Source organism: Cavia porcellus, unplaced genomic scaffold (genome assembly GCF_034190915.1).
Source record: "Cavia porcellus strain 051 isolate PalLab524CR breed Dunkin Hartley unplaced genomic scaffold, mCavPor4.1 scaffold_1, whole genome shotgun sequence".
NCBI lineage: Eukaryota > Metazoa > Chordata > Mammalia > Rodentia > Caviidae > Cavia > Cavia porcellus.
This window is the reverse complement of record NW_026947484.1, coordinates 72436196-72580374: the sequence shown is the minus strand read 5'-3', so window position 1 is coordinate 72580374 and position 144179 is coordinate 72436196. Positions and strand designations below refer to the sequence as shown.

The 144179-nt window shown below is 39.8% G+C and overlaps 1 protein-coding gene across 1 annotated transcript; it reads left to right on the top strand.

Moving 5' to 3' along the window:
• The first annotated feature begins 57824 nt into the window (after nucleotides 1–57824).
• Nucleotides 57825–126942, top strand: Gda (guanine deaminase). Its single transcript, XM_005004744.4, has 14 exons — nucleotides 57825–58210; nucleotides 83996–84084; nucleotides 85952–86123; nucleotides 96044–96131; nucleotides 98246–98351; nucleotides 103322–103349; nucleotides 105247–105354; nucleotides 107555–107662; nucleotides 109311–109408; nucleotides 111204–111271; nucleotides 117474–117620; nucleotides 120636–120766; nucleotides 122496–122523; nucleotides 123301–126942. The coding sequence occupies exons 1-14, from the start codon at nucleotides 58088–58090 to the stop codon at nucleotides 123369–123371; spliced, it is 1365 nt and encodes a 454-aa protein (XP_005004801.1). The 5' UTR covers nucleotides 57825–58087; the 3' UTR covers nucleotides 123372–126942.
• Nucleotides 126943–144179: the final 17237 nt, after the last annotated feature.

Genomic DNA, 144179 nt, shown 5'->3' with positions numbered 1-144179 from the left:
CACAATAGTTGTCCATACCATCAGACATAGCAAAATCAAACAAAACAATAAAACCAATCAAAACATAATCACTGAATAAAATAAAACAATAAATCAGAACAAAAAAACCCAGTGAGAACAATACTGCACATTGTTGTCTTCAAAATAGTTGCTCAGGTTAACAGATGCAGGAATATAACATAACAGTAAGATGGAACAAAACATTGGATTTCAAAACCAAGACAGGAGGAAATCCCCCACAGCTGCTACAGTGCATACTGCCATCCTCCAAGTAGGGGCCCAGACCACCAGGTCCAGGCCTGCAGAGTCAAGCAAACAATACAAGCATTGAGCTGTTCCTTTCACCTCAGTTACTATCATCTCACTCTGAGTTCTCAGAACTCAGGGCTCTATTGGTTTTTCAGCCCACACGCTAGCTGGCTCACAGGAAGATGTAGTTACTCTTCTGGCAGGGGCTCTTTCCAATCAGCAGGTGGTGCTTAATTCACGGGAAGGTATAGTTTCTCAACTAATTGTATTTTAAATGCTTTATGTCTTCCCTTGCCAGATTGCCTGGCTAAGAGCTAATTTAATTCATCCCAAAAGAATTCTCTAATGTCAGTGGACCTCAGATATGAGCAGAGTCTTCTCTCCCTTGGCTTACAGAATATCCTTCATAAGCAAACTGATTTACCCCCACCTTTTCCAAGTGATCAGCATTGCATACCAATAGCAATATTTGCTTGATCACATTTTAAAATTTAAAATGCAAATTCAAATTTCTCCTTCTAGAGAAAGCATCTTTATGATCTCATTTATTGTGGGGCAAATGCCTCTGGTAAGTCAATCTGATGATCATCCATGTGCAGGAGAAGGAACTAGACCCTTACCCTTCAACCTGTACAAAATCAACTCCAAATAAATCAAAAACTTAAATGTAAGACTGGACATTATGAAACTACCAGGAAAAAATACAGGGGGAATGCTTTAGGGCATTGGTATGAGAACAGATGTTTCTGCTATGACTCCAAAAGCACAAGCAAATAAAGTAAATATTGACAGTTGGGACTGATTCAAACTCAAAAGCAGTGAAAACTATTCATCTGAAAAGGGATTAATTTCCATAATACGTAAGGAATTCAAACAAATTATCAGCAAAAAGTATGAAGGATAAAGATATTTCTGAAAAAATATGGCCAAGAAATACATGAAAAAAAGTTCAGTTTCACTAATCATCAAGGATATGCAAATCAAAACCCTAATAAGGTATCTTTTCATCACAGAATGACTTGCAGAGGAGATAAAAAGTAAGAGATGCAGGTAAGAAGTTAAAGAAGAGTGAGAATATAAATTAGCCCAGCTCTCATTAAAAAACAGTTATGGAAGTTCCTGAAAGACCTGGAAATGGAGATGTCACCAATGGCTGAGCATTCTTTTGCTCAGTTTGGACAGAAAGCAGAAATAGGCAAGATCCAGCTCCCACTGTGTTAACGTCTCTGAGCTTTGCATGCTATTGGTTCTCAGCTTGCAGTGTTAGTGGTCCTCTTGAGGCTGTCATGGCCGTCAGAGCCAGCAGCTACTGGCAGCTCTGGAGCTTCACTCCCCACTGGAGGTGGTGGCTGCTGCAGCTCTTTGCCCTCCGTCACTCTCCTAGCTTTCTGTGTGCTGAGTGCCCTCTACAATACCAGCCCCCACTGACGGCCTCTTTCAGCACTTCCTACCTTTAGTGTTACCAGCTCTTGGAAGGACCAGTTCAGGATGCTCTACTGGAGAGAACTAAGCAAGATAAAATCCATCCAGAGGGGCTTTATTTGAGTCTTATTGCTGCAACGTAAAGGGGAGCTGTCCTGGACTGAAATGATAAGTACACAGGAAAGTTTGTGTACACAGATAGTAAGACTGGCTCATTCCTGCAGAACGTCCCACTGGCTAACCACAGCATTTCTTCCTAGTTGTGGGTAGGGGCAGAGCTCCACTTAAACTGGATTCGGGGTAACTTTAGCATCTGCTGAAGAACAGAGTCTTCCAGAAAGCCTGGACTCAGGACTAAAGCTTGCCACAGCCAAGACAAACATCTCCTGGAATAGCCATGGGCATGTGATGTGGCTCTGACTGCCAAAGAGAGAAGAAAGAAGGGAACTAAAATGTCTCTTGTAGGGCACTGGGTCCTTCTCTCAGTATTACCCAGAAACCCCACTGCTTGACATTATTCACAGCAGTCAAGGTGCGACTCAACCCAGATTCAATTAGTAGGTGAATGGAGAAAAAAAATTATATGTAAGATGGAACATTATCCAGTAATAAAAAGAATAAAATTCTATCATTTACAGCAACATGAGTGGATCTGGAGGACATGACATTAGGTAAAATAAGCCAGGCACAGAAAGACAAATGCTGTATGCTCTAACTAATTGTGGAAGCTAAAAAGTTGTTCTCAAGGTAATGAAGAATAGAATAACAGTTACCAGAGCCTGGGGGTGGAGGATGAGTGTAGGACTTGGGGCTATGGAGAGAGGGTAGTTTATAGGTGGACAGGAAGAATAACTTCTAAGCAACTACATGACAGTAGGATAACTATGGCAGACAATCGAACTTTTCAAAATAGAAGAATTTGAAGGCACCCAGCACAAAGAAAGGATGACAGATATTCCATGGGCCCTGATCTGATCATGACACATTATATACCCCTACTGAAATGTCAGATTACACCCCATAAATATGTACAGTTACTGTGCCAATTAAAAATAAAAGTGACTCTTAAAATTTACAGAACTCAAAATAATTAAAAAGCTATGTGAAGAGACAAGCCACAGACTAGGAGAAAAAGTTTGCTAAAAATATATCTGACGGGGGCTGGGGATTTAGCTCAGCGGCATAAGCACCTGCCTTGCAAGCAGGGGGTCGTGAGTTTGATCCCTGGTACCGATTAAAAAAATATATATATATATATACATATATATATATATATATATATTATATCTGATAAAGGACTATTATTAAAAACATACAAAGAACTTTTAAGACCCAACAATAGGAAAACAATTTAATTACAAAATGGACCAAAGATCTTAACAGTCACCAAAGAGATATTGAAAAGCACATAAGCACTATTATAGATTAAAAACTGGTGGTCAACTTAATGCCAGCAGAATTAAATCACCATGGTGCTGAGCATAGATGCTCCACCTGAGGAAAGTTGCCAGCATAAAATAGAGAGATGGAGAAGGAGAAGGGAGGCGCTGAGGTATTGTGGGTTTCACTTAGTGTTGCTGTTTGAGCTGTTGGTTCTCCTGGAGGAGCTCTGGTCCTTACATTGAGCATCACTTCCTGGTTCCTGAGGGGGAGATGTGTGCCATTTAATCTCCAGGATGAACTCATTATGCTGGCTTCCTAGCATGTACTCGACTGTGCTTATCATCAGAGGAGCCTAGGGCCTCTGTGTTGCTCAGGATGGCTGTGGTACTTTTCAGGACAGCCCTGGTCTTTGTTTTGAGTGTGACTTCTCAGCTCCAGTGTAGAACTCTCAACCTACCAGCACAGCTTCTTCAACCTGCTAGCATAGACTTTCCAGCTTCTACCACTGTACCTGTGGGCCTTCCCAGTGGAGATCCATAAAACAGACTGGCATGAATCCTCGTGGGCTCTAGACCTCCAACTGGACTTGTGAGAGGCATTGTTATGGGCTCTAGGTTTTCATCTGGACTCATGCAGGACATTGATCTGGGATGCAGGCCCTTGGTTGAATATTCTGGGTCTTTAGTGTTGTGGACAGATTTCCTGCACTTTCTTGTGTTTAATTGTGGGTGACCATTATAAAATAATAGTATAAATTCTTTGTCTTGATTCTAATTGTTCTCCTCACAACCCCTGACTACAACAAGCACAGAAAAAAGATGCTCTGAAATATAAATCATCAGGGAAATGACTGGCCAAGAAAAACAACAGTGTGATATCACAGCACACTTACTAGAATTGACAAGACCCAGAACACTGATGACACCAAATGTAGGTAAGCACATGGAGCAAAAGGAACTCTCATTCGTTCCTGATGGAAATGCAAAATAGCATGGCCACTTTGGAAGACTGTTTGATGATGTTTCCTTACAAAATGAATCATATTTTTACTGAGTTTAAGGCCAGCTGGACCTATAAAACAGGGCCTGATAGCAAAAAGTGGGACCACAGAATGGGAAAAGCAGCAGACCATCACTGAAGATTTAGTTGGTGTAGTGGCTTCTAGGCATCAAAAATATTGAAAGACCAAACACTGTGGAAAACATCTTGGTTTTCTTTCTCCTCGATACTCTTGGCTACTAAACTGGTGTTCTTGTAGAAGACATCTGCTTGTAGGTGATGACTGAGAAATGGGATAAGAATATAGCATAAATCTTCTGCCCCCGATTCCTTCCTTTGCCAGCCATTACATGTGGGTGCTAATTTGGTAGCTGTCCCAGATTTCATAAAAGCAGAGATGACTTTCAGTTAAAAATGGCAACTTGAGGATGCATTTAACTATCCTTTACTCCACCCACGTTTTCAGTTGAAGTAACCTATAGAGATTATAAACAGGGAACCTGCTACACGTTGGTAATGGACATTTGGAATCTCTGCTAAAGATGAGACAGTGGAGATAAGGCCTGTCTCTCCAGGTTTTGGTGCAGTCTGGAAATGAAATGAAACAAAACCTCAGCAAATAGGACTCTAACATTCAGTGCAGTAGCAATGGCTGGAGGTAGTGATAGCTGATGGCGTGTGTGTGACTCAGCCCTTTGCCCTGGGGAACATGTTGTGTACTGCACACTGTCCATTAATTCACATGTCTGTTTTTGTGCTAGTACCATGCTGTTTTTTGTTTTGTAAAATCACTGTAATATAACTCCTACTTTGTTCTTTATTACCCAAGATTGCTTTGCTATTCTTAGCCTCTTCTGATTCCATATGAATTTTAGAATTGGTTTCTCTGGTTCTGTGAGAGGTGCTATTAATATTTGAATTGGGATTGCATTAAATCTGTATATCAGTTTTGGAAGTATGGGTGTTTTGACAATATTTGTTCTGCCTACCCAGGAATAGCATATACCTTTCCATTTGTGTGTGTGTGTGTGTGTGTGTGTGTGTGTGTGTGTGTGTATGAGACACAGTTTCACATGTATTAAAGGTAGTGAAAAACAGAAGGATAAAGAGAAAATGAGCTCTGCAGTGTGAGTTTTGGGCTAGTAAAAAGGAAAGGAAAATGGAGCCAATATTTCAAAACAAAAGAACCCCAGAACAATGTTCATAGATTTGATATAATTATCAAGGACAACTGACGCAAGTAAACATCACTTTAAATGAAAACTCCAAAGATATTTTCTTAATTTGGTAAAGACTTTTTTCTTTTCTTTTTTCTCTGACAAGACATTCTTCTTGAGCTGAATTCTCAACACTGAACAAACCCATCGTCAGGAACATAGGTAAATGAAATCTAGATATAGTTCTGTTGACATTTGGAATACATCCATAAAAAGAGTAGGGAAATGTAATCAAATGAAGAGTACAAAAGGGAACATATTTTATGGCTGTTAAGCTGACACATTGGAATACTTTCTGTCCACTTTATCTCGTATTTCTTTATAGCCTCTCATTCTTATGAGACATAACTTCAGGAAAACAACAACAAAAGGCTGCTTTTTGTTTATTTAGTAAGTAAATTTTGCTAAATTTTTTGCTTCCCATTTAGGATATCAAGAATTAATTCCTTTGAAGAAAGTGAAAAAGTCCCTTCCATGGAGCAGATCAGATATTAATATCATCATTAAAGTTCAACCAAGGTTCTTAAATCTTTTTTTTTTCTTTTTGATTTTTCTGAGACATGTTCTATCCTAACCCCACACTTGGTTCCTATGTGATTTTATTAGAAGGACAGGTGACTGGCTCAGAGGACTTCCCTTTGCCAATCTGACCTTTTAGAATGGAGCATCAAAGCATGATTTATCTTGATCACAGAGTTAGCTGGCACCCTCTTTAATCTTGCACTTGAAATGAGTGCTTCACTTAGCTCTGTCTCTTCCCTTTTCTGCTCATTGTCCAGTTTATGATAAATAAAATATTGTTAGTTTTATTTGTTTGTAAACTTTATGAAAATAAAGTGTAAACTTTGAGTAACTTAAATGTATTATTCCAGATTTGGGTGAAATATTCCTCTATGTTTATGTGACCCACTGTAGTTCGTTTGTCTTCATGGGTTTACCATACCCTCGTGTGACTCCTTCCTTGTTTTCTGTTCACGTTCCTACAAACAGTTGCTGGTTGTTGTCACTTAATTTGTCACTAGAGAATGTTCTGTGAACATTGTGCCCTTGTTTCCAGTCTACAGTTAAGAAATCTGTTGTCCGCTTGAGAGAAGAATTACAGTGTCATAGGTATATACAAGTTGATGCTCGTGAAATAATACCATCTGTCTGGGTTACTTTTCTCTCATTGTTGAGACAAAATACCTGATACCCAAAATGAAGGAAGGAAAGATTCATTTAAACAGATTTTGGAGGTTTCATTCCATTTGCAACTGGCTCCAAGGCAGGGTGGTATCACCAAGGGGCAGCCATTCATAGTGGCCACAGCAACAAAAGCAAAAAGGGCAAAAAAGAAAAAAAGAAAAACATTCCCCTACATTTTATGTCAACTACCCACTCCTGAATAGGTTCAGCACTCAACACTGCCAATCTCAGCACTAGACAGCGAACCAATCACAAATGATAGATTCAGCTGCCTCCATGACTGCATGAGGGGGCCATCCAAACATAAACCATAACACCATCTGTCATCAACATGCTTTGCACTGGATATACTATACCACTATGCAGAGTTTCTGTTGATTCTTGAGCACAATAAAGTACAACTTTTATTTTCTAGTAAATTTTACTGTTATTAGTACATGTTTGCAAGACATAATCTGTACAGTACTCATGGGAAATTGGTGTATGTGCCCCACACATCTCAATTCTTTTTTTATCCTTTCCCCCTCTTTCCATCTTTTCTCCATTTCTTGGTCCTCATTTTGTAAACAATCTAGCTCCCCTACTCATTATTGTCCTTTATTTTGTTCTTTATTTTTATTTTGAGTTTCTCATATGAGAGAAATCATGTGATAATCAAGCTTCTGGGTCTGAATTATTTCACGTAACTATCGTTTCCAGGTGAATCCATTTTTCTATTATGAATGTAGCTTATGCTTCTTTATAGCACAGTAGCACTCCATCAAGTATAAATATCACATTTTTAATCCATTCATCAGTTGATGGACATACAGACCACTTCCACAATTTAGCTGTTATGAGTTGTGCTATTGTAAACATGGGTATGCATGCTTTACTGTGGTATGATGTTTCTAACTCTTTTGGAAAGACACCAGAAGATAAATAGCTGGGTCCTGTGATTTCCATTTTTAGTTTTTTGAGGCATCTCAATACTTATAGTAGTTTTATTAGTTTATAGTCCTTTTTCACCTAGCTCCTGTAGTATTTGTTGGTGATTTCTTGATGGAAACAATTCTTTTCACAGTAAGATGGAATTTCAATGTTGTTTTGATTTGCACTTTTCTGATGGCCATAGATGCTGAGCATGTTTTCATGTATTCAGTAACCATTGGTACTTCTTTTGAGAAGAATTGTCTGTTCATTTTGGATATCCATTTTTGGACTGGGTCTTTTATTTTAGGTGGACCAATATTTTGACTTCTTTGTATAGTCTACAGATTAGTTCTTTGTCCTTCCCACTCTAACCTTAATTCCTAGAGGTCATTATCTTTATAGGTGAGTGTTTTCTTAGCTTGGGTTCCCCAAAAGTAAAGCCTGCAACAAAAACTTAGAGGTCTTAGATGAAGGCAAGCTACATGGAACACCCTGGGCAGAGAGAGAAGCAGGAAAGGAGGTGCTAACATATGGACATATTATCAGAATTCCATAGTTTGATGCCACCAGGACCTGTGAGAGGTATACAATTTGGTAGTTCTTCAAAAAAGTTAAACTTAGAATTACCTTAAGTTTAGAATTACCAGAAGTTTCTTTTGTATACCCCAATGAGTTGACATCAAGACTCAAACACTTGTACATCAATATTCATAGTGGTTTTATTCACAATAATCAAACAGCAGAAACAGCATAAATGTCCACTAAGAGATAAATGTATAAACAAAAGATTATATGTATATAAATATATATAATATTAAAATATAATAATATTGTTCAGTATTGAATAAAACATTGATATGTGCTACAACATAAATGAACCTTGAAGCACTGTGTTAAGTGAAATTATTGTGTGGGAAGTTTTTTGTTACTATAATAAAACACTTGAGACAATCATCTTTAAAAGAGAAAAGGTTTATTTTCATTCATTTTCAGTCTATGGTCAGGTAGACTATTGTTTTGGGGGTGGTTTTTTGTTTGTTTGTTTGTTGTTGTTTTGAGTCAGGGTGTCTTGAACTCAATACATAGCCCAGGCTGGCCTTAAATTCACAGTGATCCTCCTGCCTCAGCCTCCTGAGTGCTAGGATTTAAGAATGCTCCACCATGTTTGCCACAGGTGGCCTACTGTTTTTGAGCCTGTGGTGAGTCAGTGCATCATGGTGGTAGTGTGTGGGGAGGAAGCTGTTTGTATCTTAGCACCCATGGAGCAAAGAGAGACAGGAGGAGATGGGTATTATAGTCCCTTTCCATGGCAACTCCTAGTAACTTTTCTCTCAGTCCCACACTCCAAAGGCTCAACCATCTCCCAATAATGCCAAGCTGGAGACTAAATACCTGCAGAACATTCTAGATCCAAACAATATCATTCCACCATAAGCCAGAAAAAAAATGACAAATTTTAAATATCTCTACTCACATGTGAGATACTAAAGCTGTTCCAGTTCATAGGAACAGAAAGTAGAACAGAAGTTTTCAGGGACTCAAGGCAGGCAAGAATGGGGAGTTACTGACTTGTACCAATATTAATTTGGAGATGATGTTGGAGATGAAAAAACTCTGAAAATGGTTAATGGTGATGATTGCACAACACTGTGAATGTATTTAATGGCATAGAAGTTTACATTAAAATGATTACAGCATGTGATGGTTGATGGCGTCACTCTGAGTAAGAGAAGTTCACCTAGATTGGCTCAGTAATTCCACAACCTAGGCAGCTTTTCACCTGGGTGATACAAAGGGGAAATAAAGGACAGATCTGCTTTCAGCCTTCATCCTGGACTCATTTGCCTCCTGATACCGACCCACACAGGACACTGCAGTGAGCTCCAGACCTTCGCCTGGACCCTTTGGTCTCCAATGTGCAGACAGACCCTCTGCATGCTTCCTCATCTAACCCTGAAGGTCAGTCTTGTAAATTCTTATGCATTTGTATATCTCATGTTGTGTCTGTCTCTCTAGTAAATACTGACACACAATGGTAAACTCAGGTTCTGCTATTTTACCCATAATAAAAAAGTATACAAGGGCTGAGGATATAGCACAGTGGTGCAGGTGCCAGCCTGGCAAGCACGAGGCTGTGAGTTTGATCCCTGGCACCAATAATAAGAATATATATATACACAGATGATTCCCATATTTGTCTAGTCAAAGACTGCAGTGGAAGGGTTAGGGCACTTTTCCATTAGCTCTTTTTGCTACTGATTGTTTCTCCCAAGGGCATTCACTGACTCATCCTAGCTGGCTCTTGTTTCTTGCTCTTAAGAAGCCCCCTCAAGACAGAATATGAAAAGACCACAAGTATGGGGTTTTGGGTGGGACATCATTACCATGAGTCAGAGCTTGTGGGGAGCCATCTACTGCAGCTGTGGCTGAAATCAGAAGTGGTTTGAGGGAATGTGATACAGGGTCCATCGGGTTTCTGGTGTGGATCCTTTTAGACTCTTCTCTCATACATCCACAGGTACACAAATACAGCTTTATATTTACTCATTTCTATTAACCAATAATTTTACTTTTGCAAGTATGAAATTAGGCTATTTATACTGTTTGACAGCTTGCTTTTCTGGTAGATACATTTCTAATTTAGCATGTATAGGAGTGCCTCAAACCATTTAGCCACTGGAGAGTTGTCTATTGCATGGAAGTTCAAGGGTTGTTTTTAACCTTTTATAGCTGTGCTGATTTCCTACCTTTAAATACAGTAAGTTGTTTTTCAAGAACTTCTAAGATGGCTCTCTCTTGCTGTCATCTTCTTTGATGTATTTTCTTTGAAATTTGTATCATGGTGGATATAATCTTTGCTTCAAGTCATACCTTTTCAGATATAATTTTAAATAGATGAATAAATATGATAATAGAGTCCAAGTCAAATCGTGATATAAGAGAGAACAGGGTTTATTTTTATTGCCTTTTAAAATGTTTTTTCAAGCTGTCTGCTCCTGAATTTTCTGTAAGCAAGAAAAAAGTCTCAAAAATGTTTGACTTGATATTTGAAGAAGATAGCGACTAATTATAGTTTGTGGGAATGTACAACAAAATAACACACTTGTGGATAACACCATTCCATATTCTTTGCTGCCACTGAGTGAAAATAGCTATTTTTAGTGAAGAATTATGTGAGCAGGACACAAATGGTGGAATTTTAACAATTAAATGAAAAGGCACTTCTTCTCCCTTATGTCAGTACATTTTAATGCCTTTCCAAAGCCTTTTTATTTCATTGAACTCATTTTATTGATTTTATTGAATCAATATTTGTATTGAGCTTTTGTTAGCCTGTTTAGTTTGGAACAAAGATTATAAAGTATAACATTTATATTAATTGAAATGCAAAAGGCCTGGAGGTAAAAACATAAGCTCAGTCAACATGGGTGCCCTGGTCAGACCACGCTGGGAGACATAAGCAGCAGAAGTTTACGTCCCACATCTATGGGAGCTGGAAACCCATGACCAAGGTACTGGAAGATGCAGTCCCTGGTAAGACCTTCCTCTTGGCTTGCAGACAACCACTTTCTCACCAGATCCTCACATAGTACGAAAAGGATGGGGACTCCACACTCATGAACTCACCTAAACCTAATTACCCAGCAAAAGCCTACCTCCCTCCTAATCCCATTATATCAGGAGGTAGCTTTTCAACATATGAATTGCAGTAGGAAGATTCAGTCCGCAACAGTAAGATATGTTAACACCGCTTGTTACCAATATGACGCTGGTTGTGTCACCAGTCTTATTTTTCTCATATGCACAGTGGGAGTGCTAATCTCACATGGCTCCTGTGAAAATGAAACAGGATACCATTTTTGAAGTGTTAAGAAGTGTCTTTTATTTAGTCGCTATTCTTTGGGCTCTTCTAGGAATCAAAACGTGTCAGCCATTCTGCAACCCTTCCCTATGATGGTGGCTTGTGTTGGAAAGGGGTGTTCTCAGTAATACTCGATGGAACACAGAACCACTATCTGCCAGCAAGCCTGCCTATGTGGTAAGATTAATTCCTTCACACTTGCTAGAGTCTGAGGACTGTCAAGGATGCATCATGTTTGCTGACCAACAGGAAGTCAGTGTCCAGGACTATGTCTCATTGTTTAACCCTCTAACCTCTACTGGGGTTCTAGAATCCCTAACTGAGGGACCCTCTTTATGTAAGACTGAGGGCAATGTCTGTCTGTGCTTCAGATGTACTTTTGCAAATGAAATTTATCTGCAGAGAAGCTCAGAGTGTTGTCAGGCTTTCAAAGGAATCTTTGACCCAGTAAACTTTGAGCCTCTGACCATAGAGACATTCTTAGTGTTTTCCCTTACTGTACTCCTCAACTAAATTTCCTTTGCCCCATGCTTTCTAACAATTTTTTCCCCCTATGGAAAAATTCTGTTGGATTATTCATAATTGAAAGTTGGGCATATTAATACAGAGATGGGGGAGGGAAAAAGAGTTGATAACCAAGGAAGAGAAGAGAGGTCTGCACATTAGAAAATAAGGATGGAAAGAGAGGCTGCAATGATTTTCCTTCATTTTAACAATGGAATGTAACCTGAAGGTCTCCAGGCCTCACCAGCCAGTGGGTATAAATGAGGTCACCGAAACTTTAATGTGCACTGGATTTAGCTCAGCCACAGCCCTCTCTGACATGTCAGCATTGCAGTTCATGTTCAGATCATCAGCAGTTCCATGGGTGTGTCATTTGAGCTCAAGGACTAGTCCACACAAGGTCTTAATTTTTCTACATCACTGAAGTCCACTGGTACCAGCCATTGCATAGCAGTTCCTTAGTCCAGGATCTTCAGTGGAATGCTCTTCCTAGCATTCCTGCTCTACCACTGCTCTGGGATTCCTGCCAGGTCTGTGTCATGCAGAGATTAGGAATATGCTCTTCCTCTCCAGGTAGTGATTGGGCATCTGAGTTCATAGTACTATTGGGTATGCAGTGTGTTTAATAAGTTCCTAATCACAAAGCAACTGTCATTTACAACTTGTGCTTCTCTCCGGGGGACTTCTGAGAGGGTAGACAACAGACAATTGCCCTTTTCTGCATCTCTCTTTTCTTTGATTCATGTTACTATGCAAAAACAATTTTGTCTTTTGCGTGTGTGTTGGGTGGGGGAAGGTTATAAGTGCTGCATGCAGAGTAATGGGTTTAAATGAATCTTTGAGGTTGAGCTTTTGCAAAGTTTATCACATCAGTTTAAACTCAGCTTATATGTTTCATGAACATTCTAATACTAGTAATAATAAAAAACATTTTATATAAATTAGAATGCTTTGAGCTGGAAGTCATAAAATACTGACATTGGTATCTTAAATAATAATGACACTAATATCCTATTGTTTAAATATGAAATGTTCCTAGGTGATTCCTGTATTAAAGCATAGCAATGCTCAGAGGTATAACCTAGAGAGGTGGTTGGATCACGAGGGTGATAATCTCATCAGTGGATTAATCCATTTATGAGCTCATAGGTGAATGGGTTGTTACGATGCAGGGCCCATTTGGAGGAAGTAGGTTGCTGAAGGAGTGGCTTTAAAAGGTGTCTTATGGCTCGCTTTCTGATTCCTAGTCTCCATGAGAATGAACTTATTCTACTGAATGCTTTCTGTCACTTGGAGATATTTGGCCTCATCACAGCCCACAGCACTGGAGTCAAGTGGTTATGGACTGAAGCCTCTGAAAATTGTTGTGTTAAAAAAGGGTGTTAGAAAAGAGTATTCCATGGAACCTAGTATCTGGGCCAGCAATCCTGCCTATGTGGGGGGATGAATTTACTGTACTTGTTAGATGCTGAGGAAGATAAGGTTAGGTTAACCAAATGTAACCCAAAAGCCAAAATAAATCTTTTCTCCTTTGTTTATTTCAGATATTTTGTCACAGAGACAGAAAGCTGACGACATAACACATATCTCCTTCTGCTGCACAATATCATGATTCTGAGTTAATGTGCAAATGTACAACTGTTTTATTCACTGATGTATCCCCAAAGCAAAAATATTTGGTGTATTAAAAGTTTTCCTGCTTCTGGGACATATTACCCACACCAGCAACTTTAAGGAAGAGAGTTTTAACTTGGTTCATGGTTTCTGAGGGTTCAGTTCGTGATGGACTGGCTCCAAGGGAGACCGTCATGACAAAAGGGAGTGGTAAAGCAGTTCATTAGGTTCAAGGAGCAGTGCAGGGGAACAGCACCAGAGAGGAAGGAGCAGGGAACCAAGTATAGTGCCAAGGTCTTGACTCCATGATCTACCCGGACACAGCCAGAGTATAATTTACTAATCCTTTAGGTGGACCGCAAGCCTGTCAAGGTGACACAATTAAGCTAAACCAGCACACTTGGCAATAGTCAATGTCGAAGAAATATTTCTTGAACAAACAAGGAATTCTCATGACTTTACCCTTACAAGCGTGAGATGGTTATAGTTGTTCTATCTCATACGGCTATGATCAAAGCAAAAATAAATGGTGTTGGAGGATCATAGACTTCATCCATATGTGCCTTTCTTAGGTGGAGAAGAAAATCTTTCTGAGAACTCAGCAGACTTCTCTTTTTCATTGGATAAACATAAATGACAAGTCCACCCTGGCCAATCAATATGAGATTGCCATTACTGTTTAAACCTGTCTTGAGTCATACAATGAGACTGAGTACTTTGTTAGCTAAACAAAAACTGTAGGAGCAACTGAAGCATCACACAGAGGAAAAAAATGTTTTTAAATACTAGCTCTTCAATTTACATGACTTCTAAATTCAGGATATTTATGAGGAAAGTCAGCCAGAATTAATAAAAATTCTGAATTATAGTCCTATGTACAAGAAAGAACACTTACTACAGCCTATGAGACTGAGGCAGGAGAACCACAAGTTTGAGCTCAGCCTGGAAAAATTTATGACAGTGAGATTCTCAACAGAATTTTAGAAAAAGCCTATTGATGTAATTTAGTGTAAAAGTCTGGTTTCAATCCAAAGTACCACCCAAAAATTAAATTTGTATCATGCAGGTAGAACTGAGTCAGCCTAAAGTATTTCCAAGTTGAGAATCATTAAAATCTGCCTATATATATATATGAGCTATGTAATATTGGCTGTAAGGATCACCATTGGTACTCTAAAAACAATTTGTTTTTAAAGTTATGAATGATTCTTAGTTGTTACCTTGAACTGGGTATGTATTTAACAAAATCAGGAACTTGTACCAATATAGACCCAAACGCACCAGGCTCCCCATATAGAAGATGAGGGAAAGTGCAAATGAACAGAATTTCAGAAGAGGAGACTAGTAGCGTACAGTATGTTTCCTGTTCCAGTGCTTTGCCAGCAGCATAATGGTAAGAGGCAGAAATCATTATTCTAACTTTTTCAGTGAGCAACAGGGAATAAGAAGTATGAACCTTAATCTTAATTGTCAACTTGACTGAATTACGAGATTCTTGGAGAGGTGATTGGGAGGAGGGATTAATCCCCTGAAGTTCAGAGCTGAGTATGGTGTTAGTACTATTCCTTGTGCTTTTTTTCTGGCTGCTATGTTTTACCACACCCCTTCTGCCTTGACCTTTCGGCTTTGGGGCCAACTGACCACCAAAACCTCTGAGACCATGTGCTCTCTTTAAATGGTGTGTGTCAGCCATTTTGTTCCTGTGAGGAAATGCTGACTAAGAAAGAAGGGGAAATAGTTGACCTGAACCCATACAGCTGGTCAGCTAGAGAACTGAGATTCCAGTTATGTTTGGCTTGGTTGTAGAGACGCCACTCCAAGTTCTCCATTTGTGTTTCTTTAATTTTAGTGCTTTGAGGGATTCTAGAATTAATCTAGGCTGGTGGGTTTTAAACTCAAGCCCTTTGCAGAAAAACAACTCATGGAATGTCAGTTTTGACATAAATTATTTTAATATTAAAGGCTTAAATAGTATAAAATGTTGCATTTTGCCACTATACTTTTTATATAAGCACAAAGTCAAAATACATTATTAATAAAATACTAAGAGCATTATAAAACCAATAAAATGTAAATTAGTATCATTAACTTGACAGAAACTACTAGTGTGCTAAAATTAACTTGCCCAGATTAATTTAAAGACAGTGAACGTGTCTACTAGTTATTCCTGTGGAAAATCAGTGCACAAAGTGCTCACATAAACATCATGTTTAAACATTAAACTCTTCAAGGCAGTGAGGAATGCTCAGAATCCCCTTTGAAGGAAGTGTCATTTATAACACTTTAAATCACTTCATTTACTTGAAGATAAGGTAAGCATTTTGGCTTTTAAATTTTACATTAAGGAGTATCTAATTAAGTTATCAGCAGATGAAACTGAAAGTGTCTTATTGTATGTTAACTACCATCCAAAATTATTCTTTGTCTGTCACAAACAGGTTTGATAATACTCCAGAAAGCAGGTTCTTTTGGGTTTACCAAGTCCAAAACTATCGCTGTGCTCCACAATGGTTGAATTTTGTTGTCTACTTTTTCTCTTTTCACAGTTTTGTGTACTATTTTCTGTGGTTAGCTGCTAGGTCCTGAATTTTCAAAGGCTCAGCTCAGCAAAGCTTACAACTTACCCCTGTGGCAGTCTGGTAGGAGACTTTCCTGTTGCCTTTAAGTACCTGATCTCCTTCCATTTTGTGGCTTTACCTTCCATTTTTTTCTCAAAGGCTTTTCTATCAGCAGGTGGGGAAAGATATTGAGGCTGTGTCCTGTGCGTAGAACTGCGGGGCACAGTGAGTGTTAAATGAATGGATCTAGAAATGGCATGTTCTTACTGTGTCTCGCAGAGTTTGAGGTAGAAATTTAATCCCCAGTGCAGTAGTGTCAAGAAATAGTCTTGAGAAAGCTAATAAAGAAGTGATTAAATACTGAGGGCAGCTCTCATGAATAGATTGGTGTTAACTTGGAAGTGGGTTCTATCTCTGTCTGTCTGTCTCTATCTCTCTTTCTCTCGTTCTTCCTTCTGCCAGAGAATGTCACAACAACAGCAACATGCTCACCAGACCCAGGCCCTTAAACCTTAGACTTTTTGGCCACAGGAACAGTAAGCAGCAAATCTTTAGCTTTATAAATTACCCAATGTCAATTATTCTGTTCCAGCAGCACAAAAAAAAAAAAAAAAAAAAAAAAAAACCTAAAACAGAGGTCATAATTTCTGCCCTCACTGTATATAAAACTAGAAATATATTCATACTATTATTTCATTTATGAGCTAGTGACTTGTTTTACTGAATAGATTCCTAACTAGAATCTGGAAGAAATTTGAACTTCACAGCAGCAACAATAAACAGGGAAAAAAGACAATATTGAAATCTTTTAATTTTTTTTAATATTAAAGAGAACAAAACAGAACAAAGTAAATCAGAACAGAATAATGCAAGCAACACAGGACTTCACAACAAGACAACAGGATATCAGCAGTGGCTACCATAATGTCTCTTATTTTCTTCAAAATAGTTGAGCATAACTTCACACACAATAATATCAAACATAACAAAATAGTATAAAAACCAATAATAATAATGAAAACTTTACAGGACTTTAAAACCAGATAGCAGGAAATGAACAATGGTTACTATAATACCTAGTTTTCTTCAAGACAGTTGTCCATACTATCACACATAATAAAATCAAATAAAACAACAAAATACAACCAATCAAAACAAAAGAATAAAAGCATGATAGGACTCAAAGAAAGACGATAGGAAATCAGTGATGGCTACTGTAATGTCTCATTTTCTTCAAAATAGGTGTTCATATCAAACAACATAAAAAATCAAAAAATCAAGCAAAACAACAGAATAAAACCAATTAAATGAATGAAAGCATTATAAGACTTCAAAACAAGATGATAGGAAACCAACCATGGTTACTATAATACATCCCATTATGTTCAAAATAGCTGCCCATACATCAGACAAAGTAAAATCTAACAAAAGACAGAACAAAGCCAAACCTAACACAATTGTGAAAACAATATAAGAGTTCAAGATAAGACAATAAGAAATTAACAGTAGTTACTACCTTCCCTTCCCAGGTGTTTCCTCTCATCATTTTTATAATATCTATTGTGCTTTTTGGATCCCATTAACTCTTTCCTATTCACCTTAGCATAAAACTTTTCAACTGTTCATATGTTTTGCCCATGAACATGGTCTCTAGTTGCATCCATTTACCTACAAGATTGCATCTATTTACCTGAAGATTATTCCACTTTATAGCTGGGTAGCTTTCCACTGCATGAAATTACTATATCTTTCTTGTCCATTCTGCAGTTGATGGGCAAGTTACCCCTGCTTTTTTTCTGGTCTCCTTGTCATATAGAACAATTGTTTTCTTTCCTTGGATTTTTAGTCTGTGAACTTCCTTTCCAGTTAAATATGTTTCTTGTATACAGTATATTGATGGATCTTGTTTCTTGATCCACTTTCCTTGTGTTTCTTTTTATTGCCAAACTGATGCAATAGCAGACCTATATTATGGTTATTACCAACATACATTGGTTTGTCTCTGCCCTGCTATCCTCCTGCTGTTGGTCCTCCACTTTTCCCCTTCATTCAGTTGCCTGGCTTATTTGGTAATCCTCCTCTGCTGCTGTTCCTGGAACCGTGATCATCATTTATCTCTCTAGAATATCCTTTAGCACTCTCTGTAGGGTTGGTTTGGTGGTCATGAATTCCTTCATTTGTTCTTTATCATGGAAGTATCTTGTTTCTCTATCAAAATAGTTTTGCAGGGTGCATCAATCTGGGTTCAAAGTTGTTTTTTTCTGGGTTTGAAACACTTCAAACTCTTCTTCACTTGATGTTTTGTATTGACAATCTGCCATGATTTTGATGGATTTTCCTTTATAGGTGACCTGTTTCTTTTCTCTGATAGCTTTTAATGTTTTGTTGTTGTGATGAATTTTTGGGATCTTGATGATTTAGATGTCTGGGTGTAGATTTACTTTGGTTATGGCTAGTAAGAGTCCTATATGCCTTATCTGCATGGCAGATCTATTTCCCATGTTTAGGAAGTTTTCTTCTATTACTTCTGTGAATATCCTTTTAATTTCATTTGTGTTGACCCCTGCTTCTTTACTGATACCTATCACTCTTAAATTATGCTTCTTTGCATTGTCTTGCAGCTGTTGAATTGTTATTTCCTGATTCTTTGTTATTTTTAAGAGATCTTTCATGATTGCTAGCTGCAATCTTGTCTTCATGGTCGGAAAGCCTATCTTCAGTCTCTTTCAAGTGGTTTTACCAGCTTTCAATTGACTTTTTAAAATTTCATGGACCTCTCTTTGAATCTGTTTCATGCATTATAATTCCTTCCTATATTGTTCATTCAAGGTTTTCATCATTTTCCTATCCTCCTCTTTTTATCTATGGCTTCTTTAGACATGCTGAGCAATTCATTGTTTGTGATTTCTTCTTTTACCTGAGACATTATTTATGATTTGATTGCTTTTGCAACCTCACAAAGTTGTTTCTTTAGTTACTATCCTCTCAGAGATTTCAGGTGTGTGATTTCCATTTTCTTCCATGACTGTAACTCCCAGACTTTTTCTGTGTGGGCTAGAGGTCTGAGATTGCCTTTTGCTCCTTTGTCTTGGCATTCTCCTGAGTTCTTCCCAACAAGCTGGTTGTGTGGTCCCAGGCACTTCCCACATTGGCTGCTCCTAAGCAGTGCAGCGGGATGGGACATGCACCTAGGTTCCTCTGACCCCAGGTTTACAGGGAGGTAGCAGGGGATGAAGCGGACTTCTCCATACCTGTGCAGCTACACTGGGGCTTCCCCATTCACCAGGGGTGCATGGAGGTGGGGCTGCTTCACTCATCCTGTGTGTTTACACCAGGACTCCCATGATGATGGCGGGCACATAGGGATGTGTTTATCTGATTCTCCTGGTGAGTGATGGCTGCTTGAAGAAAGCAAGGGCCGCCAATGGTGGTCTGTAGTACACAGGTTTACTTGGCTGCATGTCCCTCTCCTGCTGGCTGCCCTCAGGAAGCAGCCTCCTTGTAGCTGTAGGCAGTGGGTGGGGGTAGATCTCAGAATACTGAAGGATTTTTTGTTTGTTTGTTTGGTACCAGGGATTGAACTCATGACCTTGCACTTGCCAGGCATGAAGTTTTTAAAAAAGATTTAAATAATTAATTCATCAAGTCTTCTCTGAAAATGTCTATTTTTTTAATGCTAAGATGACCTTTAAAAAATTATGATTTGATATATACAGAACAATCCCTCCAGCTAGCCTTTCCCCAAGTAAAAACTGAACTCAGAGGTGAACAATGTTTCTAAGCATAAGTTCAAGCCCAGGGGTACTGGTCAACCACCTTCACCAGAGGACACTTTGTCAAGGTGGCACTCGTGGCTCCACTCACAGATGTCATCAGCAGACACTCCAGTGATTGGCAGCCCGAGACCAGATGGCATATTGTGGTATTTATCTTTGGTGAAAGTGAACAGACCTTCCAATGGTCCTTCAGTGGAATTCTCCCTTAACACAGCTACAGTGGCAAAAACAGTAGGGCATCCTCGGTTGAGGAGAGAGTCACTTTTCTTGAGGGGTAGATAACACAAGATCTTCAAACACAAACATACAGGAAATGATTGTCAATTAGCAATCACTTAGATTGGCTACTCTGAGCTAAATATAAGAGCATTTGTGCTGCTCAAAATACTGGCTGAATGAATAAATGGAAATAAAATATGTGTGCAGGAGAAAGATATTAAAATGTAAATTTAGGCATTGAGAGAAGGGAAAGTGTTTCCTGACTCTTCTTTAAAACTACTAAATACCTTAAAAATTCACATTTATATGTTCTGTATATTCTTCCTTACAGTGCAGTAAACAAGCTGTATGCAGTTACACTATAAATACAAATTTTTATCACACTATTGGTTACTCCAACTATTTCTCTAATGAGCTGCAGAAGTTCCATAGTGAATAAAAATGAACTGTTAGGACAGTAATTGTAAACGTTTTATAGCTTTCAGTGATAAACCTGCTGTGGCACATGTACCTGAAGTTTGCCACCACTGCCTTAGGAATACACAGAAAACCCATTAAATTGCATAGATTTTTAAGCAGTATTTTTCCCAAAAACATCAGATCAGGATAAATATGTAGGAAAAAAAAGTCCAGCTTCACTAGCAACAGTTACCATGAGAAACATTATCATGCATCAAATTAACATTTTTTGCAAGCTTACTATTAAATTTGGCGAGCTCACAAAAGAATAGGTGCTCTTTTGTGCTGGTGGTGGGAGCATCCTTCCTTTCTGGTTGTCATTTTCACAATGATGCAGAATTATTTATTTTTTTCTCTTCCCACACGATAGGAACATTTAGTGCATTTGTTCCATCTGAATATTCCTGGTACATAAACCATTAAAAATTCAGTAAATATATTGTTAATTTTTATGAATTTATTGAATGACCATTTAATAAACAAATGTGTTAAAAGCTAAGCATTGCCTTTAATCCACCATTAAGTTTTTAAGAATACACATGAAAGATATAAGGATTAAATGCCAAGAATTATCTATGACGATGTATATCCTGTTGTAAGTTATAGAAGCAACAAGAAAGACATGTTGGTAGGAAAGGGCAATATTTGGCAATAAACAACTGCTTTCCAAATGTTAGCACATTCACAAATTAACAAGTACTGAAAAGATAGTGAAGAAAATTACTAATAACATGAGAAGTTCATAATATGTATTGTCAAATCAAAAATGTTTCAAAAGAGCATTATCCATTTCGTTAAAAACATAGGAAGTAGGAGATTAGGGCTGTAGAAAACCAGATAAATAACTGGGTGGAATGAGTCAAAGGTCAGAAAAACCCAGGGGACAGGATCCAAGGTGATACCATAGCATCTCAACCCTGCACACAGAACCAGTCAAACATCCGTGTTTTCAGTCCCTAACTTGAACCTGACACTGTTCACAGGACCAGTGAGAAAAAGGTGTTTTCTGTCTGCCAGGAAGCCAAGCAAATCTTTCCATAGAACAGTTTAAATCTGTGCAACACAGCCAGCCCCCAGTCCCTGCCGGCGCATGGGCTGGCAAACAAGAAGTACCAATGCCCCCATTCCCAAGGGACTGGCTTATCCAGAGAAACACAGGCTGTGATGATAGCTATGGAGGTGAAATGCAATTGGATGCCTGTGGTGCTTTGGTGTTTCACTAACACTGCAGGGCTAAGGACAGTGGTCTGATCATGGGTTCAGAGGATAGCAGTGCACAGTGTGGCATCTGGGGGATCTCCTTCTGAGGGTTGTAGCTATTATTCATTTCCTATGGTCTGGTTTTGAAGTCCTATATTGTTCCATTGTTTTTGTTGGGTTGGGTTTTATTCTCTTTGGTTTTGTTTCTGTCAGGTCCAATGGCAGGAACAGCTATTTCAAAGATAGCAAGATATATTATGGTAGCCATTTTGAATCTACTATTAGCTTGTTTTGAAGTTCTTTATTGCATTCATTGTCTTGTTTCTATTGTTTCTCTTCTATTCTATTCTGTTTGATTTTTACTATGTCCAAAGGTATCTGCAGTTATTTGAAGACACCAAAAGGCATTATGGTAATTATTGTTGATTTTATAATGATTTAAAGTCCTGTAGCTCTTACACTAGTTTGTTTTGATTGGCTTTATTCTATTTTACTCTCTTTAAAATTAAAAAAACCTGTATAACACCAGGTAGTCTTTGCTATGATAATAATCCTGATGGCTTATTTGCATGAATGAGAAGCTAAACAAGAATTTTATTTTATTTTTTAAATTTTTATTTAAAGAAAGACTAAACAAAACAGAAAGTGGTTAGAAAAAATACATACACTCAGAGAAAAAATAAACAGTAAGAAATCACTAGTTAATGTTTACATACGGTCCTTTTACAAATAGTTGTTCAAGATACAAAAGTGGAACATGTAAAGTGGGAATTCAAACAGTTTTGTTCAACTATCCAACAAATACTTAGTAATGTGGTTGTCAATCCTATACATTTAAACATACATGCAGTTATCCATATCTTCATTTATGTTAGGATTGAACAAACTAAAGCAGGGTAAAGTCATTCTGAACAAAGAATAACAGTATTGCTGGATTTTACATCATGATACTCCAGTATCAGCACTGGGTACTGCAATGTTTTTTGTTTTGTTTTTAATTTTATTTAAAGACTAAACAAAACAGGAAATGGGTAGAAATAATATATACTTTCAAAGAAAAAACTAAACAGTAAGAAATCACTAGTTGATGACTACAGGTTGTGCCCTTACAAATACTTATTCAAGATGCTAAAATGGAGCATAGAAAGTGGGGATTCGAACAGTGTGATTGCAACCAGTTCTGTTCAACTATCCAACAAAAACTTAGAAACATGGTTATCAATCCTATACACTTAAACATACATGCAGTTATCCATATCTTCAATTATGTTGAGATTGAACAAACCCAATCAGTCTAATATCACTCTGAACAAAGAATAATACTATTACTGGGTGTCACATTATGACCCTCCAGGATCAGCACTCAGTACTTTAGTGTCTCTTTTTCTTCAAAGTATCTGTTCATTTTATCATGTATAAGATCAATTCCGATAAACTGTTTATAGATTCTACGCGTGAATGAGTCTTAACATGTATTTCTACCCTTTCTATATTAGAGGGAGAAACAAAACAAAGCAAGACAAAACAAACATATTTCTATAAACACATGAAATGAAAAAGACATATAAGACCGTTGTAGGGGCTGGGGATTTAGCTCAGTGGCATAAGCACCTGCCTGGCAAGTGCAAGGTCATGAGTTCGATCCCTGGTACCAAAAAAAAAAAAAAAAAAAAAGACCGTTGTACAAGGAGTTCTACCATAGTTCCTGTGTTGTCTCTTATTCAGTAGAATTGGCTATATCATCAGACATAGTATAATTGAGTATATCAGTACATAACAGTATTAACAAAAACACAACTTTGTAGATAGTATAAAACTTCAAAAGCAGGCAGTTATCAAACCAGAATGTGTATCATAGTGAGTCTTGTCATCTTCAGTGTAGTTGCCTATACTCTCAGACTTGATACTATCAATCATATCAGTTTTGAGTAAAATCTGTTGATACCAAACAGCAATCAAACAAACCAGATTTAACTAAGATCAGTCATGATAAAACAGTATAAGTCATACAGGGCTCCAGATTAAGTCAATAAGAAATTAAAGATGATTACTGTGCTATATCCTGATATTTTTGGGATAGCTGTCTGTGCCCTCAAATCTAATGCAAGTAGAAAAACTGGGACAGAATAAAATCAATCAAAAAAAAAAGAATAAAATCTATCTAAACAGAGTGGTGCGAGTAGTGTGGGTTTAAATCCTGATACACTATTAATAATATCTTCTGCCATGTTTTTTAAGACTCTCCCTCCCTTTCACTTCCCTAGGGTACACTGTACATTTTTAGGTCTGACCAAGACTCTTAATTTTAAATTGGGGAGGGGGGTGCAACTTGCTATTTACCTAAGTGGTTCCGAACCTTCTCTCTCCTGGACTTGATCTCTAATTGTATTCCTTTACCTATTAAAGCCTGTCTTTCCAACCTATCCACAAATACTAGTCTAGTTGCCCCTATTACTCTCTGGTTCTCTGTTACATACAGCATTGTTTTTTCATATTTGATTTTCAGTCCATGTACTCTTTTTCATGTTAACTATATTTCTTATAAATAGCATCTCAGTGGACCCTGCTTCCTGATCTACTATGTGTGGTTCTTTTTTTTAAATTTAGTGTATCAAAGCCATCTATATTAGAGAATATAACCAACCTTCTCTGTCTCATTTCTGTTATGCAATTTTTTTCCAATAAATTGTCTGCTTAACTTCTTCATTCTGTTTTCTGCTCCATTCATTGAGGCCTCTCTGCCACTGTTCCTGGAATCCTAGTGCTTTTCTCTCTCTCTAGAATGCCCTGCAGTATTCTCTGTAGAGTTGAATTGGTGGTTGCAAATTTCCCCAGTTCCTCTTTGTCTTGGAAGCATCTTGTTTCTCCATTAATTTCTAGAGGCAGTTTAGCAGGGTATATCAATCTGGGATGGAGGTTATTTTCTTTCAGGGCTTGGAATATTTTGCTCCAGGCTCATCAAGTAAGATGGTTTGTGTCGAGAAGTCTGTTGTGATTCTGATGGACCTTCCTTTATAGATGATCTGTTTCTTGTCTCTAACAGCTTTTAATATTCTGTTCTTATATTGAATTTCTGGGATCTTGATTATTATATGCCTGGGTGTAGCTCTGTTTTGGTAGTAGGTGGCTGGAGTTCTGTATGCCTCATACATCAGAATATCATTTCCTATGTTTGGGAAGTTTTCCTTCATTATTTCTATGAATAGCGTTTGTAGTTCCTTTGTTTGTACCCCTGCTTCTTCATTCACATTCTTTATTCTCAAGTTGTAGATCTTCTTGTTGTCTTCTAGCCTTTGTATTGTTACTGCTTGTTTCCTTGTTATTTTTAAAACATTTTTCCTTTCATAATCCCACATTACAAAACTGTCCTCCAGTTTGGATAATCTATCCTTAGTTTCTTCCAAGCAGATTTGCCATCTTTCCATAGAGTTTTTAATTTCCTGGTAATCTCTTTGACTCTGCTTCATGTATTCTATATTTTGTTTATATTCTTCATCCAATGGTTCTCTCCTTTGTTTGAGTTCCGCCCTTCTTCCATCTGTGTCTGCTTTAGGAGTGCTAAGCATCTGTTTTATTAATCATATCTTGCTTTAGTTGGCTAAATATTTCACTTTTGAACTTATCTATGAGGTCCCAAAGATATCTCCTTATGTCCACTTTTGCCGTGTCTGATATTGCTTGTTTGCTGTTCTGATTCTCCTTTGTATTTACCTGTCCTGGGTCAATGTTCTCAGGGTTGGGCCCTGGAGACTTTTTGTTGTTGCTTCCTCTTCCCATCTTTTTTGTTTCTTCCAGTAGGCCCCAGTTTCTTTGTTTGTTGGTTACAATTCTTCTGAAGCAGGCTGGCTAGGTGACCCTTCCCACTGCAGTGTGCTAATGAGTTGCATACAGGGGCAGCTTATGCTGGCCTCTCCACTCTGGATCAGTCAAACTGCTGAGGCCTGCACTGTATGACTATGTGCTGCCTCCCCTCCAGGTCGGTCAAACTTCTAAGGCTTAACTGGGTTAGTGTGGTTAGTGTACACTGCTGCCATAGGGAATTGATTTCACATAACCTATTGGGTCTCAGCCAGGTCATGTAATCCAGGCGTAGCTTACTCCACCAATCCTGTTTGGGAAGGGAACAACTGACTGAAGTCACTTGTGCCCCTTCTACTTGCTAGTCCTGCCTGGTCCCAGAATGTCATCCACTAGAGCCCCTTTTCTGTGGAATGGCTGCACTCCTGTCACTCACCACAGGTCGATGCAGCCTCCCCACCAGCTTAGCTCTTGGTTCGGCTGGCCGACCCCCAATCTCAGTGTGTCTGCACCTCCAGTGAGTCAAAGTGGTGGGACCTCGGATGGCTCAGCAAGTTACCTGCTGTGGCAGGAACACTGAACCTTTAGCTGCTCCAATAACAGCACTGGGACTGTATGTTTGATTGGTTCTTCTCACCTTAGTTTCTTCTTGGGACGAGAGAATTCATCTCCCTCTGTTTGGGGCTCCCCATGCTGTATTATGTTGGATTCTAAGTTGAGTATTTCAGGGAGCCTCTGTAGCCAGCTGTTATCTATCCACCATCTTTGCTCCTCCAACCCAAAACAGGAATTTTAAATACAAAAGATCCCTTTGTCTTATCTTTGGGCCACAGGAAGTCTTTTCCCACTGACCTGTCTTGCCCTGTAGAGTGTATCTCCTTTCTGCCTGCAATGAATGTATACTTTTGTAACCTTTTCTGTGTGTCTTGTCCATTTTTTGTTCAGGATATTAAGAACCTGGAAAGAATTTCTAGAGGACCCACTATCCAGTAACACACGGATATTTGTAAAGAATTAGAAAAAGTGCAGAAAGAATACATAACAAAATATAAACATTCATAAATTCATAGTAATGAAAAGATAAGTGATTTTAATGTTTTCTATATAGCACTTAACATGCATTGTTTTATAATAAGAAAGAAAATAAATATTCTTTAGTGAAAGTGAGTGATTTTAGAAATTATTCATCTGATCATTTTTAATGTAATGTCATTGTTTTATTTTGGTAAACAGTGATGGCTTGATACAGATGTATACTATGTCAACCAAACTAAGCATTAAGAACCAATTAGTCATATTTTTGTGACAGATTGTGGGATGTTTGCTCACTACGTTTTCTACAGAAAAGATATAAGTTTTGAGATAATATATTAAAGATTATCAAAAAGAATCACAAGATTCCATAAATTATGAAACTTCATCTTTTAGATCTGATCTTCAACAGTTCATCTTATTGGATCTGAAATTAAGCTATAACCTTATATATTCTAAAAGCAAGAACAGCAACTTCGTGTTTTAAAAGCTGATCTCTTGCTCTTGTTCCTTGCCAGTGCTCTTTAAAGACCAGTATAAACACCCTTATCAATAACATGCATGAGCCCATCAATAATTGTGAACAATAGCAATGGTTTTCTCAAAGATACACAGTCCTTTTTTCTTTTTTAACTCTAAACAAAATGGCATTCATCACCTGACTGACTGATAGGGTTTTAGGAACGGTGTAGAAGCAGGGGTAGGGACATGTTTTCTTCGGTCAATGTATTTTAATAAAGATGAGAAATAAATGCTCCAGTAAGCACAGAATGCGGCATTTCTAACGCGATTCATTTGATGTGCACCATTTTAGTCCTCTGATATGTTTTATAAGGTGTAGCACACTTATTAGAAACTTCTAGGGGGCTCTCTATGATCTTCATGAAAGATATTTAGTTTCTTTTACTCTCACCAAGCCTTTGCTTCCACCACCTACCTGTCACACAAAACCCCAACACTTGCATAACTCAGAAAATAGAAGGCACCAGTGGGAAGTGACTCTGCTCATTGAAACTACAAACTTAACCTACATCCACACCCAAGTGATTTTTCTGTCCTTCCTGTGATTAATCTCTCTGAGTCTCAGCTTGCCTTACCTCTGGGGGGCCTGTACTTCACCCACTAGCCTCCTCTCCTTTATTTTTGCTTGTTGTTCCCACTAGTGGGCATTTCAGTACTTCCCCCAAAGAATTAATAATGGCAACCCCCGTTACTAAGCACTAGTTTATCCAGGCACAGTGCTAAGGCCTCTTAAGTATAATATTGACTTATTTTTCTCAACCTGTCTTGATGTTGTTTTCTATGTTCTGCACAAGAGTGTTAATCAAGTTCAGAGAGGTTAAACACCATGTGAGATGACACCGCCTAGGTGTGGTAAAACCAGGATCCAAGCCAAACTCTTGTTATAAGATTGTATCTTTTGTTTTTATTAATACAGGCTTGTGATACATAATAATTACATTCATCATAGGAAGTTAGTGCATGTATGCAATGCATTTTAATTCTTGTTACTTCCCCTTCTCATGCCTTAACCGTGTTTAGCTTGTTTATCTCTTCAAAACTACTTCTCTTGAACCTAGTCATTATCTCTCTGTGCCTCATCATAGGTAAACTTCCTGAAAGACTTGCTTCCACTTGCTGTTTCAATCCATGGCAGCTTGGTGTTTCTACCATGGCATGAATTAGAACCATTCTGAGCAATATCATCCATTTCTTCTAGGTCCAAAATCAAACAAATCCTAGAGTTCTCCTTCTAACTAGACGTCACTTGCCAAGCCTGGCCTTAAAATATTCCCTCTATGGACTTCACAAAATGCTTTGCTAGTTTTCCTCCAATTTACTCTGTGGGATTATAAATTACTTCTTTTTCTCTGTCTACTCTTTCTCTGTGGTCTATTAGGGATATTGCAAATCAGTGATTTTTATGAAATAAAAACTAAAAAGATGCCATTAAATACATTTTATTTGCTAATTCCTTGATTTGCTTTTCTTTTTTACTTATGTCTTTGTCTTTTATTTTTGTTGCTTTTGAAAAAACTGTGTATGTGTCTATAAAAAATAGACACACAAATGACACCTGATAGAAACAAAAGAGATTGTAGAATAATCCCTTTTATCCACAAAGGAGATATTCTAAGATGCTCAGTGACTAAATGAAACTATGGACAGTGCTGACCAATAATTTTTCTTATACATATATACCTATGAAAAGCTTATTTATAAACTAAGCACAAGAGGTTAGTAAAAGCTACTAAATGAATAGAACAATTATAACAACATACTATAATAAAATTTATTTGAACACAGTCTCTCCCTGTGTGAAACACTTTATAGCTTCTTCTAGGCATATCTGAATTGTGAGCACACTCATTCTCGTGATCTGGGACCCTTGTGAAGTAAGTAAAGTACTTAACAGGAACAGTGTAAGTTGATAACTGAGAAAGCTGCTAAGGGACTAAGGGGCAGGCAGTGTATAGAGTGCAGGTCCTCAGAATAAAGGGGTGATTTTTAATCTTAATCTTGGGTGGGATTGGGCTGGATGGTGTAAAATTGATACACAATTTAAAACTTACCAGTTATTTATTTCTGGAACTTTTCATTTAATACTTTCAGGCTAAGGTTGCCTGGGTGTTGGGCGCAGGTGCTCATCATACCATACCCTACCCGGGACTAAGGACCACGCCAGCTTCTGCAATGTGCTACATCCCTCTCCAAATTAGCCACCCCGTGCGCACCTCGCGCTCACTCCGTATTCGCCCCGTGCGTTCTCTGTGGCAACCCCTGATTGACCACAGCTGGGTATATTAGCCAGAGCCCGCGTCCCATTCCGGCCCTGCCTCCTCGTGGCAGCCCTCGTGGCAGCCTGATTGGCCACAGTCAGATATATAAGTCAGAACCTGCAACAATAAAGCGGCAGTTACCTGTTACCCACAAGAGCGTCCTCTGTCTCATTGGGGGGCTGCGCCGGTCACCTGGGGATAACTGACGCTATAGAAAGGCCAGTTGCAGATAGTGGGGGTGGCAAAGAAGCAGCCATGTGATAGAAAGAAGCAGCATTTCCTCTTACCATCATAATAGTCTTTTCTTCCCACCTTGATGTCCACGAAGATGTCCAGACTGGGGAGCAGGATGCTGGGGAGCAAACTCAGGGCTTCCCATAAGCTAAGCAGAAGCTCAATGGCTGAGCTACACCCCAGTTCATGACTTCAGGAATACCCTGGATTTCTACCATTACCCTTTTTGGCAGTGACCACCTTTACAGCACTTCTATCCTTCTGTCCCAAAGGTGATCTTTTTCTCACTCTCTGCTCAGCAGATGGGAGAAGAGTGAGGGCACAGCTCTACATAGCCAGATGTCCACGGCCTGTTTGAACCTCTCTGTATGTTTTTATTCCAAAACATATCTTCCTTAACATTGTATTCTTACTTTCAGAGTCTTTTCAGATCTTACCAAAATGCTATTTAGAATCTTTTTCTCTTCTATTCCCTAATTATCTCTCCTCCTGTCAGTTATTTTTCTTATCTTTCCATGATGAAGAATACTTCCCACTGTGAGAGCTGTTTTCTTAATTTTGCTTTTCGATGTGCTATTGTGAAGTATACATTCTGCAGTGCCTAAATAAGTATACCGAAAAAAACCACTCATTAAGATTGCACCAGGCAATTGTCTTGTGTGTAAAGTAACTCCGATTAAGTAGAGGAGGACCAAAGATAGTCAGAAAGCAGTAAGGATAAATTTTAAAAATCTAAGGTCATGTTAACATGGGACAGTTGTGCAGTAATTATGCAGAGCAGAAAACAAAGACCAACATTCACTGCGATGTGACCTCAAAGCCAACTACTAACAACAAGAAAAACAAATAGAAAAGAGCTTTTTAAGATACAGTGTACTAAGGCCCTTTGCCTTTCTTCTGTCAATCATAGCCCTTTCTTTGTAGCTACAAAAGCTAATAACAGCTATGACGAGGGGAGCAGTGTGACACAGCACAATAGTTTTATGTGCTACTACATTTTGTTGCATATAAGATACTGTGAATTAGAAATGCACCATTACTTTGTGCCACTCACAAAGAAAAATGCTAATTAAGCTATAATATGCTATTGATCATAACTAAGCCACAGACTTCAGTAATGTTAAATATTAATGTACATGTTTAGAAGTAGTAAAATTTTTGGTATCTGCTTTTGTCCTGATGGTGGAGAGAATCTTCATAATATACAGGCAAAAAGACTTTGATTTTGAAAAGTGTTAAGGCATTGTGGAATAAGCCACCTGAATATTGGCACCAGACAAACTAACAACCTCCCTGTTATTCTAATTACAAGATGCATGACCTCTGCTAAATTAACTCTTCGATAAAATGAGGAGAGTGATGCCCAACACACAGGGTTGCTGAGAGCATTCCAGGTTATAAATACATTGAAAGTTTAGGACTTAATAGGTATTCAATACATTTTGCTTCCTTCATTCCTTCTAATACTACTTCTATGTAAATTATCTATGTAAATTGTCTATGTAAATCATCTCTGCAAAACAAGGTAAGTAGTGGAGACTCTGACACTGACACTGGAAGGTTGCTATGAGTCAATTATAATAATATATATGTATACACATGCACATACACACATGCAGATATACCCATATAGAGGTGTGTTTCATTGTTTTGAGGTTGGGTCTCACTTCAGAGTGACCTTGAATTTGCTGTAATCCTCCTGCCTCACCTCCCAAGTGCTCACCACACCTAGAAAAATCAGTTTTTTATATAAATGAGGTGCTAATTTACCACTGCAGGTTATTACTGAGGAAATTGTCACTCTATCAAGTGAAAAAATGATATCTATTTTACTTTAATATTCTGGTATCCTAGTTATTATAGATCAAAAACTAGAGCAAGAAAGGGCAAAAAGAGAGAGAATCATGATTGGATGAAAAGGAAAAGAAAACATGAAATGTTGCAAAAGTTTACCCAAATTATTATTTACTAATGATATCATTCAAGGTTATTAGGATAAATTATCCATGAAGATGAACTCTCATTCAGGCAGGTTAGCGCTCAGTAAATGTGAGTAAGAGTGGTGTTTGTCAAATCTGGAGATCACTGGGATCACCGCAGAAGATTTTTTTAAAAATATGTTTGCAATTTCTTCATGGACATACAGAATCAAAATCTCTGGTGATGGGAGCCAAGAATCTTTATTTTGTTTTGTTTTTAAATAAAACTCTCAGTTGATTCTGATGATCAATCTTATTTGGAAATCACAGATGAGTAGGGTTTCACCGTCCAAGATAATAAAATAGTCTTTATTTTCTTCAGAAAAAAGTGAATAGTATCTTTTAATGCTGCCTGCCATTTTATGTTTCAATTTTGGATGACTTGGGAAAGCAGAATCAAGCATCATTAATAGCATTGATCTAGATAAAGACTTCACTTACCCATTGCAGTGAGGTATGGCCATGTGACTCAGTTCTGGCCAATCAGATGAGAGCAGAAATGGGGTATGCAAATTGTGACCTTCCCTTTCAATGAGCAGTTTCTAACGACTTTATAATTTTTTTTATTTTTTTGAAGGTAGTAAAATAGAACAAGACAGAACAAACCCATTAAAATAGTACAGTGAAACTGGTACAGGGCTTCACAGCAGGTTACCAGGATGACAGTAATAGGTCCATAGTATATATCTAGTTATCTTCACAATAGTTGTTCTTTCCATCAGGTATAGGAAAGTCAAATGAAATACAGAACATTATAGAACTTATCAAAGCAGACTATTGAATAGAGCAATACAATTAATTAGAACAAAGCAAAACAATAACAATATTTGCCTTCAAAGAAGGAAATCCCCCTATTTGCAACACTGCATATGGTCAACTTCCCAAGAGATGTTCAGACCTCTGGCTCCCATTTGCTAATGCCAGGAGGGAGTGAGATACTTGATTCTCAGCCTACGTACCTGTAGGCTCATGGGAGGCAAGTGGGTTGCTTGGTTTCCTGGCACCCTAAGTTCCAACATGGCATGGATCTTGGGAGACACTGGCTGGTTCTCTCCCTGGGGCCACCACAGCCTGCCCAAGCCACGGTTGCTTACCAGGAAGGTGAGTGAGTTGCTTGGTTTCCTGGCACCCTAAGTTTTCTAATGACTCTTGTTCTGTGGGCCATGTTATGGCTTAGAGTTAGATGTCCCCACAAAGGTTCATACAGTCATGGGATGGGTTCTCAGAAGTGGCTAGAGCTATAGTGTGTGAAGCTGGGGTTAAGTGTTTGGTGCTGGGATTATGAATGCCCCACCCTGCGTGTGGGTAGCACTGTAGCTTGGATGAAATACAAAAGTAGGCTTGGTAAAAATTTAGAATTATAATGGAGACCAATTATATGACATTTTAATCAGCATGTTAAAGGAGTAAATCTGTGATTTAACAATGATAGTATTTATCTAACATTGGCTGAATTACGAACATTAGGGTACCCTGAGGTGAAGAGGAGAGTGATATTCCAGGGCTTGGCTTCAGAGCACTTCAGTGTCTCTAACTTATAAGATTAAATAGCTTCATCTCCATGTTTTGTAGGAAGCATTGTTGCAAAGTCTTACCTCTGTCATCATCCTACCAAAGTTTGCATCTGCAGTAGGTACTTACAGGAGAAAAAAGGCCATATAGAAGGAATATGGCTTTTCTTACAAATTGCAAAAGTGAAGAGCAGATTCAAGAACGTTTTCAAATAAACACAGGGCTTTTTGAAGCATCACTTCCTGGCTGGAAAAAAAATACTATTTCTTTTATTGGGCTCTCAGTATCTCATTTGTTCTTCCGTCTGTTCATCAGTAAACATTTTTTGAGCGTTTGCTAAAGCCAGACCCTGCTGGTCCATCTAATAAACATTAACAGCCCACACACTTGCCAGATGTTGAGTCATGGTTATGATCTGTAATGAGAAGTACATGGCATCTGAATCTGACCCCCTTTACTTTCCCACTTAGGACAAGGCAGAGATTAGGATTAATAACTACCTTAAAAGTATGTTGAATAATTAGAGGATTTTGTCCACTATTTCAAATTTGTCTTTTAATTGCTTAATCTTTTCTGAGAGTATTGATTGCCATTAAATGCAATGGGTTTGTCTGTTACTGAGCAAAAAACCAGTAGCCATGACCAAGAGATAAAAGACTAAAGACTTACTTGCAGCAAGTAAGGTGCACAGTGGAGATTGTACTCAGAGCCGTTTCTTCTCCAAATAAAGAAAGCAAGGGCTTTGTCTTGGGGAAACTTACCCAGACTTGAACCACAAAGGCTTATGGCATGGAGAGGTCAGTTGGTAGTAGTGCTTCATGTGTCCAAAAATGGGAAGCTGGGATGCTGCCTGAGGGGAAATATAGTATCATAGTGAGCAGAATTTACTCTAGGCCACATGAAAGGACTGAGTCAGAGTGACTCGGAGATTTTGGCTGGCTCCTTGTAAGTCTCTCTGGAGGGCCGTGATTGAAACAAACAACTTAGAAGGAATCATACAGTAAAGGGCAGCCTTCCCCACCCTGGGTAGAATAGGCAATTAACCCCTAAAAGTACCTGTTTAGCCGCTAAAATGATCCCCTCTTTTAGTAAACTACTAACCTATGTTAGGTCTGCCGAGGAAAGGAAACAGTCATTCCTGGAGAACTTCCCAGAATACCAAGTTTTCTGTGACTCTCATGGTTCTAACTAACCATCTTGTTAACATGGGTGATGGGGTACCAGGATGGATTTCCATGTTTTTGTATACAAAGAACAAATGACATGTAATGGTAAGAGAAAAGCAACAAGATTTAAAGGCAAAAGTATGTTTAGAGTGAGCTAACAGGCCTGTACCGATGAAAAGGAAAGTGTCACAAGCGCCAGATATTTTGTACTTGAGAATCTGAATTGTTGCAGCTGGCCGCGGGTGCTTCCCATGGGGTCTTTTAGAGCATGATTAACAAGGATGCTGAGTCATATCAGCTGTATCTATTGCACACATCCTGTTATTTTGGCTTATGAGATACAGTCCACATGTATGCACCTTTAATGAGCTCCAAGTGAAGAAAACTCATTGTAGGTCATGCCAGCAGCTCTGGCATGCAGGCATCCTGTTTGGGATTTTAGAATTTTCCAGGCCTTTTGTTATTTTTATTTCTGCCTCCAAGTACTGGGCTTTGGGACAAACTCAGAGAGGTTGGGACTAGCTGGATTATTGCCCAGTTTCAGGTGAGTGCAGGGGAGGGGTCCCTTGACCCCAGCTGTGCTATCTGTGTTAAGCTGCACAGTTCAGAATCATTGGGGAATCTGTGGCACCCTATATTTTTATTTTTAATGTCAGACGTTGGCTGGTCTTGTTTATACTGTATGACTCTTGCTGTGTGTAATGGGATGCTTAACTTAAAGTGGGGAAGACAGGTTGAAATCAGCTTTTTAATTAGTTGGTGGGGAAAATAAGCATTTTCCAAAATGAAAAAATGAACAACAAAACAATAAAAATTTAAAGAAAACCATTCCAAGAAGAATCAACAGAATATCTCTAGACAGTCACTCTACCTTAAAGCTACATTGTCATTGTGAAGATCAAAAGAAATTCGTGAGATGGGTTGCTGTAAATTCTGCTATTCTGTGCAAAATTTAGGTGCCATTACTGTCTGTTGATAATCTAGGAAGTTATTTGCTCCAGAAGAAGTTAAATGAGTTACATGTGTGGTGATACACACCTGTAATCCCAGCACTTTGGGAAGCCGAGGTCAGAGAATCACAAGTTTGACCCCAGTCAGGGCAACTTAGAGGCTTAGCAAGTCGTTGACTCAAAATAAAAAATAACAGTGAAACCTGGGAATGTAGGTCAGTGCAAAAGGCCTGAGATTTAGTCCCCAAAACCAAAAATAAATAAATAGAAAAAAGAAAAAAATGTTGCACATATTGCCCTTCCGGTTTTTATATAACTATGTATGTTTCACTTTTGGCCTATTTGATCTTTTGCTTATTCATGCAAGAGTGAAAACCACTCATTAGCAAGGACTTTGAGTCCTTTCTCAATCTTGCCAACTACACAGTAATTTTTTTGGTGGTTCCTGGAAGCCAAAATATTTCAGTTTCCTGTTTACTGGACTTTGTTGTTAGTTATCCATATCCCTAGAGATAAAGTAGCAAAGTGGGAAATTATTTTATATCAGAGTGACATGAATGCAAGTGGAAAAGAAATAAGCAGATTAAATTAGAGTTGCATGACTGCTTCTGAACCTAATACCAGCATCTATTACTCCTGACATGTTTACAAAGCTATCTCCATATCTTAATGAGTGGAAAGTAGCAAATGTGGTTTTTCACCATTCTGTGTTTTCTTCTGCATTTCTCCACTTTCCAAACCAAGTGATTCAAACACTGGAGGGGCAGAACTGGTGGAGGTGGGGTTAAGTGTGTGTGGGTATATCCATTAGCTTTATAACAATAATGGAAGAGAGATATTATTCACTTTTCAATGCTGACATATAAACACAATGTACACATAATTAGCATGGGTTAATTATTTGCATTCATATTTGACAACTCTTTGAGAGAGTTCTTTACCAGCTTTAAACCCTAATAGGAGTCCTGTGAGCCAGGCTAGAAGCCAGCATCTTTATATAGACAAGGTGTAAGCCTGATTCAGTTTTTTGCCTAGCACCTAGCTTATTTTTAGAATGCAATACAAAGATACTAAAAATAAAACTCTCAAAAGCAATACAATCACACCTATTTAATACATTTCTCAGACTGAGTGGGGTCTCACTAGAGATTTTTTTGAGTGACCAAAGTGTGTCTTTGCCTGGGAATGAGAGAATAAGATCATTCCAGTTTTTGCTTTAGAAAACTGTTCTAGCTTTCAAAATAATAAATAAGCCATGAGGAAACCAGAAAATAATTTGCACAGCTGGATCCTGTACTAACTGTGGTTCACTCCCCCTGGCATACTGAATTTGTTCTTTCCACTGGGCCTCTAGACCTGGGGCATCCTCTGACTGTGGACCCCAGTCCCCAGGGAGAATTGCCAACCTCTCTGGTTTCAGATCAAGCTGGAACTCATTAAGGATTGAGTCAACACTGGAAGAAGTCAAGGAGTCAATGAAGAAAATTACCGGTTGAGACCCATGCAGGGTTCATGCTAGCTATTGCAGTATCTGCTCCACATCCCCATATGGTGGCCTTCAGTTTACAGGAAGCTACATACACCTACTGTGATGGTTACCTTTAGCTGCCAGCTGGATTGGCTTGGGAGTTGCTATGGGGATTAGTGAAGCACATTTCTGGATATATCTGGGTTTGTCTGGGCAGGTACCATTCCTCTAGCTGCTTCCACGAACTAAGCAACTTTGCTTTGCCGGGCCCTTGTGCTGTGATGATGTTCCTTGGTACAGCGAACCATGCATTGAGTCCTCTGAGACAATAAACCGAGTAAACCTTGTGGGTGTCAGGTAGTTTATCCCAGCAATGGGAAAGCTGACCCATATACATACTCATTGCTAAGGCCCCAGAATGTTCCAGAAAGTTTATAAATCCTCACTTAGCTCACGAAGGATTACATGGAAAATCTGAAGTACTGATGGGTTTGGCTGACAGTGAAAAATATAACTGCCCATAAGACTCTCGCTTAGTGAAGTCAGTACAATAAACTAAATCTGCGGGTATCTTTTTGAGCGTGAAAGCAGCGCAGGGGAGGTAGCACAATGGGTGATACACTCAGGTTAGATCACACTGAGAGGAGGCCTCTCATCTTGTCACCACATGGGATCAGACAGCTTCTTGAGTCAGAGAACTTACTCCTTGGAGATTCCTTGTCCTGGAGATGACTTGTTTTTGCCAGACGCTGTTGAATAAGCACTGGAAATCTTTCTTCTATCCCTACCCCTCCTCACTCCAGCACACCACACTGAGCAGGTCCTAAGAGAAAGATGCTTAAGTAAAAAGCACCCTAGTCAAATTTTGCATTCACTTTAGCAAGAGATCATCTTCCTGAAATAAAACACCGAATTGTTTTCCTTTATTCATTGTGAAGGAATAGAGGAGATAGGTTAAGCAGGAAAAACATAGAAGAAAAGGTAGGTGCAGAGGCTCTGTGTTTCACATAAACATCTTTTAATATCATTTAATAGCTTATATAATTAGATAAAAGCTGTTGTACAAAAAAATACTACCAGGAAGTTTGAATCTAACTGACGCTCATAACTCAGTGCACTTAAATGAATCATTTCTAGTGAGATCTAGTGCTTGATTTACAGCAAATGACAGTTCAGAACTTCCCATGAGAAGCAGCCGAAACCCAGAGTTTCAACATCCTGTTGGCTAGAGGCAGGGGCAAAATCCATGCTTTTAAAACTCTCAGTCCTAAGCATTTTGTACCATTAAGTACGTATCCCTTGTTCCTTATCATCTAGTGGATATGCATCAAATAAGGAGAGGGAGTTTTGGCTTGGGGAAGAAGGACAGGGGGAAGGAAGTGCTTGTTGAGAATGAGACATCATTAGTAAGAATGAGCCTCAGAGGGACAAACGTTACTGTATAATAGCAGCACAGGCTGGGAACAGTCTTATCTGTTCAGCATATTTCTAAAATTGCCACCACACATTGTGCTCTGACTCCTTCTCGTGGCATTCTTCAGTGTCCCTTTATTAATCCATAAATTTATTATTATTGATCGAGCATCTGTTACCAGAATTTGGGGGCCAGCCTGGCTGAGTGATGATCTGCACTGTGTTGGCATATCAGTGCTCGTATCCTCTCTGAGAAGATCTGCATTGAGGTCCACAGGATGAAACTCAGAGTCAGTAGGATTTGTTTTTAGCAAGCGTTTTTACTGAGGTATGAGCACGGTATGTTCTAAACAAGGCTAACTTTTATTAACAATAAGAATGTGCTTGGGAGAGTTCCAAGTAGGCAGAGCCAGAGGTGGCAACTGCCAGCAATGAAAGTACACCCTCAAGAAGGTGGCAAAAACCTTGAAACTACGGAGAGGGCTGGGCTTGCTTGCTTGCTTTTTTTTTCTAGCACTTGGAGTGTGGTTGCAGTGGCTACTAATGGAGTTTCCTTCCCATTAATGGGTGAGCTTCCACCCTTATGTCAGGGTAGGAGTTTTTGAAAGTGTATGCTTTTAGGTGGAATAAAAACATCTGTTACAACTACTATACAGATGCGTGCAAATGGGATTTAATTGGGTTAGACAAGATTATCATAATTTAGTATGGGGCTTTTGTCCCCCTCCATGTGACCATGTGAGAGAGTGAAGGCTATAGGTATGACATGATGAGAGGCTGGATGTGCTCTTCTCAGGAATCTCGGGCACCACAAACTCAGGAAACTTAGACCACTGACTGCTGATTTTCCTTCCCTGGGCTCAACTGCCAGTCTCCTATTTCCAGCTCATGTGTAGCTAACTACCTACTCTATCACTTCTACGTGCTGCTTGTGAGAGACAGAAGACAAGTGAGTGGCCATGTTGGTTTTGGAGTATCTGGTGGTATATACAGTCCAGTCCTCAATGCTTGTTGCAGTTCAGAATCACCCAGAAGCTATTTTAAACTGTACGATTGCTCAAGTTGCACTTCTGTATACAGGGCTGCGGTTAAAAGCCACTGGTACAGCGAGACAGACACATGAGCAGATGCTTGGGAGTGGTATTACTTGACAGAGGAGACAAAAATGTGAGGAGAACAAGGCAGCCCTTGGTCCAGTTTGAAGCTGAGAAATAGTCCAGGAAGGCTGTAGAGTGACATTAATTCTTGCGTGAGCTGTGAAGGGTAAGTATAGAGTTGAATTAGGCAAAGGATACAAGAGAAATGTTCCAGGCAGACAAAAGTGCCTGGATGTTTAAACACCTCACCTCCCATTCCCATCCATGGTCAGAACCCTAACACTGGACCCCCATCCACTGCACTTCAGGCCTCATGAGCCCTGTGCTGTATGTACCTTTGCCAGCGTTCTTGCTATTTCTAACCTTGTGACTTGGGTTTGCTAATGGTTTCAGTTTCGCTGAAATGCCCCTTTACTATGCTAACAAAACTGTATTCATGCTCAAAGTCCCAGCCTTAGCTGAGCACCTCAGGGCAAGGTTCAGAAAACTTCGGCCTGTGTGCCAAGTGTGGCTCATCACATTCTCTAAATAAGATTTTATTGGAACACAGCCACACTGACTCATTTAAGTATTGCCTATTGTTTTCACAGCTGGGTTGAGTGGTTGTTTCTGGATAAGTAGTCCCTAAAACTGTGTGTGCTTGCAGGACCAGCTGCTTAACCCTTTTGTGCTTCAAGTGGCTTACCAGTAATGTGACGATAATTGTGAAAGTTGCAGCATATTTTTATAATGTATTTGGTGGATGCTGGAACGTGTCACCCTGACACTTCCTTAGAATAAGGGTCTGTTTCTCCTGTAATCAGAAAATAGTGTTTCCTGGCTGCACACTCTCAAGCAATGTGGTTGTAACAAGCTCTGCCCTTTCAGAGGTACTCAGAGGAAGAAAGAGAAATGGTTGTTGAGCAACAAAACAGAACAGAATAAAACCAATCAAAACAGAACACTGAATAAAACAAAACAATAAAATGGAACAAGACAAAACAGTGAGAACAATACTGGATTTCAAGAAGAAGACAGAAAGAAATCCCCCTGAGTTGCTATAATGCATATTGTTATCCTCCAAATAGATGCTCAGACTACCAGGTTTAGGCCTGCAAAATCAATCAAACAATACAAGCATTCAGTTGTTTTTTGTACCTCAGTTAACAACTCAGCTTGGGCTCCTCCAAATCAGGTGGCTGCTTTCCAGGGGGTGGAAGTGTTGGGGTAAGAGGGTAGTTCTTGGCTTCCAGCCTGCTTGCCGCCTGGCTCATAGGAAGGGCAAATTGGCTTTTGGTTTCTCTTCCTGGGCCCCGCGTGGTTACCACTGGCTCACAGGAAGGGTAAGCAGTATTTTGATTTCTTGTTTCCCAAATGGGCATTAAAACCAAGAAATATTCACTCGTGAGTACATGCCCATGTTTATTCAACAGACATTTTTACTCTGTCAAATAATAAAACATGAAAAAAGCATAAAGGATTTTAGTCCGATCTCACAATTTAACATCACAATTCATGTTAGTGAAAAATATTATGAATGTAAGGAGTGTGGGAAATTTTTACTTGTGGTTCACATTTGAAAATCCCTACTAGTGAAAAACCCTCTGAGTGTAAATGTGATGGAAAGGCCTTCAGTTATAACTCATACCTTTCTTAGCGTGAAAGAATTCATTCTGGGAAGAAGCCCCACGAATGTAAAGAATGTGAAAAAGCCAACCTGAACCACATAACAAGACTGAGTCTCAATACAAAATAAAATAAAACAAAGCAAAACACAACCCAGCCACCACCCACCACCACCCAGCACCACCAACAAAAAAAAGGTTGCAGGATGGGATGAGAACATTTTTTCTATTTTGTTGCAAAACAGAACAAAACACAGGGCTCACATTCTTTGACTGGAATGGGGAAAACAGTAACAATAAGATAGCCATCAACTGAGTATTAATTTAATATCTCCTCTTAATTAAATGGGTCAAAGCAAGAAAACTATTACATGTATTCAAATGTATATGTGAATGAAACTGAGAACAACAAAAAATCATCTAAGTGACAGTTAAATATAGACTCCAAGAAACTAAAGCAAGCAGACATGAATAATAAGAGGAGAAAGGCATTAATAGTAATAAAAAGCAGAAATAAATAAAAGAAAAAATTACCTAGAGCAGGAAATTTAATTGTTTGATGGAAAATAGAAAAAGAGAGACAAGCTGTAGTGATTTTGGTGGTGAAAGAGGTTGAAAAGTTGAAATAACTGTGTGTTTAACCCTTAAGCTGTTAACCTTTTTGATGAAAATGCTGTGGGATCAGTGATGTAGGTTGCATAACGTTGTCACTATACCGAAAGCCACTAAACACTTTAAAATGGTGACAAAATACTGTTTAGCTGTCAGCTTTCTGCTGTTGTGGAAGAAAACTTCACCTGAACTCAAGGTTCTTTCCTGTCTAATGACCCAATACTCAAGGGTAAATGGAGGCCTGAATTTCCAACCTCCAGCTGGAGCTTCTCTGACCTCAGCTCCTGGGCTCTGCATAGGTCAGGCACCCTGCCTTTCCCTGTGCTCTGCTGCCTTCTTTCCCACCTTCTGCGGGTGTAGACCCCACAACTGCTCCTTAATAAGTGACTTGGACACTAAGTTCATTCCCTAGGTCTGCATATCCTGTACCCTGCCTGGGACTATAGGTATCAGGATTGATCCATGAGTGCAGACACATCAAAAGGATCTTGGAGCTGACCACCATCCCTTGGGTACCAGTGAGGATGGTCAATGGTGGGCGGAACAATACTAGCCCAGGAAGCTGTGACGTGGTTAGCACTTTTAGCAGCTATGGAAGCTGGATGTCGAGCTGTGGAAGGAAATGCACTAGCTACTATGGTAGCATGTTGAGCATTTGAGGAATAAACAAGGAATAGTAATCGCAAGGACAACAGATGGACTGGGTGTTGTTAAATCCCACAGATGTGCTGGTAGCAAAATGCAGCAATCAGATGCTAAGCATGAAAGAAGAGAGACTCCCTGGAAATACACCAAAAGGTTCTCATCATGTAAATTGAGAGGGAAATGGATTTGAAGATGAGGATCTGCAGTAAAGCATAACTGTATTTGAGATAGGTCTGCTATGCCAAGGATGAGAAATTTAGCCACATAGAACATGGGCACATTTGAGTTGATCCTGTGCCCCCAAAATCAAATTACCCTGAGTAGTCTGAGGCTCACTCCACCTGTGTATTAAAGGGTAGATATGCGTGCATGCATTTCACACACACACACCAAGAGAGAGACCTCTCCTCTACAAAGCATACAGTCTTTCTAGATGCTTCTTCATTGCCCCTTCTAACCACTGAATCAATAAATCAGAGTTAAGCCACAAAATAATTTGGTCCAAGTTATATTGGAGCTGGTAAAGCAGGAAAAGGACTACACTCCCTGTATTGGGGCACAACTATATGATTAGTAAAGGTGCACTTATAAAATGACAAACTAGGATATTGACAATTTTGTCCATAGCTGCTTTGCTTGTACCTGAAAATCAGTAGATAATACAGACTGAGCCAGAATAAAAAAGCTCACACATTGCTTACTAAGCAAGAATTGTCTCTGAAAGTAGATTGAAGAGGATATCAGAAAATGGAAAGATATCCCTCGCTCTTAGATAGGAAGAACCAATATAGTGAAAATGACCATACTTTCAAAACTGTTATACAGATTTGATACAATTCAGATCAAAATTCCAGCATCACATCTCACAGAACTAGAGAAAAGAATTCTAAAATTCATTGGAACCAGGAAAGACCTAGAATAGCTTAGGTAATTCTGGCCAACAAAAGCAAGGCAAGAGGTAACAAAATCCCTGACTTGAAAATTATACTACAAAGTTACTGTGATAAAATCAGAATGGCACTGCCAAAAAAAAAAAAAAAAAAAAAAAAAACCAGACCCAAAAATCAATGGAACTAAACAACTCCAGACACACTAAGCCATCTTACTTTTGACAAAGGTGCCAAACACATTCACTGGAAGAAAGATAGCCTCTTTAATAATTGGTGCTAGAAAAACTGGCTTTTCACATTCTGAAGATTTTTCACCATGTACTAAACTAAATTCAAAATTGATCAAAAATCTTAATATCAAAACAGAAACATGAAATCTGATGGAAAACAGAGCAGGTAAAACTCTTGAAGACATTGGTGCAGTCAAAGACTCTATGAACAAAACCCCAACTGCACCTTAACTATTACAAAGAATAATAACTGGGATCTCATCTTATTGAAAAGTTTTTGCATGCAAGAGAAACTACAAACAGAGTGAAGAAAGAATTCTACAGAATGGAAAAATATTTTGCCAGCTGTTCCTCAGACAAAGGATTACTATTTAGAATATGTAAGAACTAAAAAAGATCAGACTCACCAAATTTAAAGACTCAAACCAAAAATGGGCATTTGAAATGATAACACTTCTCAGATGAAGAAGCAGATATGACAAATATATGAAAGAAATATTCACCATCACTGGTTGTTTGAGAAATATGAATTAAAACAATGCTGAAATTTCATCTCACCCCAGAAAGAATGGCTATTATTGAGAAATTAGTCAATAATATGCTGGTGGGACTCTGGGGGAAAAGGAACCCTTCTCCACTGTTGGTGGGAGTGTAGAATGGTACAAACATTATGGAAATCAGTGTGGAGATTCCTCAAAGAGCTAAGATTTGGGGTCCCATTCGACCTTTCTTTTCCTCTTCTTGGTATGTTCCCAAAAGGATTAAAAGCATCACATCACAGAAATATATATACACCCATGTTTATAGCAACACAGTTTGTAATAGCTAAACCTCAGAAATAGCACAAATGTCCATCAACTGATCAACATATAAAGAAGTTGTGCTTTTATACAATGGAGTACTACTCTGCCATAAAGGAGGATAAGCTGAAAAGATCGCTAGCTAAATGGTTTCATCTGATTCACTGACTGTTCAGTAGGGTGCTATTTAATTTCCGTGTGTTGATGAAGTTCTTGTGGTTTCCTTGTCTGGGACTGTACTCTTAAGTGAAATCAATTGGGCATACATGTGATGTGAAAAACCAAAAGTGTAACTAAGGACCAAAATATATAATAGATATTGTGAAATAGGAAGAAAATGTTCAAATGGGAAAGGGAACTAGGGAAGAGGAGAGGAAAAGGAAGACAGGGAAAAGAAAAAAAGGAAAAATAAAACCAAAGCTTTTGTAAACAAAGAGGAGGAAGAAAAGTTGAAGGGATGGTAGGAGAATGGAAAAGAAAAAAGAATCAAGTTACATACAGGTACAAATTCCCTAAGATGAGTGTGATCATTATGGATACCTAAAACATAGCAATAAGCTTAACAAAAACACATCTACCGGAGTGCATAGAACTTCATCATTACCCGACAGCCACATCCACAAGCAGAGGGGCTCTTGCTTGGCAAGCATGCATGGAAGTGCTCTTGGTTTCAGGGAAGTCATGTTGTTTTCCAGAAGGGAGTAGTTGATCCAGATGGTACTGAGTTGTGCCATGTGGTGACTTTGGAGTTTCTTGATGATTACTTCCCTGTTGAGAAACACTTCTCTGCAATCACAAGATTCCACAAGTTTAGGGGCAAACAGTGTCAGCGAAAACACGCTATGTTTCCTTTCTGTTTTTCCTACAGAAATATCCACAGTTGACTATTTACTGGCAAAATCGATCTGATTTTGCATTCTTCTTTTGAATAAACAGTTTTTTATTTTGAGGAGAAAACCAAACAACGTAAGACAGAAGAGTCAATCAAAACAAAACAGTGATAAGTACTTCTTTTTAAACCAAGAATGAATTAAGTATGGTCCCAGACATACTATACTATGTGTGTGTGTGTGTTTTCCATTTCAATCAACAGAAATAATTACACAAATAGTGAAAATTAGCAATAACAGCTGAGGGTGTAGCTCACCATTAGAGGACATGCTTTACATGCCTGATTTGATCCCCAGCTCCAAGAAAAAGCAATAGCAATAATACTTTGAGCATCTTCTGTATTCCAGCTAAATGCTAAGAACTAACACATTATTTTAATTTTAGTAGTGGTACCAAGTCAGTATTTGTGTTCCCCTTTTGAAATACTGAGATTTAAGTTGACAAGGTTGCATAGTGCTAGGTAGCAGATCCAGGATCAAAGCTGGCTTTGTCTGGGGCTGAATTCAAGCTCTCAGTTCCTATGCTCATTACATTCACCTGAGGGTGTCTAATCTGAGGGGATACAAGAGGGAACAGGGTTTCTATGTCTTCATCAACCTACACCCAACAATTGGATAAAAGCTGTTAATGAGAAGCATACAAGAATTAAATGAATGGCTGCTTCAGTTTTGCATAGAAATAATAAACTTTATAATTTGTGGTAAAATATTTTAAGCAGCAAAATAATAATACATGGTATATTGACTTTAACAAGGAATCAGACCATCTTTCACCAAACTTTGAGGTAGAGTTGTAGACATGTCATAGAAATGATAACGTGATTTGGAGAATTCAGAGTTGATTGGACTCTCATAGCAAGCCTGAGAGCCAATGCCAAGCAGGATCAAGGTCTCTAAAGGTGAGGCTCTGAGCTCTGTCTTGGCCCCATATGTTCATATGTTCATATCTCCTTTTCTTCTTTCTTTCTTTCTTTCTTTCTTTCTTTCTTTCTTTTTTTCTTTCTTTCTTTCTTTCTTTCTTTCTTTCTTTCTCTCCTTCCTTCCTTCTTCTTTCCTTCCTTCCTTTCCTCCCTCCTTCCTTCCCTTTCTCCCTCCTCCCTTCTTTCCTTCTTTCCTTTTTTTTTTAACCCCCTTTTACCACTGGAAATTGAACCCAAAACCTTCACAATCTCAGACACAAACCATAATGCCCAATGAGATACATGTTTCAACAAAACCTTAAGTTGTTGATTTGTGTTGCACACAGTAAGTCTGTGACTGGAATAAGATTTTAAGAAACAACTGACACATAAGATAAAAGCTTACCGAGGTAATTATCAGTGAACAAAAGTAAAGATAAAAGCTTGGGATTTAGGCTCAAAAAGTCATTTATGTTTTGTGCCCAGGACATACTAATAGTAGTTAGGAGGGAGAGGGAGAGAGGGAGAGGGAGAGGGAGAGGGAGAGGGAGAGGGAGAGGGAGAGAAAGAGAATGAAGAAGGGAAGAGAAGAGGAAAGGAGAGGAGAGAAGAGAAGAGAAGAGAAAAGAAGAGCAAGAAGCTAGTGTGAGCTAACAGTATGCTCAAATGCCATGGCAAGGCTGCCCGTGGTGCAGGGGTAACCATAGGCTACAATATTGGAAACGTCTTATTGAAGTCAACAAAGATGGGTTTCCATGTACTCAGTCTTGGCTGCACTTTTAAAAACAATACTGCAACAATTTCACGTGTCTTCCTTTAAATGAGACCGTGACCAAACTGTGAGACGCAGTGGAGACAATTGTTATCAGTACTTACTAGGTACCAGGTTACAGCCCAGGTGGCTGCACCCATATGTCATTCAAACCTTAAAGTACTCCTGAAAAGTGCCTTTGCAAAAAATTGTGACTTCCAAACCTCAGAGGGGTTAAGGAGTTGTTTGAGGTAAAGCTGAGATATGATTTGAGGTTGGTATAACTTCGAGGTTCATTTCATAGCTGGATGTGGCACCTGTAATCCTAGCACTCTGAGAGCTGAGGCAGAAGAATGGCAAACTGAATCCCAGCTCAGGCAATTTAGCAGTTTCAGGAGATTCTGCCTGGAGATGGATGGGGCTGGCATACAGATCAGCAAAGGTCCTGGGTTCAAGACCCAGGGCACAATTCAAGACAAAACAAAACACTCATTTCACTCCACTCCATCATTACAGCAGAATCCTAGGGAGCACTAAGCACTGCCCTGATGGCTGGAGGTGAAGGTAAACAGGGATGAGGGAGGAGGAAATGACTTAGCATTTATTAGGCACCTACTATTTGCTAGACATTCCACACACACAGTTTTTACTAATATGACAATAACACAATGGTGATATAAGCATTTCCATTTTAATACGGGGAAAGTGGAGCTCAAAGCACTAAATAATTCACCTAAGAACACCTAGCAAATAAACGGTGGAGTCAGGATCAGGTCATTTATTGTTTGATGCAGTGACTACGGCTTGTCATTATTTCTCCAGCCTTAGATCTCACGTATGGCATCTAGATTCATTTCACCCTGTCTGTAAATCTGTGTTGTAATGCATTTTTATTTAAGCCTTCATTTTTGAAGTGAACTCAGTGTTTAACTAGAAAACTGTGTACAAAAGTATGAGAAACCAGCCATTCCGAACCTGTAAAAGGCAAACCATCATTCCTTGCCACAAATAGGAAACCATAAATATAAACACATTATAAACGAATGAATACTACTGAATTCTAGCTAGAGAAAGCTGCTTGCAGGAGGTTTGCCTCTCTGCCAAAAATGGGAAATTAACAAGGATACAGATATGTTACAGACTCCCTTGAAAAGAGGAAGTCTCTGTGTTGAAAGAGGGAAGTTAACAACATGTTAAAATCTCTCCTTGCGAAAGGGAACTCTCTGCCCTGTTGAAAGGAAATTCACAAGGTTACAGAGAGCTTAATTCTCTGTTTAAGGTAAGTCTCCTCTCCCAGCTGAAGAGGGAAGTTAACCAGGCTATGGAGATGTTAAAGACCATTAATAGTAAACTGAGTCTCTCTTCTTGATGTAGAAAGCGGTAAATAATTCAAATGGAAACGTTATCCCTGTACGATTATGTATAGCTCAGTACTGTTCAACGTGGCCTCTGTGAGACAGCTAAAGTCATCTCCTCTAGGACACTCACTTCAGCATCATCTAACGTACACTGTGCCATTCCTCCTCACCACCTTGTAGGTTAGTGGGATAATAACTCTTGACAAAAGAGGGGAGAAATACAGATTTAAGGCAATCATCGACATTTTCAAATCCTAGAGACCAACGTGTGGGAAGAAGACCTGGTTTATTTTTCCTTGTGTCAGAGGAGCAAAGAAGGACAGATTGTGTAACATTTTGAATTGCCATTTTTGATTCAAGGTAGTAACATAAAACAAAGGTTAAAACTAACAGAGGAAATGGCTATCACTCAATAATCTGAGTTCTTTGTATTGGAAAACTGATAGCAGATTATCTTCCAAGAGTCACATAAAATTGATTTTATTGATTTATTGATTTTATTTATTTAAGGTCCTTTCTAACTCTGCTAGTCTCAAAGACTCTGGAATATGCTTAGTAGTTCAGAGCTCCTGGGCCTTTGAGATCCTGTAGCTGAGGGTCATGCCCCAAGCCAAAGCTTCCCCAGCCTCAGTTCTACTGACATTAGGGACCGAGGACTCTGTGGCGAGGGCCATTCTGTGCATGGCAGTGCTTCAGGGAAGTAACTCCAACCTGTTAGACGCTCTGCTTTGAGTTGATGTGTTAGGACCACTAAGAATGAGATTAGAGGATAAAGGACATTTAGAGTAGCAAAGGTTTATTAAAAGGAAGCTCCTGGGAGGCAGAAAGAGTTCCAAAAGTGGGCTGCACAGAGGCTCTCTGTCTAGGGGTTTTTATGCAGTAAACTCACCTCATAGGTTACCTAGGGCCAAACTATAAAGAACCTACAAGTACTTAGGTAATACTGATCTCATAGAAACCTAAGGTGTGTACTAGGGTGCCCAGCATGGAAAGGAACAAAGGTATTTCTGGAAGGTGAGGAGTGAATGCCGGAGAGTTCCGTTCATCTAGCTACTGACTTGCTATGATGCTTCTCCATGTTTGTCACACTGTTGAGGCTTCTTAGCTCTGAGCTCTTGCTTCTCTCTGGGAAGGCTGCAGGCCTAGCCAGCCTGTCTCCACCTTGTCACTTGGTTTCTATCAACTCAGCCTCAATCACAGCTCTGGTTCGCCTCATCTCTGTTCTGATTCTATCTTGGATCTGGTCCCTCTTTGACTGCCTATCAACCTCTACCTAAGGTAGCGACCTGTAATAATAGGTTGTTTAGTGGCATCCCTGGCCACTGCTCCATTAGGAATCCATCATAATCTCAAGCTGTGACCTCCAGACAGTGTTCAAAGTCCCTGGGAGCAAAAGCACGGCCTCTGCCCCAAATCTCTACGCAGCTGCTCTGCTGAGACAGGAAGCAATAAGCAGTGTCCTAAATATTCCTGCTTCATGTACACTGTCACCATTGTAGTCATGCACCTACAAGCATCTATTGAGTGTCTACAGCATGCGAGACACTGCGAGAAGCCCTGTAGCTAAAATGCTAAGAGGGGCAGATGCGGTCCCCATGTACTGCGGTGGTGGGTAGACGGGGGTCTGTTAGGGTTGGAGTGGGAGGAAGAGAAAAGTCTGCATACAGTTTCTTATAGTTACCTGTGTGCCTGCCTGTTTTCACCGTTATCTTGTAGATTTCCGAGGGATGGAGTCCTGGCAGAATTCCTGGAAAACAGAGGCACTCGATAATTTTTGTAACCTGACATTTGAGAATGCAAGTGATTGGTATGTTAAACAACATACCAACTCCTGGTATGTTAAACAACAATGATGGTAACAAAAAAAGACCATATTTAATTGGTTAGGGAAGAAAGAGAGTTTATGTTATGATGTTTTTATTGCATCTGTGATCACATCAGATCATTGTATCTTTTTTATGAGCTTCATGGTGTGCTGGCCCTTGTCCTCACACATCTAAAGACAGTATCTAAAAACTACAGATCACGCATGGTGTCTGCACTTCACTCGTTCTGGCTCCTTACCTTATGGTGAATCAGTAAAATTTTGATGACTAGAGAGAATCAAAGGAGGCCTTTGTAATGTGGCTCATTCAAAGCAGGTATTTTGGTACAGTTGATTGACCAAATCAAATGTATGGATTTAATAATGGAATTTTATAGGATGGCGTGAGAGGTAGGTGAAGATTATAAAAATTAATGCTAAAAATTCATATTGATGAGTTGACGTTATAGTGTTGTATGTTCTGGGTCATTAAAAGATTTTTCCATTGAAATAATCTACCTACATGTTACATACCTAGAAATGCCTATAATTAGCCAAAAAGAATGGAGAAACTCCTTATAACACAAATGCCCATGTCTTTTTCTAAGTTAAAATGACCAAATCTCTGACCCAAATTCTTGTGTCTGAAACCTAAAGTGGAAGGAATCTGTAGATAAAAATCAAAAGAGTCGTTCTATTACATACTTTATTTTAGCCCTTTCTCTTGGGATTCTTAACATAAGGGCAGGATATACATCGTACTCATTTTTAGACACTCCAGATTACAGAGCATACTACTTTCCACTTAGTAGGCACCAAATGAGGTTTATTGAGAGAAAAAAAATATATACACTACAATCTTACCGTGTTGTATACATCGCGTGTCGTGTAGTACTTTCTCAATATGCTGGTCCTGTTTCTAATTATATTTGTGCCCATGATTGCAGTTAAAGTCAGTAATTTTGAGCGAAGAGGTCTATATTCATTGTACTCCAGTAAACATCTGGGAGTTTTGCCGCCCTGCCCCCTTTTTCCCTCTTCCTGACACTGTCTCCCTGAGTTCCTAAGGGACCAGCCCTCCTCCCTCTCAGCTCTTTCAGGTTGGCAGATGCATCCCTGTCCCCACTGTCCCCCCTCCATCCCCTCCCACTCCACCCCTGAGTGAGGCATAGACTTGTGGGCCAGATCAAAGCTATGCATCACACTTGCCCTGACTACGGGTATTTTTGGATTGGACCAGTGGTCCAATTTGGGGCTAATAAAACAGTGTTTCTTTTGTGTTTGTTTGTTTGTTTGTTTGTTTTTGTGCTGGAATTTTTTTGGGGGGGTACTGAAGATCAAACTCATGACTTTGCACTTGCCAGGCAGGCGCTTATGGCGCTGAGCTAAATCCCCAGCCCCCTCTCCTGGAATTTTTGAGGAAGTCTAAAATGCATCACTTTTCTTTCACTTGGATTTGAGAAATAGAAAGTCAAAGTGGGGCTGCCATCTGGGATCCATGGAGAGGACTGTCAGGGAGTGGAGTCCTTGCATGAGAGATGGAAAGAGAAGATGAGAAATGGAAGGAAAAGAGAGAGGACAGGGGAACAGAAAGGAAGAGAGAGACAAGGGGACAGAGGATGGAAGGCTGGGTAGGGGGAGGGAGAGAGGCAGACCTAGGGCTGCAGCCAAGGCTTGAACCTGCTCCTTGAGAACAGTGAGGTGATGCGTATTTCTGTTACGTGAGAGACACATATTTCCATTCCCACTTCACTTCACCTAGGGAGTTTGAGTTGGGTTTTTTTGGCCATTTTCAATGGGCACAGTGTTTGTTTGTTTGGGTTGATTGTTTTTTGAGACAGGATCTCACTGTTTCATCTAAATTGGCTTCAACTAGAGATCCTCTTGCTTCAGCTTCCTAAATAGCTGGGATTAAAGGCCTATAACACCATGATCAGCTGTCAATTAATTATTATTAACTTATAAATATCCCAAACTCTACTTATATGCTTTTAATTTTATAGCATATGATAGTAGTATGTACACTATTATAACCTGAGTGCTCTAGAAAAAAATGAGAGATTGTGAATTGGAGTTTTTCATGTAGATAACATTAAACTGTCAGGTATTTATTGAATCCCTACTATCTGTCATTCCATAAAGAATGTTTTTTCACAAAGACTTTTGAAAACACACCCCAACATTCAATATTGATAACTAAAATTGCTTCTCAGAAATGTTTTTGCCCTGGCTTTAGGGGTTGATTTTAGTAACTTTTGTATTTCCTATGGAAGTGTTTTCTATAAATAATAATGTTTTCATTAGAAATAAAGAGAGGGGAAGTTAGTGACCTTTGTTATGATTTCCAAATAAATCTAATTTTACGTGTTCAAAAAATATTCAGAAAATGCCTAAGAATCTTCCCTGCTTTAAAAACATCAGGATTTTGTCATTTACCTTCAATTTCCATTGGCCTTTAGTATCTAAACAGTCACTGGATGTGTGTCTTTTATAGCGATAGCAGTGTGTAGCTTCTGACAGTGTAGAGCCCAAACTTAGCCCGGTATCTGAACACCCAGGCTCTAAGGCAGTAACTCAGCAGATCCACTGGCGTGTGCGGTCAACAGGAACCAGCGTCTTCCCTCTCTCAAATCACTGTCAGCCCAAGCCAGCGGAGCTGCACAGTGATATCCTCAAATAAAACCAACCTTTATCTATAGTCTCAAAACTTAGCAGCTAATAGGATTCATATCATCCTTGGGTTTCAGTTCTCAACGTGGAAAATCAGAATTGCAGTTTCTTGTAGGTTAAGGAGGAAAAGTCTAAGGACAACTGGTTCTCAAAACTGTGTGAACTCATATGTCAGTGGCTTGGCTACCCTACTTCAGTACTTTTCAATTCAGAGTCGCAGGATGCTATGGAGGATTACTCAACAAATTCAAATTGTGTTAAGCAATTTCTAACATTTTGCAAAGCCTTACTGCAGTTTGTCCAACCTAAGATAGATTTTGTGGGCTAAGTAGAATTTTAGATCTGCTTTTGGTTTGAATTGCATGAACTTACCAGGATAACACTACAGAGTTCATGTTACCAGAAGCACTGACTGGTTCTTAGGTTGGTCTTTAATTGATAAAAAGGGGAATCATTTAATGCACTTGGCATGTTCTGGATTGTGTTAGTTACCTTGATAGATAAAATGTTTTTAAGACTTAAAAGTATCAGGTGGGGAGATGAGAAAAATGAATGCTTGGAAGGTAAGAAGTTGGGGGTGACAGCAGATGCTCTCTCATCCTGTAGATGTGGAAACCAAGGTGCAGAATGGTAGAGTGACTTTTCCGAGGTATGACTGGGCAGGTTTTGAGCTGGGACTGATTTTCTTCCTTGCTTGTCCTTTGATAATAAAGTGTCTTTATAACCCCTCTTACATCAGAAATGTAGACAAAGTAAATCAAGGCTAATGGTCTTGCTTTGAGCTCACTACCATGGTGGAACAGTTCTTCCAAAGTGCCACTGATTCTAGGTATCCGTGGAATGAGTAAAAGGTGGATACAGCCCCTTACATGGTACTTACCGCCTTCCATCTGGAGGAAAAAATCTGCCACCAGGAAACCTAAAACCTAATTTAGGCTGCTTTCATTCTAAATTTTTCCTTTCTTTCTTGGAATTTCAGTAACAGGTATGCATTTCTATGGTTGTAACTTCTGCCCTACACAGTAGAGGTGGCTTTTCTTTAGCTTGCTTTTCCCTTCTGCAAACTGCTTATTATCTTTTGCCTTTTGTGTATTTGGGCTTTTTAAAGAAAAACACAAGGGTGTTAGTAGTGATGATATATCTGGATGGCAAGACATAAAGGGATTCTTTAAATGCTCAAATCTTAAAAAAAAAAAAAGCATGTCAATGTTATAAAATACTTAAAAATAAAAGATATTTGAAAAATAAGATATGCTGAAGAAATGCTATACTTCAGGATAGCTCTCCAGTCTTAGGTGCCTGTTATAAAATTCATACCACTTGAAACCTGGAAGGTAGTATTTATTACCTGTCATCCTCCAACCATGCCAGGGAAATAATCAGAGCTGGGCTATGAGAGCTACTGATTTCTTCTCCCAGACATGGCAGAGAGAAAGACTGGTGTGAGTCCTACATGGGCAGGACAATGTTTGCTTCATACGCAGTTATAACCACAGGCGTGCTGTAAATACATACTTGAATGAACAAACAGACGAGGAATACATATCGGGGCTAAGATTGTATTTGTACACAGAAGGATGAGATGAAGGTTGGATCATCTTTCTGGAGCAGTAAATACACAAGTGAGATACAGACATATTGACTGCTACACAGATAAAGTAATTCTGGGAAGCCGAGAGTATTTTTGATGGATAGGCACACCTGTGTTCTCACTTAAGAATTCGAAAATTGAGATCATCATGATTCGCTACCCATCAAAGCTTCCCACTCGGAAGAATACAGTTTTAAAAGGAACGCGTTTATCCCATCTTAATTTTTTGGTGTATCTTTCTCCCCCTAAAGCATAATGAGCTTGTCAGAGTTTCCATGGTGAACACAGGGCACCATGGAAACTGATAGATTTAGCTACACTAAAAGAATAAATAAAATAGACAGGCATTTATTTCACTGTGCAGTGACAACTTCTCTCCTTTACAGGAGGAGAAAAGTGGGCTTTTATTTAAAATTGCTTTCCCTTCACCGTGTGCCTCACGAAAACAGGAGCTGCTCTCCCTGGACCCACCACTGACCTGTGCTGATCTGACTGTGCTCACTTCAAGGTTCATTTGTCTCCACTTTGTTCTCGTTTTGGGTGAGAGCTGTGCGTCATCAGCAATGTCAAAAAACCATGTATAGTATGAAGTGACAGATGACTACAACCTAGTGCAGGACCGAGTGGATCCTGCACTAATCAGCTGGATCAGCTAATTCCTTGTAGTGTGTCATGGTGAGAGGGAGTGTGAGGACAGCTGGTGGCCAGAGCTGGGTCTGCCCCTTACTAAAAGGTTAGGCAAGCCAGCGTTCCTGACCTCTGTCTTCATCTGTAAAATGGCTAATGTACATCCTCTTTCACATGTATAAAATTGCGAGAATCAAAATGAGATAGAAGACAATATCTATTCAGTCAAGTTCTACCAAGCAGGAGGTTCTGCATGGTGTAACTGCGTGGTCGAGATTAATCCGATTATCCAATAATCTAGTCCTTTGACTCTGGCATTTAGAGGTTTAAAACATACTGGTCCCAGCCAATTATTGGGGATTTGGGGTAGCACTTAGGTCCATTTAAAGTAGGGAGAATTGTGATCTTGAGAAAACATTTCGTCTTTTCAAGTATGTTTGAAAATTTTCAGGATAAAATGTTGGATAATTAAATAAAGCTCTTTATAAAGTCTTAGTTCCAATGAGTCATTCATCATTATTAGCAATCACCCAGAATATAATGTTAGTTATCACTAAAAGATAAGACAGAACCATCTTTTGAAATTCAGTGTTCTACTCAGAACATCCCATAGGCAAGCAAGATTAAGTAAAGGAGAGAAAGAAAGGAAGAGGGAGGGAAGGTTTTCCTGGAGAACACAGTCCTCTAGGAGACAGATGAAGAAAGGAAAATTATAGCATCCCAGCATCCAAAAGGGGGAAGACTAGGGGAGAGAGACAGAGACAGAGACAGACAGACAGACAGACAGACAGACAGAGAGAGACACACACAGAGAGACACAGAGAGAGAAACAGAGAAAAGGAGAGAGACAGAGACAGAGAGACAGAGACACACAGAGAGATGCAGAAAGAGAGAGAGAGAGAGAGAGAACAGTGGGCTGGCAGAAGCATCTCATCTGAAGCTTCTTTCTGTATATTTTCTTTTGTGGTCTCGGGATAGAACCCAGGGCTTTCTCATCAAGCAGTACCCTCAACCTTCTTTATTTCTCCGTTTGAGACAGGGTCTCACTGATTCACTCAGTTGCCCTGGCTGGGCTTGAGCTTGCCATCTCCTGCCTCAGCCTGTCACAGGGAAACTTTCATAGGGGGGATGAGGGAAGGGCACCAACAGAGCAGATCTGTGTGTGTGTGTGTGTGTGTGTGTGTGTGTGTGTGTGTGTGTGAGAGGGGGCTGGGATGAATCTGAGGAGGCAGCCAGTGGCTCCCTCAGGATGGTCCTGGCCAGGAGTAAGTCTTTCTGCTAACGCCAGTGACACCACGTGACACTTGCGCTGTGCTTTGAAGGTGGATCTGAAGGCTCAATGCTCCTTTCTTCCTCTGACCCTCCATAGCTTGCTGATTGGGAATGGAACTGGACAGCAGAGCTGTGCACGGTCCAAAGGCACTAATGCTCGCTTTACAACCTGCTACAGCTGCTAATGCACAGAGAGCTGGAGGCCCACGGCCATTCCTTCTGTTTAAAAGAGATTAAAGCTGCATAGGACTGTTCATGCCACGAACACCTGATAACATTCATGAACATGAACCCCAAACACCCTAGTGATCTCAGGATCTCAACAGTTTCCACTGTTTCATGCACCTGCTCAATTCTGTACCCCTACAGCTTTTAACGATTTCCTCACAGCATAAATACCGTTTTAAAAGCTTAATATCATGTGCGTTTCCCATGTGGCCACAGTTACCCTATTTTTTTTTTAATAACTGCATTATACATATTTTTCTTTTTCTTCCACGATAGGGACATCTTATGTTTCCCAGGCTGGCTTCAGATTCCTGGGCTCGAGGGATCCTCCTGCTTCAAGGAGCTGGGACCACAGGTGATGTCCCGACTCTCAGTCATAGTATACTGCATTCTAAATCACAGCTGGACCTTTAGGCTGCTCTCAGTAGCTGTGTCTTTTAAGGGAACTGGTATATGCTGCTACAATATTTAACTGAACCCGTTTTTAGCTGAAAAGCAAACGCGTCTTCCCCCTTGCTTCTGGCGGTGCGTGTGCGCACACACGCAGGCCGGCGGGGAATGCCCTCGCGCGCTTTGGGACTGCACGGAGGGAGCCTGGTCCGCAGACCCAGAAAGGCGCTTGTCATAACGTCAGCGTCAGGGATTCTTCCTCCCGCCCCCAGGGTGCAGTCACCGCCCTGGCCACTGGCGGCAAAGGATTTTCTGCCACTTGAGACCTGAGAGCTGAGGAGAGAGAAAAAAGTTCCTTTTTAAACCAGAACTAGACGGTCCACCTCGGTGTGGGGAAGATACAGGAAGCGAGAAGGGCATGAGTCATTTGGATTTGCCAGCTCTGTGTCAAACACGGTGATTCACAGAAAGCAGGCTCCAGCACTACAATGAAACCCTCGCGCTGTCAGCAGGAGTCCAAGTACATGTTTATCTCAGGCCACTGCTCTGCCTGCAGAAAAAAACATTGGTCCACCGGCTTATTTACTCAATAAATATGTACGGGACATCCAGACCTGAGACAGTCACTTCTCTGGCGGTGCTTTTGTCACTGGGATGTCACTGGGGGAGGGATGTGGAACAAATGAAGAGAGAGAAAAAAGAAATAGGTTCATGGCCTAGCAACTGCAGGGGAGGCTGGGTGTAAGGGGAGCCGCCGGCCTGTTGGTGGGGAAGGTTACCCCAAAGCGCTGACGTCGGAGACAAACTAGGGATGAGGGCAGGAAGCATTAGAAGCAAGAGTCAGGTGCTGGAAAGCCCCGCAGGAGACCAGCTGTGGCCTCAGGACGGGATGGAGCCGATCTTGCGGCCCCGCTACAACCCATGGAAGCTGCATCTCCTTCCCGAGGGGGAAGAGGTCAGCAGCAGCAAGGCCCAGGCGCCTGGTCGTCCACTGCCTCTTTTATTTATTTATTTTTGTACTAGTGTGTTGCGTGATGCATAATAAACACGTCTACGGTGGGGAAGTGGTACACACATATGGAGCATCTGGAGCGCTTTTACTCCCCTTCCTCTCCTCTCCCTCTCGTCTCTCTCCCACCCCTGAAGAGCCCTCTGTCTCTCTTTCCCAGTCCCTTGGGTTTCCATCCTGCACCCTGGCCTGCAGCGCTGACCAGCTGGAGAAATAGTGTCCCGGCAAGTAAGCAAGGCATTTACTTTAGACACGAGAAAAATCGGCCCTGGACTTGTTCGTGGACGACGCAGGGACCTCTGGTCCCAGATGAGCGCCTGCGTAGCTCGGGACGGTGCAGAAAGACGCGCGTCCGGAGCCTCAGGTGGGACAAGGACGCGCTCCGCGGCCCCGCGGAAACCGAAAATGAAAGCGGCGTGGTCGGCCAGGCGGCCCCAAAGCGCCTTTCACCTGTGCGTGACCTCTTGCAAGTTAAGAACCGGGGCTAAAAGTTCAGGAACGCGCGGCCGTCAGCGCCGGGCGCAGGGGAACGCGCAGACGCAAGTCCGGGCGGGCGGGTTGGAGGCAGGTGGGGGAGTCCGAGTGAGCCTCGGAGCGCACCCGCCGGCGCGGACGCGGGGTGGGGGGTAGACCACACCCGCCGCAGCGGGAGCCGACGCGCCGGAGGAAAATCCTATTGGCATCGGGGAGGCAAGGAGCCACCCCTGGGCGCGGCCTGCAGGGGGCAGGCGATCGACGGGGGAGCGGGAGCCCGGGCCGGGCAGAGCCGGTGTCCTCCGCAGCCGCCCGCAGCGCTGGGCCAGCGTCTCGCCGTGCGCCCCCCGCAGACATGTGTGCCGCCCGGATGCCGCCCCTGGCGCACGTCTTCCGAGGGACCTTCGTCCACGCCACCTGGACCTCCCCCATGGAGGTGCTTCGGGATCACCTCCTGGGAGTGAGCGACAGCGGCAGAGTGAGTGGCGCGGGGCCGGGTGGCGGGGACTGGCCCGCGAGCGCCGGGAGAGCGTCTGGCACTGGTAGACGCGGGGAGAACCCTGCCTTAGGGTCTGGGTCCCGGGCCAGCCCGGGAGTTTCCAGGAAGAAGCCGGGGAGGAGAAGGACTCGGCCCAGTACTGGTGTCCAGCCGGCCATCCGGGCTGCGGGGTCAGGAGGAAGGTGAGGATGAGCTCCCTGATCGAAGGCAGTTAGTTGGCAGTGGACCAGGACACTGATTCATTCATCTCTACACCTCTGCAGCCACGCATCGAGCCTGGCGCCTGGCACAAGCAGGTGCTCCGTAAATCCGGGAGAATTCTTTTAATGAAAACGCTACCAGAGGAGGGGTCATTGGGTCAGCGTTGGTTAGTCTGTTCCAATCTAGAACAAACGAAGAACTGAATTCATCCACCTGGTCATTCAGCAGGGCCAGTGTACTAACTGTAAGGCTGACTAGTAACACCAGCCTAGAGACATTTATTCTCTCTCTCTCTCTCTCTCTCTCTCTCTCTCTCTCTCTCTCTCTCTTTCTCTGTCACACACACACACACACAGACACACACACACACACAGACACACACACACACACACAGCCATTTGCATCAAAGCGAGCAGTTCCATTTTAATGTTCAAAATGTCTTCTATGAGTGTATCTTCCATACTTTTATTCCAAAAATGATTTATATATGACAACGGTAAGTTGATATCTAATATGTACTGTGCTGTAAACACAAGTGGTGACTGTGTTTTAGCAGTGGGCCCTGACCAGTTTCATAAGTGAAGCTATTCCATTTGGCGGAAGAAAAACCAATAAATCTGAGGATGGGGTATTTTTTTTAGCCGTTTCCCAACTCTTAGTCTGGTTAGCAAAATACACAAATTTACAGTTTGTCAGGTTGAAGGCTGTTCTTACCTAAAGATATTACTGAGGCAGTGACAGTTTCGAATTGTGCCTCTTCTCTGACATTTGGTGATAAAAAAAGAAAGAAACCCTGTTTACATGGTGCTTTAAAAAAATAATCTCTCCGTGCATATTTGGGAAGCCTGCTGTTGTGTTTCCAAGGTGACATAACTCACAGTGCTCACCCAGTTCAGTAGGTCCTGAGACTGGGGCATCCTTGCATGGGGACACAGCTCTCTCAAGTTTCAGGGAACTTGGGGCAATTCCCAGGAACTTACAGTACAGAGACTGCCCACCTGGTGAAAGATTGGAGGTAGCAGTTTAGTAACAGGAGCTAATCTACTCTTAGATTTCTTTCAAAAAATCAGTCTCTCATGTCCAGGATTCTAATGAGTAAGGTAGCAGGGAAGAGTGGGTTTGGGGATTGCAGTAGCTTGCAGAGTAAGAAAAGAAAGTTATCTTTAAAAACTGCCTTTCCTGGGGCTTATGCAGAAGAGGAATAAAAGAGAGCCCTGTGTAGGCAATTAATGGTTGAGTCGGAGAGTCAGCTCTTAACTAAGGAGCATACGGAGGTTATAAATTTAGAGAACATGCTGTTCCCTCAGGAGGTAAAATAACTAGCCATTCCTAAGGTGGAAACTCATAGACTTAAGGTGGAAATCTATAATCAATGAATTACTAACAATTGCCCTCCTCCCAGGGGCAGGGAATCAATTTTGACTGTGTTTAAAGGGAATGGCAGGTTAGCACATTTCCAGATTCGATTTCCGCCAGGTAGAAATAAGGAATGTTTCACCTTTGGGATGGCTGGGGTAAAGTATTTATTATTTAAAATTTCTAAGGTTCAAAAAAATCCCATTGAAATAAATAAATATGAAATCACTATGATCTTTACATTTTTGTCAAGATCCTAAAACTGCTCTTGTGGGAACATTAGAGTGATTCAAGAGGTGTGTGGATTCCTGGGAACCATCCTCAGAGAATCTGAATTGGTGGCCTGGAGTGGGCCCCAGGAGGTGATAGCCAAACACCAGCACCAGAGAATTCAGACACAAGTAGTGAGAGAATTACACATTAGGGAACCGTGGGAGGTGGTTGTGTGATGCGACCAGCTCTGGGGTAACAGCTCAGAGAGAGGGGACACAGTTTTCCTCTGTCCTCCTTTTGTCTACTAGACCTCATTCCTCATTTTCTGGAAATTAGTTTAGGTCCACAGAAAGCTAGTGACTTAACTATCCTTGGTTTGTTAAATTAAAGCTCATTCCAAATCAGTTTAATTTAATAAATTTTCCAGGCAGCATTTTGGTGTGTTGTATTTTGAATTCATAGCTAATTTTTCTACTTAAGCAGCATGTATCTTTTTTTAAATAAAGACTTCAGGATGTGTGATTTATTTGTGAATATTTAATTAACCTTGAGCAATCGTGTACTCAAATATTGCTAAGTTACCTGATTCTTCTCACATAGGCCACGGTCAGGCTGACTTAAATTTCTGTCAACATGTCTTGGGACTTCAGAAGTGTACTTACATGAGACAAGAGTGAGGAAGAGAATTATTTTGGAGGCAGTGTCCTGAGTGGCAGGAATGCTTCCCATGGAGAAACAGAAACCAGGGTTTAAGTTGGAGTCTTTACCAGTGACTGCTCTGACACCCAGGAGAAGATGCTTAACCTCTCTGAGCCTCAGTTTCCTCAACTGTAGAATCAGATTGCTTTATGTTAAATATTAGATGACCTGACGTATGGAAATGCCTGGCCCTTAGTGCATACTTAACCTAAACCCAGTCCATCTCCTTTTTCCTCTGCCCCTGACAAATCTAGCTTCTTGCTCACTGTAGCATTTTTGCACCTTTCTTCATGGTGGTATTCTAGAAGGCCAAGGGTAGAGAAGGAAGCCCCAGCCTGGGATGAACTCGGTGGGAAGCGGGGAACAGCTGCCAGAGTCTTCAGAACACAAAGGTACATCTGGGGAAAAAGATCCAAGGACGGTTTGTAGCCAGTTTTGCTAGCATGTTAATTTCAGTATTTTCTTAGTCTGCATGGTGTCTTGCTCCCTCTGACAGATGAAGCTGAGGCTTGAAAAAGCAGACATCTAAAGATAAAGATATTGAGCTGGAGATTTAGCTCAGCAGCAAAGTGCTGACCTGGCAAGCATGAGGTTGTAAGTTCGATCCCTGGTACCAAAAATAAAGAAAAAAAGAAATAAAAGGGTATTATAGCTGGATTTTGAAATATGGACCAAAGGTCATATTTCTTATACCATAGCAGACTGCTTCCCTAAGTCCGGTCTGTGACCTTAAAGAGCGTACACTTTAGCAAAGCAGCCAAGATTTGTTGCCCTAATAAAAGCAGATTGATTTCTGAGCTAAATACCAGGCCCAACATTGGAGATGGATTTTGATGAGCAAAGTACAAAAATTGCCTCGGTGAGGTTGATAATCTAGTGATACATTGACAGACTGCCGAGACCTATCAGAACTTGATAGGGGATAAAAGGAAGGTTTTGTTCAGTGGGAAGTGACTTTTCCTTAAGAATCTAAAGGTTGAGTAGAAGTTAAAGATGTGAAGGCAGGCAGGACTCGAAGCAGAGGAGCTCTTCTAGGAAGAGAAATCAGGCTACACCAAAGTCCTAGGGTAGGAAAGAAGGAAAGATCAAAGTGGCTGGAGTCCAGAAGTGTCACTGAGGGGACAGGTAACACAAGGTAAAGGCAGGACAGGGAGGCACAGCAGGATCTGCTGGGCATGAGAAGTGGAGGAAGGGTTGTACCGTGATCCTATTTTGTTACCTTTGAAGATCATTTGAGGTATAGAGTAAAGAATATGTTGGGTGCATTCAGGAGGTCAGACTGGATTGTCTCAGTAGTTGAGGTGACATGGAGCATGATTTACATGAGAGGCAGTGTATGACGTAGCAGTGTGGAAAACTCCTAAGAATTCTTTTCTCACTACCTGTGTGAACTGGTCAAGTTGCTTACCATTTCCATATCTAGGTTTCTTTATATAAAGAGTAATTACTATGGTCTACCTCGTGGGATCGTTGCAAGGGTTAAATGTGTTCAGAAGTATAAAATGTTCACCGTAATTCCTGCAGGGAGCACACATGCAGTGAACATTTATGGTTATCAGTAATGGAGATGGGGAGAGGTGGACAGAAGCAGTAACTATTCAGATCGAGACACCTGGCTCCAGTGATCGCTTGTGTTTGTGGAATTAGAAGGTATGGACATAAAGACAGATGTGCGTAAATCACAGTACGTACCTAGTGTGTGAACGTAGTACCATGGGCACAGATTGACCAGTTACAGGAGAGGCTTCTTGAAAGAAATGGACATTGAGCTAAGTTGTAGAGCAAAGCATGGGATGTGGGTACAGAAAAGGGCTAAGTAGGCCTGGCAGACGGGATGTGCCAACGTTCTTGAGTTCCCAGGCTGCTAGGGAGAAGTTGTTTTTCACTCGAGACTGTTTCGCCATCTTGCTTTGCCAGTTCTCTAGGCTGAGTCACAAATCCTTAGTGGTTCTGCATCATCTTTTCCTTCTGCTTGGAAGGGTGAGGATCCATCTTCCTGCCAAGCTCTACAACTCAGAATATCCTCCTGGTCTCGGAGAGAAATTGGGCTAAGCTGTCCCTTCTGAGGGCACTCAAAGAGGAAGTTGGCTTTCATAAAAAGATGCTTTCAGGCCCAAGTATAACATGATCATCTTGTGAGTTCTCAATTTCTTAGTTGAGATATTCATGGCAGGCACGATTGGCTACCCACTCTACACCCATGATCTTTTCTTTATTAATACCTCCTGAGTTTGTTCAGCTATGGAGGTGCTTGGTTCATGGGTGCATCATGGTGTAAGTCGGTCATGATGACCCTACACTGATTTACCATGTGCTTATTTTCATATGTTTCTATATTGACAGCCTCAGAAGGGATGGCATAGCCCAGCTTCCTTCTCAGGGACAGGAAGGTACTCTGAGTTCTTGAGCTTGGCAGGAAGGTGGATCCTCACCCTCCTGAGCAGGAGGAAAAGGTGACACACAGCCACTAGGATTTGTCCCTTTGGCCGAGAGAACGTCTGGCAAAATGAAATGGTGGAAGAATCATCTTTGGTAGCAAAGGGTGGCCAGGGATGACCTCTGGAGCAGAGGAAGTCTGCTCAGGAGCTGCTGGGATGTAGGAAGAGAGGCTCTGCCATTCTTTAGATCCTTAAGTGTGAAGATGGTACCTGCAGCTGCTGCTGCCACTTTTGGGAACCAAGAGGAAAATTTGGTTGTGAGGATTTTGGAGACACTAATGCAATTGCTGATGTCTTTGAGCAGTTTACCTACACATGGAGCAGCCAACTGTCAGAATGCTCTGGGGGATAAGGAAGTTTTTACCGTTTAAACCTCTTTTAGTTCCTTGCAGCCCACTGCACCCCTGTTATCGCACTGACTTTCAAAGAATCGTATTTTCCAAAGGATCTCTTGTTTTCCTTTATCCTCTTTATTAGCCAAAATACACCTCTTTAGGCCCGATCAAACCCAGCCTGTTCTCCTTGAAGGTCTATGCTTCTTCATTCCCACTGTCCATTGCCCATGGCCAGCCATTTGTCATCTTTTGACGTAAATATTACTGGAACTGTCTCCCCCATTCTAACGCTTCCTCCACGTCACCCAAAGTTATTTTATGGAGCATGGGTAGTGCCAAGTATGCCCTCATCTGCAGCCACCTGTGACTTTCTGTTGGTGTAAGGCCCAAATATCTTTGAAAAACATTCTCGACGTTGTTTGGACCAAACCTGTTTCCTGCTCCCTCCTCCTGCTTCATGTCTGTCTGGCAAATGAAAATTGGGTAGCTGTGACTGACATAGCATGTGAGGTCATAATCAGAGGGCCAGCCCATTAAAACTTCCCGATGTTTCCATCACATCATCCCCTTTTGTCTCCAAGTTATTAGCACCAATCTCCTATGTTGGAATAACCATCCTTTTAATATACTTTTCGTTTGACCTCTGCCTATCAAAATGAACTGTTGCTTCCTTTAAGGCCCAGTTCCAGTGTCTCCTTTTTCTCAGAGTTTTTGTGGCATTATCCCCTAACTGGCATCAACTGCTACTTCCTCTGTTTTCCCATAAAAACTTGAATCTATTTCAAGCCAGTATTTTCATGGGAGCTAAGAGTAGTTAACATGGGGCCAGACTACACGAGTCGAATCTACCACTTACTTGGACAGATTTCCTAACATGTCTGAACCTTCACACTTAAGGTTTCCCATGTTGACATTTAATCAGATTATGAGGTGAGGCCTTTGCAATGTGATTAGGATTTGATAACAGAAGGTTGGAGGTTGGAATCTCCAACTGAACACAGGCAGCTTTGTAAGAAGAGGAAGAGATAACGATAAAGGACCCACTTGTGTTGTGTCTCACTCTGCCTCGGAACTCTTCCAAGGCCACGTCACTGTGGCCTGTGACCTTGGACCTGAACTATGAGCCAATCTAAGCCTCTTTCCTTTATAATTTATCCAGTTTATGAGGCTGAAAACATACTAACATGGAATGCAGGCTGCCTCTAAACCTTTATGTGCTGTCTTCATTTTTGCTTGCACCGAAGACATTAAAGCAATTTGAGCATCATCTCCAAACTCTTATTACTTCTGTATTCCAAAGTGATCTGCCCCTCTTGTTGACATCTCTTTTATTGTCTGTTTTTCTTAATACTTACATACATTTGCTGACTGTATACCTTATTATTATTTTTTTTTTGTCTTTTTCGTTTTTTATTGGTACCAGGGATCGAACTCACGACCACCTTGCAAGGCAGGTGCTTATGCCGCTGAGCTAAATCCCCAGCCCCTGTATACCTTATTTTTGTATATTTTCATTCAAATTGTTTGCAGGTTCCTAATCAAGTAGCATAAAAATGTAGAAATAGCTACTTCTTGCTGGAAAACACAGGATCTTATAAATAGGATAGGTGTCTATTAAGTATTTATTGGGGCTGGGGATTTAGCTCAGAGGCATAAGTGCCTGCTTTGCAAGTGTGCAGTCGTGAGTTTGATCCCTGGTACCCCCCAAAAATCTGAAAACAGTATTTTATTGAATGAATTAACTAAAATATAACAGTGACTGTTGCTCAATTTCTTTCTTTATTAAGAATGTTACTGTAATGTATTTACATATACTTTAGAAAGTATAATATTGCATGAAATCTAGTCTTGTGTCGAGTGATTTTTATTGAATTAGATGTTCACAAGTAAATTTGTTCTGTCGATTAGATCCACTTTGATTTGAAAACAATATTACTTTTCAAATAATTTTTTAATGAAAACACAGGAACTGGAAATCACTTTCTTGTGTTCCATTATACATAAATACATTGTAGTGTTAACCCTGTATTCTACAAATACTGAGTACCTGCTATGTGCTTCATGTTTAACATATAAAAGAACTGGATTCTATGACCAGAGCCTCAGTTATAAGCAGTAAAATATGGATTTGCTATTTAAAGCTAAATAGTAAACCTCAGGGTAAAGGATTGAACTTTTAAATTGGCTCCATCTTGGATACAATGACAGGGAAACCAAAGCAGTGACAGTAAGTGGCCTGCCCAAAGGGAGACAGTTGAGAAAGAATAGGATTGGGATTTGAGTCCAAATCTGTCTCCTTTTTAACATTTATCACCTTTCCCCATTTGATTTAATGACCCTGGGGACTATTTGAACCCTATAAATGAGAATTTCCTCTTTCAGTCCTTCTCTTTTGTTTTGGTGCCCCTGAGTTCCAGTGAGGAAATCATCCGTCATTCTGTAGCTACGTCTGCGATATTCTCTCCCCTAAAATCCACCTCCTGGTTCTTTACCTGTGAAACCTGCGCTACCACTTTGCTTGGCCTGCTCCTTTAGAGTTGTTTCTTGCTCTCATCAACAAAGCTGTTTTGATATCTCAGTTCCCAGCAGCTGTCAAACTTAATCCAAGTCTGGGTGTAACTTCACATTCACAGCCTTCCTGCAATCCCAGCTTCTCTAAACATTGCAAAAATGGTGATTTAAACTAACCTAATCAAGGTGCCTAAATCTGAATTTATAAGATCGGCTGAAGGGGGATACCTATGTGCTTTATGCAGGAGTTGGTGAGAGCTATTTTTAAATAGATTAAGATAGATTCAAAGAATCCTCAGATTCTTCTCATGCTGTTTTCTAAAAACAGTTTATCTACCTTTCTTCTCAGCATCCCTCCCCCTACCTTGACCACCAAATTATTCCAGTGTCTGTGTGTCAATTTTTCACTAAATCTTGAAAGGGTGACTTAGAAATGTCAAAAATTTCTACACGGTCCAATCTTGAGTCTCAGGTAGAGCAGTTTCCTCTGTATAACATCCTTGTTTAGTCTACACTTCCATGGCCTTACTGATTGTTATAGTATTATTATATTTTAATTTTTTAAAATTTTATTTTGAAAGTAGTAAAAATACAACAGAACAAGACAGAACAAAGCCAGTTGAGACAATGCAGTGAAATTGGTATAGAACTTCGCAGCAGGATACTGGGATGAATAGGTATGATGGTATAGCTTGTTATCTTCACAATAGTTGTCCGGTCAATTAGGTATAGTAAAATCAAACCCAAAACAAAACATTATAAAACCCATTGAATAGAGCAAACAAAGCAAAACTAAACAGAACAGTGAAGACAATCTTTGCCTTCAAACAGAAGATAGAAGGAAATCCCCCATGTTGCTATATTGCATATGGTCATTCTCCCAAGAGATGCCGAGACATCTATCCCAGTAACTATGGAGTGAGGAGGGTGTTTGATTCTCAGCCCAGGTGCCCACAAGCTCCCAGGAGGCACTGGTTCTCCTCCAGGCCCACACTGGAGGCACTTACCAAGAGGGTGGAAGAATAAGCTGCCTACGTCCCACCATGGCCAGATCTCTGTTGTAGTATTATAAATATGTTTGGCATTAATAATTGAGCGCTAATAATATCACTTTAAAAATTTTAATCTGATGTTCAGGAGAAGTAGTTTGACCTACTCATTACAATGAATGGAAAGTCTAGTGTCATTTACTTTGGGATCTGTTTTTTTTTTTTTTTTCTCTCCACCCTTTGTGGATTCTTGGAGAGTTTTATGGCCCCAGCATCATTCATTTCCAGATACTGGTTGAGCATTGGATCCCAGGTGTTCTTGCTTTGAGGCTATAGCTGTGAAGAGATAAAGCTACTGCCATTGTGGGGCTTTTCTTCCATTGTGAATAGGCGTCCTCCAGTTGTCTGCTTCTGAAGTAAGGACATCCCCTTATCAGTACATGGTGGCTTCTGCTGCCCTTGTTCCTTGGCCATGAGAAGCTGCACTTGGGTGCTGACCTCGGTCAGCCATCTGTCAGCCAGTGCTGCCTGTCTTGTCCAAGAAGAAAAGGACCTTCCCAAGGCTGGTTCAGTGGCCACTCACATCCTGTGCTCAGCTAGTTCTGGAACAACTTACACAGAGCTCCATTGCCACGCTGACCTTAAAATTTGGCTGTCTCTGTAGGGAGAAGAGCAATGTGCCATTCTTTCCTAGTGCAACCAAGATTCTAAAAGCACAAGGTAAAATTTCAACTGGGCACTCAATGCAGATTGTAACTTTTCAGTGAGTTCTGTAGTACTTTTTGGTATAATTAAGATATCGAAAATATTAGTAGCATTCCTCTATACTAAGCAGTTGTGCATTAAAATATTATGTTTTTAATGAATTTTGTGTGCAATTCATATATTGCATTTGGCTTCTTGCTCACAACATTTGATTATAAACTCATAAATACAAGGCATATTGATGATAAAATTGATTATATTGACAGCAATAACTTTGAACTTTCACTGAACACTTGTTACATGCTGGATTCTGGTCTGAATTCTTTGCATATATTATCTCAATAATCCTCATGCCTACTTGCTGCAGTGTAATTATGTGCCTTATTTTGTAAAGTAAGTTGAGGCTCAGAGTGTTAATTTTAACTCTGCAGTGTGTATCTAGTGATGATAAGTTGAGTGACTTTTCCCCTTCTTAAAGCCATCAGGTAGCTTTTGATTTTGAGATAGTCAAACAGTGGATTTACAAATATCTTTCCCTACTCAAATTATTAATAGGGATTTAATTTCAAAGACTAACAATAGATTCATGTGGTACATTTTCTGAGATTAAGCAATAAATATGAGCATCTTTCAAAAGCTTCTGCTTCATGCATATCTTTGTGTATCCTAGCTTACAAAGACCTTTCTCCTTTCCTTAGTGAAAGTATTGTCCAGTTGACTTTCTTGTTGGACTAGTTTTCTATCACTGTAACAAAATACCACAGAAAACGCAGCTCAGAGAAGAAGAGGTTGGCTTTGGCTTATGATCAGAGATTTCAGTGCCTGGTCCCTGGCTCCATTACTTTGGGCCTGCGCCAGCACATCCTGGCAGCAGGACTGTGTCACAGAGAGGGCTGCTCACCTCAAGAGGAGCAGAGATTCAAGGGCAGGGGACAAAGTACCCCTTCCAGGGCACTCGCAGTGAGCTGCTTCCTCAACCACCACCTCCTAAAATATCCACCACCTCCTAGCAGCACCACAGGGACTCAGCTTCCTGAGACTGCTTGCCATGTCTTTGGAGAATATTCCAGAACCAAACTGTAGCAAACACATTTACCTAGTAATGCAAAAGGGTAAATTACGTAACCTGCAGCTTGTAGTTGAGATTTTTTTAAAGACCATTTTGACTGTTGAAGTTGGTGTCTCTTAGAAAGCTGTTTTCTTCCGATGCATACTCTACTGACACATCCGCTGCGGCCCCTTCGCCGTGAATGCCCCTCAAATCTTCGCTTCTGTCGTGAATTTGTTTACATGGCATCACTACAAGGTCTGTTGCTATGGTCACAATGCTGTTTCTCTTTTCTGCTTAATACTGGGTTTTTAAAAGGAACTGTCCTCAGCAAACCCATCTTAAAGCCCAGCTGTATGAAACTCAGTTTATTGGCAGGCTATTGATTTATAGGTTTAAAAAAAAAATCTTTGGAGGCTAAAACAAGGTAATTCTACTTTAAAGTGAGTTTTAAGCTTACGTATCAAGATACAAGAATTTTAACGTCCCAGAATTCCCCAACAGTTTAAGTGAAAAGAAAAAGTGTAAAATAAAACCTAATACTTACCTTTTATAGATTAGGAGCACAGAATAATTTTTATTTTTATATTTTAGACAAGTTTCACTGTGTAGTTCAGGCTAGACTTAAACTCACTACATGGTCCACCCTGGACTCAAGCTTATGGTGATCCTCTTGCCTTAACCTCTAGATCCTGGAGTTATAGGTATGCACCTCCATGCCCAGCATAATCTTAAAAAAAAATTTTTTTTTTGATACCAGGGATTGAACTCAGGACCTTGTACTTGCTAGGCAGGCACTTGTGCCACTAAGCTAAATCTCTAGCAGTCTTTGTATTGCCAGTTTTGTTTCTGTGTTTTGTCTTCATTTTATAATTTAAAGCCAATTTATTTTGTTTATATTTTTTCTTAATTATGATAAAAGACATGTAACATAAAATTAATCATTTTGAAGCGTAAGGGTCAATGTAATGTATAATGTTTATAATGCAGTCCCACTGTTACCACCGTCCACTCTCTTGTGTCCAGACTATGTTCATCAGCCCAAAGGAAACTCAGTGCCTACTTGGTGGCCACTCTCCATCCCCTCCCCTCAGCCCACAGACAACTACTAATCCACTTTCTATATAATTTCCCTTATTTTCAAGGTTCGTGCAAATCCCAGCCTACATCAGAATTCATTCACTTTATGGCTGGATACTCTCTCTCCCACTGTTTGAATGGACCACATTATGTTTATCCCCTCTTTAGCTGATAGGTTTTTAAGTATTTGGCTTTTGTGTCTTTGTCCAGCATCATGAATATCTTTCAAAACTCAGTTTTAGGGTCGGGTCAGTTCTACAATAATTTCCTTGCTGAGACCCACCCCACCTTTCTTTGTGCCTCCTTTTCAAATCAGCACCTCCAACTCCTACTTGATCGCACGAATCTCCCCATAACCTAAGCATGAAGATAGCTCCTTGGCTTTGTCACCTTTGTATCCACAACATTAGTCCTTGGTGGGTCTTCAGATGAATATTTGTTGGAGAAATGGTACTTAAATTTCTTTCTCCTCAGGTTAGCCAATTTGAAAAGTTTACTTTAGGATGTAGTCACATATATAGTGGCCAAAAATATCTTCCATATAACCAGCTATTTGAATAAGAACTTTGGATTTTCAAAGTCTCCATGCTTGGTAACAGTATGTTTGGCCACTGGAAACTAAAACTGGTTTCATATCCTGGAGAATAGTTAAGAACCCTGGAGGAGTGGGTTTTAATTAGAACCCTGAGACCTCATAAAGTTCTCAAATGCTTTTAATTAAGCCCATGGTAAGGACCTGGAATAATGTAGATTATAAATGCCTACCTTACTACCTTTGGTTTTGTACTGTGTTTAAGGATTTGCTGCTTTATAAAATGGTAATTGGAGTGTGGTTTGCAAATTGCCACTTACAATGTAAAGTGCTGGAACATAGTAGCCTCTCCATAAACAATAGTTCTTGTTATTCATCTCCTGTTCTTAATAATAATTTGCATAGCACTTTTTCACAAAACTAGCGTTCAATAGCTGCTTTCTAGCAAAAGAGTGACTAGAATGGGTTGTTATGGTATATACAGAGCAGACAAGAAATAGTCAATCAACTTTCTCAGCTGGTGCAGTCAAGGTACTTGCAATTCAAGAAGGGACATTGTTAGCGCTTTTCTCACAATGGGGCAGATTTTTTTTCTTTTTCTTTCTTTTTTTTGGCCTGCACTATTTAATACAGAAGTGTTTTTCTTCCTGGGCATATAGAGTTGCGTCATGCAATGTTAATGCCTTTATAGAGGTATCGAGTACAAAAGTCTTTCAGGATCCCCAGCTTGGTGGGGGCACTTGTACCTCTACCAGAGCCTGGACTCAGTGGCCCTGTGGGGCTTCTGTGCTTGGAGTTCTTAAGAGCTGATGATTGTTCATGAAGAGCAAGGACTTCAGGCTATAAGGATAAAATAGGGAGCAAAAGAGATGCATTCTCTACCTTAATTGCACTCAGAATCAGCATTCAAATGAATGGACAAGTGTATGTATAACTTCTAAGAAGGAAGAAGAAAAAGTGTTGGGTAAGTGTAAATCCAGAGAACTCAGCTTATGGAAGCCATCAAGTGACTTTTGTGTACACCTCTGCTCAGCTACTCATTTAGAATTCATTTGTGCTCATACTCTGTGACCTTAAGTGTTTCTCAGGCTCCTCATATTGTACAATGATTAATGTCTGCCTAGGGACATTTCAGATGTGCCATAGACATGCCATTTTTGTCCATTTGCGAAGATAGTATTTAATCCAAGTGGTTACCAAAGCTTTGGCAAGTATACATGTGCCACAGCTTAGAATGAGTTTCAGTCCTTTTAATAATCATTTCACTACTTTATTCATAAAAAGAAATTAGCTTTTCACTGTCAGGAGAGATCTCACAGTGAGTATTTTTGTTTTAAAGTGTAAGATGCCAGCTGGGTGTGGTGGTGCACACCTGTAATCCTAGCACTTGGGAGGCTGAGACACGAGCATCATTGCAAGTTGAAGGCTGACCTGGGTTACATAGTGAGTTCAAGCCCAGGTTGAACTACATAGCAAGACCCTGTCTCCAAAAATAAATAAATAAATAAGTAAATAAAATAAAGTGCAAGGTGCCAGTAGCAAATCTTTATTTTGTTATGGTTAAATAGGCAAGATACGGGTTTTTTTTTTTCCTATAAACTTGAGATTGTTTTGAAATTAACACATTCACAACAAAACCAAAATTAGCATGTCTCACTGGCAAGCTGGTTGAATTACCAATGATACATGTATGACTGTCTCCTCAGGTGTTTTTCAAAATGAATTTTACAGTAAAAAGACGGCTAAAATGATTAGACCCCTTTGTGCCACCAGCGGTACCAGCCCCCTGATGGGACAGTCCCACGTGTACTAAACTGGCGGTTCAGGCTGGGAACATGTTAAACAAACTTGTAAAACCGGAAGAGACAGTAAGAGCAGATGTTTCCATTATGCAAAAATAGTTTGGTTCTAGCAAAGCACTTCTCCTCCTCCTCTGCCTAATGGAGCTGAGAACATCCTCCCTTCTCCCTTCTCACCTCACACTAAAGTAGATGACTAGGGGAAGACAGCCCTGCTGAGGAAAGGAAAAAACAAAACAAAACAAATCAGTGACTCACAGTGAGAAGGAAAGCTACAAACTTAATATGTGTGAATGGAGTTTTGCTCATTCCTTCCTGGTTTCTTTTCCCCACTGTTAGTGGGAAGAGGGAGGAAAATAAGATGAAGCCTAGGTTACGGCAGTTGAAATGGAATTCAGGAGACTGTCCCTGTAGTGTAGACAGGAGTGGATACTTCAGGGCTGGACTGGTGGAGCACACAACTACAGTGCCGTCCCAGCGCTGGAGAGACTGAGGCAGGAGGATCGCCGTGAGTTCAGGGCTTTCCTGGGTTACATATTGAATTCAAGGCCAACCTGAACTGCTAACTTAGATCCTGTCTCAAAAACCAAAACCAAACAAAACCCCCAAAGTGTCAAATCATTGAGTATATTGACATGACAAAATGTGAAAAAGAACTGCTGTAAAAATTATACCATTAAAATTTTATGCATAAATATACTTTTTATGTCTTTGTACTTCTCCATCTTTTTGCTCAAATCCATACTATCTTTACTTCTGTATTTTCTTATAGAGATCTTAACTGTCACCACCCCTAGAAAGATGCCTTGATCATTTTCTCTTTGAATTTTGAAAGCTCAGTCCCCGATGCCAGTTTGATGTTTAGAAATAGGCCACCATGCATTGTTGTTTATTTCTTCTGTGCATGTAAATCTCATTTCTTTGTCAGAAAGTAAACTCTTGAAATGCAAGGATGATGATTTTATTCGTTTACCTGAGCCTTCAGCTGTTGGCTGGGTCGGTGATACACATTTAAGGTCTGTGAAGTTCCTGCATGTCTTCAGCTGAGATACTGCCTTTTTTGAATGGGGTAAGACAGTGCAGTGTTCCAAGCAGCCTCTTGTCTAACCCTGACATTTCTGCCCCCATCGTGTGATGATTTGATTGGCAAACCTCAGCCACAGGACCTTAGCATGCACAGAGGAGCCTGGGAGATCATCTGTAGTTTTGTGTCTGTGTGTGTTTGAGTCCTGAGAGGTGCATGTTGGTGAGCTGGTCAGTGCCAGTGACACAGCTGCCTGCCGGTGTCAACAGCTCTGTGCCACGTCCCACCGTGTCATGTATGCAGGATCTCTCTGTTAGTTGAAGAGTACTGAATGCTTAGTATTTTCCTCTGCAGTGTTCTTGAGGAGATTGCTGAATAAGTGCAGATGTGAACCTTGTCAGAGCAGTTTTTTCTCCTTAATGTGGCTCCTTCCCGGGACTCTACGCTCCGAGAGGGCCAGTGGCAGGTGTTGCTCACATTGTGTCTCCAGGGAGGGGGCAGAATGTGCTGAAGAGCGCGTGGGGAACTGGTGCACATTCCCATTAGAAAATGATTATTTCTAACTAAGGGCAAACACCTAATAGTGTTGCTGGAGTCTGGACAGGCGGCCCACAGAGGCCCACACATTGAAGGCTTCATCCCCCGTGGTGCTGTTCGGAAGTGGCCAAGACTTTAAGAGCAGGGCCTAGTACTAGAACACTGCCACTGTGAGTGTGTGCTTGAGGGGACCTTGAAGCAGCAACCCTTCTTTTCTCTCTCTTCCCAGCTGCCATCGGTGGGCAGGTTTCCTCTGCTTCATGACAGACCCAAGGCCACCAGGTCAGCCTGGACTAAAACCTCTGAAGAATGAAACAAAACCCAACCTTTCTTTCCTATAAGCTTATCATTTCAAGTTTTTTTGACATAGTGATAGAAAGCTGACTAATATGACCGTATGTTACAAAAGAACAGCAATTTATTTATTTATTTATTTATTTTGTCTTTTTGAGACAGGGTCTCGCTATGCAGTTCAGGCTGGCCTTGAGCTCAATTTGTAGTGTAGGCTGGTCTCAAACTCGCAACGATCCTCCTGCCTCAGCCCCGAGTGCTGAGATTACAAGCATGATTACCTAGCTAAGAACAGCAATTTAAAAATGTGTTCTCAGGTCACATTAATTTCAAAGCCATTTCCTGTTCCCCTAGAGATACTTTGCAGGGTTTTTTTTTTTTTCCTTTTAGCAAATTGACTATGTATCCAGAGTAACACAGACTGAGATGATAGCTTTTGAAGTAAAATACAACTTAATGCTTGTGGTGTTTAGTGTTTCCTTGACTTTGCAGGTGTAAAGCTGATGGTCTAATTATCTATTTAGAGGATAATAATACGCAGTGTAACATCTATGGGGGAATCTCCTTCTGAAGGTGGTTGTTAATTCCTATTATCTTATTTTAAAGTCCTGTATCATTTTCATTGTTTTTTTTTGTTGTTGTTGTTGGGTTTTATTCTGTTTTGTCTTCTTTGATTTTATTATATCTGATGGCATGGGCAGCTATTTCAAAGACAAGATATATTATGGTAGCCATTTTGGATTTACTATTAGGTTGTTTTGAAGTCCTATATTGCATTCATTATTTTGTTTTTATTAGTTCTATTCTGTTCTGTTTTGTTTTGTTGATTTCCTATTATCTTGTTTTGAAATCCTATGTCACTTTCATTGTTGTCTTTTGGTTGGCTTTATTCTGTTTTGTTTTGCTTGGTTTTATTCCCTTTAAAATAAAAATTACAAAATTGAGTGTGAATTGGGAGCTTGGTGATAGCAAAAAAGCAAAATATTGGTCCAATTTGTTTCTGCTGAATAGTACCCCCATGATATCATACCTATAATTTGGGACAGGTCTTTAAGTCATACCAAGAATCTTATTCCAGTGTGATTTATAAGAAATCAAACTTACAAAATCAGTAAGAATATGCAAAGAAATTATGTTAGCTATACAGTGGTTAAGAATTAGCAATTTGAGGGGCTGGGGATTTAGCTCAGCGGCATAAGCGCCTGCCTTGCAAGCAGACAGTCGTGAGTTTGATCCCTGGTACCGATTAAAAAAAAAAAAAAAAAAAGAATTAGCAATTTGAGACCTTGGAAGAGCCACATAATTGCTTTAGAAAATTTATTGACTAATTGCCAGTACCCCATAGAAGTTTGCCTTGGTAAGACAGAAAGTCAGAAGAAACAAAGACACTCAAAGACTGGTGACCGAATCCAAATACTTATATTTACCCCAAACATTTGAGTATCATACAGTATAGCATTAAATTTTTCCCATGCAGAGCTGTTGAAAGTACAGACTTTGCAACTAGAATTTGTCCACCATTTCTAGTTCTGTAACTTTGAATAAAAGACCCAAACTGTGAGTGATTCAGTTTCTTCATCGGCAAAACAGAAGTGGTATTTGTATTTGTCAACTTTATAACAAAATATCTGAAATAATCTATTTGTAGGGTTAGGGTTTGTAAGGAGGATAGGTTTATTTGGCCCTTGGTTTCAGAAGTTTCAGTTCATGCTCATATTGTTTGCAATCTGAATATCACGGTAGGAATGTGTGGTGGAGACTGCTCATCTAACAGCCTAGAAGCAGAGAAGGGTGGGACGGGTTCATAGCATTGGAATGGTGTAATCGAAACCATTTTTGTTTCAGTTTTTCCTGTGTCATTTTAATTCCAAAGCCACCTTGCTTATGTGGTCATAGTGCCTTCTTTTGTGTCACATCTGCCTGATTTATCTAACACTGATTGCATTTAGATTCTCTCCTGATCATCTGGGATAATCTCTCCAGATTAAGACCTTTGATTTAGCCACGTCTATGGAGGCCCCTTTGCCATAACAGGTAATGCTTGTAGGTTCCATGGATGAGTTGTAAAATTCACACAGCTGGAAAGGGTTTAAGCCAGGCAGGAACTCGGTTCCACATTTTCTTCAGGAATCACTAAATGAGGTGCATTAACAGCTGTAAAGGGGCATGATGATGCTTTTAATCACTAAAGGCTTCCTTAGGTTGGGACAGCCAAACTGAAATGGGAAAGATGTACTGGGTTAGCTGGGCAAGAAAAAAGGAAGTGCTCCATTCAGAGAAGAGGTCATTTGTTAAGGCCTACGGTGCAGAGAGCAAGGTGCATACCGAGTCTAACAAGGGACCTGTGCATTGGAGCAGAGAGAGTGAAGCGGGGGGGTGGGGGGGGAAGCAGGGCAGGGGAGTAGGCTGGGGAAGCAGGTGGATGCCACACCATCCGTCATACTTTAGGTTATGTTACAACACTTTTTATTGTGTTAAGTGCAGTGGGGGTGATTGGGGGCATAGCTCCGTGTTAGAATGCTTACCTAGCAGGTATGAGGCCCTGGGTTTAATTTCCAGCACTGCAAGGTTAAGACATTATTGAGCAAATACAATGAGAAGCTGTGGAGGTGTCATGCAGGAAGGGAAGAGAAAAATGTGTCCAACGTTTTTGTCTTGTGCTTTCAAGTGATAGGGTCTCATTCTCTAGCATAGATGACCGTAAACTCTGTTTTAGACATGTTGACTCTGAGGTACCAGCAGAGAAATCCAAGTGAAATATCAGGAAAATCAAATTAACTACAAATGGACTCCACTGGATTTTTAAGTTTGGGTGAGCTGATGGTGCTGTGTTGAGAGAAGTGATGCCTTTACTATGCAGAGCAGAAGAGCTCACCCCTTGTTTCACTGACTTTTGGCAACTAAAAGGTGAATGTGTTGAAGATTTCTCTCCAGCTAAAGAGGACATCAAGGGCCATTTGCGAGGTGTGCACTGATCTTTTATAGTAGATTTCAATGAGAACTGAAAAACCAGGCAAAGTGATAGAAATTAACTGTAGATTCCCACTCTGATTCCAGTTGACCAACAGAATACTGTTGGATAATCATTGATTCTTCATGACAGAAACTAGACTTTGGAAATGGTGGTTTGAGTAGACACGTTAAAGAGAAACTGGAAAAAAACAAAAATCTGTGTGTGGATTTTAAGTATAACATAACATAACCGCAGTGTTCAGGTATTAAATGGGTCATCCTTGTTATTTGTTACTGTGTAACAAATTGCCCAGGTTTTAGGGGCTTACAACAACAATAAAATTGTTATTCTCACTACTTCCATGGGCCAGGGATTCCCGAGAAGTTTAGATGGGCTCGGGATCTCTCATGAGATCTCAGTCAAGATGTCAGGAGGCTTTGGGGGGCTCACGGGTCTGCTTCTCAGATTCGGGTTCATTCACATGACTAACCCACTGCTGGCTGTTGGCAGGAATCTTTGGCTTCTTGCATGCTTCTCTTGGGGCCAATTGAATGTCCTTACCACATGCCTAAAGGCTTTTTCCTAGCCAGCAATCTTAAGAGTGAAGCAGCCAGGTAGACACTGTCTTTTTTATGAACCAACCCTGGAAATCACATTGTGCGGTGAGCTTGGAGCTTTACTCCAAGCAAGTAACTGAATTGGCCCATCTGGAAGACGAGGGAAGGAATCAGAAGCTGTGAGCACATTATGGAACATCAGTGTACGTTTGGAAGCTGAACTGCGGCTGGCTCCTCCCTTGTCCTCCTGTACAGGAAATGGTTTTTGCCTTAATGTCAGTTAATATCATATGGTCATTCAGCCCATGCTGGGCACTTGTGACTATGTGGAGTTCACTATATTATATACACGAATTTCATTTTATTCATTTTAAATTGCTAGAAACTTCTTATGTTGACGAAATTGGAATCTTTAAAGCTTACGTGCTGGATATTTCATTATTGAAGCTGGTTCGGGGACTCTAGAATGACATGATGACTTTTCTAGTATGTGAAACTATGGTAATCTTTTTAACTTCTTTCTTCTCCAGAAAAAAATACATCATCAAGTCTATTCAAAACCCTCTCTCATGTTTCACTTTCCGGGTTTTTCCATATTGTGGTCACCTTCCTGAGCATTCCAATTCAGACTCCTAGTTCTGTACCCAAGCTAAGTATAAAATGACAGCGAGACGTTCCTCACCTTACACAATGGTGTGGGACTGTAAGAATACCTGTGAGAGCTGAAAGCAGGCAAAATGATCCTCATACAATGGGGAAAATTATAGCTATACGGTGACCTTTAAAATCTTCTGTTAAAATAGGAAAACTTTGTCAGCTTTAAGTGCAGAATTAGTGAAACTAGTGTTCCTTTGGTAGTAATTTAGTGTAATTTCGTCAGGTGCAATTTAAAATATTAGAAATGTAAAGACTTAAAATGTTTTATTTCTTTGCAGAAAAAAAAATCCCAAGAGTAGTCAAACAGGATTTGCTATTGCCTTTTCCTCATATTATTTGGAATATAGAGAAATAGCTTTTTTTGTTTGTTTGTTTCGTTTTTTGCAAATTTTAGAAATTTGGATACATTTCCAATATTATATCCTTTGGTCTTCAGTATTATGAAATATCCCTGAGACATTTCTCTGAGAATTCTTTTCGTGTGGTGTCATTTCTGGGACATCTTCAATCACTGTTGTATTTGCGTCTGTAAATTCACCTCTGCTCCATTCTTCTGGCTCCAGATGGGATGGTGCAGTACCAACATTACCACAGTCAGAGGTTTCTTCTATAACTCTTATTAGGTCAAATTCCAGTTTTCCTTTGGCTGTCATTCTTCCATATCTTCTTTTTTTTTTTTTTTTTTTTTTTTGGTACCGGGGATTGAACTCACAACCTTGGGCTTGCCAGACAAGCGCTTATGTTTGCTGAGCTAAATCCCTAGACCCCAATCTTCCATTTCTGTGCTGCCTTTACGTCTCTGTATATTTCTTTCCATAAAATGCCATATGGGTTTTTCACTGGGAGACAAGGAAGTAACACAAATCCATGCTTTGCTGTATGTGTGTGAACTGAGTTGCAGTTGCAGTGACCAGTCACCACAAGCTTTGGGAGAAGGGAAATCACACCACAGGTCATGATACACATCTGTTATGGACATAGTAGTGTATGGATTGCAGATGTAGAAGCCGTGTGTGTGTTTATGTACTTAGAGTTAATGCCCCACGATAACTGATGATCTAGTCAAGTTGTTGGGAGATGGATATTACTTAACTATACATGGTGTTAGACATTTGTGTACAGAAGTATCACATGAGGCTAGGTCTGCTTGCATTCCTACAGATACGACCTTACATGGTGCCCACTTTCATGGACAATTGGTTTTTTGTTTTACAAAAAGCTAAAATTGTTTTAGTAGGTCTAGCAGTTAAGCCTGCAGTCCCTATTGCACAGGAAGCATTATATCTAAAACAAAAGTCTAGTTGAGAGCAACTAAGAAAAAAGAAAATCAGAAGCAAATATTCATTTTCTTCCTATGAGGAAGTGACATATGCCAGGGAATACAAAAGTCCTATAGGGATAAGACCAAATGCCCACAGCACAAGCAGTTTCTTTTCCCTCACGTACCCAGGTCTACACAGTAAAACCACACATGGTCCTAACTTTGCTGGCCCTGGCAAGTACCCTGAAAGGGCCTGAAGAGTCCCATAACTGTGGGGAGATCACTGCCTGACAGCCTCTTCACATGTAAGACATTAAATATTCCTGTTTTCAGAGGATGCTAGGCATACTATGTTCTCTGTAAAATAAATTTTATGGGGAGACACTTTGATAATTATGTAAATACTCTCTTCCTCACCAAAATGTCCTCCACTACTGGTCTTGAGATTCATTGATGATATTTGTGCTAATGCTTTGTTATATTCATGGTTGCCAGTGCTCACTTTTCAAATCATTCATGTCTTCCGTGTATTAATATTATAATTTATGCACCTACTGAAGGGTAACTTAGTTTCTTTTTAAAGTTAGTTTTTTAGGTTTTTTTTTTTTTTTTTTTTTTTGTACCGGGGATCAAACTCCCGACCTTGCGCTTGCCAGGCAGGCGCTTACACGGCTGAGTTAAATTCTTAAGTTTTAAAGTTAGTTTTTATCTGTTGAGAAGTAGTTATTTTGTACTGTAAATGGGGCTTTGTTAGCAAAAGTTAAAAATTGTTAAATATTATTAACAATTGAGAACCAATCGTAAATAAAGATAAAACTTCCAGGAAATACTAATGTAAGCTGTAAGGGTGATTTTTCAATTCTTCAGCTTAGTTTACCCTTATCTTTACAATGGTCTATGTCAGCAATTCACAGCTGTGGCCTGGCCCACCCCACAGCCTCATTCCACATGGCTAAGGAGTGAAGTGTAGTTGTCAAATGACTGAAAAGTTCTATCTTTATTATCTTATTGCAGTGCCGGGGATGGAATCCAGGGCCTTACACGTTAGCAGGCACTCTACCACTGGTCTATACTGACAACCCAAGAAGAATGTTTTAAAACAAGTGAAAGAATACAGAAAACACAAATTACTTTCAGGAAACTTGCTGAGTCTTGATAGAAGAGGCAAGCAGCCCTAGAGATGTGGAGGAGCCTCTGGGAAATGGATCTAGTCCAGCAGATACTCCTGGCTTGCCCTGTCCATTCTACCTTGGCGATTCACATAACTTGATCTGTTTTCTTATTCTTTTATAAAAGGAAAATACTGGATTCAGATATCTAGGTTTCTTAGGCTACTCTTGGATGCCTTGGTGATGTTACTCACTTCATTCTTCCTGCCTAGGCTGACAGGCTTTTTATTAAAAAAGGCAATCTCCCTTCATCTTTCTTTTCCATTAACGTTTTGACATGAATTGAGCTAATACATCAGTTTTTATCTCTGCAACAGCTTCAGAAATCTCCAGAAATTCATGCTTCCGTTCTGTTTTATCTCCTGTCGCAGTGACTTGAGGACGCACTTTGTGGAATGGGTAGAGATATTTATGGCCTTATTTTGTTGCATGGCTAACTTGTCTCACGATGGGCCTGTGAGTAGGTTATTCCCTTCCACGGCAGCAAGCCTCCTGCCCGCATTTGCCATCTGGTGTTGGAAGCCTCTATCTAAGCAGGGGTTTGTTTCGTTAATGAGCAGTCATTGCTTTCTGCTTTGGCTTTAGTATTCCTGACATTCTTGTTACTGCTGGAAATTGGAGAATCCCAGTGCCAAGTAAGAAGGTACTTGGAGCTATTTTCTTAACAGAAGATGCTCAGTTTTCTCGTTTGGAAAACAGGGTGTTTGGATGAGAAGGTCCCTGCCCACTGAAACCATCTATGTCTTTATGGGTTGTAATGACTTGTGTGTGTGCTTGTGCACCTAGACAGAGACTGTGGCCCATGGAGAAGGCCCTGGGCCATGCCAGACATGGAGTGGATGGCTACTAGGGTCCAGGCAACCTCGGGATGAAAGAGCCATTGCCTCATGAAGAAAATGCTAATCCTATTTTATAACTCAGCTACATTGGCTTTTCAAAAATGTTACAAATTTTCTTTAAGTAAAGCTTTGATTTCTATATTATGAGACATTATACACACTACAAGCTGGCTACCTCTTGATCAGGCTCGTGCCACTGTTTCATGTAGTCCTTATCTGGTGCCCCATGACATCTTTTGGGACTCAAAACATGCCAGCCTCATCTGTGACTTGGTGCCCTTGTACTCGTTGTTCCCTCTCCCTGAAATGCCCCTTCTAGAATAGCCGCCGGGCTCTCTCCCCAGCTGCATGCCAAGCCATGCTCAAACAGCATCTCTTAGGAGAACCATCCCATTCCGCCTTTCAGTTCTTATGTTTGCCTCCCCTCATCACAGCACTTGCTGCCATAGGCAGCATAGTTGATAGTCGTCTATCAGTGTGTTGTGCAGGGCACACAGGAAGTACTTGACAGGGGAGTATAGGAATAAGAAGAGCAAAAGCATCCTCTTGGTTCATGGGTTAGGGTTCTCCCTGAGCCAGGACATCAGCATCAGTTCTGGACACTCTTGTTTCTAATGCGTCTTGTAGCTTTTTGCTTTCATGATTCTGCTTCCATATTCCATTTCTGTGGATGCGACTGCTGTGAAAGTGTTTACAAAAATCAGGTAAACTGGAACACAGAGTTTTACTGTAGCAATGTTGATCAACCTCTCAGCTCCAAAGTTATTTGACAAAAGTTGTGTAATCTGTCATCAACAATATTGATCTGTTTGTAGGCAGTTAGGTCATCTGTCAGTTTGACAATAAACCCCACCATGCTAGAGAAATGTCGGGGTGCCCGGTGCAGTGTGGCTCGGAGCCCCTCAGAGCCTGGTGATGGTGGATATTCTATCTGTTGCATCATTTACCTTGGTCCATGCAGCACTTGGCTGTTCGGAGGGAGGGAGAGCTGAATTGCATCAGGTGGAATTAACCGACTCGGGTGTTCATTAAGACAATGGGATCTGAAACCATGTGTGCTGAGATCCATTCTGGGCAAGGAAAGTGGTAAAAGAAGATGGGTAGGGGCTGGGAAGAAGCAGAGGGACAGTGAAGGAGGCTCATTTGGACAGAACACTGGTGATAATGGCAAACCGAAGGTGTGGTCGTATTGTGATTCAATGGCTTCGGAGGTGGAATAGTTATTAGTCATAGACACACGAAAGGGGTGGTCACGGTTCTGTGGCTGATGTGAAATGGAACAGGTGACTGAGAATGAATTTACAGGAATGGCTGAGCATGGTCTTAAAAGGATTGAAACCCTAAGGAGTGGTGGAGGTTGGACTGGAGAGAAAGCATGAGGTAGGCATCGGTGAGAAGGAGGAACAAGGGAAGGGTTGGTAAAGAAGGACCTCAAGGAGGAGGAAAGACACCCCGGAGACAGAAGGACGGGCAGGTTTGTTTGCCTGTAGGAAGCTGTAGGAGAATGGCTTGGCCCTGGCTGTGGGGAACCCAGAGGTCCCAAACTCAGTCCCTTACCCTGAGAATGAACGCCTGCCCTTTGAGAAGCCAGCGGGACAGGCCCCTTCTTGAGATGCATTGAGAATAAACACTGAAGACACAGGAAGGGGTTGCTGTTTATGGAGGGGCAGTAAAGAGGTCGCAGGGGAGGTTTCCTAAGTGACGGGTGGCAGTCTTGCTCAGGCTGGAGCTTAGCAGAGTTTTACGAAGATACTGGTAAAAACCAAGATCCCTGGGGTGTATGTGGAGCCCAGCACACTTGAGTTTGGATGTTGACTAGGGTGAGTGAGACAGATACAGGGACTGGGACTTTATTCCATCAGTTTTTGGAGAGCTAGACCCTTGCCTGACTACTGAACATCTGCTGTGAGCTGATAGATGTTCAGCCCTGTGAAGTATGCCTGGTGTTATGCCCTGGTGGCAGATGGGACTATCAGATTAGACCAAGAGGGAGTTCGAGACCCCATGCTTGCCCAGCTATTGCCCTCACTTGAGTGAGCCCTCTCTTTACTTCACTTAAGTGTCTGTTGCCCATGACACTAGACGAACCCAGAAGGCTCGTTAGAGAAGATGCCTGGCATTCACGCAGCAAAGTAGTCTGCAGGAACGCCCAGGTGCTAGGCACTTATGCCAGGCAGTTCCATTCAGTGCTAATTAATTGCCCTATGTCATTACTTCTGCCCTGTGGGTTGGGGGTTCCCCTAAATGCCTAACAAAGTCGTTTTTCATTTCAAGGTAAGGTACGTTTTCTAGTTCTTCCCTTGCATTATTTGCATTTAGCTATTTCCCATACCTTGAGTTTTTGATGTGTCACATTATGAGAGCAAAGGAGAAATTACAGTTTACATCTGTGGTGACCAAAGGCAAGCCTTTGTCACTTTGACCTCTAAACTCAGTTCCAGTTGCTAGCAAATATCTTGTAAAATTAACCCAGCGACAGTACAGGCGCTCTTAAAAAGTTGCATATATTTAATGATAGCAAATAAAATGATTTGTTAATGTGCAATTCCTTTTTTTTCTTTCTTTCAAAGATCGCATTTTTAGAGGACGCGTCTCAGCAAGATAAACTCGCCAAAGAATGGGGCTTCAAACCCTGTGAAGTGAGAGAACTGAGCCACCAGTAAGTCATCAACCTCTTCCCTTCCCTGGGTGCCATCAACTAGGATCAGATGACAGGGATGCTGCCCTGAGGGACAGAGGGACTTTCCAAATTAATTAACTGTATAACTGGGGACAGCATAGCAATTTAAAGGACAGAACTGTGACAGCGAGAAGCTGCCATATTCCTGCATTTCTTCAGCAAATGTCTGGTGTGCCTACTGTGTGTGCTTAGCCAGGCCTCACAGAGTTTCTTCCAAAAAGGAAGTGGAGGTGGGGAGAGAGACAACTGATAAACTGTTGGCGTGTGGAGTTTGAAAATAATTACCCTTACAGCATGAGTAGGGAAGACCTATATTGAGAAGTACTTTTGAGCTGCAATTTTAGTGACTTTTAACATTTGTGTAAACTGTGTTTCCTGTGGTCGGGTCCATGTTTTTATAGGCTGCTTGATTTGTTTTCTAGATGTGGGACTGCTTGGCCAGGTTTGGTTACACACATTTGTAATCACAGCTACAGGGAAGGCTGAGGCAGGAGGATCACAAGTTCATGGCTAATCTGGTCTTTGTAGCCAGTCTCTGTCTCAAAACAAAATAAAGGGGCCTAGGAGTGCAGAGCTCAGTGACAGGCCCTTTCCTAACATGCAGGAGGCCCTTGATTCAGTCCCCAGCACTGAAGAAGGGAAGAGGGATGCTTGTTTTCTGCTCAGATAACTTAAATATGTTATCTTAACTCTTTCCAAAGTCAGAACGTTTTCTTATGAAGACACTTACATTACCTGAAAATCGTTTTTTAAATAATGTAGCAGGAGCCGTATTGCACTGGGAATTTAAACACCTAGTTTAAAAGACCTCACCCTATAGCTTTGCGTCTGTTAGATGTGAAGCAAGCTTCTTCCCCCTTCTTTGAGCTCAGCTTGACCCTGGAGCTGGTCTCTAGTAAGGGTCCAGGGAGCCAGGATGCCTGTGCGTACCATTTCTTTGTGCTTATATTTGTACTCCTGTGCCTTCCTTCTCGGTGCTGTCCCTCAGTAGCTTGGAAAGATGGGGGGAATAAACCTGAGGATTAACACAGTAACTCCTGGCATTGCTGTTCCTTTACCTTCCCGGGTTTGGGTATGTGTAGATGCTTAGTAGACACTGGAGAACTGGATCAGCTCTGCAGGAGAGCTGTAAGTACACACAGGAATGCAAATGCTGATGGATGGATGAGATTAGAAACATCTGGGGAATGGTAAGCACAGCACAGAAACTCCATCCCTCGTCACTTAACTATGCTATGCAGTGGCCCGTGTGTGGTCCCAGCTCCTCAGGTCACCTGTCGCCGATCAGCCCCAGTTTTCTTTCTTGTGTTTCTGTTTCACAACTAGTACCTTGAGCCCGATGGGAAGGACTAGATAGCTTGCAGACAGCCAAGACCAAGGTGACCATGGGACCAAAGCTGTAGACGCTGTGTTCCCGTCTTCACTGTTGCCTTATGGGTACCTTCCTCGGCCTGGCCCTGGAAGTCCTCAGAACTCTCCCATCTCTGTGCCCTGTCTTACAGCCACCCAGCTGTGAGACCCAGGGCATAGGATGAGGTCCTGACTTCGCTCTGTTCTTGTGATACAGCTACTTTGTTTCTGCTGACTGTGGGACTTCTTCCTCTCTGTCATCGCTGGTTGTCTCTGCACCTGCCATTTTGACACAGAGCTCTGTCTTCCCCAGCAGACAGTCAGCCTTATTTCCAGATCTCTTGATAACAGGAAGACTTAACACTGTTAGACTGCTGTAAACAGGCGAGGGATGGGTGACCAATGCAATGACTGTCAAGAGAACGTGTGATTGGAAAGATGACAGAGAGCAACTAACACTGTCATTGAATGCTTTTCCTCTGTTGTTAATTTCCAGTGAGTTCTTCATCCCTGGGCTGGTAGACACACACATCCATGCCCCTCAGTACGTCTTTGCTGGGAGTAACGTAGACCTGCCACTTCTCGAGTGGCTGAAGAGATACACGTTTCCCACGGAACTTAAATTCCAGAACATTGAGCTTGCCGAGGAAGTCTACACCAGAGTTGTTGTAAGTATCCTGTGTGTGAGTGTCACGCTTGGTCATTTATACAAATATCCATTTCTAGAGCCAGATTTAAGTTATGCAGCATCACCTGTTAGGGCTTAGATGGACCATGACGATTTCTATTTGTTGTGCAGTCAACTGCATATGTGTGCATCCTTGTGTGCCATGATCCTAGGCCTCTCCCAGAGTTTATTATCTTGTGAAGAAGTGGGATGTCTCAGGGATGAGTGACAGTGAGGATGGCAGGAATTACATGTGTAACTTGAGCTGGCTGTGAGGAGAGCATCTCTGCAAAATGCAGGGAGAATGATATGCAGAAGGATCAATTCATGTAATACAATTAAGGTAGCAACTGAATTGTTTTAGGAGACTGTTGCTTTGGTTTCTGATATGTAAACCCTTGTGCCCTGGGGAGTCATAACCTCTTTACCTTGAGGCTCCTACACAGTTGACATTCCCGGAGCTGATGGCTCTAACATTCTGCTGTGCTCATCTTTCACAGAGAGCACTATGTGATGAAACAAGAGACTGTCTGATGGCTTTAGAGATTACATACCAGCACCTGAGCTAGCCTTATTTGCAATGCTTAGAGCCAATTGAAGAGAGAAGGCCATACCATAGCCAGCTCTGTACATAGCAGTATAAGGAAGTAAGTCTCCATATAATCAAAGTTGCAGCAATTGTTCTGCATTCAAGGGGAGACACTGGAGTTGTCTTCCTCAAGCACATTGTAAGAGCCCTGTATGTTTTCTTTAAAATACCCAAGGAAATAAGAAATTAGAATTTCAAATTACTGGTAGAAGATTATCATGTTACTTTGGCAGGTTTGCCAGGAGGCATAAGCAAGCGAGTCCCATGAGCGGTCGTGGGCCTGAGAGCCGCTAGAGGGAGCCCTGGAGTCCGTTCAGTGGGTGAAAGGGGTTTTAGTGTGTTCCAACCACAGAGGCTGAAGAGGTTTGCTTTGCTCTTTGAAAAAAATCAGGTTCTTTCTTTCTACTGCAACTTCGGGCCCAGAACCAGTGAACACGCAGTAACTGGGGCCAGCTTCTGCTGTGAAGAAGTTAGAGCTGCAGTTCCTTCTCACCTGGCTGTGGCTTCCTGCTATTCAGTACCCTTGGGCTGTACATCCTTTCGGATCCACTGCTAGCTTTTCTTCTAAGGTGCTGACAGGGTGACAGTCCCTCGGCACAGACAGATAAGCCGTCCTGACACTTTCCCTGGGCTTGCATCGTTCAGAGCAGCAGGAAGGGCTAATAGTTATACACTTGGCTTGTGTAATGGTGGGACTCACGTATATCCTTAACGTGCCTGCACACGACACACCAGAAACACGGAGAAGGGTGGAGAGCTCTGTGTGAGGTTACTGGCTCACTGCGTTAATGAACTGTGTTAACCACATCCAATTTTTATTCTCAAAATTTATTTATACTTCACATTGTTCTAAAAATGGTTTGAGATGATTAAAATTACATCGTATACAACAAGAGAAAATGAGTCATCACATCACAGCTAAGAACAAAAGGGAAGTGAGAAAGATAAAAACAAAATCAAGAAGTGGACCCATGTCATCAGGGTGGGGTGCATGCACCTGTTAGAGCTTGTCATGGGGTTGGCTGTCAGTGTCTATTAACTGGCCAACAGGGAGAATCGGTTATGGGATTTCTTTAAAAGTAGTCCTGAATTGTTTATTTATTTATTTATCTTTATTTTAAAGAGAAAAACAAATTTTTAAAATAAGATAGTAACAGAGTAACAATGGCTAATACATTGCTCTGTTATCTTTAAATTAGTTACACAGAGCACAAGATATCAGCATTTAATGTCCAAACAATGTCAGCACAAACCTTTCTTTTCAATGAACTAACAGAAATTAGTAGTATAACTATCTTACTATCATATATATATCTTTTCCCTTTTCTGTATTCTCTTGTTTCTCTTTCCAGAAGCTTCTTTCCCTTTTACAATTATCTGTTATACATTTTGGATCTTATTTACTCTTTCAGCTTTTCACACTAGGGAGACAATAGGATGTTTATACATCGTATTGTGTGTGTCTGGTTTATTTCACTTGTAAGGATGGTCTTGAGTTGTATCCATTTGCTTATAAAGTCTCCAGTCTAGCCTGCTTTATAACCGAGTAGTACTCCATTGTATAAAAAGACCACATCCTTTTTATCTGTTCCCCAGTTGATGTTCATTTCAGTTCTTTCCAAGTTCTGTTACAAAATATGCTTCTATAAACACCGGTGCATACATATATCACTGTGTACAATGTTTTTAATTCTTCTGGGAGCATACCCAGAAGAGGAATAACTAGGTCAAGTATACCTCCAATCTTATGTTTTTGAGGGATCGCCACCCTGATTTCTGCAGTGATTGCATCAGTCTATGTTCCCACCAACAGTGGAGAAAGGCTCCTTTTTTTTTACAGTGCCCCACCAGCGTTTGTTATTAGTTGATTTCTTGATGATAGCCATTCTTTCCAGGGAGAGATGGAATCTCAGTGTTGTTTTAATTTATATCTCTCAAATGACCAGTGATGTTGAACATTTTTTCATAGATTTATTTGCTGTTTGTATTTCTCCATCTCAGAAGTGTGTATACATCTCACTTGTTGGATTGGGTCTTTAAATTTAGGAGGTCTGATTTTTTGAGTCCTTTATATGTTCTTGATAGAGTTATAGAATGTTTTAAGGCCATATTTGCCAAATGAAGCATATCTATTCCTCTTCCTAAAATTTAAGAAAATTAATCCCAGTATTCCTTGATGTGGATAAGTGCTGTATTTTCAAAAAATACATAGTGTAAAGGTGCTGTAGTATAAAAGGTCAACTAGATTAGACTTTTATGTTTAGAAAGATAGACTATCAGGGACCATATGTCCTTCATGTAGTACCCCGCTAATACCAGAGATTAAGTATTTGATGTCCATGAGTACAAAGTAGGTTTGATTCCTGACAAGCATTTGCATTCATACATCCTGTGTCAGATTATGAGAAGACCCATATGCTTGGACGAACCTACAGTGTGGTTGAGATCTGTTTGAGGAAGTTGAGACTTACTCAGTAGAACCTGTTTCTAGGCTGCAGGCTTCCTAGGGCAAGACAAAGAAGTACAAAGGAGGTACCCAGGCATAAAACTAAGAATTTTTTCTTTTTGCTTTTTATTTTCTCCCCTGGAAAACATTCATAGATGTACTTCAACACATTTGCTCCAGAGATCATTGCAGTGATAAACTGTTCTGCAGATTATTTAAAATATGGATTAGCCCAAATACCCTGTGATTATTAAGAGAAAATAAAACCCAATAAGCCAAACCTAGACTGTCTCCTTTGACTTACTGCAAACTGAACAAGAGACTGAAGTTTGACATAGGCCTGAGATGAACTACAAAGAACAGAAAGTTCTGTAATCTGCCCAAATTGTAATTAGGGGATAAAAAACTGAGCTCACTGAATGTGCCAAGATAGACCATTCTGTTACAGTAATAGCATGAAAATATTTTATGGGTTTTCCAGTGATTGGGTTGAGAAGGAGGAACCCAGCTAACTCCATAGATCCAGCCAGCTGTTAAAACACAAAAAGAAAGCAGAGGAAGCCAGACCGCCTCCCCGGCCCTGGAAATTAGCTTTGAAGGTCGGGTCATCTTCAGCTTGGAATTTCTTTGAGCTCCTAAAACTTGGTCTCAAAACCCTTTCTGTCAAGAATTGGTGGCTAAGGAAAGGTTAGGAAACGCAGTGACAGATTTCCTTCTGAATGGGGGAACTGCAAATAGTCATTAATAGCTCTCTGTAAAACTCATGAGCAACTGAAGTGGCACCGCGGCCTGGGAAGCCGAACCATAAAACTGGATGAAATGGGTTTTCTCATTTTTTAAAGTTATGTAAGTAACAGCTGTGCAGCTGCTTTATTAAATAAGCTGAACTGGGTAGGAGCAAACGGGAGTAGCTTTGGGTTCTTTCCCTCTCTCCTTCCATCCTCTTTGCTCTCTTTTTTCCTCCCCTTCCTCCCTCCCCCTGGGCCTCCCCTTATTCAGACCTCTGACTGTAGTTTGGGCAGGTTAATGGCCTTTCCAGTGCTTTTAGTTCACTGCAGTCTACTTAATCAGTAGTTTCCCACCCTGTTAGTTTCTCTCCCCTTCAGCCTATGCTGCTAGGCTCAGGCCTGCCCTCAGGAGAGGGACTTACAGTCCAGTATCTGGACACATCCTGTTGCCTCCACTGCTAAACAGTCAACTTTGTAATTTCCACTTCAACTTCAAAGCAGGATTTTAGAAAGATTCCTAAAATTTTGAGAATTAAAAAATATTAGATTATATTTCTGTTTCAATTTTATTTTATTCTGGTGACTGCAGATATCTTATGTGATTATTTTTCTTTGAAATAATGGACTTATTTTGTGACCTAATAAAAGCTTACTTTTTATGATTATTCTGAAAATTCTAGCAGTGCATATTTTTTCTATTGATGAAGACATTTTTCTATACCTGAGATTAATTTGTTAAATGAATTATTTTCTATCAATTTCCTTTATATTCTTCCATAAAATAAGACAAGACCCTTTGCTCCTCTTTCCTGCTTATCCCTATCCACCATTGTGTCATATCAAATTTAGTTCCATTTTATTTTTTATTAGCCATACTTAAAATGTTTCAATTTTCAAATTTAACTTAAAAGTTCATCTTAGCTTAGTTCTGGTTCACTGTTACTACTGAATTTAATGTCTACACTGAATTTAACAACCAGCTTTTTCTTTTACTACTTGGATCCTTGGATTCATTTCTCATTTGGGGACATAGTGTCTGCCAACCCTTTCCCATAAGGTGGATGGTAAGCATTTCAAATCTTCAGTGTCAAAAATGGCTTTACTTTAATTTTTGAAATTTTAGAAATGATGCTTTAGCTCGTTAAAAAACTTGTATTTTAAATTATTTACCTGCCACACCCCAATGTGGTGATGCCAGTTGAATTCTTATTCTTTTTTGGCTAATTTATTGGCCTGCAGAATTTCCTTTTTGTTCTTTTTATTTAACCACTTTATTGAAGTGTGATTGACATACCAAAAACTGTTCATAATTAGCATGTAGGATTTGATAAGTGCACCCACACTGAGCTGGCGCTACGGTCAAGGTCATAAATACAGATTTCATTAGGCCCAGAAGTTTCCTCCCACCCCCTTTTACTGTTTCTTATTTTTCTTTTTTGGTAACAATGTTTAACAGAAAGGTGATCTTTTTAGTGAAGTTTGAAGTATACAGTAGCACAGTAATGCTAAGCCTGGGCGATATGCTGTGCATTGGAGTTTTTGAAAATGTAGTCATCTAGGGTGGCCAGTGCTTTTTTATCCTGTAACTGACCCCCCCCCACCCCCTGCCCTCAGCCATGGTGACTGACACTTGACTCCATTGAGCAGTGAATCTATTTGAACTTCCTCATGAAAGTGACATTACATTAATATTTGTAGTTAGTGTCTGTCCTACAGCAGGGCAAGATTTCTTTTTTTTGTTTGTTTGTTTTTTAAAACTTTTTTATTTTAAAGAGATTAAGACAAAAGAGGACAGAACAAAGCAGATCAGAACAGAACAATATAAGCAACACAGCACTTCACCATAAGACAACTTGGTATTAACAGTAGCTACTATAATGTCTCTTTCTTTGAAATAGTTGAGCATACCTTCACACACAATAGTATCAAACATAACAAAATAGTATAAAACCATTCAAGAGAATGAAAGTACTACAAGACATTCAGAACCAAGAACCAAAAATGAACAATGGCTACTATATTATTTCATTTTCCATAAAAAAATTTGTTTATGCTACCACACATATTAAATCCAGTAAGGTACAACATGATAGAAGCAATGGAGACAGAAGAACAAAAGCATGGTAGGACTTCAAAGCAAAATGATATTAAGTCAGCACTGGCTATTATAATGTCTTGTTTTCTTCAAAATAGCTGTTCATACTATCACAGACAATAAAATCAAACAAACAAGGGTAAAACCATTCCAACTAATGAATGAAAATATTATAAGGCTTCAAAGCAATGTAATGGCGAATCATGATTACTATAAACTTTATGTACTCTTACCATTTCTTACACTAGGGAGACTATATAGTATTTATACGTGTAAGTTTGATTTATTTCGCTTACGAGTATGGTCTCAAGTTGCGTCCATTTATTTATAAATACCTCAATGTGATCATTCTTTATTGACTACCATTCCATTGTGTACATATACCACGACTTTTTGTCATTTATGTCTTGATTGTCCCTCGGGTTGACTCTGTCACTTGGCTGCTGAAAATAGCATTTCAGTGAGCAGGAGCACGTAGACGTCTCTTGAAGATCTTAATGGCATTGCTTTGGGTAAATTCTTGGCCTTGGATTTGGCTAAGTCATATCATAGCTCTGTGTTTATTTTTAGGGAACTTCTGTACTGTTTTCTAGGGGGGCTGCCCTATCAGTGTAGAAGAAATTGTTTTCCTTCATAAGCTGCCTAGCATTTATCTTTTTTTAAAATAATGTCATCTTAATAAATGTGAGGCCTCTTGGCATGGTTTTGATTGTATCATTTTTAATCTATTCATTCTCTTCAATGAGTTCTTCTTTCTTATTTTATTTTATTGTATCAGGAATTGAACTCAGCACTTTGTGCTTGCCAGGCAGGTGCTTGTGCCGCTGAGCTAGATCCCTGGCTCTAATACTTTCAATAGGAGGACTCTTGTCTTCTTTTCCAGGGAATGTACTTCTCTTTGCCTGTCTCTGTTTCTTTCTTTCTCTTTATGTACCTCTCTTCTGTCCCTTTGTGTGTGTCTCTCATACACTGTATTTCCCTTCTAACTAGCTCTTTTGTTGGTAAAAACTCTGACAAACACATTGATGCTTCCAAATCTACTCTCATGTCCCTGAGTTTTTTCTTGCTACACCCTTAGACAATGTCATGGCCGAATTTTTTTTTTTTTTTTTTGTACTGGGGATTAGAACTCGTGACCTCATGCTTGCCGGGCAGGCACTTATGCCACTGAGCTAAGTCCCCAGCCCCAGTGGCCCAGTTTTTAAAATCATTATTTCAGTCTTATTGTCATGGTAGGCCATTCACTGTTTTGCCCTGTTCACCTGAGGGTAATTTTAGTGCATTTTATGTCTCTCTCATTTTAGTTGTTCTGCTTTCTTAGGCATTCATTCTGCAATTACTGGCTGAGCCCATACTGGAATGCAGATCTTTTTCTAGTTGCTGGAGATCAAATTCTGCCATGATACTAACTTTTCGTCTGGATTCATTTTTCTGACAAAGAGCTGATTCATGTCTAGAGCACATAGATTCTAAATATTCTGTACTGGCAGGTGGATACATTTTATTTCATGGGGAAAATATCTTAAAATTTGGGAAGATTGTCATGAAAATCCAGGTTTCCGATGTTTTTTTGACCTTCAGGGCTAGCTGACATTACTGGGCTCTCTACCAAGCAGAGACAGCCAAGGGGGAGCATGCCCTTCCCAGGTGTCTTAATTCCAAACTGCCTCCCTCCTCCCGATCCTCGTGCTACTCAGAAGAACCCTGTTAGTTCACAAAGGAGGAAACTGATGTAAAGAAAATAAAGTGGCTCAGCATAAAGTAAGCAAGATGCACTCAGGAGGCTGAGGCAGGAGGATTGTTGGGAGTTTGATACCAGCCTGGGCTACAACATGAATTCAAGCCCAGCTCAAACTGTGTAGTGAGACCTCGTATCAAAACAAACACCAAAACAAAACAAAACGTAAGCAAGAGCCCAGGCTGGAGAATATTCTTCCACACTTTTAAAACATCTGCAGTAGTCTGGGCAATCAGTCCTTTCCCTAATGTTCTAGAAGGTCAGGCAGTATGGGTTCCATTTTCTTTTCATTGTTGCTTTTTGGTACCAGGGATCAAGCTCAATGATTTCATCCTTTCCAGGCAAGTGCTTGAACCTCGTAGCTAAATCCTCAACCCCTCCATTTTCTCTTTAAAGAGCTTCGTACCTCCTACAGGTATCTTATTTCAGTCTGGTTTGGATCTTTCTGCTACTACTGTAGTGTGGCCCTGCTCTTTGCCTGTCTCATGGTGCTACGCTCCCCATATCTTGGTTCCAGGAATGGTGTCACTGTCATTAAAATAAATCTCTAAAGAGCTTCCTAGGAAAGCCTTCATGGGGGCAGAAGTTGTAAGTCTTGGAATAGCTAATCATTTCGGTGTACTCTGCCCTCGTGCTTAATTAGTAATTTACCAGGCAGTGAAAGTCGACATTAACAATCACCTGTCCAGAACCGTTAGGGCCTCGTTCCCCTGCCTGCAGCATTGTTGGTAAAAAACTCCAGCACCCTTGTGATTTCTCTCACTTCCCACAACAGGTTTTCTTTTTCTGGAAGCTTTTTTTTTTTTTTTAACTTACCAACATAATAGCTCACAATTATATGACCTATTTGGGCTCTGCTTTTTATTCATTGTGCTGTGATGATTTTCATTTCGGAGACTAATATATCTCAGGTAATTTCATCTCCCCCATTGGCTTAAAGGATTGCTTTAGAAGACTCTTAGTCTAAGTGGTAAACCTCGTGACTTGGGTCCTTGTTACATGTTTGCTCCCAGCATCCCAGAGATTCTCTTCTGACTTATCCTACAGTTTTTCTGTTGGCTTCTAAGACATCGTGTATAATATTTTCACATTTGGACAGCTATTGTTCTCTGATTGGCTTAACCAGCATTCTGTTCTTAATAAGCATCCTGTTCTTATTTTGGGAATTCATATCTGATTGTATTTCTCTGAGGTATTAACTATAGTTTTTAAACTGACCTTTCTTTTGACCTTATAGATTCTTTCCTCCAAAAAAGAAATGTTTACCTCCTGTCTCACGTCCTTCCCCTTTTATAGTAGCCTTTTTCCAGTGTCTCCTGACTTTTGGATGTGTATTCATGTTTGAATGTGATGCTCTAACATGCCAGTGGGAAGATCTGGGTAGAGCTGGGAGCTGCTGACCAGCAAACGTCACTGTGGGATGACCTGTGGAAGTGGCCACAGTTCTCTTGGGAGGCCCTGAGTGTCACCATGGGGACACTTTTCTAGAAGAGAGGCTTTTCTCTGGGAAAGAATCCTTTAGGCCCCTGTCAGGAGAAGTGGGAGTACCCCGTGTGGTAGTTTTGGAAGATGATGGGGCCCTGAAGATCAGCCAGATTCATGTTTGGAGGGGGACTGTACATAGCATTCAGTTTCACAGAGAGCCTGTCTTCTACAAGGAGCAGGGTAGGATTTCAGCGTGGGGGAGCAGGACTCCACCAGGCTTCAATTATCTGCTTACCGTAGACTTGCAACTGATTCCCCCAGCACCTGCTCTGCTTGATGCCATCTTCTGGAACTTGTTTCCAAGTTCTTATTCATGAGCTTTGTCTTCTAAGAAGACACTGAAATGCTTTCCCTGCTCCTGTCCTCTGTTCTTTCTGTGGGTGAACACACTTGTCCTTCTTTACTGTGTTCTTAGTAAAGCTTGTTAAACACAACAAAGATAGATACTGACCAATGTGCTGGGGGGGGTGGATTAGAAGTCAGGCCGAATAATTTTGCTCTGTTAATAGACAGAAAAATCTCCATTTTGCATTTCTAGATGCAGTAAGACGTGGATATCCTCAAACAGTTCTAAGGAATAAGCAATTAATTAGCATCACATTTGTGAATTCTGAAACAGAACTGTGTGACTCTAGGAAAACAAAAGTGTCAAGTCTTAAGCAAACACTTTAGGAATATAAATACTTTTGCCATTTACTTAAATATATTTCACATCAAGATGGCATACCTTTAAATAAAAGCATTTGAAATTAAAAGCCAGAATTCTATTTTCATCTTGTAAATGCCATGTGATTTTTGAGAGCACATGTAATTCAGGTTTTTTGTGTGATTTATTTTTAGAGGAGAACATTAAAGAATGGAACAACCACGGCTTGCTACTTTGGAACAATTCATACTGATGCGTCCCTGCTCCTTGCAGAAATTACAGGTGAGCAGATGAAAGCAGGATTTACACACATGTCAACAAAGACTACAGCCCAGGCCTGACAACGACTTCTTCTTGGTGGACAGTCCTGCTTCTTAATTGCTAGAACTGGAGCTTTGCATTTTTTTATTTTGCAAGTAACTAGATATCTGTATGTAACTGTGGCCCTTGCATTTTTTCCTTAAGTAATTTGATTATTTACTTACAGTTTCTAGCTCCAGAAAGTTTATGCACGTGAGTTTGGTGTACTAATTTAGAGCTTTCTAGGGTAAGCTTGTTAATTCTTCTGTGGCATCAGCCTATTCAGGTGTCTTGGTTAGACTCAGGGCAGAGTGCTTAATACAGGGGAGAGGACGGAAGTGAAAATAGTCTCTGCCCTGGAAGACCCAGACAGAACACTTACAATAATTTTAGCAATATCTGCAATGCTGTGATTAGATGCCCTGCACTGAACCAAGCACTGTGCATGGGTGGAATAAGCTGCAGATAACTCTGTGTGATGGTTATTGATGTCCTCTTGGTACCAGCAGATAAACTGATGCTCAGAGGCTAACTGCTGTGCCCGCGGTAGAAAAGCTAGTATCCCAAGGGGAGACTGAATTTAGGTTGATGATCCTGCAACTTATGCCCATGCACTGTCTGGTCTGTACCGAGCACTTAGTAAATGCTAAGTAAATGTTGATGAATGTACTTCAGACACTGCACTGTACTTCAGAAACTTAGTAAATCTTGATGAATGTACTTCAGACACTGCTGATAGCCGGTGTAATCTGTACCGGAAGCCTGACGTGTGATACTGAAAGTAGTGATCAGAGGAGGCAAAGAGAACCCGACTAGATCATCCGGGAAGGTTTCATTGACAGGACCTTTAAGCGAGGCTTTGGAGGGAAGAAAACCGGGGAAAGATTGAAGTATCTCCTACACATCTGAAATGAGATGGGCAGAGGCACGAGGGCGGGTTCGCCACTGGTGGACCCAGGAAGTAGGAAACAACAGTTTAAAGGAGAAGAAGACTGCACAGTGGGGTGCTGAGGATGTTGGGCAGGTAGGGTGGTTCAGACTCTGGGGGACTTGAATAAGCATCAAAGGTGACAGCAAGTTTTAGGCCAAGGGAGTGACATAATAAAAGAGATATTATAAGAGAGACTAATTTAGTAGCCAGGTATTTAACTAAGTGACAGGGGAAAGAGAGTGACAGGAAACATTTGGAAAGATTAGTATGATAGCAGTGGGAGCTTTGTAAAAACAGCATTGCCCTATGTACCTCCCCCTTCCTTGCTGAAATAGAATTCTTGCCGCACCTCTCGTGAGTACTAGGTTCAGTAGTGCTTAGAGCTGCCAGTGATCTGAAGTCAAATTCCCCGAAGGTAGTGCTGCTGATACGGTGATAGTTAAGGAGAGCAGCAGTGTGGGATGAGGAGCGTGTCCATGGTTGTGCATATTCCTCATGGCCCTGCATATAGCAGAGGACAGTGGGAACAGACAGGTCTAGATCTCAGACAAACAGCATCTGCTTCCTAAGAATTAACCAGAGAACTAAGGTGTGTCACACTGAATTTCTCATGTTCTCAACGCTCCACCGAGCTGTGCTCCATCCGGGAGGGCACCCGGGATACACAGATGGAGATGCAGTCCGAGGCATGAGGGTGGAGTAGTTGACAGGAAGGAGACTGTGAGTAGTGGAGCAAGAGAAGCGGGAGAAAAGAGAAGAGACAGAATGTAGGTGTGCCGAAAAAGAGTCGAGTGTCTCCCTAGGATCTCAGGCTGTTCACCCTTCACTGTGTCATAAAATGAGAGCAAAGATAGCTGGCATAGGTCAAAATATAGGCAGACTGTACAGACAAAGGAAGAGCTGATTCAGAGGGACAGTACACCCCGTTATTACCCAAGGCAGGGAGAGTGAATGTGTGATTCCTGGAAGCACCTCTACAGCTTACTGTAATTACTGGGTTTGGTCACTGTTATTATTCCTCAGCGGTAAGTGGTATGATGCTAAATGCTCTTTTACAATTGCATTTTTCATAATTATCTTAATTTAAAGTATTTCTAAAAGCTTCAGAAAAGTACACATTGGAAAAGAAAGATTCCTTCAGGTTCATTTTGTGTGTGTTTCACAGATAAATTTGGGCAGCGGGCATTTGTTGGCAAAGTATGCATGGACATGAACAACAGCGTTCCAGAATACAAGGAGACCACTGAGGAGTCAGTCAGGGAAACCAAAAGGTAACAAGCCATGTGTCTGCATTTCTCTTGTGGATGAGTCTTATGGATTTGGAGAGGGAGAGAGAAAATCAGATACTTCCAACTCTTTCGGGACCTGCATGTGGTGATTCAGAAGGCTGTGTTCAGTGCAGTGTCTCCTGCTATAGAGTACCTGCTCCCACACCCTCCATGGGCACCACACCCATTGCCAGTGACCTGAGTAACCTCCTGGATGTTCCTCTGGTGCCAGTAGCACCATCCTGGGGACAGAGTAACACATGGCTCTCTGGGCGATTGTTGTCAAATTGTAGTAGCCACGTAGCAGAGCCAAAATTTAAAACCAGGGTCTGTGAATCTGCAGTTAGAGCTCTTTCTGCTCTGTGATGGCTCCCAGCTCATACTTAACATTTAAAAGAGTGTGTAAGAGAGAATCAGAAGCACGTGAGAGCATTCGTTACAGCGTCTGTTTGCTCATAAGCGATGCTGTGAGGGCACATTTACAGGATGAAATCCTACACAGGAAGTCTGGAAAAATGACTTACAGTGATAGACTCATGAAAGCCATTTGGCTACAAAAGTTGTTGTAAAAATACCAAAAGAACACATGCTCCCCGGTATAAAATACAGAGAAGCACAAAAAACTACAAAGGAGAAAAATGTCCTCTATACTGAAAGCCCATAAAGTTACCAGTGTATTGGGATTTTACTCTTTTAGTTCTTTGCAAGGTGGTGTATGCACCCCTCAGTACTGCTGCGGCCCACTGTAGAAGAGAAGGTTCTGCAGAGCCGCTGGAATGTCTGTAACCCTCTCACACAGAACATCCCTTCCCCAAAAATGTGACTTGAAAGGACATCTCCCAAAGTGTACAGAGGTTTTATGGACGTTTGATCCATGGAACACAAGCTAGAGAGAGACCTTGAGAAGGGCCAAGTCCTCGTTTGTATCTGTTAGGCATAAAACATGACTCAACAGAGGTTGTGAACAGCCTCTTTGGGGAGGTCGTGAACAACTTTGGGGAGTTTTCCACCTCAAACATTGGGTTCCATGTGCAAATCAAATTATAGAAAGTAGGTGTGTACAGAGCAAATGAGGACATATGTCCACGTAAAGACTTATATGTGAACGTTCGTGGTGTCATTACTCAATAGAAGCCAAGTGTGAATCAAGGTTCACTGTGCACCAGTATCCATCCTAGTGGAGGACTCAAAACAGCTCACCAACACCACACACCAGTGTTAACCACCTTGCACGAGTCTGCCGAGGCACAGAACACTATGCAGCAGTTAAGAGAAGTAACTTATTATTCACACACAGACAGCAGCACGTAATAGAAGCCCAGGGTTTGTGCCAAGTGGGTCCCCTGAGGTCCAGGCGGAGTGGAATCTTGGCTGTGTGTGACCTGCATTGCAATACAGCTGAGGACCCTGAAATAAGAACCACTCAGCTCTAGAGGTTTAGGACATGCTGTTCTAATAGGAAGCACAGCAGAGCCCAGGTTAATGTGGCCAGTTGCTCCTTATCTCAGATTGCTGCATTTGCAGCATGTTCTGTACTCTGAGGATAACAGAGCTGGGTTTCCAGGGTCATCAGAGGGCTTCTACAACTGAAGCGTGGGACCGATATAAATTTCTGTCAACTGGCAAGTAGATAAACAAGATGGGGCATATAGTGGCATGTGTTCAACAATAAGAAGGAATGAGTTACTGCAACGTTGAACTATTTTTAAAATAAGCCAAGAGAAGCCATACACAAAAGACACATGATTTCGTTTAAGTGAAAAGTATAGAAAATATAAATCTATAGACTGAAACTGGGTTCAGAGCTGGGCTGGTACTGAAGGCAGCCATGTGTATCAACTGTAAACAGGCTCACAGAATCTAAGCAGAGCAGTGAAAATGTTCAAAGCTAGTTTGTGATGGTAGTTCCAAAACTCAAGACAAATTGCTAACATTAGTGAGTAGTACCAAGCAGGTGAATTTTATGGTATGCAAAAAAGAAATTGCACTAAAATAGTTTTAAGAAATACATCTGAGATGCATGTTCCTAGTTCTGTCTTTTTAAATAAGGGTTAAATGGGAAGTGATTCATTTTTTAAAGTAAATATTATCTTTGCAGGTTTGTTAATTTTTTTAAATTTAATTTTATTTTTTTTTCCTTTTTTTATTTAAAAAAAGTTTAAGATAAAAGAGGTCTTAACAACACAGGTCAGAACAAAACAATTTAAGCAACATAGTGTTTCACCACAAGACAATCTGACATAACAGTAGTTACCATAGTGTCTCTTTCCTTGAAATATTTGCATATACCTTCATATACTATAGCATCAAATATAACACAGTGTAAAACCATTCAAGAGAATGAAAGTATTACAGGGTATTTAGAACTAACAGAAAATGAACAGTGGTTACTATATTATTTCCTTGTCTATAAAAAATTTTGTTTATACTATCACATATAATAAAATCCAATAAGATACAACATGATAAAACCGATGGAAACAGAAGAACAAAAGCTTGATGGGACTTCAAAATGAGATTATATTAAATCATCACTAGTTATTGTAGTGTCTTATTTTCTTCAAAATAGCTGTTTATACCATCACAGACAATAAAATCAAAAAACCCAGAATAAAGCCATTCCAACTAATAAATGAAAACATTATAAAGCTTCAAAGCCATGTAATGGGGAATCATGATTACTACATAATTTTATGTATTCTTACCATTTCTTACACTAGGGAAACTATTCGGTATTTATACATGTGAGTTTGATGTATTTCGCTTATGAGTATGGTCTCAAGCTGCGTCCATTTATTAGTAAATATCTCAATGTGATCATTCTTTATAGCTGAGTAGTACTCCATTGTATAAAAATACCACATCTTTTTTAATCCATTCCTCAGGTGATGAACACTTAGGTTGCTTCCAAGATCTGGCTATTACAAATTGTGCTGCTATAAACATGGGTGCACATATCTCCCTGTTGTATGATGTTTTCAGTTCTTCTGGGAATATGCCTAGAAGTGGAATACCTGGAGTTTTTTTTTTTTCATTTTAGTAAAATTTTAAAGAAAATAAAAATTTCAAAACAAATTTCAAAATTTTGAAGAAAATAAATTTTAAAATAAAAATTTCAAAACAAGAGAATAGGAGAATAACGATGGTTAATACATTGTGTTTTGTTAACTTTAAATTAGTTACTCAGAGTACAAGATACAGACATTTAATTGTTCAAACAATATTAGCACAAACCTTCTTTTCAATGAACTAAGAGAAAGTAGTAGTATAACTATCTTAATTTATATATATATATTTCTGTATATATATATATATATATATATATATATATATATATTTCTGATTGGTTTTGCTTTTCCCTTCATTCTTTTCTCCTTTCTCCCGTTCCAGTTTTTACATTTGAAGAGAATGATTTGGTGTACAGAGACTTTGCAGGCGTAGATGCATCCTCAGAGATTCTGTCTGTGCTTTTCTGTCGTGTAACAGCGCTTCCCTTGCTGCTTCGCCGTTCCTTCCTCTCATTTTTCTACCTGAATCCCACACAGTTGAAGCAGAATTGTTTTTAAAAGGCCAAGAATCTCAAGATGTGTCAGCACACTCGGGCTTCCTTTTTGATGTAGAATTAGGGGTGAAAGATGAATTTATCCACCATTTAATCCTCTTCCCATTTTCCGTGGACCATGTGTGGATTTATTCAACTTGATGAGATTGCTGTGTTACTTTAAAGCTTTTGCACATCAGAACTATTTTTGTGCATCAAATTGTATTTTAAAGTCTTGGGGAAATTACCTTAAGAACCCTAGTGAAAATCCCTTGGTAAAAGGAAGGATTTCTTTTTTTAAAATGACCCTCTCCCTCTCCTATATGGTATCAGGGTCCTTGTGAAGATTGAATTTGCTGTGAAGTGGGCATGGTCTGCTCAAAAGATTACTTTGGCTTGTGGGCTATATTACTGCTTAAGACAGTGAATTTCCATTGTGTTCATTGTGATACAATAAGGGGGAATTCTACTGATCAGATAGGGACCTTTCTTACAGGATTGTAAATGGCTTTTCCCTACTACCTTGAGTAATTAATAAAGATTCATTGTGTTTTATTCAATGTCCAAGGAACAGAGAAAAAAATTCTTTTGACACAGATATTTCCCCTGGGGAAAAAACACCTAGCCTAATTCAAGATTTAGAAACCCAACTTTGTTTTCATCTCTGAGGCCTTGATCAGGATAAGTATTTCCTCTTGAAAGGAAGGCAGAGGGCTTGCTGCACGCACAGAGTGAAGAAACAACCTACTTTCCCTTTACCATTGGTTGCTTGGTTGGTTGGTTATGTGCTTAGCTTCGCTGGTAATCCACTTTTGTGGGCCTTGTAAGCTTTAATTTACACTTGATACTGAATCAAAAGAATACCAGAAGATGGGGAATTATGATTAGTAAACTAGAACTTTGGCCAGGGTAGAAATAGCCATTTTAAAGCCTTTACTTATAACTGTCATCATTCATGTAGCAAAGCTGATAGGATCACCATTCAGCCCGCTCACCACACTTTAAAACCATCATTGGCCCATACCTTCTGCCCTACTCCAGTGTCCACCCTGGTAGGACCCTGGCCTTGGAAGTCAGTGCTGCTCTTATGTGAAGCAGTAGCTTCCACATTAGGGAGATTAGAAGTAGCCCCTAGGCTGCTAAGTGCCTTCATGTGCATAGAGATCTGACTCCAACAGACTGGGAGCCCCACGTCTTGCAGTTTTCCCCTGCGGAGTCTGAGCTAGCTCAGCAGCTTGAGTGGTGTGGGAATACTTAGGGACAGCTCAACTCACGTTAGAATGGCTGCAAATGAGGAAGAGTAATCACTGCTTGCTAACCTTCAGTTAGTGGTGATGAAGCCATGGACATGCAAGGATCGTATTTTTACCCTTTTAATAAAGTTCATTTGAGAATAAACTTTTCTAACTTCCCATTTGTTGCTTTGTTTCAGGTTTGTGTCAGAAATACTTGGAAAGAAGGTAGGTAAGATTGTTCAGAGTTTGCATTTTGCGTCTCTGCCTCATTAACTGTAGGATCCATTAAGCTGATAGAGGTCACTCTGTGTGCATTTAGCTTATTCCGTGCCTGAGGAAGTTTGTTCCTAGAACCTTCATCTGTTAAAGTGGACCCATCTCAGTGAGGTCAGGCATTTGAATTTTAAAATATCTAATTGACAAATAACTATTATAAATATCCAGTGTACGTAACAGGGTGATTTGATACTTGCTTTCATTATCTAATGATGATCATAGTTTAACACCAAAACTGTAGATGCTGGAATCTTTTCATTTGATCAGTGTCTCCCCATGTAATTGAGACATCTGATTTCTGGGTATCTATCCAAGGAAGCAAAATCAGTGTCTCAAAGAGATGTCTGCATTCCTATGTTCATGCAACATTATTTACCATAGTTGAGCTAAATAAGTGTATGTGGACGAATGAATGGATAGATGCACATGGGGTGTATCTCTATGTATACACATGCAATGTACCTATAGACATATAGTGTATATATTGTGATATTATTCAATGGTTAAAAAAGAAGGAAATTCTGCCACTTGCAACAGCATGGATAAATCTATCAAAGCAAAGCAAAACAACAATCTATAAAGCATTATGCTAGGTCAGAGACACCAGCCCTAGAACACAAATGCTACTTGGATTCATTGATTTGTGAAATCTGAAAAAGAGATAGAGGTCAGGCATCTTTTTTCTTTCTACTGAAGGATGTGCAGCCTTACATTTAGACCTCTGTGTTTATTTCTTTGTTTACTTTGACACACAGCTTTGAAATCAGGAAATGCTGACTGTAGTATATTTAATCACCACTCATGTACCTGGAGCGTGAGGTCTGCTTTATTTCTCTAAGTTTGGGTGCATTTCTTGGTCACAGAGCTCATGTATAGGACCCCTTGGCCACCTGCTCTGGGAAAATGCCATTGGGTCAGGTGGGTGAGCTTGATCCTAGCTGTTAGCTAGAATCACTAAGCTGTTAGCTAATTTCAGATTTGAAACTCTGTCATTGCCCAGTGGAGTGTCTTTCTCCTCTAGGACCTTGTAACTGCACAGGACTTTGGGGAGGAGAGAGAGCACTTGTGATGCTATATTTGGTGACCTTCTCAGTTCCTGGCCAGAATCCCCATGCAGTGTTGAGTCTGGATGCTCACAGCGGCCTGTTGGGTCCGGCAGAGAGTCAGCTCGCTGTCACTGGCGATGTCCTAGCGTCGATGAGCCTCTGCAGACAAAGTTATTTCCTGTGTCCTGCCCCACAGGCTGGTCCATGGCTGCAGATCATCTCTCAGACTGGCTGACTGGACCCTTACTTTACCATTTTTATGATCTAATGACAATGACAAGAATCCCTAGAATTTCTTCTAGCTGAACCTGGGGACAATTAGGTGGAACTTTGTAGAGCCTCGTGTTACCACCCCACTCTGTGTCCTTCCCTCCTGCCCAGCCTCGCAACTTAGGTGGCATCAAAGGCCATCCTGCTGCCCGCTGAGCGGTGGCCAGCATATCTCCTCAAGGCGTGGAAAGGGACATAGCCCCCCGCCTCACTCCTCAGCCCTGTCCTTTAACTCTTCTCCTTATGCTCCAGTGCTCTTTGGCAACGCTCCCCAGCCTGGACCTCCTCTGCTTCTGTGTGAGAACGGTCTTTCTTTTGGGACAGGTCTGTCTTCTGCTGACCTTGGTGCTGCAGAATGTATTACACATTATTCTCATCTGTGAGTTGTTTCCATGAAAATGACTCTTAGAATTGGGAACTGCACTCAAAATGAAGATGTGAGAGTAGCGTGCCATGTGATAGGCATCGTGGGATGCGTTGTGTGTTCATGATCTCTGCGGTTTCCTCACCGTTATTTTTGTTCTATCCAGTACCCCAGGGTGAAGCCCATAGTGACTCCGCGGTTTTCCCTTTCCTGCTCTGAGGCACTGATGGGTGAACTTGGCAGCATTGCCAAGGCCCATGAGTTGCATATTCAGGTAGGTGTTTTGCTTCTGATTGTGCCTCTGTCCAGACCTGAAAGATTTCCCAGTACCCTAAATTGTGACTTCCAGTTCTGCTGAAATCTCTTAGAGTCAAAGCATTGCAGGGCAGGACCATTGTCAGTCCAGCTCCTTAACTTCTCAGGTATGGAAACTCGGTGTACTCTAGCCAGTCTTCGAGAGAGGAAAACGTCTGTGTAATGAATGGCAAGATCAGTCATGGGCTGTTCTCTGTGGGCTCCAGTCAGTGCATTCTTCCCTACTTCCCTTTCATTTCACAGCTTCTCTGTATTCTGTACCCACATTCTTGGAGGAGCCATATTTCAAAAAACAAAAACTAATTTCTACCTTACAAAAAGGCACTGAGAAGCCCTTTGTTCTGAGTTCCCTAATTTGAAACCAGGAATATATATATATATATATATATATATATTGCTCTGTCATTAAATTGTTGCAGTTAACAATTAGAATAAAACACTTAAAACCTTAAAACCTCAGGTTAGAATTGGGAGCTCTCCTCCTCATCTAACCTTAATTGCACACTGTATTATGATTTCTCCTCCTAAGAGTTGGCTATCTTAGGAAAGGGCAACTCAGGGTAAAGGCAAATTACTGATCTTTACCATTTTGTTGGTTTAAAAATATATGTTCATCTTCTTAGGTCCCATTACCTCTACTTATCTTTCTGTTTTTATTAATTTTGGTCTCTGATATTTGAATTTTGGATTGAGTCCCATGTAATTATCTCCTGGAGATAAAATTAAAGACCTAGATGATGTTTCTACTTTTAAAACCAAATTCTTCTGTTCTTTAAAAAAAAATAAAAGTACAAATCGCATTTACAAAGATCTAAAAACTAAAATGAAAAAGACATGCCATGAAGTCTGTTTTTGCTTCAAATCTGTACAGATGTCTGTGTTTTTGCTCACATCGACCAGAATCCAAAATCACATGAACTGTCTGGTTGGCCTTTCCTCCCTTCTTCTGTCCAGGCGGTTAGCAGTGGTCTGAGAGTCTCAAGGCCAGGCGGAGCCAGGTGAAATCACCAGCTGTGGAACACTGCTGTCTTTTCCTGTCATTTGTCTGGCTCTGCATATTCTCCCTTATTCATTTGCTATTATTTCCCATAATTTATACTTATCACCAATAGCTTAGAAATGGTTTTTCGTTAGCCTGTGGGTTAGAGTAGGTACTCTTTTTCTTTCTTTGAGACAGGGTCTCACTGTGTAGTGCAGGTTGGCCTGGACTCACTTATGTAGCCCAGGCTGATCTGCAACTCATGAAATTCCTCCTGCTTCAGCCTCCAAGTGCTGGGACTATGGGTGTGCCCCACCCTGGCCAGCTGGAGTGGTTACTCACAAGTATTGTGTCTCAGAAATGCCTTACGTTCTCTCAGGTCATGTGACCTGGAGAAAGGTCCGTGTGGGGGCCTCTGACTCACTTATTTTGCTTGCACTTGGATTCCTGTGGCTTCTTCCTTAATGACAACAGGATTATGCAACTTGGTTATTTTCAAACTATTTTCTGCAGGGAAACTCTGAGAAAAACAGCAAAGGGGACAGATCAGGGCTGGGGTCCCGGCGTCCTGAACCTTATCATTCTGAGGGACAACTTATTTATGCCTTTGCATGGTAGATTTCCATGAATTACAAATATGAAGTATGAATAACACACCCACAGCTAATGGAATTTAGAAAATCACTCATCTAGCCCAACCTTTTTACTTAGAGACAAGAAAAGGGAGGCCCAAAAAAGGAAAGAACTTATTTGTCCTAAGTCTAGTAACTAGGGTCGGAAATTGGGCTAAAACTCATACTTTTTTGCTCAAATTCCAGCCATGCTGTCTGTCTTGTGACGCTCTAAACTCTTTCCTAAATGGCCAACACTAGAAGACACAGGTTGCTACAAATAGCTGAATTCTTGACACACATTAAGGAATTCTTTGTATTTTTTCTTCCTACTGGAATTGCAAAAGACTTTATTAGAAAAATTTGTCTTGAGGTTATGCACACGTGTTCTTCATAGTATTTTGTTCATATCTTGTTGTGTATGATACATATAATTATTTACAATAAAACCCATGCACTAACAGTCCCCGATATCAGTAAGCAGAAACCAGCCAAAGAGAATTCGAAACCACAAGGCAGTGTGGTTTTGAATATTTTACAGAAAAAAATGTGAAACTTTTTTCTTACAGAGCCATATAAGTGAGACTCCGGATGAAGTTGAAGCAGTGAAAAATTTGTATCCCAGTTATAAGAACTACACAGATGTCTATGATAAAAACAATCTTCTGACAGATAAGGTACACTCTGTTTTATGACACAATGTATGTAAAGTCAGGTACAGTTATTTAAATTCAGTTGTGAGCTTCAGACTTTCCGTGACATGCATTCATTTACCAAACTAGGGAAAGATTCAGTGAGTGTGAGTGTGTGTGTGTGGTTTCATCCCACTCATTTCCAAGGCTCCATTCCAGGGTAGGAATGTTGTTTGTCCTGAAGACACCCTACGGTGCCATTATCAATGTGCCTTCCTGTGAGTCAGCAAAAGTGTGTCTAAGGGTCTTGTCTGTACAGAATGTAAGTAGGGGTATTAATTACATATGAAAAATTTTAAATGGGGATTGGTTAAATTATAAAATGTATCTGATTAGAATTCTGTCCAACACTGACCAAGAAGGAAGTGTACAGGCTCCCAAGGAAGAGTGCATGGTACATTTGATGAGCTCTGATGAGCAGCTGTGTTCTCACTTAGAAGAAACTGCCTGAAGGCACAGACTGAATGTTAAAATGACTCTTCCTGAGGGAGAAAGCAAAAGCATTTCTAAACTCATCAGATGTTAAAAAAAAAAAAAAGGAGTACATATTGCTGTTATAATTATTTAAAATTAATTTGAGTGCTAAGAAACCTTACTACAACAATATGATCTTTGGCCTTGGCCGTCTCTGCAATATACAAAGTGCATGCAGAATTTATTGCAGCAAATAATTTCTGAATGAGTGTGTGGCAGGAGACATAAATGTAACTGATTCAAAAAGACGCAACCCAGTTGTAAGTTATGTGAATGCCACAACATCATTTTTATCCTCCTCTGCACAGATTCCATATAATTAACCTTCAGTTTGATGTTAGTTTTATTTGCATGGAGGTTGGGAAAGTTTTATTTTAATGATAATTCTCTGGTCACTGAACCATGACTTTCAACAGAGAAGGTTATTTAGATACAGATTTTATACAGAAGGGAAAAGAATTATGCAAGAGTATTCATTCAAAATACTCCACAAATTTTATCAAGGTGACAAATTTGGAGAAGTCTTATATATGCAGTATCTGCTTTCTAAAATCAATTTTATCTTCTAAATTTATGTTTATGTTAGACTGCCTCGTTTTATGAAAATATGAATATAGATGAGTTAAGATTTATTTGATGTTATGTGTTAAGACCACTGGTGGTGCTATGTTAGATCTAGGATCAGAAATAAAAATAGTTCTTTGCAGGATCACTCTCACAGCTACCATGTATTTCTAGAAAGTTCTAACGAGAATAGGAATTAAGTATAGCCCTACCAGTAACTCACCATATACACCTAGAACAGAAAACAACTGGACAGTTTTCTAAAGCAGAAATAGAATAGGATATCCATCCAACACTTCAGACTGCTAGAACCTCTTATTTTGCAGGTTATCTGGACCAACTCTCATTATTTTATAGGATAACAAAAATCAAAGGAAAAAAAGAGCCACAAATTGCTGAGAGTTTTGTGATAAAATATTTTCAGATGCATTTTCTGGAGGTGTATGGTTTATACCCAGAAATTCTGTACATACAAATAATCACAGTTCTTCTTATGAAAATGGTAATAGCCGAGTTATACCTTCTGTGTCTCCCTGAAACTCCTGGGGTGCACAGTTTTGAGTGATGAATTCCATGTTGGACATTTTCTCTCCAGACGGTGATGGCGCATGGCTGCTACCTCTCTGCAGAAGAACTGGACGTGTTCCATGAACGGGGAGCATCCATCTCACACTGTCCCAATTCTAATGTATCGTAAGTAGCAGAATAGTTCGGTAAATTATGATTGTGTGGGTTGCAGGTGGACCACAAACACCTTTCCTCTCTGAGTCATTCATGCCCCTAAGATGTGTCTTTTATTGTTAACTATGATTGGGATAGGAATTTGGGAGGTGGACATTTACCCTACTGTGGTGGAGAGAAAAAAAAAGAGCACTTAAGAGAGGATTTTTTTTTTTTTTGATAGAATATGTGTTCGAAGAGGACCATGACAAGGAATTTTGTATCTGTGACCTTAATTATGGCCTTGTAACCACAATAAGGGGAAACAACATTCTTTGGATGAATCATACAACATCTTCTAAATTAAAACATGATCCAGTTGTTCAGATTGAGGCCTGAAGTTAGGATACATTTCTGTTTACCTCTAACAACTTTGAGAGGTTTATTTTGGGTGCACTGGGGCTTTGGAAATGCTGTTCAGGTGCATTGTGAGCAGATCGATTTGACCTTTGCATCTTGTTGGACTTCTAGGGGTGCTTCAGTTTGTCTTTTTAGAAAGGTGACACATCTGGTAAGTTGTCATGAGGTCCAGAAGCCAGCCCAGGGACCCTCTCTGCTTCTCAGTACTGTTCTCAGCAGCAGCACTAGATGCAGGCCCTTGTGAGCTTGAACCCCTTTCACTAGTTGCACCCTCCTAGCTTTGATCTTGCACCTGCAGGGCAGAGAAGGGCCGGTACCTTTCCTCACCCAGCATAAGGGCCATGACCTATTCTCTATAACAGAAGACAGGATAACAGGAAAGCAGCCTAACCTAGTTATTTAGTCAGACCTTTAGAATGAAGATGGAAAGACAGATCTCTCCCTGTTTTTGTTCTGATTTGACAAAGCATGGACAAACGTAGAAGTGTGGTTAGACGGGAAAGATTTACCCAATGCTAAGATACTGAGAAAGAAAGACCACGCAGTCCTGCTATTCAAGTTCTTCTGGGCCTCTCCATGCAGCATTTTCAGGACCCTATAAAGTAGGCATCTTGTGGCTTTTATGGGACCTGGTAGGTCGAGAATTTCTTTGTGGCCCTTAAGATAGAATGCAGGGGGAGATTAGAGTAAAACTTAGCTTCTGTGGCTTGCTTTGGGGGAGATGCGTTTCAAGTTTCTGTGTCTAACCTTGAGTAAGAGAATTATTTTGTGGGGGGTACTGAGGATGAACCCGACATCTTGCACATGCTAAGCATGTGCTGTACCCCTGAGCTGCACCCCAGCCCTAAGAAACTCTAGTTTCTGTGATTTGCCTTGCAGGGAAGAAATAAGTCCAGGAAACAGGAGGACAAAACAAAGTCAGAAGCAGACTTTGATTTCTGAGATAGCTTTGAGCCCCAAAGCTGGGATGCCTCCTGAATGCTGACCCAAATCACTGTTCCCTCAGGGTCACTGCTTGTTCTGGACACCGAGGAAGGACAAAAGCTTTATAGTATAATTTCTGCTTTCTAATGACGAAAGACTTGATTAACAAAATTTGAAACAGATAATACTTGAACTAATTGCAAAGTATAATTTCTTTGTTTATTCTTTTCTTTCATATAAGTGACCCTCTGCTTTCCACTCTGATTCTTGCTTCTTTGCACCTTCCTGAGTATAACCTCAATCCCAGGATAAGCTCTTTCTGTTCTCCAGAAGATGTCACACCAGAACATAATGTGTTTGTGTCAGCATTAGGGTGAATATTAATGGAAGATACAATTTTCAGCGATGTCACCCTTATGATTAGGATCGTCCTGTTGTTGGAATCACATAGACCTGCTTGTTCTGACGTTGTCTCTCTCCACAGGCTCAGCAGTGGCTTTCTCAATGTGCTTGAAGTCCTGAAACATAACGTGAAGATAGGGCTGGGGACAGGTAAGGAGCTCTGCAAAAAGGTCAGCTGATGAATAACGTTCTGCTATGGCTGATTTAGAGGTAGTTCTTGTGTGATTAAGGGATGTGAGTTTCATTATTTGATAGCGATGTCTTCATATGTGTGTAGCCAAGCTGGATGGGAAGCAGCAAGGACATGTATGCAAAGAGTGAAGTTTCATTGACACTAACGCAGCCCGCCACTGTGCACAGCCATGGTCCCGATTTGCTGTTTAGAGATTAGGTTATAAAACGATTGGGTTATGAGTCTTTCTAAAGGGTTTTACAGTTTCATCTTTTTCTTCTTTTAAAGAAATCCTTAGTTTTTTGTTTGACTCCCTCTGGCTAGGTTTTAATGATTTGTATTTAGGGGTTTTAAGTTTTCAAAGTATTGTTATCACCAAGGCTTTTTCAAAAGACAATTTATTTGATCTTGTCATAGTGACCACATGTTCTCTGCCAGCACCTGAGAACTCTGAGATGGGATGAGAAAACCTTTGCTTTTAAGCAGTTTTGCCAGATGAGACTCCTGGCGTCTAAGGGCGTCTGATGATTATGGGCTGAAGGACATTCAGGGTGGCTGCGGAGCTAGTGACGCCTGCTTTCTTCTCTAGTTGTTTTGCCTGAGTGTAGGTTCGTTTATTCATTTTCAAAGTGAGAGTCAGGTCAAATGTCTAGGTATCTGCAGTGAGCCTTCTTTTATTATTAAAGAAATAATTTTTTAAGAAATTAAAGAGACTAAGGGCACAAAGACTTTTATTTCTGTTTTAAGACTTTAATTGACCCATAAAAATTATACACATTGATGGGATACCATGTGATAGTTCCATGCGTACATCGTATAATGTTTAAATCAAAGTGAACATATCTGTGTCCTCAGATACTGATCATTCCTTAGTGATAAAATAACTAAAAATCCTGTCTTCTAAATTTTTTTTTGAAATACATAGCACATTTCTATAGTGTCACACCAGATCTTATCTTTCTGTTTGTAATTTTGTCTCTATTCACCAATAATTTTTCCATCTCTCCCTCCTTCCATGCTCCCCAGTCTCCTTAACCGCCATTCTACTGTGAACTTTTATGGAAATCAACTGTGTTAGATTCCAAATACGAGTGCAGCCTTACGGTGCTCATCTTTGTTTTCCATTCTGTTCTCAGTGTGTTTGTCTCTCTGGTATTTCACCCCATCAGACTGCATGTATTGTTGACTCTGATGATTTCCACCATTTTCATCAATAATTTAAGTCTCATTTTGCCACAGTGAGCTATTTTACTATATCAAGTAGTTACTTGGTAAGACACAGGATTAGGCATAATTATTTTATTTATATTTTTAAAAAGATATTAGTTTTCTGCAATTTCACATAGAATCAAAGGAACTTAGAAACCTTCTAATTCAAGCCTTACGTCACCGATAGTGTGGTAATACCTGAACATACTCAGGAGTTAAGGTGTAAAACTAGCTGTTTACTTTCACAGAAAAGCATTAATGGTTAAGAAAGGAATGACCAAGAGTCAATTAATATGGCAATACAATGTAGTGAATTAATATGAAAGATTAGGCAGATATAAAAAATAGATTTTCGTTTCAGATCTTTTGGGATTTGGGGCCCATGTTCAATATATGACATCTAGCTCTTGACTTTGGAGGGTGTAGCTACAGCTTCAAAAATGTGAATGAAAGAAACATCCAGCTCATCAGAGTAAGATTTTAAACAAAATTAAATCTAAAGATTGACTTCATGATTTATATAACAATAATGATAGTAATTGTGTTTTGAAAATGACATAAAAAATTGCTTGCAAAATTATTGACACAGACCTGCCACAAAGCACTATTCAGTCAAGACTGGCTTAAAAAGAGAGGAGCAAGGGTGGTGAACTGACCAAACGTTCCAGGAGTGTGAAGCATTAGCTTCTTCCTTTAAAGAATGCTTTCCAGTTTTACTCAGTCTTTGACCCAGAGCCACCATGTACTCTGCCACTTCCTGAGCATAACATTTATGGATCAGTTTCCCCCATTCTTGTGGACTTTCGATAATATTCAAACTCATACAGTGGACCAAGAGAAGGTCCGGGAACAGCTCATTCACCAGCTACAATGAATGCAGGAAGAACTCTTCCAGGTGTGGTGTCATGAGGTGTTGGAGCCTTGAGGATTCTGAATTTGGGGGTAGCAGTACTCAGCCTATATTAAAGATAGCTACTTGCAGACTTCTAAAAATCGAATACCTTGTATTTGAAACATGAAGAAAACATAAAAGCAAATGCAAAGAGTGAATAATTGAAAAACAACAATCAGAAGGAAATATATAAAACTAGAGTGAATTTGCGTGAGCATGACAGACAGCTTCATTAAAACAAACACCCTCCAGGAGCCAGTGCCTCATCATGCGGTGATGATCTCCTTGATTGTTCTCAGCTGTTACATCAGCAGTTCATTGCCCTCCTTGGTGACTTCGATCCAGCCATTCCATGTCTTCACAGAATCCAGCATTCCTTCCCTCGTCTACCCCTCCTAGATGCCTGGGTACCTCACTAGATTGCCTTTTTCCCTCTTGCATTCTTTGTGTTCATTCTGCAGAAGTCCAAGCCTTGGTTACCTCAGCAGTTGTGTTTCTAGTGCCCACACGTAGGCATCTGGAAGTTGCCAGGGAAAAAAATCCCGTGATGTCTTGTTTTAAATTCTGCCATCAAATCTCGAGTGGACTTTACCTCTAGCAATAGCAGCAACTGTGTTTCTCTAAGAAGTGTATTTTTCCTTTTACCGAGATAGCCTTTTTTTCATCTATCTTTAAACGTTTTACCCCAACTCATTCTATCCTCACGCTCAACTTATAATCTCCTAAGTCATTACAAAAGCAGAAAAATCAGAAATTGTCCCCCCAGATTCTCACCACCACATTTAAATGCCTACTTGCATCTGCTGGTCTTTTCTTGTCCTGCTACAGTTTTAAAAAGAAAATGAGACTCTATTTCAGAATCAAAGGCAAAATACAAAAATACCCGAAAGTGTGTTTTTATACATTCCTTTCCCGCTCCCTCAGATAAATTCCTCTGGCCACTGATTCCCGTGCCTCCCCAGTACCCCCGTCTGCCTGATCACTCCTACAAATGTAGCTTCTGGGATTAGTGTCTGGCGTAGCTGCTGGGGTTTTCTGCAGAGACAGACCTTTTTCCTCTTCAGGCTTCTGCCTACATCTCTGCTTCCCTTTACCATCACATTTCTTCCAAGACTGGGACCCACGCTGCCGCTACTGAGATGCTTTTCCATCTTTTCCCCACTTCTGCCTGCTCTCCACGGCCACTGCTGTGGTCCTTTCTCTGGTGTCCGCCACCACGGTGATCTGTTTGCTGCTGCCTCCCGAGGGTGCGAGTCTGTACCCATCACAGGAGCAATCTCAGCAGTATGTGCTGTAGTTGACCGCTCTCTCCTTGGTCTGAACCATCTTATGTTTGAGTTAGTGAAAGAGTTTTGTGATGATTTCCCTTCTTTCTTGCTAGCTCTTTTCTCTCAGAAGACCTGTGCTCCTCTTTGTAGTTATTTGAGAAAACTTCCTTGGAGGCTTAGTCTTAGACAGTGTCTGCTTTGTGCTTGACAATTTCTTCTTAGGAGGATTATACATGGCTGTGTCTGCATTGTAGGCAAGAGACTTGCCACCCTGACTCCTTGGATTCTAATCTTGCATTTTTCGCTGCCTGCCTTCTCTTCTTCTTTGGCCTCTCCTGAAGAAACACCCACGCTCCATTATACTGCAGAACACCTTTCAGACTTCCTCTCTTAACTAGGTCTCCTTTTCAGAGAACTCAGTTTCTCCAGTTAGGCACTAGAGAATTATTTTGGGGACCTTCTCCTTTATCTCTCTCACACTTAACCCAGCACAGTACCCAGCCTCATGACTGCTTATTACCTTCTGAACCCGACCTGCTTTCCCCAGTGGGCCACTGCTATCTGCCATGAGCTGCCATCATTTCTGGATGATGTGCTACACTAGCCCCCTCAAAGGTCCTTCCTGGCCCCTCATGATCCATTCCTTTTTCAGAAGAGTCACAGAAGCCTGATGATTCCACCCCTTTGTGTGTGCCACCCTCTGGTAGCTATGGTATGTGAGGCCCTGGCAGCAGGACCGCATACCTCTCCGCGGTTCCCAGCCCCATCTCAGACGGCTCTCTCCTCCTGACGCTTGGCTCCATTTCAATCTCCTCTCTGTTGAGCCAGAGTCAGCAACTTCTCAGAAGAGTACCCCAAAATCTGTCCAACTAAAAGTTTCCAAGATAAATTTGCCAATAATCGGGTTTAAGAACATCCTGCATTGGAGAGGAAGATACAATGCAGGTGTGAAGAGAGCCTGGGTTCAAATGCCAGCTCTACCACCAGCTGGTGCAGCAGGTCACCTTGACAGATGGCAGTGTAATTGTCATTGTGCTTTGATGCTTCTCTTTAAAATGGGGTTGATGATATTAGATGTCATACAGAATTATTTTGAAGATTAGGTAAATATGTGTGATACTCTTGGAATAATTCTTGATGCAATAACAGTTAATACTAATTGATTATTATGTGTTTGGCATTGGTTTTCTTTTCTATATAAGTTCTTTTGTTTCTTTTTAATCAACTTGTAATAATAATGCAGTAATGAAGGCTTAATGGATGCTTACCATCTCTTTACAAGGACTAATAACTTAAATAGATGTAGTAAAACTTTTCAAGAAACTGGGTGATCTGCTGGCAATATCTTCATGCTTAGAGAAAAGCATTTTCTCTGTGGGTTCCTCACAAGCTTATGTAAGAATGTGTAATACAGTAAAGCAAAACTGAGCTGCCGTCTATGACTGCTGTTAAACAAGAAATTACTGTTAATATTTGCTCTGTATAAGCAGTTATGTATGTCTACTTAGGAATGACAGAAGCAACCCTTTAAAAAAGTTTTTTTAGCTATAAAATGTGTTATTCCAGTGTAACCTACCAACTAACTTGACATTTATACAAAATCATTTAGTACCTTGTACATTTGTTCTTCTCAAAAGTAGTATTTCAATTTATTGTAATTAGGTACTTTATTTAAATCACTAAAAAAATCTTACTTCAACCAATGTAGAAATCTGACTACACTGGCATTGTTTAGTTATTATACCTTTTTCTCAAAATATATATTCATCCTAAAGAATAAGTAGCTTTTTAATTTTCTAGAGTTCTCATCTTGATTAATATGAACTCAGGACAAGTTTTTAGAATATAGAACTGTATTTTGTTTTTTAAAAAATTTTATTTAGAAAAGACTAAACAAAACAGAAAATGGGTAGAAATAATACATTCAGAGAAAAAATAAGGAGTAAGAAATCACTAGTTAATGTTTATATACTGTCCTTTTACAAATAGTTGTTCAAGATAAAAAAGTGGAACATATAAAGTGGGAATCCAAACAGCGAGACTGCAAACATAGAACTGTATTTTAAATCACATGTTATGTAGCTTACATTATCTTTCAAATTATACAGGCATGTTTGAACAATTTCTGTGATAGTGCCAGGAATATTAAAAAATTAACCTCTTAGCCTTATAACAGATTGATTGTTATAGCACATTGAATTGTGACCCAAATGTGTTTCCCAGAGCCTGTAAGTATGACTTTATATGGAATAAAGGTCTTTTTAGTTGTAATCAAGGTAGGGTTGTCAAAATGAAATCAATCTAACATAGTGTGGGCCAAAATCCAATGATCTGTCTATGTAAGAAACAGAAAAGGAGAGACATATAAAGCCATAGAAGGAAGAAGCAGTTTGAGACAGAGACTGGATTATAAAGCCATAATCCAAGCAATGCCAGGAGCCACTATAACCTGGAAGGAAGAAAGGAAAGATTTTTCTTAGAGCTTTTGTAAGGATAGTGGCTCTGCCAGCCTTTGGACTTCTGACTTCCAAAACCATGAAAGAAGAAATGTCAGCTGTTGTTAAGCCACATTTGTGCTAATTTGTTGCAGCAATCCTAAGAAACTAATACAAGAATACCTTTGATACTAATTACAGGTTTCAGATTTTTTAAAATGTTGATTTTTAGGTAACCTAAATTTATATACAAGAGCTTTTCTGTAAGCATATTAAAGATGGAACATTGCTCAACAAAATAAAAACGGTAGCGTATGCCTGCTATTCCATTTATCCTCATATAATCACTGGTTTGGCTTTCTTTTGCCCACCGTAGATGTGGCTGGTGGCTACTCGTATTCCATGCTTGATGCAATCAGAAGAGCATTGATGGCTTCCAAAGCCCTTTTGATTAACAAGGTAAATGAGAAAAGCCTCACTCTCAAAGAAGTCTTCAGACTAGCTACTCTTGGAGGAAGCCAAGGTAATGACTGTTTATTTCTATCTCAGAAATTGCACAATTATGCTAATCGGTGTCCTGGGATAGAATGTGAAGGTGTGTGATGGTGGAACCAGGACCATTCAGTATTCCTGTCACGCCTCCCATAATATACCCAAAACGTAGCCAGGAAATATGTGTTCAGGTGTGTGGTAGCGGAATTGTTCGGTGAATTCACTGTCTTTGAAGAAATAGATACTTGATAGACAATTGTCATGTTAATCATTTTAATGGATATTTACATTGGTCACTTGCACTTTTTTCTTTAAAATAATCTATTCTTTCATTGAATCTCTCCTGGATTGAATGGCACTAACAGTAAAAGTGATAATCGAGACTTTCCAAAATCTTACCATGTCATAGGCACCATGCAACACACTTTCTGTACACTGTCATGAACCACCACAAGCGCTGCTGTTAATTTCATTTTACAACAAGGAACTTAGGTGGGTTTTATAAGGCTGACAAGCTGCAACATGCTGAGATTTGAGTCTAGAAAATCTACTACCAGATGCTGATTCGTATCTTTTCCCCTCCACTATAATATCTTCTGCTGTAAATCCTTCCTATTCCATGTACATATTTGGTTAATATGTTTAAATATGCTAATGAACCAAGGCTTTTTAAAATTAGAAAGATGTAAAAATATAGTTGGCTTAGAAGTGAATATTTTTTCTTCATTTTTCTCAGTTCTCATATATAACTATTTTTATTTAAAAATGTGATTGCTTTGCTTTAAGTCACTTTAGAAATACAGTGTAATCTAAATGGATGATGGTGAAAATAGCATAAAATCACAGGTAACCAGTGAAATTTAAAAACATAAAGACACAAATATGGAGATGTAGATTTATGGAAGCTATTCTGTGCCTTAAAAATGGAGGGTGATCCAAAGGCTAGCACCATACTATTAAATGCAACTTCTTAGCTCTTCTTTGAATGTTCTAAGTTGTAATGAGCACCATCAAGAACATTTCAAGCAAAACAAATGGCAGTTATGATTTTTGCACTTCTTAAATCTTATGGTTTTAGTTTTTAAACACTAAGTTTCAAGTGATCCATTTTTGTAAGTGTGATGCCTTCTAACCCACATTATCAGAGTATTTTTGAATCTGAGTTTGGTTCAAGTTGTTCTGTTTCCCTAGTGCAAACGAGGTGAATTTAACAAATGCTTTTTTTTATTCTAGGCTCTCTGTGGTTTGCTCCAGCAGGATCCTGTTTTGACCAAGCTATCATGGGATGCCTACCAAATGTTTTCTGCCTTGCAATGTGCCTTTTAAATCTGTGTCTCTGGGCCACTGGGTGACTGTCACAGGATTTCTTCTCCTTAACTTGAGTCTCTACTATAGTTGGAGCAAAATGAGATGAATGGGTTACTGTGTAAAGTGTGGCGTTTCCTGAGCCCTGCCACAATCTTTAAACTCACTCTCAAGATCATAGCATATAAGAATCATCTCCACATAGCTAATGTTTGCTCCAAAGGCAGCAAAACTGCAATTCCTGAAATGCATTTGAGTTGTTTACCCTCACAGCTGGGTCCATCTGTAGCAATCTAAATTTACATCGGTTTACAAATTCATTGAAGCACTGTGTCCTTTTTGGTTAGCTCATTCTTGAGTGCTTCAGATTCTAATGATTTGGACCTAGCTGTCTGATCTATAAAAAGCACAACAGTTTTATGCTGAATACAGTCCTTAAAAACTCATGCCTCTGTGTCAGAGGCAAAAAGAAGTAGAGTGTAATCAGTGAAGGAGAAAAATTTCTAGGGACTTTCTGTCATATGTGATGCTTCTTCTGACAATTAGATCATCTAACTGCTTTTAACATTTCTAATTCTTTTCATACCACTCTCTTGCTATGAGAATTTTTTAGATTAAAAAAAATCTTTTTCTTTTCTGAGAATAAAAGAGTTTCCATTTAGATAATCTTTTAAGAACAAGGATTCTAAGTCAGTGATCTCAACTTTGCCAAGTCTGGATACATGTTCATAAAATATGTGTCAGATACTGTATTGCCTCCCAGGGAAAATCTACTTAGTACTTTGAAAGCAGACTATATTCTGACAGTAACAGAATAAACAATCTTATGTAACAATGGAAATAAATAATGCAGCACTCCAGTTAACCTTACTTTTGGGCATGTTTGCTTCTGACAGTTCACTTTCTTGGATTATAAGCTTTAATGAGATTTAGTTTCATCCCCTGCATTGACCAGAAAAGCCATCTACGATTCTTTTAACCCTAAATCATAGAAAGAACAGATTTTCTTCTTTGGCATTCAGTAATCATGGACATGAATTACAGCTGTGAGATGGGCCAAGTCAATACACATTATTGATCTGTGCATTAGTTTAGAAAATCATTCTTCTCAAGCAGTTTTGAGGTTACAAAGCAATTGCTGTCCTTTTAAAACCATTGTGACTCAAATTATGAGAAGCTCTTTACATTGCCATGTGTTTTTTTTTCCTATCCCAAGTATTTAAACTACAAAATTTGTGATAGATATGCCTGTATTTGCAAATATACAGAAGTATATTTAATTATTTTTATTTACTGAAGGTTCTTTTCACGGTCATGAAAATAAATCTTGTCAGCGATTTCATGAAAAAACAGGCAAAGAAAGGAACTGGTGTGTTGGGAGGAGAAGAAGAAGGAAAAAGAAGATTGATACTATGGCAGTGATGTTTCTCAGATGCAGAAAACCATAGACCAGTTGGCTATGAAATGCTCTGATAGGGCTGAAACAGAGCAACATCATCAAAATTATAATTATGTGCCCAAGGGAACTGCTTTTATTCTCAGATTTTGCTTTCCTGTGTTTACTCTGCTTTTATAAATAGAATTTCGGTGACCTATTCAAATAAGAGCACTTCTCTGCCCCACTAGGATACTAATTTTTTTCTAGTGATGTGTTGGCAGATTCCGCCCTTGCAGACTGGCCTGCTAGCATGATCTGATGGCTTGCAGGACTGACTGTGTGGTCCCTTGTTCCCCACTGCAGCCCTGGGACTGGACAATGAGATTGGAAACTTTGAAGTAGGAAAAGAATTTGACGCCCTCCTGATCAACCCCAAAGCATCTGACTCTCCCATTGACCTGTTTTGTGCGGATTTTGCTTCTGATGCTTCTGATGTAAGTAAAAGACAGTTAATCAAAAGATATTTCATAGAAGTCCTAACAGCTTCCCTGTAGAAAAGAACATAGCAGCTGAAACATTCTAATAAGATGCAGGAAAATCTAAAGAGACACTAGATCCCTTTGATTATTACTATTATGTCATGAAAGCAATGTTAAGAAAATTTATCTGAGCATGGTGGCACATACCTGTAATCTTAAGCATTTGGGAGGCTGACGCAGGAAGATTGCTACAAGTTTGAGGCCAGCCTGGACTAAAGAATGAGACTGTCTCAAAAGACCAAAAATAAAAAAAAAGAAAATTTGTCGTAAGACAATACTTAAATTTTGTATGTGTTTGTGTAGCTGAATGTGTGTGTTTATAAGGACCCATACTGCAGTTAGGGTACACTGAATACCTGCTAAGGGCGGGGTCACTCTCAGACGTAATTCTATTCAGTTATCAGAACAATTCCAAGAGAGATCAATACTGTTAATATTGCCATGTTAATCACAGAATCAGTGAGACATAGAAGAAGTAACAGGAGTGGCCTAAGGATTCATAGGTAAACCCTACTAGCAGTTAATACAGCTTAGATGCAAATAGGACTCTGACCATCACAGGCTGGAGTGTTGGCCACTGTGCTACATCAATTTTCTTAACAGAAAATGAATTCGTTCTTCTTACAAAATCTTTCCTTATGAATATAAAAACTGACCCATCTTTAATAATTATTGTTTATGATTGTTTTTCCAAAGAAGAATTGATTACTGTTATTTGTAAGCTGATCTATTTACTAACATAAATGTGTCAATAAATATATCATTCTAGGGTGTTTAAAAGATAAATGCTGGATTATTTCTAGTTTGTATTATTTGTTATTTTAGGGGAGGAAATATCTCTTTCTTTACCATGCTAGGTTTAAGCTGAAGTCCCTACAATGAAAGACAGATGAACCAGAAAATGTTTTAAGTTTTCTGTGATGAAAGATCTTTCTTAGTGAAAAGAAAGTCCAAAGAGATGAGAAAACCTGAGTATTTTTATTCTAAGTTTGATGAAGAACGTAGAGTTGGGGTGAAACACAATAGAGAAAAGAGTGTGATCTAATGATAGTGAACTGGGGAAAGCTAGCAAGACCTGACTGTTGAGGCTTCTGTGTCACCTTCTCTCTTCAGAAATAGGGGTGAGAGCACCTCTCCCAAGAGGCTCTTCCAACCTGATTCAGGGTAAGGTCAGAAAATTCTTCCTAGATCCGAGCATCTGCTTCAGAGAGAAAGGTGCAGGGCAGATCACAATGATGGTGCTGGCTTTAATTTTTAGGTAGCATGTCCTGACTTCATCAGCACTGTTGTATTACCTACTCTTCTGCTCCAGTGAATTTCTAAGAATCCCATTCATCTATTTTCTTTATATCCTATGCCTCCTGAAATATTTGAATCACTTCATTAAATTAACCTCTTTAATTTATATAATGCTTTTTCTCTGAAGATTCTAGCATTATATACCAATAACTTTCTGCCAGTGGCTAAATATTTGTTAATAACCAATGGATTAAGCTTTTGTTTGTTCGTTTGTTTTAGGTTTTGTTAGGTTTGGGGGAAAGACTCTTAATTACTAGAAATAGATTTTGACATTGAGAAATAAATTTCAGTTTCTGGGCTTTGCCAGCCAGGTTCCTGTGAATTTCCTTTTCTAAATGTACAAGACATTACAGGCATTTCTTATTGTCTTTGTTTTTTATTTTAGGCTGTTATCCAGAAGTTCTTCTTTCTAGGTAGGTACATTTGTGTGCTAAATAAATGGTTGTCTTTTCCTTGTGTATAGTTCACTGTATTTGTTTTACCATGTGGTAAACTCTGTATGTTAGTTGGTTTTGATTCATTTTTAACTTTCCCCGGCGTGGAACCTGTTTATTCACAGTATTTAAGTTGCACCATTGTAAGTCCCAAGAGGAAGGAGAAGGACAAAGGGGTAGAGATGTTCACTTTCAACCCTGGGTGCTCCTTCTGCACCCCCGTCTGTTCTGTCCCACTGTGAGTGTGGTTGTCCAGGATTCTCTCCTCATGTGCTTCCACTGAGCTTCTCTTCCACTTTACGAGAAGTATTGTGAAGGGGTCTCCTCTGCCCTCCCTTCCATTGAGCCCTGTGTCAGCTTGAGATGCAGAAGCGCACACATCACTTCCTGTGGAGCTCGGTTTCTGCAGGCTGCTCCTGTCCCCACACTGAATCTGATGCTACTGTGTAAAGATTCCTGTTCCTCTTCCACCTCGGGCTAAGAATACCAGCAACCACTTCAGCTGAAAGGAGAGGGATGGAGGTGGTTTCAACTAGATGTCATTTTGCCTTAGGTGCAGAACTCAGACCCTGCTCCTCAAATTAGCTATGCCATGTTCTGATGACGTCATCTTGACCAGATTATAAACAAGACGAGGTAGAGGGAGGAGGGGAGGACAGCTCTTTTGATTTCTTTAGAAATGTTTATTTTAAATCTCTATTAATGGCAATTAACATAGTTATCAACACTTAATGGATTATTTTCATTTTCTTTCAGGAGATGACCGAAATATTGAGGAGGTTTATGTGGGCGGAAAGCAGGTGGTTCCATTTTCTAGTTCGGTGTAAGACCCTTGGCCACCTACAAGGTTCTCCAGAGACAACCTGGCTCTGTAGCTCCCTTGGACCCAGGCAGGGTCAGAAAGTCAAAAACAGTACCTCATTCTTGGGATGACGGTCTCTTTCTGTGTCTAGTTACTATATTCACTTCGTAAATTGTTTGAAGGAAGTGTACTTACTCTCAGCTCTGGCTGGCAGGTTCCTAATTTGATGAAAATCTTTGGAGCTGTTCAGATTTAGTTTAAGCTCAAGCAAAAGAAAATGTTGACTAGTGGTGACTTATGAGAACGAAGTAAAATCTTTTGCATATATGGAAATGCAGAGAGAAAAGGTATTCCTATTTGGTTAGCTATTTTGAGGTAGTAAGTATGAAAATTACGGGAACTGAAAATGGACCCAAAGATATATTTTTATGAAGGAGCAAAACTTGGTGAACAAATGTTGGAAAATAGCTTTGGATTGTGTTTGAAAATTATATCCTGAGCATACTGATTTAAAAGACAACCAGCTGATTTTAAAATGTGTTTCTTGATTGATCTTGTGTTAGAAATTTGCATTTAATGGAATTTGCATTTCAGAGACATGTTATTGTTGTGTTTTGCCTTCTTTCAGGGATGAATATCAAAAATTGAAAGCCACATGCTTTTTAAATATAGTTCTGTGCTTTAAAATATTTGACAGAAGCTGAGTACTAAAGACATAAAGTCTCTTAGAAATACTATTCATATAACCACTGGCATAAATTGTTGTATTTTGTGTACTTTAAAATCATCTTAGTTTGTAACTATGTGATGTTATAATTGCTTCATTTTGTTATAAGAGAAACAGATTGAAAACCCATTATTGTGCAGATTTGCATCTTCATAAACTGGAGCAAGTAAGTGGGTGTCAAAGGCTCCTTTCCAATGGCCCATTCTACCCAACCCTCTGCTGTAGCTGCTGGAAATTTTGTTCTCAAAAATTAATATGCTAGTGCTTTCAAGTGAAGGATAAGTTATGTTAAAGAAATACTATTAAAAATCTTTAAACTTGGTATATTGAAAGTGCTATGTTTTTCAGTTGTATTCAGTTGACTGTTTAATTCCTTATAAAATTTCTGGACTTTCAGATTGTAGTATAATAAAAGATATACAGCTATTTCAGTTAATGTTTATGTTAACAGGACTTAATCTGTTCCAGACATCTAGGAACATTAAACAATGTGATTTTACGCTTCCTAACCAATATAGTATCCTTTTCCATAACCTGGAATTAAAATCACATTGTGACTGTAGATAAACTTTTAGAAAGTATCGGTGTCTTACTTAAATCCTGTGTTTCCTAATTTGTTCCATGTACTACAGATAAACAAACAAGGAAAGGAAAAGATTTTCTCAGTAGCATAACATTCATTTCTAGGACTTGAGTGTAATTCATTAATGTTACCTTACAGTAGAAAACATATAAAATATAGTTAATCACATATTTACACAACTAAGAACACAATTCCTGTCCTGTAAGGTAAATACCATTTTCACATACTCATTTTAATTCGGTAGTAATTTGTCAGAGTTTTTTTTTTGTGATAGAACTCTTTCAGATTTGATTGTGTATATACTGCATTTAGTGGTGGAACACAATTTTTAAAAAAAACAAACACAGTTTGTTTTGTGGGATACTTAATAACTCAGTAAATCCAATTTCCAATGTCAGTCTGTATTTCCAGAGTTTGTCATTCCTGAGCCACATCAAAGCAGATCTGCCAAATTTCTCCCCATTTCTGTACAGTGCTGGAAAGTATTTTATGCTCTAGCTTTCATCCCCTGTCAGAGGAGGTTACATGTTTTCTAAGTAAATGAATAAGCTTAGGAGCCTGGATGAGATGTGTAAGAGCCTGCGATTGCAAACAGCCACTTCCAGGCTTCAAAGGAATCTATACTGTCACCTTCCTTAAGGTAAACATTTTGATAACGAGCATCAGCTTTCATTTAGACTTGGGATTCATATACAGTAATACAAATTAATTATAGTATCAAAAGCAAGAATAATGGTCAGACACAAACATTTTGTCCTACATTCAGTTTAGCCCTGATAGTAGCTTAAGAACCAAATAACTTTCCTAGCAAAAATAGAATGTGTTGAAATAGTTATATGCACTTTGATCTCTCTGCATCCTTTGTAACTTAAGTATTTTATTCCCCAAGTTCAGTGCTCCTGAATGTTATATATGCTTTTTTCAGTACCGTGGGCATTAGCCTTATCTGGGCCCAGATGTTCTGCACTTTGAAAGGCTGCATTGCCTAATGTAGGAAGACGGTCTGGATTGTGGAGAGGTACTCTTCCCAAGCCAGCTCTGCTTGGCACTTTATGTTTAAATGGTTTGCTCTCTGGCAGGAAAAAATTAAAACTCTGTTCTCCCCTTAATATACCCTGCATCATGGTATTTCAGTGAAGTACATTTTAAAATGTAAAACCGTATTTACAAATATCATGTGCTATACATTCACAAAATATATTTGTAACCATAACTAAAAAGGAGGCTCACCAGTTCAGGTGAAGTTGGTTTTCAAGAGAGAAAGAAACATGGCAAATAAAAGATCAGGATGTGAGAAGTTATCCTCGTCATCAACCAAGGTAAAGGAGACACTACTTTATTTCCCAGCTGCTACTCTGAGTTGTCTATAGATTTTAGAACCCAAGAGGATGTCTTGAAACAAGTTCCCTTTGAACCCCATTTAATCTCTTTTCTATTTCAATGAGAAGTCTAAAAGTTGCAGGAAGGGGAATGGTAAGAAGCATGCTTCTTTATGCTTAGCTGATTTTGAAGTGTGCCCCGGAATATCCCTCTTGGCAAGCACTGCTGAGATCTTAGAGAGGAAACATAATGGGTGTGAGATCTCACCATGTATTTGAATTTTCACTCCCCACCAGACTTCCTGGTTTTAATATTTTTTTTTTTAACCTCAGAACCAGACAGATGGAAAACTTCAAAGGTGAGCAGGGAGGCACAATGCATCCATTCTACCTTGCAGGATGCATAGGAGATACCCAGAGCTGGAAGCTTCTGAGGGCCCCTGGACATCTTTGCATTGCTGTCCAGTTTTTAAATTGGCTGTGCTACTGAAAACATTCACATATCTAAAAAGAATGCTCTGAGTTACTAAGAGACCCTGTGTCATGGTATTTTCAGTGAAGTCCATTTTAAAATATAAAACCGTATTTACAAACATCATGTGCTATACATTCACAAAATATATTTGTAACCAGAACTTTTTGATGCGATTAAATGTAACTTCCAAGAGAGCTTTCATAGTCCATGGAGTTCAGGGGACTTGGATAGTAGATGTCATTCCTTAATAAATTGTGTTGCAGTGACTTGCCTGTCTAGTTTCCACTCAAGAGCCTGTTAGAAAACATTCCTTGGTCAAAATCACTTTACATTGTTATTAAATGCCTGATCACTACCCCTAAGAATATATAAATATCTATGTGTATACATATATTTATAGAGACATTTATTTGTATGATTCGCTTATTGTTATTTGCTGAGTGAGCTCCTTTGTGCTTTAAAAAAAATAAATGAGATTATGTGTTTACCTTATTTTTGTGTGCCTGTGATTTGGTTTGTATGAATTCTCTCAGTCTGATAAGCAGACTAATCTGATTTTTTTTTTCATTTTAGCAAGTATTTTAAAAAACAGAATATTTAACTGTGGGCCTGCATTATCTTCTAGCCTGTGACAGTAATTCTATAAAATCTTTTAAAATTAAGCTGTGAGCCAGGCATGATGGTGCATGCCTGTAATCTCAGCACTCAGGAGGCTGACGAAGGAGGATCACAGTGAGTTTGAGGCCAACCTTAATTGCATAGCAAAACCCCATCTCAAAAAAAAAAAAAAAAGGAAAAGAAAAGATAAAAGGTATAATGTTCACCTCTTTAAAAATCACATTGCTATTTCTTTTAATGTTTATACAGTTTATTTTCATACTTTTATTGTCCAAAGAAATTAATGCTACATTAAGAAAACAATTCTTAAAGGTATATTCAACACAAAAATTTCATAACACCTTATCTGTGATGTCAGTTGTTCTCAATACTGTTTTATTCTATTCAATTTTCTTTTTAAATTTTATTTTAAAGGGAATAAAACTGAACAAAATAAAACAATAAGGGATTATGTTTTCTGATCTTTATTATTGTCTTCCATTCATTTAAAAAAATTTCTCAAGGAAAGATATGAGGATATTTCATAACTCTTCTCATAAATGTACTTGGTGTTAAAAAAAACATGCATGAGAGAAGTCATACCACCAACCCTACTCCTTGCATGAATAAATATATAAGTGTAAAATGGTAATGAAGCATAGCTGGTACAGGGGTGAGCCGTGTTTTGTTTTGTTTTTTTCCTCCATTCTTTTCTGATTTTTCATTTTTTTAAAGAAATAAAAAGTGGGAACTACAAAAAAAAACACAAAGTAAAACAAAACAATGAAAATGTTAAAGGACTTCAAAATCAGATAGTAGGAAATCAACAATGGCTACCACAATGTATCTTGTTACCTTCAAAATAGTTGCCCAAACCATCAGTCATAATAAAATCAAACAAAACAAGACAGAATAAAACCAAACTTAACAATGAAAATGATACAGAAATTCAAAACAAGGTAATAGGAAATTAACTGGTTACCGCCTTTCTTTTTTAGATGTTTCCTCCCCTATCCCTTTGATATCTATTATACATTTTGGATCCCACTAACTCCAGTTTTTCATGCTAGGGAGATAGCACAGTGTTTACTCACATAAGTCCAAACTGTTTTAACTCACGAGTATGATCTCCAGTTGCATCCATTTTCTTTAAAGATGAATAGCCTTCCATTGTATAAAAATACAGTATCTTTCTCATCCATTCTGTGGTTGATAGGCAAGCTACCCCTGCTTTTTTCTGGTTTTCCTGCTGCATGGCACATTGTTTTCTCATTTGGTCTGTGAGTTTTCTTTCCAGTTAAATGTGTTGTATACAGCATATTGATGGATCTTGTTTCTTGATCCACTCTCCCTGTATTTCATTTTACTGGTGAATTGAGGCCATCTACATTAATGGTTATAACCCACCTGCATTGGCTCATCTCTGCCATGCTATCCTCCTGTCATTGGCCCCTTACTTTTCCTCTCCATTCAGTTGCCTGCCCTGTGTGGGGATCCCCCTCTGCTGCTATTCTTGGAACCATGGTCATCTTTAATCTCTCTAGAAAATCCTTCAGTGCTGTTCTGTAGGGTTGGTTTGGTGGTCATGAATTCCTTCAGTTGTTCTTTATCATGGAAGTATCTTACTTTTCCATTTTTTAAAAATGGTTTTTCAGGGTACATCAGTCTGGGTTGGAAGTTGTTTTCTTTCAGGATTTGAAAAACTTCAAGTTCTTGACTTGGTGATTTGTGCTGAGAAGTCTGTTATGATTCTGGTGAGTTTTCCTTTATAGGTGATCTGTTTTTCTCTAAAGCTTTTAATATTCTGTTCTTGTGTTGAATTTCTGGAATCTTGATTATTATGTCTTGGTATAGATTTATTTTGGTTATGCCTAGTTGGAGTTCTATATGCTTTGCTTATCTGTATACCAGATCCTTTCCCCATGTTTGGGAAGTTTTCTGCTATTACTTCTGTAAGCAGTCTTTTTATGTCATTTGTGTTGACCCCTGCTTTTTCAATGACACTTATCACTCTTAAATTATTTTTCTTTGTGTAGTCTTGCAGCCCTTGAATTGTCATTTCCTGGGTCCGTACTTTAAAGAGATCTTTTCCTTCATGGTCACTAACTACAATCCTGTCTTCAAGGTCTGAAAGTGTATTTTCAGTCTCTTTAAAGTAGTTTTGCCAGCTTTTGCTGAAGTTTTAAATTTCCTGGATATCTCTCTGAATCTGTTTCATGCATTTTAATTCCTTTCTATATTGTTCATTCAAGGTTTCCATCATTTTCTGATGCTCCTCTTTTTTTTGTTATCTGTGTTTTCTTTAGATAAGCTCAGCAATTCTTTCACTGTTTGTGATTTCTTCTTTTATCTGAGATAGTATTTCTGATCTGATTACATTTACAGCCTCATAGAGTTGGTTTTTTTTTTTTTTTAGGTGATCTATAGTAGTTACTATGCTTTCTCTTGTTATTTTCAGTAGAACTGTCTACATCATCAGGCATAATATAATTGAACATAACATTACATAGCTATTTTAATAAAAGCACAACTTTGAAGACATTGTAGGACTTGAAAGCAGTTAATAATCAAAACCGGAATGGATATCTTTTACATCTTGTCATCTTCAGAGTAGTTGCCTCTACTCTTAGACTTGATACTATCAAGCATACCAAATTTGAGTACAATCAGTTGAGGCTAGACAGCGGTCTAACAAACCAGCTTCAAATAAGATCAGTCATAGAAAGACAATGTAAGTAATACAGGGTTTCAGTGTAAGTTAATAGGAAACTAAGGATAGTTACCATGCTATAACCTAATATTTTGGGGTTAGCTGTCTGTGCCCTCAAATCTCGTATGAGTAGACAGACCGGAACAAAATATAATCAAACTAAACAGAGCGATAAGACTACCGTGGCTTCTAAATTCTGATACACTATTAACAATGTCCTCTGCTTTCATTTTTTAGACAATTCCTCCTTTTTCCCTTTCTCAGGGCACTTTGTACATTTTGAGTCCCACTAGCTCTTTCAGTTTTTAGATTAGGGGGCCAACCTTTTATCTATCTGAGTGTTGCTAAACCTTTTTAGCCCTGAGCTTGATCTTGAGCTGTACTCCTTTACTTACTAAAGTCACAAGGTTTTCCTTCCTTCCAGCTGGGTAGTTCTACACTGCCTGAAAGGGACATAGCTTTCCAATCTATCTGCGGCTGCTGGATGAATTGTCCCTATTTCTCTCTGGTTTCCTGTCACATATGGCATTGTTTTCTCATCTTTGACTCTCAGTTTATTAACTCTCTTTCAGGTTGAGTATATTTCCTATTCAGAGCATCTTGATGGATCCTGCCTCCTAATCTACTCTGCCTGTGTTTCTTTTTTGGTTAGTGTCTCAGGGCTATCTATATTAAAGATTATAGCTTACCGTAGTCTCTGCCTCATTTCTGCTATTTTATTCTTCTGCTATTATTTGTCCACTTTACTCCTTCATCCCACTGTCTGTCCCATTCAACTGAGGCCTCTCTGCCACTGTTGCTGGAATCCTGGTATTTTTTCTCTCTCTCTGGAATGTCCTTCAGTATTTTTTGTAGGATTGAGTTGGTGGCCATGAACTCCCACAGTTCCTCCTTGTCTTGGAACTATCTTATGTCTCCATTAATTTTGAGAGAGAGTTTTTCTGGCTACATCAGTTTTGGTTGGAGGTTATTTTCTTTTAGGCTTGGACTATTCCCCCCAGGCTCTTCTTGATTTGAGAGTTTGTGTTGATAAGTTTGTTGTTATTTTGATAATTTTTCCATTGTAGGTAATCTGCTTCTTTTCTCTGGCTGCTTTTAATATTCTGTTTTTGTGGTGGATTTCTGGAATTTTGATTATTGTATGTCTGGAAGTAGATCTGTTTTGGTTGTAGGTGGCTGGAGTTCTGTATGCCTCATTTATCTGATATCATTTCTTTTTCCTATGCTTGGGAAGTTTTCCTTAATTATATCTGTGAATAGTCTTTGTAGTTCTTTTGTAGTTACTCCCGCTTCTTCACTCACGCTTTTTATTCTTAAGTTATAAATCCTCTTGTCATCTTCTAGCCTTTCATTTTTTCTTCCTGGTTCCTTGTTATTTTTAAGAGATCTTTTCTTTCATGATCACACACCATAAATCTCTCTTCAAGTTTCAAAAGGCTGTTAGTTTCTATCAAGGCATTTTGCCAGCTTTCAATGAAGTTTTTAGTTTCCTTTGGATCTATTTCATGTATTCTAGATTTTGTTTATATTCTTCATCAAAGGTTTCTCTTCCTTTTCTGAGTTCCTCTGTTCTTCCACCTGTGTTCTTTTGGGAGGGGCTTATCATTTCTTTAATTAATCTTTTTATATCTTGCCTCACTTGGATCAGAAGTACAGTTTTAAATTCATCTATGAGGTCATGAAGGTATTTCTTTATGTTCACTGATGCTGTATCTAATATTGCATGATTACTGCTCTGATTCTCTTCTGTATTTACCTCTCCTGGGCTTATTTTTCCAGGGTCAGTGACTGGAGGTTTTTTTTTTTTTTACTTCTGTCTCTTGTCATGTTTCTGGTTTTTTTCAGACAGGTGTGTCTGGCCCTCTCCATATTGCTTAGGGTCTTTCCAAAGCATGCTGACTGGGGTATTGCTGCCCTCCCCAATTTGCTGTTATCTGAGGTATCTTAAACTCCCTCCCAGGGGCTCAGGATGGTGCGGGGACACTCACCCCAGGCCGCCCAGTCCAGAGTTCAGGGCACAGGCAGGCAGGCCCAATTCCCTGAAGCTGGCTGAGCACGGCAGGAAATCGGAAAGTACTGGTTCTGTATTTTTTATTATTATCTGAAGAGGTGTTTTCAGAAGCAGATTCTCTGGGCTCCATTCCCGGTGGTGACTCCATGGGGCTCTGGTCACACAGGCCTGCTGGCAACGAAGACACACTCACCCACCCAGTGACCGGAGGTAGGGTGGGGGGTGGGGGAGGATGCGCTCCAGCAGTGGGGGCCCACTCAGTGCCAGCACCCTGGGCTCAGATCCTTGCGTGAGCAGCGAGGGTGAAGGCGGCGATGCGTCCCAGCAAGTCTGGTCCCACGTCCACAATGCCGCAACATGCCCTCCTCCTTGCACCCTCTGGGATGCAGCCCAAATCTGGGAGGTGGCAGAGGCCCCAGAGGTGGCAGGGGCGGTGGCGGCAGCAGTGGTGGTGGTGGTGGCGGTGGTGGGGGCAGCTGGTGGGTGCTGAGTCACACCGCTCCCCCAGCCTCCAGCAGGCCCCTGGCAACAGAGTCGGAGGCGGCAGCTGGAGCGCGGCAGTGTGGGGATGGCCTGTCTCCCCGGTCGCCCAGACGCACTAAGGGCTGCACAGTGGTATGGCGGACCGGGATTGTATGTTTGATTGATTTTTCTTACCTTAGTTTCTTCTTGGGACTACAGAATTCTTCTCCCTCTGTTTGGCACTCCCCATGCTGTATTATGTTGAATTCTAAGTTGACTATCTCAGGGAGCCTCTGTAGCTGGCTGTTATCTATCTGCCATCTTTGCCCCCCACCCCAATGAAGTTGTTTCTTTACTTCAATTGCTATCCTTTTAAAGATTTCAGGTGCGTAACTTCCATTTGCTTCCATGTCTATATCCCCAGACTTATTCTGTGTGGGCTGGAGGTCTGAGATTGCTTTTTGCTCCTTTGGATTGACATTTTCCTGGGTTCCTTCCGACAAGCAAGTTGTAGGGTCCCAAGCTCTTCCCACATTGCCTGTCCCTGTGCAGTGTAGGGGAATGGGACAGGCACCTGGGTTTCTCTGAACCCAGGTTCCCGGGGAGGCAGTGGGACATGGGGCAGCTTCTACAGACCTGCACAGCTACACCAAGGTTTCCCTGATGGCCATGGGTGCATGGTGTTGGGGCTGCTGCTTCTCTTGGCCTGTGTGACTATACCAGGGCTCCTCTGATGGCAGTAGGTACACAGAGGTGTGTTTGTCTGATTCTCCTGACCTACACTGGCTGCCCACAGGAAGCAAGCATCTCCAACAGCAGCCTGTAGGTATACAGGGCATATTTCACTGTTTATGCCTGCCCATGCTGGTTACCTGAGTGAAGCCAGCATCTTAATGGCAGCAGACACTTAAATGTGAGTCTGTCTGTTTTTCTCTATCTACCCTGGCTGCCCCCAGTAACATCCTGATGGCAGTGGGTGTGCTAGGGTGGGTCTGGTTGTTTCTCCTTTTCTTTTATTCTATTCAATTTTTTTATGCTGATGGTCATTCTCCAAGTTGCTTTCTTTTACCTCCAGTGAGTCATCAGTTTCATGCTTTTGGAAGCAGTATTCCTGTATCTTTCCGATGAGTCTCAGCTTAGCTGCATCCTTACTGAGTGGCTGTCAAATTCTTTGTAGTCTCCATAGTTCCATATTTTCCTCTATGACAAAGGGATGACATGAGTGCCAGTCTCTGGGTCAAGAGGAATAAATAAGGTGATACAAACACAGCATTTGAGATGGTACCCAGTCACATACTCAGTACTCAGTGCTCAGTACTTGGTAGATACTATCTGAATAAATACAGACTGGAGAAATAAAAATAAGCTTTAAATATTTATATTAGTTTATTTTTTATTCAAAATCAAGTGATGTTAAAGACCTCCTACATAAAATCACTCAGTATATGATTTTTCAACATGATTATTCAGTGTTTATTATTTTTAAATTTACAACACAAAGTATAAAGACAGTTGTACATTTTTCTCCAAATTTATCTCCAAATATTTGAGCAACTTGCTGGGTGAGTACCCAGGTAGCCCTGGCGATCCAACTTTTTCCCCATTTCTTGCTTGCAGTAGTTCTTAGGGTAAGGTAGAATACACTATGAATGCAACATCTGTCCTGCAGTGCTTTGGCCCAGCAGGCAAGTTCCCTCAGGTATAAAATCAAGGTCCTTTGTTTTGAGGTCCTTCAGCTGGGTGCAATGTGGAACAAATGCAGAGGAGACACCATCTTGACCTAAGCAGCTTTCCTGAGTCTTGGGGGGACTGGCTTACTGTGAGCCTTAGGCTTCTCTTGATTCTTGTCTACCTGTGAGTGAGTAGTACAGTGGTTTATATAATTGACCGTGTGATTGAGTTGTCTTACCAGATTCAAGTGATAGAAACTGCAGTTCAAGAGGCAGTGGTCACAGCAAACCTACTTGGCAGAATTTACTCAACACTTTTCTCCCATGAAAAATTTTAGTCAAAATACCCAAAAGATATATTTCATCTTTATGAATTAGCATAATGTGGACCTGAGGTGCAGTATTTGGCAGATGCAAATGGTAATTAATACATGCAAATTGTTGCATGGTATGGAAGTCAGGATTTAAATAAGTTTCAGAAACAAACACTTGCCAATAGTAAAACAGGACTTGTGACAATTTTTTAAATACAAAAAATGATAAAAACAATGATACAGAATTTCAAAAGAAGATTAATAGGAGATTAACAATGGTAAATATTGCATATTGTTATCTTCAAAGTAATTATTCAGCTTACAAAATATAGGCATGAAAAATTGATCAAACAATATAAGCACAAACCATTCTTTTCAATGAGATAATAGAAATCAGTTAGCTATCTTGTCTATCTTTCTATCACTGTCATCATCTATCATTTTCTTTTCTTTTCCGTCTTTTTTCCTTTCTCTCATCCCAGTTGTTCTTTCCTTCAGCAGTTTCCTTCCCTTTCACAATAGCTATTATACATTTTGGATCTTTTTAAAAAGTTTTTTTATTTTAAAGAGAAGAAAATGCAATGAAACAAAACAGAATAAAGCCAATAAAAACAAAACAGCGAACGTGGTACAGAACTTCGAAGCAAGCTAATAGGAAATTAACAGTGGTGACCAGAGTGTATCTTGTTGTCTTCACAGCAGCTGTCCATTCCATCAGACACAGTAAAATCAAATAAAACAAAACAGAATAAAACCACTCAAAACAGAACATTGAATAAAGCAAAACAATAAATTGGAACAAAACAAAACAGGACAGAAGGAAATCCCCCATATTTGCTCTATTGCATACTGTTGCCCTCCTAATAAATGCTCAGACAGCCCATCCCAGGCCTGCAAAGCCAATCAAACAGTACAAGTCCTCAGTTATTTTTGTGCCTCAGTTGCTATCCATTCAGTTGCCCTCTGAACCAGCTGGTGGCTTACTGGGATGGGGAGTTGTTGATTCTCAACCAATGTATTGATTGACTCATGGGAGGGGTGATCTGGCTTCTCTCTTTCCTGGGCCCACATGGCTTATGTGGCTTACCAGAAAGGCAAATTGGCTTCTTGACTTTGGTGTGCTCCTCCCAGACCCAGCATGGCTTCTTCCAATTCCTTTGAATCTTATTTACTCTTTTGGTTTCCTACATGAGGGAGACAATACGATGTTTCCACATGTGATTCTCATCTCACTTATGAGTATGGTCTCCCATTGCATCCATTCCCCTATTAAAACCTTGGGTCTATCCTTCCTTATTACTAAGTAGTACTCCATTGTAAAAAAAAAAAATACATCTTTCTATCAATTCCTTGGTCAATGGACATTTGAGTTGTTTCTAGAATTTAGCTATTATAAACTGTGCTGCTTATAAACATGAATGCACATATATCACCATGGTATGATGTTTTTAATTCTTCTGGGAAAATACCCAGAAAGGGAATAGCTGGGTTAAATGGGATCTCTAATCCTAATTTTTTTAGGAATTGCCACACTGATTTTCACACTGACTGCACCAGTCCACACACCTACCAAGAATGGAGAAGATTTCCTTTTCCCCCACAGCCTCACAGGCATTTGTTATTAGTTGATTTCTTGATAATAGTCATTCTTTCTGCAGTAAGAAGGAATCTCAGTGTTGCTGCGATTTGCATTTCTTGAATTACTAGTGATATTGAACATTTTTGCATATATTTATGTGAAATTTGTATTTCTTCATCTGAGTACTGCATATTTATTTAAGATGCCATGTTTTGTATTGAGTCTTTGAATTTGGGGGTCCTGAGTTTTTCAATTCTTTGTTTGTTCTAGTTAGAAGTCCTTTGTCTGAGGAGCAGTTGGCTAAATGTTTTTTCCAATCCGTGGGGGTTTTATTTTCACTCTGTTGGTGATTTCTTTTGATGTGTAAAAGCTTTAATAAAATGAGATCCCAGTTGTTGATTCTTTGAAGTACTTCCTGTGCAGTTTGGGTTATGTTCATTAACTCCTATGTCTTCAAGATTTCTACCTACTTTGTCTTCTAGTTGATTTAGTGTTTCTGTTTTAATATTTAGATCTTTAATCCATTTTGGCTTTAGTTTAGCACATGATGATGGACATGGCTCTAGTTTTAGTCTTCAGCATGTGAAAAGCCAATTTTTCCAGCACCATTTATTGAAGAGGCTACCTTTCTTCCAGTGAACATGTTTGGTCCTTATGTCAAAGATAAGGTGCCTGAGTGTATTTGTGTCTTCATCTTCTAATCTGCTCCAGCGATCCTCATGTCTGTTTTTTGGGGGCATTTGGGTTTTTTTTTTCCAGTGCCATGCTGATTTTATCACAATAGCTTTGTAGTATAATTTCAAGTCAGGGATTGTGATGCCTCCTGCCTTGCCTTTGTTGCCCAGGATTGTCTTTGGTATTCTAGGTCTTTTCCAAATGAATTTTAGGAATGTTTTCTCTAGATCTGTCAGGCAAGCTAATGGTATTTTGATCAGGATTGCTCTAAATCTGTTTTGAACAGTTTAAACTTTTTTTAAAATTTGAACTGTTTTTAAAAGTTTGAACTTTTTTTAAAGTTTGAACTGTTTAAAACAGTTTTGGGAGTATGGCCATTTTAACAATGTTGGTTCTTCTGATGCATGAGCAAGGGATATCTTTCCACTTTTTGATATCCTGTTAAATCTCCTTTTTCAGAGTACTATAATTTTCAATGTACAGGTCTTTTACTTCCATTGTTAGATTGATTTATAAGTATTTAATTTTTTGGATGTTATTGTAAAGGGTGTCTTTAATTTCTCTCAGTGAGTTTGTTATTTGTGTACATTAATGCTATTGATTTTTGAGTGTTGACATTTTATCCAGCTTTGCTGCTGAATTTGCTTATTAACTCTCTTTGTCGTTTGGTGGAGTTTTTGAGGTCTTCTATGTAGAGTATCATGTCATCTGTGAATAATGATAATTTAACTTCTTCCTTTCTTATCCTTATTTCTTTTATTTTTCTCTCTTGTCTAATTGCTCTGACTAATACTTCCCGAACTATATTGAATAGGAGTGGTGATGGTGGACATCTTTGTTTTGTTCTTGATTTTAGAGTGAACGCTTTCAGTTTTTGTCCACTTATTATGATGTTGGCTGTTGGTTTGTCACAGATAGCTTTTATCAGATTGAGGTAGACTATGTATTCTGATTTTCTCCAGGGTTTTTATCATGAGTGAGTGTTGGACTTTATCAAAAGCTTTCTCTACATCTAGATGATAATGTGATTTTTATCTTTGGTTCAAGTTGACATGATATATTACATTTATTGATTTGCATATGTGGAACCATCCCTGCATTCCTGGGATGATTCCCAGTTGCTCATGGTGTATAATCTTCTTGATGATTTTTTTGTATTCTGTTTGCTAGAATTTGAAGCTTTTTGCATCTATATTCATTAGGGAGATTGGCTTGTAGTTCTCTTTTCTATTTGGGTCTTTGTCTGGTTTTGGTATACTATTTGCCTCTCAGGAATGAGTAAGGGAAGATTATTTCCCCTTCAATTTCATTAAAGAGTTTGAGGAGTATTGACATTAAATCTTCTCTAAATTTCTTGTAGAATTCAGCCATGAATTCATCAGGACCTGGTTGGTATGTTTTTAATTAGAATTTCAATTTCATTAACTGATATTGGGTTACATAGAATTTTTATGTGTTCTTGATTCATCTTTGGTAATTCATATGTTTCTAGGAATCTGTCCATTTATTCTGTTTTTCATCCTATGTGAGTAAAGATTTTCCAAGTAGGTATTGATAATCTGAATTTTCATAGGATCTGTAGTGATGTCATACTTTTCATTCCTCATTACATGAATTTGAGGGTTTTTTCCCTTTTTTGATAAGGTTGGCTGAGTTTTTCAATTCTATTTATTCTTTAAAAGAATCAGCTCTTTGATTCATTAATTCTTTGCATTGTTTTCTTAGTCTCCATTACATTACTTTCTGCTCTGATCTTCATAATATCTTTCTTGTATGAGCTTTGTGTTTGACTTCTTTTTCTAAAAGCTTGAGTTACAGCATTAGGTTATTTATGCTCATTCTGTTTTTCTGATATGAGAATTCACTGCTATAAATTTCCCTCTTAAGACTGCTTTTATTGTGTCTCATAGAAATATAGTATTTGCATTTTAACTTGATTGTAGATATTGTTTAATTTCTTCTTTAATTTCATCTGTGATCCATTGGTTGCTTAGGAGGATAATATTTAATTTTCATGTGTTTATGAAGTTTTTGCCATTTCTTTTGCCATTAATTGTCAATTTAATTGCATTATAGGCAGATAACATGCATGGGATACTTTAACTCCTTTGCATTTACTTAAGTATATTGTACAGGCTAGTATATGCTCTATTTTAGAGAATGTGCTGTGTGCAACTGAGAAAAAGATGTATTTTGATGTTGTTTGGTGGAAATTGCCTATCCAGGAGCATTTGAGAAACTTTTCAGAGCCTTGTTTTCTGTTTCATTTTTCATTCAGGAAGAGTTGGCTCCAGCCACACTGGAGCTACGTGCTTCTTGGCTCCGTGCTTATGAAGCACTTTGAAAGCCTTGACCACGATGCATAGGCAGGTGAAGGTGGGAAACGCTGTTGTTATTTCAGGATGAGGATTAAAAGATGGGAAAATCAGCATGACTACTTGTTTCAATTCATAAACTGTATCTTCTTAGAACCATGAAGGATGAGCCAGGCTTGGCGACTCATGTATTTTGGAGTAATTTATGCCTAGCGCAAACCTTCCAGCATTGTGATCTTGTCTGAGAACAGTGCAATAGCTGGCTTTACAGATAGCAGTGCTTCAGAAATATGGCCATAAAATAAATCTGAAAGGTTTAAGTGCAGTCAGAGATCTCTTTATGTCATTCACATCAATTTTGCAGTCTTTTATGAAAGTATTTTTCATTTTAACATACTTGGGAAAAATTATCACACAAAAAGTTGTACAAAATCTTTGTGTTCACTCATGAAATTCCTGCCCTCATTAAAAAAGAAGTCAATATAAGCCCATATAGAGTTTATCTAATGTCTGTCTTAGCATTTAAATTAGGCATGACTTTGCTAATTACTTCAGTTCTCTTTGCCTTGTACTTCTTTGGTTTTAAGAAGCAACACTGCTTATTTTACCAAATATATATTGTTCAACTTGCAGAAAATAGTAATAATATTACAGATATCAAACAAAATTATGTGTTCCGCCCCTGGCATCCTGGTGGCTACAGTCTTGTTTGGTAATAGCTTTTTTTTTATTTTGAGGAGAATAAAACAAAACAAAACAGAACAAAGTAAATCAGAACAAAACAATGCAAGCAACATAAGACTTCAAAACAAGACAACAGGATATCAACAGTAGCTACCGTAAGTCTCTTGTTTTCTTCGAAATAGGTGACCATTCCTTCACACACAATAATATCAAACATAACAAAATAGTATAAAACCAATCAAAAGAATGAAAGCATTACAGGACTTCAAAACCAGCTAATAGGAAATGAACAATGGCTACTATAATATCTCATTTTCCTCAAAAAAGTTGTCCATACCATCACACGTAATAAAATCAAATAAAACATAACAGAATAGTATCAATTAAAATAAAAGAATAAAAGCATGATAAGACTTCAAAACAATGACAGGAAATCAGCAATGGCTACCATAATATCTGGCTTTCTTCAAAATAACTGTATATACCATTACACATAATAAAAAACAATAAAACCAATTAAACAAATGAATGAAAGCATTATAAGATTTCAAAACAATAAAATAGGAAACCAATCATTACCATAATATATCCCATTATGTTCAAAATAGCTGCCCATACCATCAGACAAAGTAAAATCTAACAAAACAAGATAGAACAAAGCCAAACCTAACAAAATTGTGAAAGCCATACAAAGTTCAAGACAAGACAATAAGAAATAAACAGTAGTTACCATTTTTCCCTCCCAGGTATTTCCTTCCCTGTCACTCTTACAATAACTATTTTGCTTTTGGATCCCATTAACTCCTTCTGTTTCTTATGCTAGGTTCATGTGTATGAGTTTGAACTGTTTCAGCCATGAACATGATCTCCAGTTGCATCCGTTTACCTACAGGAACCTTGAGATCATTCTACTTTATAGCTGGGTATCTTTCCACTGCATGAAAATACCATTTCTTTCTTATCCATTCTGTGGTTGATGGGCAAGTTGCTCTTGTTTTTTTTCTGGTCTCCTGTCACATGGAACAATTGTTTCTTCTCCTTTGATTTCTCAGTCTGTGAACTTCCTTTCCAGTTAAATGTGTTTCTTATATACAGTATACTGACAAATCTTGTTTCTTGATCCACTCTCCCTGTGTTTCTTTTTATTGCTGACCTGAGGCCATCTACATTAATGATTACCACTGGTATCCATTGGTTTGTCTCTGCCCTGCTATCCTCCTGTTGTTGGCCCTCCACCTTTTCCCCTTCATTCAACTGCCTGTCTTGTTTGGCGATCCTCCTCTGCTGCTGTTCCTGGAATCGTGGTCATCTTTATCTCTCTAGAATACCCTTTTACACTTTCTGTAAGGTTAGTTTGGTAGTCATGAATTCCTTCATTTGTTCTTTTTTATGGAAGTACCTTATTTTTCCATCAATTTTGAAAGATAGCTTTGTAGCCTACAGGTGCACAGAGCTTACCTGGCTGCATGTCCTCTCCTGCAGTCTGCCCTCAGGAAGCAGCGTTCTTATGGTAGCACCTGGCAGAGATCTGCTGGCTCTCTCTGCCCATGATAGCTGTCCGCCATGTTTGCTAATAGTTTTCCATTGTGCCACTGCAACTGCCAGATAGACTGCTAGAAGAGCTTGGGGTTTCTCAGTGTCTTCAGGGATCACTGGAATGTTTCTTTTTTTCTAAATGCCAACTTCAGTCCTTCAAAGGGGTATTCAGTTTAAGATACACTTGTAGATTCAATCGCTCATGAGTGATGTTAGGCAAGTTGAAAAAAATTAGTGCGATTTTTTATTTTCTATCATTTGTACCTTTGATGGTGAAGGGCACCACTTTTTAAAAACTGCAGTCTAATGTGTATTTTTGAAGCCTTGTTTGAAAATTGTCTCAACCTACATCATTCTTCTGATTTTATGTGTAGAAATGATAAAGTATTCATATAGGCTACTTGTTTCTTTTAAGTACTCAAATTCATATTCCTCTTGAGATAAATATTAATAATTGCAGTTTTAAGTTGATGTGATAAATGTTTTACATAGCCTAGGCGCAATACATATACACAGCATAGCAGTGAAGACTTATGTCTTGAATAATAGGTAATGTGTCAAACCAAGTTTGAAAGTTAAGCTGTGCTAATATGTCTACATATTTGTATTTCTTTCTTGGAATTATTCTGTTTAAAATAATGGGTCTGGTCTATTATTTTGTTATTCTGTCATTTAAAATGTAAATTATGCTTTCTTTAATTCTTTGTGTAAAGCTGAGTTTACAGATAAATATATGTACCAATAAATAACTAATTATCACACACAGAAAAGTTTCTCTACTGTCATTTGTGGTACCGCAGACCATTTAACACTGCACAATTAAATAAAAATAAATTGTTCATCAATAAGGTTTCCCTCTAATGTCTTTGTGAAAATTCAGATTTTAAAATAGCTTTTGAAAGTTAGAAATCCATACATGCAAAAAGCCAAAATAATATGCTAGTGAGCCATATTTAATTTACTAATCATGAGATTAAAGTTTTAAATAATAATTATTCACATAACATTTCATCAAGAGCACACTAGACATCAGACAGGGGTAGTTCTGAGAGTTTGAAAAACTCATCTCTTTGAGGAACTTTCACTCTGGGGTGGCAGGCAATGTGTGTGGATAAGCCCACATAGCAATTTTATGTCAAATATATACATAGTTAAGTGTGTCTAAAGGGGGAAATGTATGTGTAGGGTATATGGTAGGCAGAGATTACAGAGGGCAAAAGATAGTAGTTAATATTTCACAAAGGAAATGACCTTGAAATTTGAAAGAGAATAGGAAAGTATTTTCTTACAAGAGGCCTACAGGATATTCCAAGCAGAGCATCCCATGAGTAACAGCGAGTCATGGAAGACTTGACTTCTGATCTTAATTATGGTCCTAAAAGTGCCCAGGGAAACTAGTTCAGAGTGTACATTCAGGGGCACCTCTCCGTGGAGATGCTGGTCCAGCCAGCCTAAAATGGGGCTCTGGAATCTGCATTATCAACAAATACCCTGACCCTGAGGATGACAAGGAACAGCTGTGATCACATGTATGCGCCACTAAAGAAGAAAACGCAAGGCTGCTGACTCTTGTATAAATTAGGTCATTCCTTCCCAGTTACCCGGACAAATGTCTAACTAGGAATCACTGCTATGCCCCTGCCCTAAAAGGCAGCGAGCCGGCCCACATTCTCACCACAGGCAGAAACCAGACAGGGTGAGCCCCACCCATGAACACCAGGGGCCTGGGGACCCCAGACAGATCTGGGTGCCCCAGAAGGGGTGACTCTCTGATTCCCACCCATGATATCCAGCTGCTTTACTACTTTGTGGGTCACCTTGCTATCTAATAGAGGTGTTGTACTCTAAGAAAATAGCTTCGTTATATGTGTATTATAGCAAACCTGTAGAGTGGCTTACTAAATGTGTTTTTTTTATCCTTTTTCCCTAACTGATATGTTAAGTGACCTAACTGATATGTTGAGCAATACTCTCCTCTGTAAAGAATTGCAAGAATCTCACCTAACTGATATGTTAACCATTGTTGCCCTCTCCAAACTACAGAAGTTGTGCTAAAACAAGAACAAGGGTTGTTAATCACTGTTAGGCGCCTCTATTCTCCGCTAAAGGGCTAAAGAAAACTAGAATGGCCCATTAATTTATACTTGTTTAAAGTAACCTGCTTGTGTGCAGAGAGATTTGCGTATGAGTTTAACCCTTTACCCTGACCTTGACACATAACCGCCATTTTCTGTTCTGTATGGCGCCTTATTGCCTCCCTCTCCCCTCATCTATCTATCTAGGCCATAAAGAATTTGGGTTTCTGGTGACCTCCTCCCGACCTGGTGATGATCTGTCATAAAATGAGCCTGCCCCAAATTTTAAGAACTGTTTAGCTTCAAAGAAATTACCGGGAAATACTATGGCCCAAACCCCAATCGGTGCTTTCCTTTTGTTCTGTATGCATCAAATGAGTTAGATATCAGATCTTTGTAAAACTTAAGTTTCAGCTTCTTGTAACTCTTGACCCCTTCGCACCCACTAGCGAAAACAAGCTGTCCTGGGATAATTAACTGTCCACTTTCTTCCCCAAATATTGCTGCAGATGTGCCACTCTGAGATAATGTCAGTCTGTAGGATGGGAGTAATTTGAGAAACACCAGGAACTCCCGAGATTGTCAGAGCTAAGTGGACAGCAATACAGTTTCCAGACTCGGGTCAACAAGTTTGATGGCTCTGCAGGTTTCTTTGTCCCCCCCCCCCTTTCCTCCAGCCTCTTTTTATTTATTTATTTATTTATTTATTTATTTTTTATTTAAGAGGAAAAAGAGAAAAACACAAAACAAACCAAAGCGGTGTAAGGGTACACGTAATACAGAACTACAAAAAAACAAAACAAAACAAAAAAAACCCCAAAAAACATAACAGTAAGAAATCACCTGTTAGTAGATTATATATTATCATCTTGAAAATAGTTCCTCATATCACAGTATCAAAGAATACAATACAAGGTGGACATTCAAACAGGGAGACTGCAAACAGCTGTGTTCAATGATCCAAAAACATTGATATAGTCAGCTATTTAACACCCCTAAACACACTTGCTGTTATATCTGTTAGAGCTCTTTTTCTTTTTTTTTTTCCCCTCTCTTTTTTACAACAAAATTTACACATTTTGGATTTTATTACTCCTTAGT

Excerpts from the sequence above, each read along its gene's own strand:
- Gda (XM_005004744.4), top strand. The coding sequence starts at position 58,088 with ATGTGTGCCGCCCGGATGCCGCCCCTGGCGCACGTCTTCCGAGGGACC. Across the intron at positions 103,350-105,246 it reads CAGAAATACTTGGAAAGAAG|TACCCCAGGGTGAAGCCCAT; the intron begins GTAGGTAAGATT and ends TGTTCTATCCAG. Across the intron at positions 122,524-123,300 it reads CCAGAAGTTCTTCTTTCTAG|GAGATGACCGAAATATTGAG; the intron begins GTAGGTACATTT and ends ATTTTCTTTCAG.